General features: G+C 43.0%; 2 protein-coding genes and 1 pseudogene across 2 annotated transcripts; all 3 read left to right on the top strand.

Annotated features, from left to right (window-relative positions):
* Positions 1–52,678: 52,678 nt before the first annotated feature.
* LOC149452559 (olfactory receptor 10C1-like) lies at positions 52,679–84,807 on the top strand (annotated as a pseudogene).
* Positions 84,808–91,110: 6,303 nt separating this feature from the next.
* LOC149452558 (olfactory receptor 5P55-like) lies at positions 91,111–129,879 on the top strand. The gene is made up of 3 exons (XM_089689258.1): positions 91,111–92,060; positions 93,852–93,886; positions 129,746–129,879. Exons 1-3 carry the CDS (start codon positions 91,111–91,113, stop codon positions 129,877–129,879), a joined length of 1,119 nt encoding a protein of 372 aa, XP_089545384.1.
* Positions 129,880–130,014: 135 nt separating this feature from the next.
* LOC149452557 (olfactory receptor 1M1-like) lies at positions 130,015–131,328 on the top strand. Its single transcript, XM_089689205.1, has one exon. It carries the CDS (start codon positions 130,172–130,174, stop codon positions 131,114–131,116), a length of 945 nt encoding a protein of 314 aa, XP_089545331.1. The 5' UTR covers positions 130,015–130,171; the 3' UTR covers positions 131,117–131,328.
* Positions 131,329–144,179: the final 12,851 nt, after the last annotated feature.

The raw sequence follows: 144,179 nt of genomic DNA, 5'->3' as shown, positions 1-144,179 counted from the left end.
GGCCCCTTGCGATGTGCATTTCCCTTCCATGCGCACCTTACTGCTAAAGCTGGTTATAGGTTGGGACGGGTGCCATTTTTTTCTACACACACGTATTATTTGATCTAAAGCTTGTTTTTCTACTTTACACAACTAAGCATCACACTGTTAGAAAGAATAATATACTAGCATATGTTGGGACAGAAATAGGTGTTGGGAGTTCTTTCCACAACACTTGATTCATAGTGGTAGCGCACAAGGTTCATAACCAACCATGTAAGACATGTTGGAAAAATGTTGACTTGAAAGTAAGCCACATCCCCAACATAGTACTGTATATTCAAAATATAAAAACATTTGTTTGGTGGCACCTGTCAGGAATGGACTCGCCAATAGTGGTGGGACTCACCTGCCTAGTGGGTTGCAGTACCAGGACTGGCCAGCGGGTGCTCTCAACAACCAGAGGCTCACTCTGGCAATTAGCCACCACCTGGGGCTGATTGCAGGTGGTGTATTTAAGGGATGGCCAGACCTGCAGTCAGTGCCTTGTTGTACTGTTTGCTTGGCCCTGGTTTCCTGATCCTGTGATCCTGTGATCCTGTTACTTCTGTCCTGACTCTGCTTGAACTCTGCCTGTACTGACCTCGACTAGTCCTGACCACTCTCCCGCCTGTTCCTGGTACTCCGTTTGCCCGTTTGTTACCGACCCAGCCTGCCTGACTACTCTTGTATTGTATGTTTGTTATCTGTTGGAGGTTTGGTTCAGTTTGTTTGCACTGTGTTTATGTTTAGTTTTGCACTGCGTTTGTATTGTTAGTCTTAATAAATTATATTATTTACTATATCTGCGTTTCCCTGTGTCAGTCCACACACTTCTGGTCATACCCGCATCCCTGACAGCACCATACAAAACAAAAATACAAAAGACTTTAATGCAAAAATATGGCAGTAAAATTTCCATAAAATATATATTTGTTTCAAGTTATTATTATTATTATTCTGAATATTATTATTATTACTATTATTATTAATTGGGATTTATATAGCTCCATCAGTTTGCCATATTTTATTTTGTTATGCAATTAACCACAATTCAAATTAATTAAAGGTGATATATTTCATGAACTTGCCATCAAAAAAAATATTATGTGGATCGACACGTTTCTTGGGTCAAAGGCCACTTCTTCAGGAAAGTGTTGGAAAATAGATAAAATCAACTCTGAAAGCCACTGGGGTGGGGGTGGTGTTGGTTATTCACTTAGAGGATCTTAACCCCTTGCCCTCCTGAGGATTTATCCCCCTTAATGACCACGCCTCTTTTTGCTACTCGGTGCTGCACTAATTCAACTGCTAATTGCGCGGTCATGCAATGCTGCACCCAAACAAAATTTACGTCCTTTTTTTCACACAAATAGACCTTTCTTTCGGTGGTATTTGATCACCTGTGCGCTTTTAATTTTTCACGCTATAAACAAAAAAAGGCCAAACATTTTGAAGAAAAACAATATTTTTTATTTTCAGCTATAAAAAATATATAGTAAACTCAAAGTTGGTTATAAATTTAGGCCAAAATGTATTCTGCTCCATGTTTTTGGTAAAAAAAAATCCCAATGAGTGTATATTGATTGCTTTGTGTGGAAGTTATAGCGTCTACAAACTATGGTATAAATACTGCAATTTACGCCATTTTTTTTTGCTATACAGCGCTGCGCTAGTTTAACGAACAATTGCGCGGTCATGCAATAAGGTACATAACTGAAATTTACATCCTTTTTTTCCCCACAAATTGAGCTTTCTTTCGGTGGTATTTGATTGCCTGTGCGGTTTTTATTTTTTGCGCTATAAAAAAAAAGGCTGACAATTTTGAGGAAAAAAAAAACAATATTTTGGACTTTTTGCTATAAAACATGTCCAGTAAAAAAAAAATTAAAAATCAAATTTCGTCATAAATTTCTGCCAAAATGCATTCTGCGACATGTCTTTGCTAAAAAAAAAAACAATACGTGTAAATGAATTGGTTTACGTGAAAGTTATAGCGTTTACAAATGGCGGGAAAGATACTGGGAATTTTAATTTTTATTTATACTAATAATGGCGCCGATCAGCGACATATGACGGCGACCAGCGACTTATGGCAGGACTGAGGCGGACATTTTGACACTGGGGGGGAGCTGACTTGGGGTCGCTGACATCCCCAGTGACACCAATACAGTGATCAGTGAAAAAAAAACACTGAAACTGTACTAATGTCACTGGGGAGGAAGGGGTTAACATTTTTAGAATTTGCTGTGTAAGGGGAGTGTTTTACTAGGGGGCGGGGGTGTGTACTGGAGGGGGGGAGGGAGGGGGAGCTGATCCAGGGAGAGAAACTCTTCTCTCCCTCTGCAGCTTGTCGGCGAACTGTCACAGAGCAGGGCTGTGTGTAAACAAGCTCTGTGTCAGTGATCACCGCTCATCGCGGGAAAACGGCAGGTAAAAACCAGCCGTGACCCGGCGGCGGAGACCCGCTGCTGACACCCGCGGGACAGGTAGGGCGGGCACGCGCCCCCTACCTGTTTTTGAGAATGATATTCTTTATCATTCTCCATAATAATGGTATGTAATTCTGTTACTGCAGATAGGGAACACGTAAAAAGTCACAACGGGTTAGTACTGCCGTAATTATATACAACAAATACTTTGCTCCTGCGCTAGGAAAGGACTCAGTAGACCCAATAGGAATGTTCTGGAATTTTCTGGAATATGCTCGCTGCCCTCAACAGACCGGGGTGGTCCGAATACACTGGATACAAATGGAGAAACAGAAAAAGGGCGCACCGACCTAGTGCATTATCGTTTAAAATAATTTATTAAAGAAACAAAAATAGGTATCATACTCACAATGGACATAATAACACAGGCATGTCAAACTGAACAAGGTGTATGATCCAAACAACATCTGAGTCCATACGATGGAACCCTGGATGACCAACATCTAACGCGTTTCGAGGACACAACCTCTTCCTCTGGCTCTGAGGAAGAGGTTGTGTCCTCGAAACGCGTTAGACAGTTGGTCATCCAGGGTTCCATCGTATGGACTCAGATGTTGTTTGGATCATACACCTTGTTCAGTTTGACATGCCTGTGTTATTATGTCCATTGTTAATTATATACACACATATCTCACTTCTCTGTTTCCACAACAAGGTATGGGGTCAATTCACTAAAGATTATCACTTGAGATAACACTGTCACGTGACTTATTTGAATAAACTATCACATGCGGTAACAAAATGTCCAATTCACACAAAAAAACGATTCTGGGGTATTTAACGCAAAATATAAAATGTGTCGGTAAATACCGAAAAAAAAAAAAACATGAGATAAGCTGGTAAATCCAATTCACAAACAGAGCAGAAAGTAAAAAAAAATGCAATATTTGTCACTAGGGTTTTGCTGGTGGCGTCACGTGCGGTATATTATCAGATGCAGCATGGCCCCCCCAACCTCTAGGGGTCTGGTATGGATATTAAAGGGATCTCCATGCCAAAATGTTTAAAAAAAAATAGTGTGGGGTTCCGCCCAGATCCATACCAGACCCCAAATCCCTTCGGAGTGTGAAAGGACCTGCACAGCAATTTTTGTTTTTAATTTTGGTGTGGGGTTCCCCCAAAATCCATTCCAGACTGGAGGGCTCTTTAAAATCTTCTTTAAAATCCATACCAGGGGTCTTCTTTAACCACTTCCAGACCGGACACTTTTACCCCCTTCCTGACCAGGGCAATTTTCAGCTTTCAGCGCTATCACACTTTGAATGACAATTACGCAGTCATGCAACACTGTACCCAAATGAATTTTTTACCATTTTTTTGAGACAGATAAAGATTTATTTTGGTGGTATTTATTCACCACTGGGATTTTTATTTTTTTTGTTATGTAAATGAAATGTCCAAAAAACTTTTTGAAAAAAGTGTTTTTTTATAAACTTTTGCAACTAAATAATATTTCATCATAAATCTTAGCCAAAATTTATTCCGTTATCTTTTTAGTAAAAAAACAAAATCCAAATTAGTTTATAACCAAAAATTATAATTTTTAAACATTTTTTTTTACATTTTTATTTTATTTTTTTATATTATTTTTTTTTTTATTTTTTTTTTTACAAACTGTCACCCTAGCAGTACAGTGTCACCATGGTGACACTGTACTACTTGTGGGCGGTGATGAAGATTTTTTTTTTTTTTTTTACACTGATTGCTTTTATACCCATATAGGATGTAAAAGCAATCATTTCTCTTTCTCTCTGTCTGCATTCTAGCACTCATTGAGAAATACTGTGTGAGCTGTGATTGGTCACAGCTTGTCACATGGTACAAGGCTGTTGTGAATAGCCTTGTACCATGTGACCTCTGTGATCATTCACAGATTTCACAGGTAGTAAGCAATGATGTCACAAGTGACATCTTGCTTACTACTTTGCATGTGATCCCTGATTGGTCAATCAGTGATCACATGATCGGGACCTCGTACAGAGGTCCCGTCCGACGATCTGTGTTTCACTGTGTCCGGAGGACACAGCGGGCACCGGATCGCGGTGCTGCGCACTCCCAGGGAGCGCGCACAAGCAGGGTGCGGGGAGGCCGTTTATAAACGGCCACCCGACCCTGCACTGCCACCGTCCGGCCGTTTATATGCAACGGCCAGTCGGGAAGTGGTTAAAATCCATACCAGACCAAAAGGCCTGGTATGTATGGGGGGGGGGCACACTGTTTTTTTCCATCATTTGTAATTGCTGGCATGTTTTGTTTACATTCAGCTGTTAGTTGGACACCCACTGACAGCGGATGAGTCATCCATTGTTAAGGATGCTGTGGCTGGCTTCCATAACCCCCCTGGCGGTATTCCCGAGTGTAGCTCGGGGTAAAGTTTCAGCACCAAAAGCAGTAACCCCCCCCCGAGCTACACTCAGGAATACACTGCAGCGTTGCTCTGGGATCCCTCAATCACTTACCTTGTCCTGCGCTCCCGCGATGTCCCCCCTGCAGCGTCCCTGACCATCTCCTCCGGCCGATGCCGGCATCCATCTTCCAGGTTCCGTTCCATGCAAGCGTCGGGACGTACGGGGGATGGAGCCGACGGGAATTTCAAAAATGTAAAAATTTGACATTGACTCAATACACTAAAATCTGATAGTATTCCATTCCTGTATCAAACCATTTCACATACATTTTGTCCCGAGTGCTTTGTCCGGCGCCCTGCCTGCATTTTTACTATTCTTTCTGCCTGGAAACTGAGAAACGTCCATGGCGTCCAAAAAGCGTCCCTTTAGGTCAGACGCGGTTTTAGACCGGCTAGAGAACAGCGATAGTAAATCAGAACCACTTGCAGAATTGAGTGATAATGATTTGTGGGGGAAATTCCTCATCAGACACTGAAAACGATTCTGCGACTGAGCTCAGCGATGTGCGAACTTGGCGCTATATTTCACATTTCAGTGTTTTTGGTTTGATTATATTATTGAAATAAATTTAATATTATTATTTTTTATGATTATTTATTAAATTATAATTTATGATTTCGTGTTTCAAGTTTTATCATTCCCGGGATGTTTACTAGACTCTTGTTCGGACAGATTTCAGTGAGTTATTCCTAAAAATTTCAGGCCTACAATAAAAAAACTACATATTTCCATGCAAAAAAATGTACCGCTTTGAGCACAGAAATACTGACATCATCAGACCGCTAGGGAGGTTAACAGTGTAGTTTGGCTAGTTCAGCATTGACCAGTTGATTCTGCGACTGAGCTCAGCGATGTGTGAACTTGGCGCTATATTTCACATTTCAGTGTTTTTGGTTTGATTATATTATTGAATTAAATTTATTATTATTATATTATTATTTTTTATGATTATTTATTATATTATAATTTATGATTTCGTGTTTCAAATTTTATCCTCCCCGGGATGTTTACTAGACTCTTGTTCGGACAGATTTCAGTGAGTTATTCCTAAAAATTACAGGCCTACAATAAAAAAAGACACATTTCCATTGAATACAATGTACCGCTTTGAACGCAGAAATATTGACATAATCAGACCGCTAGGGAGGTTAACAACCAGATACTGTGATATAAATTATCACATGAATATATGCGGTACTTACGGCAATAACGATATTTTACCGCAAGAGATATTTATCTCACAATTCTTAGTAAGTTGCAAAAAATTGACCGTATGCATTATTTTACTGCATTTGTTCAATCGTTATTCCAACGGAAGGGACACTAAGTACAGGGGTGGGCAGGGGCTGCTGTCTCTTACCTGGATCCGGTCCCACGACGATCCGGTCCAGGAAGCGCAGCTGCTCCTTCAGTTCGGCCACTGGATGTTCGTGCGGCTGCTCGGCTCCGCCTCCTCACCGGTGATTGGCCGCCAGAACTGTAGCTCAGGAAAGGCACACAGGCGGCCAATCACCGGCGAGGGGGCGGAGCCGAGTGGCCCCGTGAAAATCGAGTGCAGGAGCAGCAGGTAAGTGTTCAGTGTAGAGGTGCTGCTGCAACCACATATGCTGGCTGCAGCAGCACCATACTAGAACAGGGGTCAGCAAGTGTCAGTGGGAGGAATAGTGCCCCATCATTGGTGTCACTGATACCAATGATGGAGCACTATTCCTCCCACTGACACCAATGATGGGGCACTATTCCTCCCACTGACACCAATGATGGGTCACTATTCCTCCCACCAATACCAATGATGGGACACTATTCCTCCCACTGACACCAGTGATGGGGCACTATTCCTCCCACTGATACCAATGATGGGGCACTATTCCTCCCACTGACACCAACGATGGGGCACTATTCCTCCCCCCCACTGACACCAATGATGGGGCACTATTCCTCCCACTGACACCAATGATGGGGCACTATTCCTCCCACTGACACCAATGATGGGGCACTATTCCTCCCACTGACACCAATGATGGAGCACTATTCCTCCCACTGACACCAATGATGGGGCACTATTCCTCCCACTGACACCAATGATGGAGCACTATTCCTCCCACTGACACCAATGATGGGGCACTATTCCTCCCACTGACACCAATGATGGAGCACTATTCCTCCCACTGATACCAATGATGGAGCACTATTCCTCCCACTGACACCAATGATGGGGCACTATTCCTCCCACTGACACCAATGATGGGGCACTATTCCACCCCCCACTGACACAAATGATGGGGCACTATTCCACCCCCTGATACCAATGATGGGACACTATTCCTCCCACTGATACCAAGGATGGGGTACTATTCCTCCCACTGACACCAACGATGGGGCACTATTTCTCCCACTGATACCGACGATGGGGTACTATTCCTCCCACTGACACCGACGATGGGGCACTATTCCTCCCACTGACACCGACGATGGGGCACTATTCCTCCCACTGACACCGACGATGGGGCACTATTCCTCCCACTGATACCGATGATGAGGCACTATTCCTCCCACTGATACCGATGATGAGGCACTATTCCTCCCACTGACACCGATGATTGGGCACTATTCCTCCCACTGACACTGATGATGGGGTACTATTCCTCCCCCCACTGACACCGATGATGGGGCACTATTCCTCCCACTGACACCGATGATGGGGCACTATTTCTCCCACTGACACCGATGATGGGGCACTATTCCTCCCACTGACACCGATGATGGGGCACTATTCCTCCCACTGACACCGATGATGGGGCACTATTCCTCCCACTGACACCGATGATGGGGCACTATTCCTCCCACTGACACCGATGATGGGGCACTATTCCTCCCACTGACACCGATGATGGGGCACTATTCCTCCCACTGACACCGATGATGGGGCACTATTCCTCCCACTGACACCGATGATGGGGCACTATTCATCCCACTGACACCGATGATGGGGCACTATTCCTCCCACTGACACTGATGATGGGGCACTATTCCTCCCACTGACACCAATGATGGGGCACTATTTCTCCCACTGATACCAATGATGGGGCACTATTCCTCCCACTGATACCAATGATGGGGCACTATTCCCCCCACTGACACCAATGATGGGGCACTATTCCACCCACTGACACCAATGATGGGGCACTATTCCTCCCACTGACACCAATGATGGGGCACTATTCATCCCACTGACACCAATGATGGGACACTATTCCTCCCACTGACACCAATGACGGGGCACTATTCCTCCCACTGACACCAATGATGGGACACTATTCCTCCCACTGACACCAATGACGGGGCACTATTCCTCCCACTGACACCAATGATGGAGCACTATTCCTCCCACTGACACCAATGACGGGGCACTATTCCTCCCACTGACACCAATGACGGGGCACTATTCCTCCCACTGACACCAATGACGGGGCACTATTCCTCCCACTGGTGTGCATTGGAAAAGGAGTAGTCTTATACGGCGAGTATAGCCCAAACACTACATTTTAGAGGAAATGTAGGGGGTCGTCCTATACGCCGGCAAATACGGTAATGTTCCGTTCTCAAAACACTGACTATGTGTGGCTCTAAACGGACAGCTAAGCCCTTGTCAGAATCTCCAGCAAACAGGAGCCCACTGCTTGTGTTGTCTACCAGAGAACCCAACTTTATTTTATAGGTGAAACTGAAACACAATCCAATGACAGCCTATCAGTATACATAGAATAACTAGTGTAACATAAATGACAGCAGAAAGGCACTTACAGGAGATGATGTCTCGAGCCCCTCGGGAGAGAAGCAAACACGCTGCATCCACAGTGAATGGCAATCTAACAATGGCTGACGAACTTCCTAAAACAAGACATTTCCTGTCTGAGAGTTACATATCCAGAGCAGAACTGCCATTCATGTTTGCCACTAGATGGCCGTGCTACACTACATATCCCATATAATAACTATACTTCCATTAGCCTCTGAAGGCAACACAATTAACCCCTCGCCCTCCAGAGGATTTACCCCCTTTATGACCACGCCTCTTTTTGCTACTCGGCGCTGCACTAATTCAACTGATAATTGCGCGGTCATGCAATGCTGCACCCAAACAAAATTTACGTCCTTTTTTTTTACACAAATAAAGCTTTCTTTCGGTGGTATTTGCGCTTTTTATTTTTCACGCTATAAACAAAAAAAAAGGCCAAAAATTTTGAAGAAAAACAATATTTTTTACTTTCAGCTATAAAAAATATATAGTAAACTCCAAGTTGGTTATAAATTTAGGCCAAAATGTATTCTGCTCCATGTTTTTGGTAAAAAAAATCCCAATAAGTGTATATTGATTGCTTTGTGTGGAAGTTATAGCGTCTACAAACTATGGTATAGATCAGGGGTGGGCAAACTTTTTGACTTGAGGGCCGCAATGGGTTCATATATTGGACCCGGGGGCCGGACCAAGAGTAGATGAATGATGTGTATGTGTCATCCATAGTAAGTATAGTAATATTCCCCCATAGTAAGCATAGTAATTCATCCCCCATATAGTAATTAATCCCCCATATAGTAATTCATCCCCCATAGTAATTCATCCCCCATAGTAATTCATCCCCCATATAGTAATTCATCCCCCATAGTAATTCATCCCCCATATAGTAATTCATCCCCCATATAGTAATTAATCCCCCATATAGTAATTCATCCCCATAGTAATTCATCCCCCATATAGTAATTCATCCCCCATAGTAATTCATCCCCCATATAGTAATTCATCCTCCATATAGTAATTCATCCCCCATATAGTAATTCATCCCCCATATAGTAATTAATCCCCCATAGTAATTCATCCCCCATAGTAATTAATCCCCCATATAGTAATTCATCCCCCATAGTAATTCATCCCCCATAGTAATTAATCCCCCATAGTAATTCATCCCCCATATAGTAATTCATCCCCCATAGTAATTCATCCCCAATAGTAATTCATCCCCCATATAGTAATTCATCCCCCATAGTAATTCATCCCCCATATAGTAATTCATCCCCCATTAGTGATTCATCCCCCATAGTAATTCATCCCCCATATAGTAATTCATCCCCCATAGTAATTCATCCCCCATAGTAATTCATCCCCCATTAGTAATTCATCCCCCATAGTAATTAATCCCCCATATAGTAATTCATCCCCCATAGTAATTCATCCCCCATATAGTAATTCATCCCACATATTAATTCATCCCCAATAGTAATTCATCCCCCATATAGTAATTCATCCCCCATAGTAATTCATCCCCCATATAGTAATTCATCCCCCATTAGTGATTCATCCCCCATAGTAATTCATCCCCCATATAGTAATTCATCCCCCATATAGTAATTCATCCCACATTAGTGATTCATCCCCCATAGTAATTCATCCCCCATATAGTAATTCATCCCCCATTAGTAATTCATCCCCCATAGTAATTCATCCCCCATATAGTAATTCATCCCCCATAGTAATTCATCCCCCATAGTAATTCATCCCCCATATAGTAATTCATCCCCCATTAGTGATTCATCCCCCATAGTAATTCATCCCCCATATAGTAATTCATCCCCCATAGTAATTCATCCCCCATAGTAATTCATCCCCCATATAGTAATTAATCCCCCATAGTAATTCATCCCCCATATAGTAATTCATCCCCCATAGTAATTAATCCCCCATATAGTAATTCATCCCCCATATAGTAATTCATCCCCCATATAGTAATTCATCCCCCATAGTAATTCATCCCCCATATAGTAATTCATCCCCCATTAGTGATTCATCCCCCATAGTAATTCATCCCCCATAGTAATTCATCCCCCATATTAATTCATCCCTCATATAGTATTTCATCCCCCACAGTACTATTCCCCCCCAAGTAGTAAGCCAAGTCCCCCCTGTGTCAATTCACTTACCTTTGCTCCGCGCGTTCCTCTCGCCGTGTTCCCGCGCCGTTCCGGTCTTCAGGGCGGACTGTGAGAAGAGCCTAGCTCCCCTCACGTCCGTCACGCTGCCCCGCCTACACACATCCTGACAGCCAATGTATCACGCTCTGCGGGCCGGATTAAAAGATCCGCCGGGCCGTAGTTTGCCCATTGCTGGTATAAATACTGCAATTTACGCCATTTTTCTGCTATACAGTGCTGCGCTAGTTTAACGGACAATTGCGCGGTCATGCAATACGGTACATAAATTAAATTTACATCCTTTTTTTCCCCACAAATTGAGCTTTCTTTCGGTGGTATTTGATCGCCTGTGCGGTTTTTATTTTTTGCGCTATAAAAAAAGGCTGACAATTTTGATGAAAAAAAACAATATTTTGGACTTTTTGCTATAAAACATGTCCAGTAAAAAAAATGCAAAAATCAAATTTAGTCATAAATTTCTGCCAAAATGCATTCTGCGACATGTCTTCGCTAAAAAAAAATCCCAATACGTGTAAATCATTTGGTTTACGTGAAAGTTATAGCGTTTACAAATGGCGGGAAAGATACTGGGATTTTTAATTTTTATTTATACTAATAATGGCGCCGATCAGCGACTTATGGCGGTGACCAGCGACTTATGGCAGGACTGCGGCGGACATTTTGACACTGGGGGGGAACTGACTTGGGGTCACTGACATTTCCAGTGACACCAATACAGTGATCAGTGAAAAAAACCCACTGAAACTGTACTAATGTCACTGGGGAGGAAGGGGTTAACATTTTTAGAATTTGCAGTGTAAGGGGAGTGTTTTACTAGGGTGCGGGGGTGTGTACTGGACGGGGGAGGGAGGGGGGAGCTGATCGAGGCAGAGAAACTCTGCAGCTTCTCACAAGCTGTCAGAGAACTGACACAGACCAGGGCTGTGTGTAAACAATATAAACAGCGATCACCGTCAATCGCGGGAAAACAGCCGGTAAAAACCGGTCGTGACCAGGCGGCTGACACCCGGCTGCTGACACCCGCGGGACAGGTAGGGCGGGCGCGCGCCTCGTTTTGAAGGCAGCCGTTTTAAAACGTGCTTTTGCCTACGAGTGCCGCCCTGCCACCGTTTATATGCGGTGGCTGGGTGGCAAGTGGTGAAGCTAAGGGGTTGCTGAAAGAGTGCCACCTGTTGAGTTAAAAAAATATGTGCAACAGCTTATGTCTACTTTACTCCCCACGGTCCCCGGAGAACTGGTTGTGGATAGGGAGCATAGGCTTCCAAAACCTCCCCATCTATCGGAAAAAATACCACAAGATGTGATTGTCAGAATCCAATTTTTCCATGTGAAAGAGCAACCAATGAAGGTGTCCTGGCAAAATTCACCACTTCCAGATCCTTATTCGGGGATTTCTGTCTATGGTGATGTATCACAAATTCCCCATTATGGCACGAAAGTAATTGGTATCTATCATCAAAATCTTACGTAACCATACAGTGACTTATAGATGGGGATACCCAAATAAACCATCCATTACAAAAGATAATACCACCTACACCATTACATCTGTAAATGAAGGTCTGCGCTTGGCCAGCAAGCGGGGCATGCTGACTCTGATTCAGAGCCTACTTCTCCCAGAGTGCATTCACCAAGAGCATCTCCACCATGGAGATCATCATCCTAGGATAAAGAAGGATGAACCTCAATGTGTGTACATCATTTTTGTATTTGTCTCCAGTGTTCTGTTAACCTGGCTGTCTAGTGCCGTTCTACTTTCTTAACCTCAGTTACTGCACTACTAATGGCTGATGCCAAGATCAGTAATAGAACCATCAGTCCCTATCCTCATGCCAGGGTGCTAGATGTAATCCTGGATTCCCATCTGTCCTTTCAGCCACAAATCCAATCACTATCCAAATATTATAGACTTCACCTCCGCAACATCTCCAAGACACACTGAAACCATCAAGCAACTTATTCACTCTCTTGTTATCTATCACTTTGACTATTGTAACTCCCTCCTCATTGGCCTACCTCATCGCAGGCTATCCCCTCTTCAGTCTATCATGAATGTTAATGCCAGACTCATCCACCTTACTAACCGTTCCATATTTGCCATCCCTCTCTGCCAATCCCTCCACTGGCCTCCACCCAGTGTCCTCCACCCATCTCTGCCAATCCCTCCACTGGCCTTCACTCGGTGTCCTCCACCCTTCTCTGCCAATCCCTCCACTGGCCTCCACTCAGTGTCCTCCACTCCTCTCTGCCAATCCCTCCATTGGCCTCCACTCAGTGTCCTCCACCCCTCTCTGCCAATCCCTCCACTGGCCTCCACTCAGTGTCCTCCACTCCTCTCTGCCAATCCCTCCACTGGTCTCCACTCAGTGTCCTCCACTCCTCTCTGCCAATCCCTCCACTGGCCCCCATTCAGTGTCCTCCATCCCTCTCTGCTAATCCCTCCACTGGCCTCCACTCAGTGTCCTCCACTCCTCTCTGCCAATCCCTCCACTGGCTTCCACTCAGTGTCCTCCACTCCTCTCTGCCAATCCCTCCACTGGTCTCCACTCAGTGTCCTCCACTCCTCTCTGCCAATCCCTCCACTGGCTTCCCATTGCCCAACGAATAAAATTCAAAACATTAACAATAATATATAAAGCCATTTATAACTCTGCCCCAAATTACATCACCATATCTCAGCCATGGTACACCAACGATTAAAACTGCATCCTACTGATGCCTATACACCAGGGGCGGACTGACCATTTGGGAACTCTGGCAGTGCCCGAGGGCCTGGGGTTAGTAGGGGGCCCCATGAGATGCCCCTGGTACCTTTTATATGCTTTTTTGAATGTGGTTTGAGCCTGGGTGAGGACACAGGAGCCCCATGATCCCCTATTGCCCGGGGCCCCATGAGTTGTCAGTCCACCCCTGCTATACACCATCCTGCAAAATCAATGCTCTCCAGCGACTGTCTATTTTTTATTGAAGATCCTCAGAGCTTACCTATGTGGATAACTTTGTCTTTGCTACATATGAAGGTACAGTGCAATCAATCCACTATCTGTTCTTCACCTCCACCATGACCATTGTGTTTCTTTCAATAAATGCTAAAGGCCTAAATAGCATAAGGTACTGTGGAATGATGCAAAAAAGTCTGCTTGTAATGCCCTGTGCATTAAAGAGTCACACTTTCATGTTGACCATCTGCTGAAATGTTCACATATACTCTTTACATATATATTTTTTTTACTAATGTGGAAGCTAAGCATAAAGGAGTGCTTATTGCCATTAAAGTGTTACTAAACCCACAACAGTACAATCAGGCTGTATATTCAGTAAAGCATGCTTGTTATACTCACTGTGGAACCTAAGGGGTTAATCCTTCAGATTGTGTAAAAAGGCTGTTTGATCCTCCCCCCTTTCCACAGTCCCCAATACATTTCCTGATAGACAGAGACTTGGGGGCAAGTTGCACATGCTCAGTTTGGTGTGTATTGAGATTTTTATTTGGGGGGGAGGGTGCATGTGATCAGCACAGGACCAATCAGTGCTGTCTAGACAGAGGGTCAGGGGTCCTGCAACCTTATAGGACAGTTACATAGTTAGTCTGGCTGAAAAAGAAAAAAGTCCATCCAGTTCAACCATTAAAAAAAAAAAAGTTATAATCCTACATCCGCAGTTGATCCAGAGGAAGGCAAAAATAACCCAGCAAAGCATGATCCAATTTGCTCCTGCAGGGGTAAAAATTCCTTCTTGATCACCCGAGAGGCAATCAGATTTTCCCTGGATCAACATTACCTATAAATATTATATCCAGTTATATTCTGTGTATCCAAGAAAGAATCCAGGACTTTCCTACAGCAATCCACTGAGCTGGTCACAACCAACTCGAGGAAGTCTGTTCCACATTCTCACAGCTCTCACTGTGAAGAAACCTTTCTGTGTTTGGAGATTACATTTCTTTTCCTCCAGACGTAAAGAGCGCCCCCTTGTCCTCTGTGATGACCACAGGGGGAATAACTCTACACCGAGTTCACTATATGGACCACTGATGTATTTATACATGGAGATCATATCCCCCCTTATGTATTATACATGGAGATCATATCCCCCCTTATGTATTATACATGGAGATCATATCCCCCTTATGTATTATACATGGAGATCATATCCCCCCTTATGTATTATACATGGAGATCATATCCCTCCTTATGTATTATACATGGAGATCATATCCCACCTTATGTATTATACATGGAGATCATATCCCCCTTATGTATTATACATGGAGATCATATCCCCCCTCATGTATTATACATGGTGATCATATCCCCCCTCATGTATTATACATGGAGATCATATCCCCCCTTATGTATTATACATGGAGATCATATCCCCCCTTATGTATTATACATGGAGATCATATCCCCCTTATGTATTATACATGGAGACCATATCCCCCTTTATGTATTATACATGGAGATCATATCCCCCCTTATGTATTATACATGGAGATCATATCCCCCCTTATGTATTATACATGGAGATCATACCCCCCCTTATGTATTATACATGGAGATCATATCCCCCCTTATGTATTATACATGGAGATCATATCCCCCTTATGTATAATACATGGAGATCATATCCCCCTTATGTATTATACATGGAGATCATATCCCCCTTATGTATTATACATGGAGATTATATCCCCCTTATGTATCATACATAGAGATCATATCCCCCCTTATGTATTATACATGAAGATCATATCCCCCCTTATGTATTATACATGGAGATCATATCCCCCCTTATGTATCATACATAAAGATCATATCCCCCCTTATGTATTATACATGAAGATCATATCCCCCCTTATGTATTATACATGGAGATCATATCCCCCCTTATGTATTATACATGGAGATCATATCCCCCTTATGTATTATACATGGAGATCATATCCACCCTTATGTATTATACATGGTGATCATATCCCCCCTTATGTATTATACATGGAGATCATATCCCCCCCTTATGTATTATACATGGTGATCATATCCCCCCTTATGTATTATACATGGAGATCATATCCCCCCTTATGTATTATACATGGAGATTATATCCCCCCTTATGTATTATACATGGAGATATCCCCCCTTATGTAATATACATGGAGATCATATCCCCCTCTTATGTATTATACATGGAGATCATATCCCCCCTTATGTATTATACATGGAGATCATATCCCCCCTTATGTATTATACATGGAGATCATATCCCCCCTTATGTATTATACATGGAGATCATATCTTCCTTATGTATTATACATGGTGATCATATCCCCCCTTATGTATTATACATGGTGATCATATCCCCCTTATGTATTATAAATGGAGATCATATCCCCCTTATGTATTACACATGGAGATTGTATCCCCCCTTATATATTATACATGGAGATCATATCCCCCTTATGTATTATACATGGAGATCATATCCCCCCTTATGTATTATACATGGTGATCATATCCCCCCTCATGTATTATACATGGAGATAATATCCCACTTATGTATTATACATGGAAATCATATCCCCCTTATGTATTATACTTGGTGATCATATCCCCCCTTATGTATTATACATGGTGATCATATCCCCCCTTATGTATTATACATGGAGATCATATCCCCCTTATGTATTATACATGGAGTTCATATCCCCCCTTATGTATTATACATGGAGATCATATCCCCCCCTTATGTATTATACATGGAGATCATATTCCCCCCTTATGTATTATACATGGAGATCATATCCCCCCTTATGTATTATACATGGAGATCATATCCCCCCCTTATGTATTATACATGGAGATCATATCCCCCTTATGTATTATACATGGAGATCATATCCCCCCCTTATGTATTATACATGGAGATCATATTCCCCCCTTATGTATTATACATGGAGATCATATTCCCCCCTTATGTATTATACATGGAGATCATATCCCCCCTTATGTATTATACATGGAGATCATATCCCCCCCTTATGTATTATACATGGAGATCATATCCCCCTTATGTATTATACATGGAGATCATATCCCCCCCTTATGTATTATACATGGAGATCATATTCCCCCCTTATGTATTATACATGGAGATCATATCCCCCCTTATGTATTATACATGGAGATCATATCCCCCCCTTATGTATTATACATGGTGATCATACCCCCCCTTATGTATTATACATGGAGATCATATCCCCCCTTATGTATTATACATGGAGATCATACCCCCCTTATGTATTATACATGGTGATCATATCCCCCCTTATGTATTATACATGGAGATCATATCCCCCTTATGTATTACACATGGAGATCATATCCCCCCTTATGTATTACACATGGTGATCATATCCCCCTTATGTATTATACATGGAGATCATATCCCCCGTTATGTATTATACATGGTGATCAAATCCCCCCTTATGTATTATACATGGTGATCATATCCCCCCTTATGTATTATACATGGAGATCATATCCCCCCTTATATATTATACATGGAGATCATATCCCCCCTTATGTATTATACATGGAGACCATATCCCCCCTTATGTATTATACATGGAGATCATATCCCCCCTTATATATTATACATGGAGATCATATCCCCCCTTATGTATTATACATGGAGATCATATCCCCCCTTATGTATTATACATGGAGATCATATCTCCCCTTATGTATTATACATGGTGATCATATCCCCCCTTATGTATTATACATGGAGATCATATCCCCCTTATGTATTATACATGGAGATCATATCCCCCCTTATGTATTATACATGGAGATCATATCCCCCTTATGTATTATACATGGTGATCATATCCCCCCTTATGTATTATACATGGAGATCATATCCCCCTTATGTATTATACATGGAGATCATATCCCCCCTTATGTATTATACATGGAGATCATATCCCCCTTATGTATTATACATGGAGATCATATCCCCCCGTATGTATTATACATGGTGATCATATCCCCCCGTATGTATTATACATGGAGATCATATCCCCCCTTATGTATTATACATGGAGGTCATATTCCCCCTTATGTATTATACATGGAGATCATATCCCCCCTTATGTATTATACATGGAGATCATATCCCCCCTTATGTATTATACATGGTGATCATATCCCCCTTATGTATTATACATGGAGATCATATCCCCCTTATGTATTATACATGGAGATCATATCCCCCCTTATGTATTATACATGGTGATCATATCCCCCTTATGTATTATACATGGAGATCATATCCCCCCTTATGTATTATACATGGAGATCATATCCTCCCTTATGTATTATACATGGAGATCATATCCCCCCTTATGTATTATACATGGAGATCATATCCCCCCTTATGTATTATACATGGAGATCATATCCCCCCTTATGTATTATACATGGAGATCATATCCCCCCTTATGTATTATACATGGAGATATCCCCCCTTATGTAATATACATGGAGATCATATCCCCCTCTTATGTATTATAAATGGAGATCATATCCCCCCTTATGTATTATACATGGAGATCATATCCCCCCTTATGTATTATACATGGAGATCATATCTTCCTTATGTATTATACATGGTGATCATATCCCCCCTTATGTATTATACATGGTGATCATATCCCCCTTATGTATTATAAATGGAGATCATATCCCCCTTATGTATTACACATGGAGATTGTATCCCCCCTTATATATTATACATGGAGATCATAGCCCCGTTATGTATTATACATGGAGATCATATCCCCCCTTATGTATTATACATGGTGATCATATCCCCCCTCATGTATTATACATGGAGATAATATCCCACTTATGTATTATACATGGAGATCATATCCCCCTTATGTATTATACATGGTGATCATATCCCCCCTTATGTATTATACATGGAGATCATATCCCCCCTTATGTATTATACATGGAGATCATATCCCCCTTATGTATTATACATGGAGTTCATATCCCCCCTTATGTATTATACATGGAGATCATATCCCCCCCTTATGTATTATACATGGAGATCATATTCCCCCCTTATGTATTATACATGGAGATCATATCCCCCCCTTATGTATTATACATGGAGATCATATCCCCCTTATGTATTATACATGGAGATCATATCCCCCCTTATGTATTATACATGGAGATCATATTCCCCCCTTATGTATTATACATGGAGATCATATCCCCCCTTATGTATTATACATGGAGATCATATCCCCCCCTTATGTATTATACATGGTGATCATACCCCCCTTATGTATTATACATGGAGATCATATCCCCCCTTATGTATTATACATGGAGATCATATCCCCCTTATGTATTATACATGGAGATCATATCCTTCTTATGTATTATACATGGTGATCATATCCCCCTTATGTATTATACATGGAGATCATATCCCCCTTATGTATTATACATGGAGATCATATCCCCCTTATGTATTACACATGGAGATCATATCCCCCCTTATGTATTACACATGGTGATCATATCCCCCTTATGTATTATACATGGAGATCATATCCCCCCTTATGTATTATACATGGTGATCATATCCCCCCTTATGTATTATACATGGAGATCATATCCCCCCTTATGTATTATACATGGAGATCATATCCCCCCTTATCTATTATACATGGAGATCATATCCCCCCTTATGTATTATACATGGAGACCATATCCCCCCTTATGTATTATACATGGAGATCATATCCCCCCTTATGTATTATACATGGAGATCATATCCCCCCCTTATGTATTATACATGGAGATCATATCCCCCTTATGTATTATACATGGTGATCATATCCCCCCTTATGTATTATACATGGTGATCATATCCTCCCTTATGTATTATACATGGTGATCATATCCCCCCTTATGTATTATACATGGAGATCATATCCCCCCTTATGTATTATACATGGAGATCATATCCCCCCTTATGTTTTATACATGGAGACCATATCCCCCCTTATGTATTATACATGGAGATCATATCCCCCTTATGTATTATACATGGAGATCATATCTCCCCTTATGTATTATACATGGTGATCATATCCCCCCTTATGTATTATACATGGAGATCATATCCCCCCTTATGTATTATACATGGAGATCATATCCCCCCTTATGTATTATACATGGAGATCATATCTCCCCTTATGTATTATACATGGTGATCATATCCCCCCTTATGTATTATACATGGAGATCATATCCCCCTTATGTATTATACATGGAGATCATATCCCCCCTTATGTATTATACATGGAGATCATATCCCCCTTATGTATTATACATGGTGATCATATCCCCCCTTATGTATTATACATGGAGATCATATCCCCCCTTATGTATTATACATGGAGATCGTATCCCCCTTATGTATTATACATGGAGATCATATCCCCCCCTTATGTATTATACATGGTGATCATATCCCCCCGTATGTATTATACATGGAGATCATATCCCCCCTTATGTATTATACATGGAGGTCATATTCCCCCTTATGTATTATACATGGAGATCATATCCCCCCTTATGTATTATACATGGAGATCATATCCCCCCTTATGTATTATACATGGTGATCATATCCCCCTTATGTATTATACATGGAGATCATATCCCCCTTATGTATTATACATGGAGATCATATCCCCCCTTATGTATTATACATGGAGATCATATCCCCCCTTATGTATTATACGTGGAGATCATATCCTCCTTATGTATTATACATGGAGATCATATCCCCCCTTATGTATTATACATGGAGATCATATCCCCCCCTTATGTATTATACATGGAGATCATATCCCCCCTTAATCTCCTCTTCTCAGTAGAGAATAAATGCAGTTCCTCCAATCTTTCCTCATAGCTGATCTCCTCCATGCCTCTTATCAGTTTGGTTGCCCTTCTCTGTACTTTCTTTTTTTTTGTGAATTGGTTCCCAAAACTGAACTGCATATTCCAGATGAGGTCTTACTAATGATTTGTACCGGGGGAAATGATATCTCTCTCTCTGGAGTCTATACCTCTTTTCACACAAGAGAGGATTTTTCTCGCTTTAGAACCCGCAGCTTGGCATTGCTGCCATTATTAAGCTTGTGATCTACCAGAACCCCCAGATCCTTCTCCACCATTGACCCCCCCAGTTGTACCCCCCCAGTATGTTATATGCATGCATATTCTTAGTCCCCAAGTGCAGAACCTTACATATATCAACATTAAACCTCATTTGCCACGTAGTCCCCCAATTACACAGAGCATTGAGGTCAGCTTGTAAGTTGAAGACATCCTGTAAGGACATTATTCCCGGCACAGCTTGGTGTCATCTGCAAAGACTGAAATGAGATTCATAATCCCAGACCCTATACTGTTTATAAATATTTTAAAAGGTAAGGGTGCTAACATGGAACCTTGGGGTACACCACTGAGAACACTGAACCTTGGGGTACACCACTGACAACACTGAACCTTGGGGTACACCACTGACAACACTGAACCTTGGGGTACACCACTGACAACACTGAACCGTGGGGTACACCACTGACAACACTGAACCTTGGGGTACACCACTGACAACACTGAACCTTGGGGTACACCACTGACAACACTGAACCGTGGGGTACACCACTGACAACACTGAACCTTGGGGTACACCACTGACAACACTGAACCGTGGGGTACACCACTGACAACACTGAACCTTGGGGTACACCACTGACAACACTGAACCTTGGGGTACACCACTGATGACCCCAGACCATTCAGAGTATGAATCATTAACCTCTACTCTTTGAATACGATCTTTTAGCCAGTTTTCTATCCATTTACATACAGATGTTTCCAAGAAAACAAAGTTTTTGGCTTTCTCTGGGTTTTGTATTTATCGGATTAGGGTCTGCATACCGGAGGCTTCGAAGAGATTTGGGTGGAAAGGAGCCTCTACCCCTGTGTCCAGGTCCTACTTGAATGAGGCCCTAAGCCTGATATTTCTGCCAGCTGCTGACTAATCCTGGCCTGTTAATTGATCATGCTTCTGCCTGCTGCCTGAACTGATCACACCTCTGCCTGCTATCTGTACTGACTATGGACCATGTTCCTGCCTATTGACAGTACCAATACTTTAGCTGTGCTGACCATTTCTCCGACTGCTGCCTAGACAATTCCTATGGCTGTTGCTGACCATATATCTGCCTGCTTCCTGGACCAATGCTTTGGCTATATCTCTGCCTGTTGCCTGTATTGACTATGGACAATATTCCTGCCTGCTGCCTGAATGATTCCTTTCATTGTCACTGACTGCCTGATGCATGGACCAATGCTATCTTTTCTGGACAACTGCACTACTAAAACCACAGGTACTCTTTTGTTTGCACTTTGATCAGCTGAATGTGGTCTTTTTGTGGGTGTTTCCACTGCCTTGGTGCTCCAGGACCTTCTAAAAAATGATAGGCTGTCAGGAAATTAGACGTGTAATGTACGCCTCTTTGATGCCCCTAGAATGCCTGAAAGTGCTGCTTGGATGCTGGGCTCTCTATGTGGCCAGGCTATAGAAAAGTCTCACACATGTGGTATCACCATACTCAGGAGGATTAGCAGAATGTATTTTGGGGTGTAATTTTTGGTATGTACTTGCTATGTGTTAAAATATTTTATACATTGACAACTTTGTGTGAAAACAAAATGTTTTAATTTTCTTTCCACATTTTCCAAAAACGTGTGGAAAAAATTGACGTGTTCCAAAGACTCATTGTGCCTCATAGAATATACACTGGGGTGTTTGCTTTCCAAAATGGGTCACCTTGTTTGTAATTCCATTGTCCTGGTGCTCCAGTGCCTTCCAAAATGTGATAGGCTGTCAGGAAATTAGATGTGTAATTCATGCCCCTAGAGAGCCTGGAGGAGTTACTTGGATGTTGGGCCTCTCTGTGTGGCTGTGAAATGGTCGCACACACATGGTATCACCATACTCAGGAGGAGGAGCAGAACGTGTTTTGGGGTGAAATTGCAAGTATGACTATGCCATGTGTGAGAAATAATCCATTAATATGACACTTGTGTGAAAAAAATAATTTCTTAATTTTCCATATAATTGTGGGAAAAATTACAACTTTAAAAAAACTCACCATGCTTCTTATTAAATATCTTGGAATGTCTACTTTCCAAAAAGGAGTCCTTTGGGGGTATTTGTAGTGTCCTGTCATTTTAGGGCCTCACGAAAATGAGACAGGCCATCAGTACATTAGGGTTGATCAATTTTCAATATGTAGCATAGCTAGTAGACTCTATAACTTTCACACACACCAAATAATATACAGGCGTACCTTGGTTTACGAATTTAATGCGTTCTCCGGGACGTTTCGTATTGCGAAAAATTCGTAAACCGAAACGCGGTTTCCCATAGGAATGCATTGAAAACCAATTAATTTGTTCCAGAGGTCAGAAAAAGTACAAAAAAAAAAAGTATTTTATCTGTTCAAAACTTTTTATAAAGTGCACTTTAAAGGCATAAATACTGTACAGGGACATGATTAAAAATGAATTCATAAATGCATTGAAAACCAATTAATCCATTCCGGAGGTCATAAAAAGTCTTCTGTTGAAAACTCTTTATAAAGTGCACTTTAACCCCTTGGCGCTGGCACCTCCTGGCCCTTTAAGAGTTTCAGAAGCCGAGAGGCGGGGCGGCGTTTTAGGGCCATGTAACCGCCGTTATTCGCTGTCATGACGGTCACATGATCGGGAAAGGTCCCGATCAAAAGAGGAGGTCAGGACCTTTCTGTGAGTACCGGACATATGTGCTGGGAGCGCGCTGTCAGCACATATGTTTTTCTTTATTGCACTCAAATTTGCGGCCGCTCGGTATCAAGGCCCAGACACCAGGAGGCCGCACATTTGCGTGGGGCCGGCACCAAGAGGTTAAAGGCACGGGGCTGGTGCTATAAACCTCCCAGGCGCAATGCATCCTGGGGAAACTTACTTTGTATTGCAAAAAAAAAAAAAAATGTGTAAACCGAGGCATTATTTTCATTCGTAAACCGGAATTTCCATTAATCGAGGCATTCGTAAACCGAGGTACGCCTGTACACTGATTTGGGGTATTCGTACCAAAGATATGTAGCAGTATAAATTTTGGCCTAAACTTGTGAATAAAAATTAGTTATTTCCAAAATAGTTTAATAGAAATGTGTTTATTTTCAAAATTGTTGCTCTTTTTTTGTTTATATCGCAAAAAAATGTAAAAACTGAGTGATTAATTACTACTAAAAGAAAGCTTTATTAGTGTGAAAAAAATTATACAAAATGTGTTTGGGTACAGTCTGGGGCGGACTGACAACTCATGGGGCCCCCAGGCAATAGGGGATCATGGGGCCCCTGTGTCCTTGCCCAAACTCAAAAAAGCCTATGAAGGAAAAAAAAAAAGTACCAGGGGCATCTCATGGGACCCCCTACTGACCCCGGGCATTGCCCAAGTTTCCAAATAGTCAGTCCGCCCCTGGGTACAGTGTAACATGACTGAGTAATTTAATGGATGACAGGTACACCATATACAGTTGTGACCAAAATTATTCAACCCCCAATGCTGTAAAGGGGTTTAGGGACTATAGTGTACATTTGGAATTGTATTCAGAATCAAATCCTACAAGGACGTTGTAACTACCCAAATGCAACTAAAATGACATCAATTGTTTATGTAATACAGTAGTAAATGGTTCTTATGTGGTTTCTTCATTGCCACAATTATTCAACCCCTTAAAGACTACCACTCTGAAGAACAGAGGTTCATACAGGTGCTTTCCATCAGGTATTGAAAACACCTGTGGATGTCACCGAGCAGCAATCAAGCATAATAAGCACCAATTAGGCAGCTTTAAAATGACTGTGATACTCAGCTCCTTCTAGACATTTACTGGTGTGGTTACAAACATGGTGAAGGCAAGAGAATGGTCCAGGAAGACAAGAGAAGAGGTGATTTCTCTTCACAGGAAGGGCAATGGCTATAAGAAGATTGCAAAGATGTTAAACATACCAAGAGACACCTTAGGAAGCATCATTCGCAAATTCAAGGCAAAGGGCACTGTTGAAACGCTACCTGGTCGTGGCAGAAAGAAGATGCTGACTTCGACTGCTGTGCGCTACCTGAAGCGTAGAGTGGAGAGAAGTCCCCGTGTGACTGCTGAGGAACTGAGAAAAGATTTGTCAGATGTGGGTACAGAAGTTTCAGCCCAGACAATAAGACGCACACTGCGTAATGAAGGCCTCCGTGCCAGAACTCCCAGGCGTACCCCCTTGCTGTCTCCAAAGAATAAGAAGAGTCGACTGCAGTATGCCAAAAGCCATGTGGACAAACCACAAAAGTTGTGGGATAGTGTTCTGTGGACTGATGAAACAAAATTAGAACTGTTTGGGCCCATGGATCAACGCTATGTTTGGAGGAGGAAGAACAAGGCCTATGATGAAAAGAACACCTTGCCTACTGTGAAGCATGGTGGAGGGTCAATCATGCTTTGGGGCTGTTTTGCTTCTGCAGGTACAGGGAAGCTTCAGCGTGTGCAAGGTACCATGAATTCTCTTCAGTACCAGGAGATATTGGATGGAAACGTGATGCAGTCCGTCACACACCTGAGGCTTGGGAGACGTTGGACCTTTCAACAGGACAATGATCCCAAGCATACCTCCAAGTCCACTAGAGCATGGTTGCAGAGGAAAGGCTGGAACATTTTGGAGTGGCCATCGCAGTCACCAGACTTAAATCCGATTGAGAACCTCTGGTGGGACTTAAAGAAAGCAGTTGCAGTGCGCAAGCCTAAGAATGTGACTGAACTGGAGGCCTTTGCCCATGAAGAATGGGCGAAGATACCCGTAGATCGCTGCAAGACACTTGTGTCAAGCTATGCTTCACGTTTAAAAGCTGTTATAACTGTAAAAGGATGCTGTACTAAGTACTAAGATTGAATGTCACTTGGGGGTTGAATAAAACTGATAATGCTGTGAGCACAGAAAAGACATTTGTGGTTATTTCATTATAACTGTTATGTTATATTTGTCTGACCTACAAGTGCCTCTTTAATGTAAATGTAAGCAAGATGACTGAATGATCAAAAGCAATGTCAAACTGGCCAAAACACTCAATTTCAGTGGGGGTTGAATAATTTTGGTCACAACTGTATATACAATGGTATCTATCTATTCCACCTTGAAGATCAATGCTGCCAGAGGGGGGAGCTCCAGGCACATGAAAAATAGAACACCCAATAGCAATACCAATTGAAACCCAAAGCAAAAATCAGTGTTTTAAGATTTTAAACATTTATTAATTGAAGTAAAAGAGATGCACTCACAAACATAGAAAAAAAAGTCCAAAAAAAAAAACAAAGCACACACAGGATGATTAACCACATGAGAGACCAGATGGAGACAAAAGCCTGGCCAGACTGTGAAACTCGCTGGGGGAGATTTACCAAAACTGGAGATGCTTTGGCAACAAAACCTGAAAGCTGATTGCTTTGTATGCACAGCTTAACTGAACAAGTTGAAGTTAGAAGCAGTTTGGCTACTATGCACAGCTGGTCCAGATTCTGAGTGCCCCAGCTTACTAAATCTCCCCCGCTGTATGCTGCAGTCTCAGGAGGATGCCGGTACATGCAGAGAGAGTTCCGATCGCTGCCAATCTGGATCCGCCCAATGGAAATGACTTGATGATCTGGATGGTACACGTTTCAGGGAGGAATCCCCTTTCATCAGCTTGCCCTAGGAGATCTGTGACACACCTTATATAACTTACTAGCTGTGCAAAAAGGAGAAGTGGAATAATTGATGACAGCTGCATGCCAACATTAACCTCTTGGCGCCGGCTGAACGCAAATGTGAGGCCTCCCGGTTCTGGGCCTAGATGCTAAGCGGCCACACATTTGCGTTCTATTTTTTTAAAAAAATATGTGGTGAGAGCGCGCGCCCTGCAAACAAGTTCAGTACTCACGGAAAGGTCCCGATCGCCTCTTTTGATCGGGACCTTTCCTGATCATGTGACCGCCGTGACAGCAAATAACGCTGGTCACATGACACTAAAACCGGCCCCGCCTCCCGGCTTCTGGAACACTTAAAGGGCCGGAGTCAAGGGGTTAAGAAACTTCGTGCCAGTGAAAGCATTTAGATGACTGTAAACCACATGGCTTTAAATGTATTGGATATATTAAAATACTATATTGAAAACTTTATAGAATCAATAATAATAACAATAATAATATTAATATAGCAAAAAGCTAAATATTAATGACCTTCAAGTGTAAATTAAGTGGGACCAGATAAACACTTGAAGAAATAAAAAAATATCATAGACATAGGTATATAATCTATGATAAACCAATTAATAGCCATAATAAATGAGTGAAAAAAAAAAAGTGTAAATGATGATGAAGTCAATAATTATTAATAATAAATACAGTGATGAACTCATAAATATATTACTTATGATGATATATCTAGTTTTATTTTAATATAACAAACATAATTATTGGATACATTAAAATACTATATTGAAACCTTTATAGAATCAATAATAATATTAATATAACAAAAACCTAAATATTAATGACCTTCACATGATAATTAAGTGGGACCAGATATACACTAGACGATATAAAAAACATAGACAGATGTTCTGTATATAATGTATGATAAACAAATTAATTGCCATAATAAACGAGTGGAAAAACAAAGTGTAAATGATGAAGTCAATAATCATTAATAATAAATACAGTGATGAACTCATAAATATATTACTTATGATGATCTATCTAAAGCATTTTTTTAATATAATAAAATGTGTATTGCTTAGTGATAGATCTGTGTACTGATGAATGGGAAGAATATAATGAATATAATAACTAATGAAAATATAAAAAAAAATTATAATTAATTGGGACCAGATATACACTAGAAGACATAAAAAAATATAGACGGATGTACTGTATATAATCTATGATAAACCTATTAATTGCCATAATAAATGAGTGGAAAAACAAAGTGTAACTGATGAAGTTAATAATTATTAATAGTAAATACATTGATAAACTCAGAGATATATTACTTATGATGATCTATCTAAAACATGTTTTAATATAATAACATTTTTATTGCTTAGTGCTAGATCTGTGTACCTATGAATGGGAAGAATATAATGAATATAATAACAGTAATAAAAATAATTAAAAAAGTTATAATCAAGTGGGACCAGATATACACTAGAAGATATAAAAAACAGACAGATATTCTGTATATAATGTATGTTAAACCAATTAATTGTCATAACAAATGAGTGGAAAAACAAAGTGTAATGGATGAAGTCAATAATTAGTAATAATAAATACATTGATGAACTCATAAATACATTAATGATGATCTAACAAATTAAAAAAAAATATATAATAACATTATTATTAATATTATTATACAGTATTTATTATTATTACTGAGTGCTATATTTGTGTACGCATGAAAGGGATGAATATAATAAATAAAATAATGGTAATGAAAATAATAAAAAATTACAATAAAAACAATTATAAACAATGAGCAAATAATTAGGGGTGTATTGATCACCATGATTAAACAGGAAATATATATTATGTATGTATGTGTATATATATATATATATATATATATATTATATACTGTTTGAAACAGTAATGTAAATTACTTCTAAAATACTTTAGTCATAGATTAATTCAATTTAATGGATACATGATAACTAGAATAATAGTTATATATAAATGATGATGAAAAGTGAAGATGATGGTTGAGGATATACTGATTATAATGCTTTGAGGTGATTGTTGCTGTGTACAATTGTTTGTGCGTGTTTCTTTCTGTGTTTTTTTTTTCTCCCTCTTTCAACATTTCTTTAAATATTCTGCTAAAACTTTGTGAAGTAGTACTGCCTGGAACTTGAAGAAGGGGACATACCCCGAAGTAATGTTTTGAATGATCATAAAAATAAAAAATGGAAAAAGGAAATGATGATGCAGGGATGCACTGTTCACCCAACCCAAGACACAAAAGATCATAGCTGGGCATAATGCTAAATAAATAATAACCATGGGTCAATAAATGGAGAAACCAATATTTAATATACTGCATCCTAAAAGCCTTTAGATATGGTGGACGTGTTATTTAGTTTTCCAGAAAATACAGAACACCACTGTTGATTTTGCCTAAAGATGCTACTTTCTTGTCTTTTCTTGTGAGCTAAAAAGTGAGCAAAAGTAATCTTATTTTTATTTTCTAACATGAACAAAGTCAGACATGTTTGAAGTCTGGCCAGTGTGACAACCTTGGCTCCTTCCATAGTGCCATAGTGAGTGAGAGTTGTCATCATGGCACAGGAAGTATGTTGTCTGCAGGCAGGGGCGGACTGACCATTTGGAAACTCGGACGCTGCCCGAGGACCCGGGGTTAGAAGGAGGGCCCCATGAGATGCCCCTGGTACCTTTTTCATAGGCTTTTTTGAGTTTGGACAAGGACATCGGGGCCCCATGATCCCCTATTGCCCGGGGGCCCCATGAGTTGTTAGTCCGCCCCTGTCTGCAGGAATACGAGGTGAAAATAAAGGAAAACAAGCCAGAAAAAAGAAATGGGAAGATGCAATATATTGTATTTTTTTGGGGGAAGGGGGCGGGGGGGGGGGGGGGTTTATACATTTTAACCCTATAAAGTTACAAGAATATAATGAAACTAATTTACTAAAGATTTTTAGAATGTCCACCAATGAAACTGCGTGAACATTCTAAATTCCTTTTGTAAATCTGCCATAGTTTGTTTTGTCCTTTTAAAAAAAACATGTTGTTGTTGGTGACCATTTGAGGTAGTTCATCCACGTCTCATATTTACACCTGCCTCTTTAATTGGACAATGTACAGCCTATTATATGCTACTGTATGCAAATTCTTACCATTTATCTTTTATGGGGCTGTGACCTTACCTTGGAGGTCTTGTTTTATGTACTCAATAACTTGTATTTATTTTTTTTTTTTTGCATGGAAAACAAAAATGTATTTAGATGACTGATTTATCTAAAATTTGTAGTAAAAAAAAAAAAAATTGTTTTAACCTCTTCACGCTGGCTGAACGCAAGTGTGTGGCCTTCCGGCGTCTGGGCCTTGATGCCGAGCGTCCGCATATTTGCTTTCTATTAAAAAAGAACATATGTGCTGAGAGCGCGCTCCCTGCGTGCTCCCAGCACACATGTCTGGTACTCACGGAAAGGTCCTGATCTCCTCCTTCAATCGGGACCTTTCCTGATCATGTGACCCCCGTGACGGCATGTCACATGACCCTAAACCCCTCCCCGCCTCCCGCCTTCTGAAACACTTAAAGGGCCGGGAGGAACCGGCACCAAGGGGTTAAACATCCAATCATAATGAAAGTTAGCCGTGGCCATAATGAGAAGTCTTCACCCTCCCTGTTGGATTCTTGTTTGCATATAATGGAAACGTTGACCAAATGGAGACCCTCACCTTGAAAGGAAAACAAACATTATAAATACCCTTTTTTCTTTTTGTATATGTGATCAATTAATTTCTGTTCACAGCTACATAAGAGACTTAGAGAGGTGTGGTTGGAGAAACAGCAGTACATTGATCTTCTGGCTGTGCAGGGGAAGGCGTGTCAGCAAAAGTTTGAGACAAGCTGTTCTCCCAGCACAGCCAGAAAACTTACCACACTGGGATGGATGAGTTTATGTGCTTAGTGTGGTCAGTTTGAAATAGGAAAGCAGATGGACTGGCAGAATGTTATGATCAGGGGTCAGGCTCAAAGACCAATTGCTATAGCAGTGTAAGGCTTACCTGAAACCAGCCAGATAGATACACAGGCAGGTCACCCTGGGAAATGACGCAGGCTCACCTGAGGTGCGGGGTCTAAGCACTAACCGGTTTTCACCAGAGCTCCTGATGGTGGAGATGGATTTTGCTGCGTGTTAGTACCAGGTCGCAGATCTCAGGATCACCCCACCAGGGAATGAGCAAGCCAGGAACCAGTAGCAGATATGGCAGGTAGGGATCTGGCAGAAGCGCACAGTAAACAAGCCAAGGGTCGGTAACAAGCGGTAGCAGGTTGGGATGAGGCAGAATCGTAGTCAAGAACAAGCCACGGGTCAATAACGAGTGTAGCAAAATACGGGCACCGGCAGATATGATAAGGAGCAAGATACTGGCTGGGAGCACAATAATCTCGCAGACAAAGAAGTGCAGAGACATGGTTTATATCAGGAAGTTCATGGGAGGAGCAAGGGGTTCAAGGTTCATGATAAACAAGGTCAAGGTAGGATCATCCAAATAATTGTCAAGGGAGATGTCCAGCATTCCATGTGGCTCAGCAAGAAGAAACATCGCCACTTACCGCAGAAGGCCCAGGTTCGGACCCAGGCTCTGACACAGGATCACCAGGTATTTCATGCAAAAGGAAGAAATACAAAGAGAACCGGTATACTTTTTACAAGTACATGGTACAACAGGCACATATCAGGAGAAATGTTGGGGTAACATATTTTTTAAATACACAAAGTTGGACAGCAACACTCAGAATTTTCAGTTGAACAGACACATAGCCAGGAATCATGGTGGGAACATCACATGTTGGGAGTAATTAAGATATAGACTGTATAAGAAAAATTAAACTTTAAACGCCATACTATAGCTAAGAGGTCCAGATGCCACTTTATTCCAAAAAAAGTCAGGGAGACAATCCAAAAAGTAGTTAACAGCCAAGGAAACATTGCAAATCCTTTGGGGTGTAGAAGGCACCTGATAAATTACATCAACATCACCACTTTCCGTCTGCCAATAGTACTTTTACTGCGGGTGGCATGTACAGGCAAAGCAACATACTCATACCTCATTTTGCCTGTATAGACACAGGGGGGTGGAGCGGATCCCAGTACTACAGACTTGGTGATCATATGATCACTATGCAATCACATGGTCACAATGTCAACAAAGCTGTTATGAATCAATATGATCCATAACAGCTTTGCTACCTTTATTAGTGAGCTGTGATTGGCCCACAGAATCACATGGCACCTGGACCAATCACAGCACCCTGTACCATGTGATTAGCTGTAGCCAATCAAAGTTCACTAGCAGGGGTGGACTGACAACTCATGGGGCCCCCTGGCAAGAGGGGATCATGGGGCCCCTGTGTCCTCGCCCACACTCAAACCACACCCAAAAAAGCCTATGAAAGGTAACAGGGACATCTCATTGGCCCCCTACTGACCCAGGGCCCTCGGGCAGTGCCTGAGTTCCCCAATGGTCAGTCTGCCCCTGTTCACTAGTATTCACAGCTGCCATGAACCTAAACCATTAATTTCTCCATTTTTTCCGATGCTACTTAAAGGATAAGTTAACCTTTTGGCAAAAAATTTAAAAAGTAAATTTTTTTGCAGGTAAAAAAATGTGCATTCATTATTTTCTGCTGCAGAAGCCTGTAAAACATTGCACCAGTGATCAGTGGATTGCTGGTGCCATGCAGGTTTCCTGCAGATCTGTCAGTATATGTGTTTGCCCGCACAGGATGTTAATTTTTCACACTTTCCAGCCCACTTCCCCAGGAGTATGTGGAGCTGAGTTCTACAAAATGTAATTAAAATTAGATATATCCATAGATGACATACATATTATTAAGTATACACTGTGACAGTGTGGCGATCTGTCACTAAATAAAAAGGATATATCACCTGGGATTCTCAACAAGGCAGGTTGAGGGGCTCCAAGGTACTTGTTTGATGCAGAGGAAAGTGGCTTTTCACTTTCCTCATTTGTTGGTAAAGTCCATTTTGGGACATGGAGATCTCAAAGTGATTTGGGAGGGATCAAATCTCCAATCCTGGGACCAGGTTTTGGGAATGGCCTAGACTGATTGGTCAGGTGTGCATGGCTCTCTTCTAGAGTCAGGACCAGGGTTCTGGGCTCCACCCCAGCAGACAGGAGGTCATTGCTCAGGAGTCAAGAGAGCTCCACCTAGGAGAGGTGGAAGCCAGAGCAGCAAGAGGCTACTAGCTGTGTGCAAAACAGCCATTTAAGAATGAGTCTGTAGGAGACAGCTGTGAGCCTAAAGTGGAAGCCAGAGCGGCAGAAATCTGTATACAAGCCAGGAGGCTGAATATTTGTTTAATCTGTTTTGATGGTGCATACCCCTGCATGAGAAACAGGTTATGGAACTTTCCTTTAAATAAAATTGGGCTAAAAATCCTTAAAAAAAGAAGGAAACAAGTGGCTGTGTGCTGTAAAGGTCTACATTTGATGCTAGTTCCCACAACAGTTATATATATATATATATATATATATATATATATATATATATATATATATCAGTTAGAGGTGTGTTTCACCAATCAGGCATCCCTGCCCCCTCGAGAGGCCCAAACCAATGGAACTGATGTTTAAATATTCTTCTACCAGTTGTCACTAATCATCGGGGAGTAAGCTTTTCCATACAGAAGCTAAGCCCTTCCAGGGCACTATGTCTCTGTGTGGAGGCCGAGATGATGGTCTCCAAGCAGAGACATAGTGAAGAACAAGGCATGGTAGGTAAGTAATGAGAAAAAACAACTTCAGGGATCCTACCGGTGACTAGACTTCCATAGTTGAGGTCCTCTCTAAATAAGTTACACCATTTGGAAGCAATTTCATTTAATTACTTTACATTAAATATAATTTATTTATTGGTACAGCCGCACCTAAAGATTTCTGTTTTTCAGAGAATTTTTCAATTTGTAAAGTGCAGATTTTATCTCTTTGTTCCTCAGAGTGTATATGATTGGGTTGAAAAATGGAGTCACCAAAACATATAATAAAGATTGTAACTTGTTGATGGTGGAGGAATAAACCATCGTTGGATTGCCATAAACACTGATAATGGTCAAAAAAAATATCAAAACAGCAAGAAGGTGAGAACTGCATGTTGAGAAGGTTTTCTGGCGACCAAGAGCAGAAGGGATTCGGAGGATGGTGAGAAGAATACAAACATATGAGAAGACTATCAAGAAGAAACAGAGCGCCAGCAAGACTGAGGAGACAATAGCCTCAGTTTTAATGGCATATGTGTCTGAACATGAAAGAGCCAATAGAGGAGTAAGGTCACAAAAAAAGAGGTCTATGACATTGGGATAACAAAAATATAACTGAAGCAAAAGAATAATCGGTACAACGATAAAGATAAAGCTGGAAATCCACACTAAAATGATGTATCTTTTGAGCATAACATCCATAATTGAGGTATAGTGAAGTGGGTTGCAGACGGCTAGGTATCGATCATAAGACATCACTGTTAGGAAAAGACATTCCATGTAGCCAAACAGGCCATGGAAAAAGAATTGGGTGAAACAACCACTGAAAGAGATGGTCTTGCTTCCTTCCAGAATGACACCAAGCATGTTTGGAACAATATTAGTAGTGATCATAATTTCAGCGAAAGAAAGGTTACTAAGAAAAACATACATTGGAGAATGGAGGTTTTGGTTTGTCCCAACCAATCCAATTATTAGCAGATTGCCAGATATAATGATAATATACACAAAGAAGAAGAGTATAAACAGGAGAGCTCTTATATTTTGATGTCCCTCAAAACCCAAAAGAAGAAATTCCTTGGCTAATGTTCTGTTGAGCATACTGATATGTTAATGTTTCTGGCAAAGGTTATTGTACATCAGTATAGCCTATGCTAATATTAAAGTATAACATTTGATATATTCTGTGTCTCAATTGTCTTGTTCAATTTTTTCTCTAAAAAAGAACTTACGAGGTAAACGTGGGACGCACTCACAATGAAATTTCCTATAGTAACATCATGGAATATGCAGTTGAGAGACTCATTTTCAGATATGTTCCACAAGAAACATTGTATCCTTTTATAGTCAACTGTCTCCAGCTTTTAAAAAACAATCATTAATCCTTATGGAATTAATTTGTGTAATTAATTATGATGGAAATTCCATAAAGGCTCATTAGGGGGATATTTTGAGCTAAAAATGCTGGTCAATTAAAACTCTGTTAATATTATATACGGTGTATTGCCAATTCATTTTCTAGACAATTTGATAACTATTGTAGATGGAGTTACAGTTGTGACCAAAATTATTCAACCCCCACTGAAATTGAGTGTTTTGGCCAGTTTGACATTGCTTTTGATCATTCAGTCATCTTGCTTACATTTACATTAAAGAGGCACTTGTAGGTCAGACAAATATAACATAACAGTTATAATGAAATAACCACAAATGTCTTTTCTGTGCTCACAGCATTATCAGTTTTATTCAACCCCCAAGTGACATTCAATCTTAGTACTTAGTACAGCATCCTTTTACAGTTATAACAGCTTTTAAACGTGAAGCATAGCTTGACACAAGTGTCTTGCAGCGATCTACGGGTATCTTCGCCCATTCTTCATGGGCAAAGGCCTCCAGTTCAGTCACATTCTTAGGCTTGCGCACTGCAACTGCTTTCTTTAAGTCCCACCAGAGGTTCTCAATCGGATTTAAGTCTGGTGACTGCGATGGCCACTCCAAAATGTTCCAGCCTTTCCTCTGCAACCATGCTCTAGTGGACTTGGAGGTATGCTTGGGATCATTGTCCTGTTGAAAGGTCCAACGTCTCCCAAGCCTCAGGTGTGTGACGGACTGCATCACGTTTCCATCCAATATCTCCTGGTACTGAAGAGAATTCATGGTACCTTGCACACGCTGAAGCTTCCCTGTACCTGCAGAAGCAAAACAGCCCCAAAGCATGATTGACCCTCCACCATGCTTCACAGTAGGCAAGGTGTTCTTTTCATCATAGGCCTTGTTCTTCCTCCTCCAAACATAGCGTTGATCCATGGGCCCAAACAGTTCTAATTTTGTTTCATCAGTCCACAGAACACTATCCCACAACTTTTGTGGTTTGTCCACATGGCTTTTGGCATACTGCAGTCGACTCTTCTTATTCTTTGGAGACAGCAAGGGGGTACGCCTGGGAGTTCTGGCACGGAGGCCTTCATTACGCAGTGTGCGTCTTATTGTCTGGGCTGAAACTTCTGTACCCACATCTGACAAATCTTTTCTCAGTTCCTCAGCAGTCACACGGGGACTTCTCTCCACTCTACGCTTCAGGTAGCGCACAGCAGTCGAAGTCAGCATCTTCTTTCTGCCACGACCAGGTAGCGTTTCAACAGTGCCCTTTGCCTTGAATTTGCGAATGATGCTTCCTAAGGTGTCTCTTGGTATGTTTAACATCTTTGCAATCTTCTTATAGCCATTGCCCTTCCTGTGAAGAGAAATCACCTCTTCTCTTGTCTTCCTGGACCATTCTCTTGCCTTCACCATGTTTGTAACCACACCAGTAAATGTCTAGAAGGAGCTGAGTATCACAGTCATTTTAAAGCTGCCTAATTGGTGCTTATTATGCTTGATTGCTGCTCGGTGACATCCACAGGTGTTTTCAATACCTGATGGAAAGCACCTGTATGAACCTCTGTTCTTCAGAGTGGTAGTCTTTAAGGGGTTGAATAATTGTGGCAATGAAGAAACCACATAAGAACCATTTACTACTGTATTACATAAACAATTGATGTCATTTTAGTTGCATTTGGGTAGTTACAACGTCCTTGTAGGATTTGATTCTGAATACAATTCCAAATGTACACTATAGTCCCTAAACCCCTTTACAGCATTGGGGGTTGAATAATTTTGGTCACAACTGTATGTGTACTAGAACTTTTTTTTAAAGATTACCAACAGGAATGGCGAAATCCCAGTGGATAGGTGCCATTATCCTGTTTGGATAAAGTCCATGCCAAAGGTCAATTTCTTTGGTTGTGGCCAGGGGCAGACTGACCATTTGAGCACTCAGGCACTGCCCTGGTACCTTTAATTGGCTTTTTCATAGGCTTTTTTGGGTGTGGGCGAGGACACAGGGGCTCCATGAGCCCCTATTGCCCGGGGGCCCCATGAGTTGTCAGTCCGCCCCTGTTTATGGCATAACTGCACTCCAGCGAAAGATTATAACATACAAGCAGAGAATAAAAAGATCAATTTGTGCAGAGCTTAGTATATGTTACATACAGTAGTTACATAGTTAGTCTGGCTGAAAAAAGACAAATGTCCATCAAGTTCTACCATTAAAAAAAAAAAGTTATAATCCTATGCCCATAGTTGATCCAGAGGAAGGCAAAAAAAACAGCAAAGCATGATCCAATTTGCTCCCGCATGGAAAAAAAAATTCATTTCTGACTCCCCGAGAGGCAATTGGATATTCCCTGGATCAACTTTACCTATAAATGTTAGTATTCAGTTATATTCAATTAAATGCGGGTGGACTCCTGCGCTGCCAAATATCCTCACAAGGGATGAAGTAGCTGCTAACACCAGAAGGAAATGAGATAAAAAATGATTTTGAACAAATGGTGTAGCTCTGTAAATACTAAAATACCATATTGTCAAATCATAATATAAATAATATTAAAGTGAAAGAATATTAATAAACCTTGTGTATCCTTATTACCTTAATTAAAGGTGAAATACATTCCAAAGTAAATATAAAATCAAAGTGACCAATTATAAAACCATGACATATATCAGCTGATATAAATAAATAAAAAAAGTTCCGAAAAGTGAAGAAATTAGTCCCAACAAGTGAAAAAAATTATTATAGCACAAAAAAATATATAATATAACAATCAAGATTTTTCAATTCTTCAACTTTTATATTCCCACTTTTTGTTGCGTGCTCATATTTATGGGACCAATTTTATCCATCACCTTCTAGTGTGTGCGCTCACCTCAAAAATTCGACTCTCAAGGAGTCATAGAGCAATCAATATCCCTGGTTGGATGGAACTCTCCCTTTAAGTGGACACAGGAACAGCTCCCACCGAAATCATATAAACGATCAAACACACCTTTAAGGGGTGTTCAAATGGCTCAAAAAGAAGCCAAAGATAGAACTTCCATAGTGTAGTAATTAGATATTTATTTAAAAAAAATCAAAAACAGCCAAATGGCTACTCACATAAAAACAAGGGCCACAGACCCAGCAGGCATGTACTGTGTAACCCAGGCCTGTTTTAAAGCAATCCACAGAGCTGGTCAGAACCAACTCTTGAGGGAGTCTATTCCACATTTTCACAGCTGTTACTGTGAAGAAAAGTTTCCATGTTATGGGATATCTATAGTAACATACAGGGGCGGACTGACAACTCATGGGGCCCCTGGGCAATAGGGGATCATGGGGCCCCTGTGTCCTTGCCCAAACTCAAAAAAGCCTATGAAAAAGGTACCAGGGGCACCTCATGGGGCCCCCTACTGACCCTGGACCCTCGGGCAGTGCCCGAGTTTCCAAATGGTCAGTCCGCCCCTGGTAACATATATAAATATATCAATACCAGTGCTATCAATCATTGGCAAAATCACAAACTCAAAACCATTAAATTATTAATAAAAGTATTCAGGGAATAAAATCTTGTGCCTTTTTCAGTATGTCACACCTTTGGTGCTTAATGCAACTGTGCAATGTGATAACACCTGGGAATAGGTGCAGGCACCCCCCCCCCTTCTGAGTCACCCCTTGTCTCCACCCCCTGTAACATAAATGTAATGTGTAGAATACTTTTATCAGTAGATGAGATGTGATGTGATCTGTAGAAATATGTAATTGTAGATCTAGTTTAGTTCTGTGTTATTAGAGCTACAATATTCCTTAATCAGTCATGGACTTACATGTTTAATTAGCATTTGAAAGGACAGAGCAAGTTTCTAGGCTAGAGGTGACACCTAGATGCAAATAGAACGTTCTCACCCATGTAGCCAGAGTTTGTCACCTTCTTGAACCTAAAAGAAGAATCCTAGTCATTTCAGCTACGAGAGTCAGCAGGAGACTGAGGAAGGCTCTGAAAAGGTTTTCCAGCTTTGAATTATACCAATAGATCAGAGAAATCTATTCAATCTCTCATAAAAGCTAAAATATTAGTTACAGAGAGATGGAAATACTGCCTTCTGATTGGACACACTTTAAGCTTCATCTATATGTAAAACTGTATTTGTAGCCTATGTAGAATCCTGGAGAAACACATAAAACAGTTATATGGTGCCTGATTGTGACAGCTGAACAATGATTGGTTCTGTCGCGATCGGACTGATGTGCTGGTGTCGGAAATCCTATCCCTGACCTGGTGATCCAAACAGTTTCTGGCCCATTCGAGATTGGGCACTTCAGAACACAGAACGTCCTGTGGGCTGGTACAGGAACACCCCCCAGGGTTGATTGGCCAAGGGCTAAAGTCCAGCTGTCAGGGATCTCCTCGATCCCCGCTGCGATGGTCCCGGCGCAGGCGCAGTGCGCCGCCCTGTGCAGGGACTCGGGCACTAGGTCTGGGCCTGCCGTGGCGTTCGAGTTCGCGCATTCACAGTAGAAGCCGCGGCCGCCCGCTGGGCACCAATGGCAGCGCAGGGCGGGATATTTAAATGGCCCTGAGCTGTCATTCAGTGCCTTCTGGTCTTACCTGTATCCTGTATCCTGCGAACCTGTGAATTGTAAGTTGCTGACCCGGATTGTGCTCTGACCTTGCTGTATTCTCCTGCCCTGACCCTTGCTTTGCCTGACCTCTCTCTTGGATGCCCCCTATTGGATCTGACCTGCTGTTGCTGACCTGGCATGTGACCCGACTATTCTCTGCCCGCTACCTTGTACCATACCGTCCTCCCTGTTACCGACCCGGCTTGTCTGACCTCGCACCTTCTCAGCCATCCATCCATCCCTCCCAGTGGGGTCTTCTGACCTCCTCATATCAGGCTCTTCCCCGCGGGAGCCCTCGGCGAATACCACTACCACTAACGGGTTTGCCCAGTAGTCACGACCTGGTCTCGGGGAGCTCCAAGTCCATCCCCACCATCAGGGGCCCTGGTGAACAAGCACCCTGGGACTTAGACTCCGTGCTCTGGGAACGCCTATTTAGTGGAGTGCTAGTGGTACCGCCGGGTGGTCCCTTACACCAGCCCACATCCATATTTCAATAAATTGAGGACACTGAGATATGGACGGGGTGATTCGTATGGAGCCGGTTCTATTTGACTGGAGAATCTCTGACTTGCTCCAGTCACAGGATAACTCTTGGTAAAAGTTTTATTTCTGTTTTTATTCCCTTTTTGTTTAATAGTGAATAGCCAATTGTGTGTCTTTTTCTATTTTCTGTAACAATTTTTTTTTCCTTGTACATAGTTTATGCACTGTCCACTTTTGGGATATTAAATCATAAAATTAATAAGTGACTTCTGGGTACTTAAGCTTGGGCTCATATCTTCGAAGAGATTGTATTGTATTGTATTGCAGTGTCTATATATGCTTGGTCAAGTTCATTGCCAATCTGTATGCAATTGCACTGCGTGTTGGCAGATTGCATGCAGATTGTAAAGTAGCAGATCTGCCAGGCGGACATCTTTGTGTGTGTGTGGTGGCCCAGCAGACCAGTCTGTGGACAAACTGTTGGGTGGTGGCAAGCTACCGTTTGTTGTGTGTCTGGTGTGGGGGTGTGTGGACAGTGGAAGAGTGATTAACACCGGGATTCTAGCTTGTAGGTTAGCTTGAGGAATCCTAGAAGGGTGTGCCAATTGCTACACTGCTCCCCAACCCTTAGAGTGCACCAGATTGTATGTAAGATTTGTATCTGCCTGTGTGTGGTCAGCCAGCTGTATTGGAGTGGAGTCTCTGTCTAGTGGTGGCCAAAGGTAGTGTGGGCTGTGAAAGTGGATCACAGCCAGTCTTATATGTTGAAAAAGACCCATCATTCCCTCTTTACCCCAAGTCACGGTGCACGCCTCAGTTAGATAGTCGCTCTGGGTGTGTGTTTGATCCGTGACACTCCCCTATCCACCTCCAAGCACCGTCCTTTGGTCCCACCTCCCAGTACCATTTTGTTTTTTGCATTAACAGTTTTTATTGGTTTTTATATATATATATATATACAAACAGTAAATTTGAAAGAGGAACATAAGAGATAAGAAGGAGCACATCAATGGTAAAAATCTGCATGGTTACAAACATAATAATGTCACAGAGCAACAGTGGGGAGGCCATTAGAACCGTAGATTTGGAGAAAGGTGGGAAGAAGTGAAATTATCCCATGGGTGCCACACTGCCTCAAACATAGCAATCGAACAGAGAGCGGTCAAGTATTCTATCTGTCTCACATCAGCAATAATTTTAAATAGAGGATAGCCAACACATAGTCATGCTTCTTCTAGCCAGTCAGAATATATGTGGAGAGTTTCCTGGCCAATTTGGGAAGATCTGTGAATGGCAGGCTCAATAATAAGTATAGGGGCTCAAAGGGGAGAGAGGTATGCAATAGCAATTGTAAAAAGGACAAAACCTCTTCCCAAAAAGGAACAATGGATCCACAGGTCCAAAAAATGTGGAAGAGGGAGTTAAAGTCTTTCCCACAATGCCAGCAGGCGGAAGAAGCACTCGGGTTAAAGGCATGAATTACATCAGTTTTGTACCACAGCATCATAATTTTGTATGTATTTTCCTTATAAACCACACAGACAGAAGACTTAGATGTGTTTTCTCAAATTTTCTTCAACGGCGTCAGATCAATGTCACATTGTAAAAACTGGGACCGCTTGCGCATGTAATGATGAGTGTCATTAAAGAGCTGGGAAGCATCTATAAGAAGTTTGCATGTATTAGAAATTATGCCCTTTTGATGTGGACCCTGTATGCACAGACGCTCAAAGGGAGTGGGTTTCCCAAGAGTCAATGTGGGGGACATGGTAGAGAAAAAGTGGCGTATCTGGAGGTATATATATAAATGTTGGGAATGTAGATCTTTTTTCTGGAGGTATGAGAATGATTGCAGCGTTCGAGTCACAGGATATACCAAGTGGCGTAGTTGGAAGAGATTGGATGTGACCCAAGGGAGCACCCAGGGCATGACCAGACTATCTGGAAGGTTGGGGTTAAAGAGGATATTGGTCAGTGGGGAGCACTCTGAGGTCAATGCAAACCTAGTCTTACATTTCTGCCAGATATTCATAGAAAGTTGCATGGGGCCAAGGAAGAGATGATGGATAGAGGCAAGATCCACCGCTGAGGTCGACCAAAGGAGAGAACAAGGATGAGTCGGAGTCAATTGTAAGGACTTGATCTCAGTCCACGGGTTGGGAGGATAGTGGGTGGACCATGATGTAAGAAAGCGGAGATGAGTAGCATAGTAATAGGTCACGATATCCGGGGCCCCTAGGCCTCCCCTAGAATGCAGAGAAAGTAGTACACTACGCTTATTATGCCAAATGAAGTGTAGAAGAGATTTCTGGAGGAAATGTAGTTTGGACAGGAACAGGAAGAGTCGCAAATAAATACAGGCGTTTGGGCAGCACAGTCATTTTTATTATGTTGATACGTCCCAGGAAGGATATGGGTAGGGTATCCCAGAATTTCAAGGAGCAGGAGATAGCTATAAATAGGGGGGGGAAATTGGCGTCAAATATAGAACTGTAGGAGGAAGTGAGGCTGTTACCCAAATATTTTAGAGAATGAGTGCACCATCGATAAGGAAGGATTCTTGGAGGGACGAGAGGACAGCTGGTGGGATGTGAAGTGGGAGTGCTTCAGTTTTGGACGTATTAACTTTGTAACCTGAGAGGGTCCCGAACTGACGTAAAATTTTATGCAATACTGAAAGAGAGATTTGGGGATTCGAGAGTTTAAGGAGGATATCATCTGCAAATAGGGATAGTTTGTACTCACGGCCATGAGATAATATCCCTTGTATATCGGGGTGAGACCGGGTTGCAATAGCCAACGGTTCCAGGCAGAGAAAAAACAATAGAGGGGAGAGTGGGCATCCCTGTCGCGTACCATTCGACATCTGGAAAGGGGGTGAGAGAAAAGAGGCCAATCTGACCCGTGAGGAAGGGTGAGAGTAAAGAGCTTTCAAAGCTGCCACGAACGGGCCACGGAAGCCAAACTTCTCTAAGACCATAAACATATAGGACAAGCTGAGGCAGTCAAAAGCTTTTTGGGCATCTAAGCTCAATAAAATGGTAGGGGTAGAAGACCGGTTAACCAAGTCAACCAGATCAATGGATCTCCTGGTATTATCCGCTGCATGTCTGGCAGGAACAAAGCCTACTTGGTTTCTGTGTATGAGCTTGGAGATGAGCCTGGACAGCCTATTGGCTAGGATCTTAGTAAAGATCTTGTAGTCAGAGTTTAGTAGAGCAATAGGACGATAATTATCTAAGATGGAATGATCCTTGTCAGGTTTGGGAATTACAGAAATATATGCATGGAAGAAGTCAGCCTGGGGAGTGATACCCTTGAAAAAATCTTGATAAAGAGAGAGAAGATGAGGAGCCAGGATATCAATGAAGGTTTTGTAATAAGAGTAGGGCAGTCCGTCTGGTCCCGGGGTTTTGCGTGAGGGGAGATGTTTAAATGTATCAAATAGTTCTTCATATGAAATGTCAGCATTAAGGGCCGAGATGTCAGAAGACGATAGCTTCGGTAACAGTAGAGGGTTAACAAACCTATCAAAGAAAGTCTCGGTGAGGGGAGGATGGAGATCTGGTGTCAAACAGTTGTAAAGGGACTCATAATAGGAGCCAAAAAGGGAGACCATTACATGAAGATCATAGGTAGGGTCCCCATTCGGCTGGATAAGATGGTCTGGCATCGTAGAGAGAGATTGTGCTTTGAGTCGATTGACGAGCATATGGTGAGGTTTGTTAGAGAATTCGTAGAATTTCTGTTTGACTCAGAAAAGAGATTGTGTGGACTTGCAGGCATCAAGGGCCTTGATTTGGTCACGAAGAGAGGTCACTTTATGTAGCCCAGAAATAGACGGTTTTGTGAGAAGTCTACGTTCAGCCAGGGTTAACTGGCGAACTAGGGAAATCTTGGCACTCTCTGAGGATTTCTTCAAATGAGAACCCATGGAGATACAAAGACCCCGAAATACTGCCTTGTGGGCTTCCCACATGGTCGAGGTAGATGATACGGAGCCTACATTGTGGTGGAAGTACATGTCAAGTCCCTGCGAGAGCTCAGCATGGAGATAAAAAGGTCTCATAGAGGTGCCAACGGCATGCCTTAGGCATAACATTAGGGAATAAAAGGTTTAAGGTCAAAGAGGCATGGTCAGACCATGTGATAGGTTTGATGTCAGAGGAAACCAGGAGAAGGAGCAGAGGAGCTGAGATAAAAAAGCAATCTAGGTGGGAATAACTATGAGGAGTGGAGTAGAAAGTGAAAGTGAATTGTTTGTGGAGAGGGTGTCTAATCCGCCAGGCATCAAAAAGACGATGCTCCCTGATCAATTTGCGAAAGGAGCATTGTTGCTTCAAAGGAGTGGACTCAAAGAGAACCTTCCTGTCTTTGTGTGGTGAGTGTATTAAATTAAAGTCACCCCCTATAATCATGTGTGGAGTAGAGAAGGAGCCTAATTTGGCGAGTGTTTGTGTAAGAAACTGCAACTGATCTGAGTTCAGGGCATATAGATTCAACAAAATAAGGGGGGAGTCACCAAGCATGCATTCTAACATAATGAAGCAACCGTGATGATCGACCCTGGAGGAAACGACCCGAAGGGAACAATGTGTCCGAATCAGAATTGCCACTCCAGCATTCCCACATGGATCGAAGGCCGAGTAGGATAGGGAAAAAAACCCTGAGGCAAAACGAAAGGAGCCAGTTGATTTTAAATGGGTCTCCTGGACAAAAATAATGTTTGCTCCTGAGGATCGTAATTCCTTCAAAGCCATCCACCGCTTCTGAACGGAGTTATGGCCTTTAATATTATATGATAAAAGCCATAAGGCCATCTCAAAATGACAATGGAAATAGCATGTGTACCAGCAGAAAAGGTAAATGGGATACCATCGATGGAACAAAACAGAAAATAAATAACATTAATTGATTATATAAGATGTAAACCAGAAACATTACAGCAAAAAACCTAGATATCCATAGGGATATATACTTGGGAAAAACATCTATACCCAAGTCGCCCAGGCCAGTGGCTGGACGGGATCGGGGGCAACACGATAACTGAAACATAACAGTCGTCAAACCAGAAAAACAAGACCAATGAAAGCACCCAGCAAGGGTTCGGCCAGCAAAAAAAAAAAAGAGGGAGGGGGGAAGGGTCAACCCCAAAGTATCCACAGGAGAACACCCTAAAAGAACATCAGGTAGGCTCATTGCTGGAGGAGGATGAGGACTTTGTGGGGTATGTGAAAGACGGCGAACTGGTGTCCAAATCTTGTTGGGGGTAACGGAAGGGCGAGATGGAGTACGTGGCAATGAGGAGGTGTCTTACGATAAAGGAGGTAGTCCCAATTGCTTCAGAAAGGAGTCCGCCTCAAAAAGGTCATGTAGAATAACTTGGGAATTATCTTTAAAGACGACCAGCTTGAAGGGAAAACCCAGCGATAGGGGACATGTTGATGTTGAAGGTGTGTGGTGATTGGCTTCAGCACCCGCCGTTTGGCCAGGGTAATCGGAGAAAGATCACAAAAGATCTGGAGCCTGTCCCCTTTAAATTCCAAGGAAGGCTTGCTGCATACTGAGGACAACAAGGCTTCTTTGCTTTAAAAAAAAATGAAAGTGGATGATGACGTTGCGTGGTCTGGTGCCGTCAGCAGGTCTAGGGCCTAGTGATCGGTGGGCCCTATCCAGGTGCCAATCTGCTTCTGGAACCATGGGGGCAGTTGCGGTGAAAAAAGACAAGAGATGTCAGTGGAGTTGAGAGTTGGCAATAGATTCAGACATACCGCAAATACGGATGTTCTACCGGCGTTCCCTGTTTTCCAAATCTTCTTGTTGGAGCTGGATTTGTGACATATTGTGCTTCAGATACGCGTTATCTTCTTCTAAGACATGGACGTATTGCACCAATTAGTCAAATTTATTCTCCAATTGATCTGTACGTTCACCGATCTGGGCTATTTCCCCTCTAAGATCCAAAGCCAATTTGCCCACTTCAGCGGATATAGAGGCAGTAATGTTGCATAGAAATACTTGTAATTTTTCATCCAATGCAGATACCGTGAGAGAAGGTGACACATGCGGAGTGGAAGGAGCAGAAGGAGGATGACTCAAAGGGTGTTCTAGTGCCCCCCTACCAATGTCAGGGGCTAGGGATCTTCCATCTGGGTGTTTAAAGAGGCTGCGGATGCTTGCTGCTCAGTTAGGGATGGAGCTACAGTACCTCCCGCCGCCGCTGGGGGTCAGGAGCTCGTCCTCGGGCTTTTGGCTGTACTCGAGGCCAGGGATTGTGGCCTAGTGAGGAACCACTGCAGCGGGGAAGGCCACGGGTCATGTGCCGGCGGGAGAGGGGGCTTCCAGCACTCGATCTTCCCCATTATTCCTCCCCTTATGTGCCGAGCCGGGTGCTGGATTGATGTGACTCACCCAGAGATGCCTGGAGGCTGTAATTGCGCCCTGGGTGAGTCGCTAAGGCCAGGTATGAACGGAGCTCTAGAGGTAAGAGACCTTCATTGTCCCCGGTCACAAATGCCCCCCCAGTGCCACTCTTTTTAGAGAATGCAGAACCAAGTACTATTTTTGTATGAAATTTGTTAATGATAACAAGAAAAACAGTAAAATAAATTGCCTTCAGCCAGCAAAAATACACCCCCAGCAACTAGCGCTATACTTGTCCTCTGAGAAGGAATTGCTTTTTGCTGAGGTTTAAAGTGCCATACACATCTTTTTATGTAAGTGCAATTTTAAATGTTTTTTACCTAATAAATACGGTATTACGCTGTGGAAGTTTCCCTTTGATGTTTATATGGCGATGGAGGAGTACTGTGGAGGTTCTGGAGGAGTTTTGTCGCAAATGATTGATCTAGAGGTGTTTCCACTATGGAGTCCGTCATCAGCATATAGAGGTGTCAAGACCACACAGACGGCTAACTTTCCTGCAGGAAATGCGATATTTGACCTACCATTCCAGGTGGTCAATTATCTGGGGTGAGTGGGGCTCTGGAGGGGGAGCACTAATTGGAGCAATTTGCACAAATAATTGCTATGGATAAAAAGATTTACCACTGTATCACTTAATATTCACACCGAATGTGGATGGGGGTTTAATATATATATATATATATATATATATATATATATATTAGAAACAGTGAAGTGACGAGCGAGTGACCAGATATGGTTATTGCACCACATCCCTTAAAATTGCAAATATTCAATAGAGAAGATGGGACTTTAAGGGTGCAAGAACATGAATACCAAACATATTAAAAAGTTATATAATTTTTATATCATGTTTTTGTAAAAAACACAAGAAAGGAAAAAATACAGAAACATAAAAACAATTTCAGTTCTAAGAATACAACTGAGATTCAAACTTGTTTATGTAGTTACTCCCTACATGTTTCGCCCTCACGGGCTTCTTCAGGGAAGATTTTTTTAAAGAAATTTCACAACCATAGGAGAGGAAACAATGGACTTCAAATATTCATCTTCGTTCAGATCCAAAGCAGCCTCCAAGATACTCAGTATGCACTGGTTTCTGCTAATCACCAGTGTACACTGAGTATCTTGGAGGCTGTTTTGGATCTGAAGAAAGATGGATGTTTGAAGTCCATTGTTTCCTCTCCTATGGTTGTGGATGTATAGTTCAAATAGATCTTTGTTAGGTTATACCTATATATCCTTCTAAAGCATTTAACAGATGATATTTGATGCCCATTATATCCTCTACAACTGTTTTGGACGTGTAGGCCAATTAAGATCTTTTTTTTAGGTCATTTTCTTCTAGCTCCGTGAGCTTTCACATCCAGGACTGCCTCGGCGGTAGAAATTTCTTCAAAAAAATCTCCCCTGAAGAAGCCCGTGAGGGCGAAACATGTAGGGAGTAACTACATAACCAAGTTTGAATCTCAGTTGCATTCTTAGAACTGAAATTGTTTTTATGTTTCTGTATCCGGTGTGAAGGGGTTAATTACATATTTTTTTTTAAGATTTTGTTTTTCATAACACACTTTGACCAGAGTAGTATAATGTTACCATAATAACATTGTAGTACTCTGTATAATGTGATCACTGTGACCAATCACAGCTAGTGACACAATTGTATCCAATGGATGACATGAAAGGAAGCCTTCCATTGTTTACAATTGCAATGTGATTTGCTGTGATTGGTCACAGGTCACATGGTACTAATAATGGTCCGGTAAACAAATCTGTCATCGGCTGTTTCTGCGTGAGACGCAAAACGCGAAAGAGGTCTTATGACACCCATCCGGATCAACAGTCATTTTACTATTGGCCGGTTGAGAACAGGTTAAAGGATATGTTCACCTTTGGGAACATGTTACATGTTCCACCCGTTTTTAGGGTAGAACATGTAACATGTTTCTGATCCTGCAGCCGCCGCCTTATCCCCCCTCCCTGTATCAAAAGTACAAAGAGTAGTTCCCCGTACTAGCTGTCACTTTTTAAAAACAGCACAGCCAGGCGGGGCTCCGCCCACATGATGGCATCTTTTATTCTGATTGTTCTGTAAATGAATGGACTACAAGCAAGGGCGGACTGACCATTTGGAAACTTGGGCACTGCCCGAGGGCCCAGGGTCAGTGGGGGACCCCATGAGATGCCCCTGGTACCTTTTTCATAGGCTTTTTTGAGTTTGGGCAAGGACACAGGGGCCCTATGATCCCCTATTACCCAGGGACCCCATGAGTTGTCAGTCCGCCCCTGACTACAAGTACAGGATGAACAAGCAAGCAGATATACTGACAAGTGTGCAGGAGACCTGCATGGCACCGGCGATCTGCCAATGGCTGATACAATGGTCTCCAGGCTCCTTATGCAAAAATAATCAATGCCCATTTTTTACCTGTAAAAAAAATGGCATTTATTATTTTTGTAGAAATCTGAACTGACCCTTTAACTGTTTTATTTTTGGTTTTTTTCAGTTGATTGAACTAGATAGACATTTCCTCTTTTTTTTTTTAACCTGACTTACTATGTAACTAACTATTCCATTTACTTGTCATTACTGAATATTGCTTTTTATCCTAATACTCCCGAGACTTTTTTGTTTCAATTGTGTTTGTGCATCTTTACTGGTAATTGCCCAGATTTGAAGATGAAGACCCGGCTGATAATATTATGCACAGAAGGACCTTAGTTAGCAATCCTGTAGGACTCATTCATGTATCCCTTAACTATAAAAAAGATCAAAGCACCCAACATAATTCAAGACCGTAACATGCGGATTGTTATGGCTGCAAATGATTTATTTGCAGAAGGCAAGTAGCTCTGTACGGCTTTATACCAACCAGGCGGAGATGAAATGATTTCCAGGCACACATTAATGCAGCTCTGTATTCATCATTATATTTATTTTATCTTTTTCACACAGGCAGTGCAATCAGCACCTGAATTTGATGTGCTATCGGTCTTTTGCAGTCCATGTCCAGCAGAACTCAGATAGGGAAGGAAGAAGCAGCACAAGGAGCCAATAAAATGTGCTGCCATTCTTGTGTGCTTGAAAGGAGAATCCTGATAGGAGGAATGTGAATGTTAGTTGAGCTAGTCTGCGTTCTGCTTCTCCTTTCACTGTCCAGTCATTAGCTAGGGAAGGGGAGCAAGACCTGAAAGTATTACCTAACTGCAGAAGAGAATCATTAATGCAGGCCATAGACAGGCCGTTTTAAAAAAAAAAAAATAGAAAAATCGGTCGTTCAATCAGTCAACGTTACCACCAACGGTAAAAAAATCGGCCAATTTTCGCCCCGTCTACGGCCAGCATTTTTACTTCTGTCCCTTGCAGAGAGCTCCGCTATTATATTTTACATGAATAAAGTCTTGTAGTTGCAACAATGTATCCACTTGTATCCATTTTGGATACAGATGTTTTTTTTTTTTTTGGATACAAATGGATACATTGTTGCAACTGCAAGACTTTTCATATATAATATAATAGCGGACTGGAATTCTTCTTCTTTTTCTTCTTCTTCTTTTTTTTATTCTTCTTCATCTTTTACTTCTTCTTTTTCTTCTTCTTGCAGGTCACGGCTCATGTGCAGATTTTTTATTGGTAAAACGATCGGCTGATTTGCCCATCATTGCCGGGAAAATCGTCCGATCGTCAAAATCGGCCGCAAATTTCCCAACTTTACCGATAAAAAAATGTGCCAAAACCCCAAATAACGGCAGACCAATTAACCCACTAACGATGCGAAAATCGTCCGATTTGTTTTTCGACCGCAAAGTCGGCCGATTTTCGACCCGTCTATGACCTGCATAAGTCTTTGGCCCCATCATATATGGATATGCTGTGTTGCAGAGCTGTGTAATTCCTATGACTGTATGAAAAAAAAGAAACATACTTTAGAAAGTAAAACAGCTCCATTATACATGTTTTATCTGCGTATTTAGCTGTTTGCCTGGGAGTCAACTTTAACAGAATTTGGAAACCTGTTTCTTTTTTTATACAAGAATAAAGTTTAAAAAAAAATAGAATAAATATTTTTTAGGCACATGGCATAGTTGCTAGCAGTCTGACCTTCCAGAATTGTTGCACAGAAGTTAAAGTAGAAACAACTCTGTCTGCATTACATTCAGATTTCTTAAGCACTATATCTTGTACAATGTTATTATATTTGAATTTGTAACATCGAATTATTATGGCTCGCATCACCATGTATTATATTTTGAACAATACATTTATAATAATATAATATAGATATTGTGACAGTGCTAGGCCCTGTCACTGTGTGAGCATAGGCAGGAGAAACACACAACTCTCAAAGATACAGCTTGAGGGGCTCATAAGTGTTGTGTCTGAACTGAGAAGAATGGGCTTTTGGTTTTCTTCGAGCTTTGCTCTCCCGGATCAGGATTGTTAGTCCAGAGGCTTTAAAGAGTTTTAGGTGTAAAGAAACCTTCAATCATGTGTCCAGGTTTTATTGGAGATGTGCAGGCTGTGTGAGTTTGCAGCTATGTACATTCGTTATAAGGGAGGCCTGGGCATAGTTCGGGGCTCCCTTAAGGAAACAGGTATGTGCTCCATCCACGAGACAGGAGTACCTCCATCAAGGAACAGGTGTGGGCTCCTGTTAGAGTACAAGCATGCTCTACCCAAGAGATAGCACTCCATGCTGGAGGACTGGTTCCAGGTCCATAGAACTGGGAGAATCGAGGTAGCTAGGTGAGTCAAATAAGGGAGGCCTGGGCATAGCTCGGGGCTCTCTTCAGGAAACAGGTATGTCCTCCATCCAGGAGACAGGAGTACCTCCATCAAGGGTTAGGTGTGGCCTCCCGTTAGGAGACAGGCATGCTCTACCCAAGAGATAGCACTCCATGCTGGAGCGCAGGTTCCAGGTCCATAGAACTGGGAGAATCGAGGTAGCTAGGTGAGCCAAATAAGGGAGGCCTGGGCATAGCTCGGGGCTCCCTTAAGGAAACAGGTATGTGCTCCATCCAGGAGACAGGAGTACCTCCATCAAGGGACAGGTGTGGGCTCTTGTTAGGAGACAGGCATGCTCTACCCAAGAGATAGCACTCCATGCTGGAGGACAGGTTCCAGGTCCATAGAACTGGGAGAATCGAGGTAGCTAGGAGAGTCAAATTCTTGACAGCCAGTGATGGCTCCATCCCAAGTTATTGTAGGGACAGAGCAGCCATGGGAATTAACACCCCCAAATGTCACAGGAGGGAAGACCACCATCTTCTTTTGGGCTGCACATGAGCAGTGTGAACTCTCTTCTAATGCAGTTGCTGAGCTAACCATAGTCAGGAGAAAGTATGCACTGTGAATGTGCAACTCAAACAAACAGGATGGTGCTGCATCCCATGGCACTAGAAATTGCTGGTTCAAATTGCTGCTCTGTCTGAACAATAACTCCAGATGGTTGTGGGCCTCATTGTTTAAACAGAAAGGGAACCCTGCTTGGTAGGTAGCTTTAGGCATTGATAGTCATTGTCTGGTGAGTGGTAATGGTCTACCTTGTTAATGCAATTCTTGTTTACTTCCTTTTTTTCTAAATTGCAGTGAATGTGAACAAGAGAAAATTCAGATCAGCTGTTTTAAGGTTCCATGTGTCTTCCTCTGAAGACCTCTGAGGTCCAGGCTACACAGCGCAGAAGGAGCAGAGGACTTACCAAGAAGATATGTTAGGCACCTGACTAATTGAGCGAAAGTGCATTATATGTAAAACTTTGGCTAATAGTTGATTGAGTAAACCTACAAAACTTCTATGGTAAACACATTTGTAATATAATGAGGTGAGAAGTTCAGTGATTGATTTTACGTTGTGTATTAGACATTGGGGGTTGATTTACTAAAACGTGACAGTGCAAAATCTGGTCCAGCTGTGCATGGTAGACAATCAGCTTCTAACTTCAGCTTGTTCATTTAAGCGTTGGCAATAAATCCTGGTAGCTGGTTTCTATGCAGAGATGCACTGGATTTTGCACGTTCCCTAGGTTAATTGGCTACATTTCTGAATTGTCCTTAGTATGTGCATGTATAAATGTGAGTTGAGGTGAGACATTCATTGACTTATGTCTTAGGCATTCTCTTCTTATGTTATAAACAAACTTCTTTTGGTTGGTATCTTTCCTGATGGGTCACGCTTCCTAAAATGTGTCAAGACAATCAAACAAAAGTCACAGAGGTCTATCTTCTTGGATTCCAAGGTCTAGAAAACTTCAAAACTCTAATCTTTGCTGTCTCACTTCTAATTTACATGGCAATAGTGATCCGCAACATTCTAATCATCCTTCTAGTGTCAACCAATAGCAATCTCAAAATCCTGATGTTCATCTTTCTTCAGCACCTTGCTCTCGCAGATGTCCTCCTGGCCACATGTGTAATTCCACTGATGGCAGAGGTTATATTAAAGACAAAGAGAGAAATGTCTGTAGGCGGATGTATCATACAGCTGTACTCCTTCTTGAATTTCGGATTTGTGCAATGTTTCATCCTTGCTATAATGTCTTATGACCGATATGTAGCTATTTCTAATACTTTACATTACATTTTAATTATGGATCGTAGAATCTGCTTCCTGTTGGGTTTTGGCTCTTGGATAATAACTTGGACTCTATCTTCAACTGAAATTATTTTCATAGCTCAGTTTGAATTTTGTGACCTCACAGATAGAGATGAGCGAAGAAATGAAAAATTCGATTCGACTGATTCGGCGAATTCGTGGACAATATTCGATTCGAGTCGAATAAATTCGCTGTGAATTTAACTTAAAAAAGGGTGTTTCTAGGCTTCAGAGAGACTTAATATTAGCGCAGAACACTGTACCTTTAATTTAAATGCCCTTGGAGTCTGCTGGGGAAGAGAAATAATACTATCAGTCAGTATGACATGCAGATGAGTGCCGTCGATCTTAGAATCACCGCACACTTCACTCATTTGGCCAGTCACGGGGCCAAAACCAGTGTTTGGAGCCACAGTGTGGCGGTGGAGGCAGCAGCAATGGGAGGCCATACAGCAACCTATGACAAAATGGAAACCAGCAGGAGTGTGAGGAGACCTGAAAGTGGCACATGGCAGAGTGGGAGCAATGGGAGGCGGTACAAGGACCCATGTCACACTGTGGACCCAGCAGCAGCGTGACCAGGCGGTACGGGGGCCCATGGCAGATTTGGGGCCTGGCAGCACCTATGGGAGGCCTGTAATCTGCCAGCAACCTATGACAAAATGGAAACCAGCAGGAGTGTGAGGAGACCTGAAAGTGGCACATGGCAGAGTGGGAGCAATGGGAGGCGGTACAGGGACCCATGTCACACTGTGGACCCAGCAGCAGCGTGACCAGGCGGTACGGGGGCCCATGGCAGATTACAGGCCTGGCAGCAGCAATGGGAGGCCCGTAATCTGCCAGCACCCTATGACAAAAAATGGAACACACCAGCAGTGTGTGAGGAGACCTGAAAGTGGCACATGGCAGAGTGTGGCGATGGAGACAGCAGCAATGGGAGGCCGTACAGGGACCCATGAGAGACTGTGGACCTGGCAGCAGCATGAGGAGGCGGTATAGGGGCCCATGGCAGATTAGGGGCCTGGCAGCAGCTATAGGAGGCCCGTAATCTGCCAGCACCCTATGACAAAAAATTGAACACACCAGCAGTGTGTGAGGAGACCTGAAAGTGGCACATGGCATGAGAGACTCTGGACCTGGCAGCAGCATGAGGAGGCGGTATATAGGGGCCCATGGCAGATTAGGGGCCTGGCAGCAGCTATGGGAGGCCCGTAATCTGCCAGCACCCTATGTCAAAAAATTGAAAACACAAGCAGTGTGTGAGGAGACCTGAAAGTGACACATGTTTGAGGCATGATTCATGGCGGATTTAGTCAGTTGTGTCAGGAACTGGTGGTTTGAAATCCAGACTAATCCACGCCTGATTCATTTTCACAAACGTGAGTCTCTCCACACTTTGGGTGGACAGTCGTGTCCCTCGCGGAGTTGCAATACCTCCTGCCGCACTAAACACGCGCTCCGATGCCACGCTACTGGCCGGGCATGACAGCCTTTCAAGGGCAAATTCAGCTAGTTGGGGTCAAAGGTCAAGTTTCGTTGCCCAGTAGTCAAGGGGATTGTCTTCCTCGGTTGGCAGGGTGCTGTCCAAGTAGGCCTAAGCCTGTTGTTTGAGGTCCTGCTCCAGGTCCACCTGATGCTGCTGCTGCTGCGGCTGGTTAGTAGTTTCCTCACTGCGCTCACGTTTCTGTGGCCCTAAGTAACAATTCTCTGGCACTCAGTAACAATTCTGTCTGTCCCTGAGTAACAATTCTGTGTCTGTGCGAGTAACAATTCTGTGGCCCTAAGTAACAGTTCTGTGGCCCTCAGTAACAATTCTGTGTCTGTGCGAGTAACAATTCTGTGTCTGTGCGAGTAACAATTCTGTGGCCCTAAGTAACAGTTCTGTGGCCCTCAGTAACAATTCTGTGTCTGTCCCTGAGTAACAATTCTGTGGCCCTAACTAAAGTTTCTGTGGCCCTAAGTAACAATTCTCTGGCACTCAGTAACAATTCTGTCTGTCCCTGAGTAACAATTCTGTGGCCCTAATAACGTTTCTGTGGCCCTAAGTAACAATTCTCTGGCACTCAGTAACAATTCTGTCTGTCCCTGAGTAACAATTCTGTGTCTGTGCGAGTAACAATTCTGTGGCCCTAAGTAACAGTTCTGTGGCCCTGAGTAACAATTCTGTGTCTGTGCGAGTAACAATTCTGTGTCTGTGCGAGTAACAATTCTGTGGCCCTAAGTAACAGTTCTGTGGCCCTCAGTAACAATTCTGTGTCTGTCCCTGAGTAACAATTCTTTGGCCCTAACTAAAGTTTCTGTGGCCCTAAGTAACAATTCTCTGGCACTCAGTAACAATTCTGTCTGTCCCTGAGTAACAATTCTGTGGCCCTAATAACGTTTCTGTGGCCCTAAGTAACAATTCTCTGGCACTCAGTAACAATTCTGTCTGTCCCTGAGTAACAATTCTGTGTCTGTGCGAGTAACAATTCTGTGGCCCTAAGTAACAGTTCTGTGGCCCTCAGTAACAATTCTGTGTCTGTGCGAGTAACAATTCTGTGTCTGTGCGAGTAACAATTCTGTGGCCCTAAGTAACAGTTCTGTGGCCCTCAGTAACAATTCTGTGGCCCTAAGTAACGGTTCTGTGGCCCTCAGTAACAATTCTGTGTCCCTGTGTAACAATTCTGTAATTCTGTGTCTGTGCGAGTAACAATTCTGTGGCCCTAAGTAACAGTTCTGTGGCCCTCAGTAACAATTCTGTGTCTGTCTCTGAGTAACAATTCTGTGGCCCTAACTAAAGTTTCTGTGGTCCTAAGTAACAATTCTCTGGCACTCAGTAACAATTCTGTCTGTCCCTGAGTAACAATTCTGTGGCCCTAATAACGTTTCTGTGGCCCTAAGTAACAATTCTCTGGCACTCAGTAACAATTCTGTCTGTCCCTGAGTAACAATTCTGTGGCCCTAATAACGTTTCTGTGGCCCTAAGTAACAATTCTCTGGCACTCAGTAACAATTCTGTCTGTCCCTGAGTATGAATTCTGTGGCCCTAACTAGCGTTTCTTTGTCCCTAAGTAACGATTCTGTGGCCCTAATTAACAATTCTGTGTCCCTGAGTAATAGTTCTCTGTCCCTAAGTATCGTTTCTCTGTCCCCAAGTATCGTTTCTGTGGCCCTAACTCTGTCCCTGTCCCTAATACAGAGCGGTCTGCCTCTGTTCAATGACTGCAGGCAAATGAAGAATTCCAAAATGGCCGCTATTTATAGCTCGACCATTACACAGTGCTAGCTGGCTGGCTGCTGATTGGCTGATGCGATCACATGTCGTTGAGGAATGCATTATGGGTCAGCGCGCCTTGTCCAGACATCCCCGCTCCATCGCCGCACATGTCGCCGCCATTTTTTCCGATATTCGACTCGAATTCCACTTCGGCTACTTCGATTCACTCATCTCTACTCACAGACATTGATTACTTTTTTTGTGATGTGGGTCCAATCGTGAAATTGTCCACATCAGACACATCTATCGTACAATGGTTAGACTTTACATGCTCTGCCTTTTTGTTTTGATGTACTCTTGCATTTATCATTGGGACATACATCTACATTTTTACTGTCATTTTCAAAATGTCATCCTCCGCTGGCAGGAAAAAAGCTTTTTCTACATGTAGTGCCCACCTGATCTCTGTGTGTACATATTATGGGTCCATAATTACTATTTATGTGACTCCAGCCAATGAGAAATTACCTTCCGTAAACAAGTACACTTCTTTGTTGTACACTGTGGTGAACCCATTGTTGAATCCTATCATATACAGTCTGAGGAACCATGAGATTAGACAAGCTCTACATCAAATAGTTTTTGAGCAGAAAGGTACTAGAGAGGTAACATATAGGTAATATATAGTAGGTAGTGATGATCATGGGAGTTACTAGACCTTGACACACAAGGCATGTGCCCAGGTTCTTTAGTGTGTGCCCCAGCCTATCAGTTAATTTATATCTTTCTAAATTAATCTATTATTTCTTCTTTTTTATGGCAATCATAATACATTTATTTTTCATTTTAGTCATGACATCACATTTATGAAAATTATACTTATGGATGTTTAAGACTAATTTTTTAATAGGAAAAAATATTATATTTGTCTTAGATCTAATTTAAAAAAGACAACAAAAATTATAACTTCCCAAACCTCCTAATGATAACAGTATTTTTTTTAAACATAAAAAACTTCCAATGCACTGTTCCAAATTTACGCACAGTAAGTTTCAAAACACTTTATAGGTTGTAAAGAACTGAAAATTGTCATTTGTTGTGTTTGCAGCATATTTACTGAAATCAAAAGCTCTTTCAATCAAACTTTTAACAACATGTTAACTTTTTAAACATTTGAACCGGTCACATTACATTTTAACATAGGACCCCTTATTTGATAGCAGATCACAAGTCTTGCATCCATTGGACTTGTGAGTTTTTGGACAGTTTCTGCTTGAATTTGTTTGCAAGATGTCAGAATAGCCTCCCAGAGCTGCTGTTTGGATGTAAACTGCCTCCCACCCTCATAGATCTTTTGCTTGAGGATGCTCCAAAGGTTCTCAATAGGATTGAGGTCAGGGGAGAATGGAGGCCACACCATGACTTTCTCTCCTTTTATCCCTATAGCAGCCATTGATGCAGAGGTATTCTTTGCAGCATGAGATGGTGCATTGTCATGCATGAAGATGATTTTATTACGGAAAGCATAGTTCTTCCTTCTGTAGCAGGGAAGAAAGTGGTCAGTCATAAACTCCACATACTTTGCAGAGGTCATCTTTACACCTTCGGGGACCCTAAAGGGGCCGGCGAGCTCTGTTCCCATGATTCCGGCCCAAAACATGACTCCCCCACCGCCTTGCTGACATTGCAGCCTTGTTGGAACAGGGTGGCCATCCACCAACCATCCACTACTCCATCCATCTGAACCATCCAGGGTTGCACGGCACTCATCAGTTAACAGAACTGTTTGAAAATTAGTCTTCATGTATTTTTCTGCCCAATGCAGCCGTTTCTGCTTGTGAGCATTGGTTAGTGGTGGCCGAATAGAAGGTTTATGCACAGTTGCAAGACTCTGGAGGACTCTACACCTTGATGTCCGTGGGACTCCAGAGGCACCAGCAGCTTCAAATATCTGTTTGCTGCTATGTAATGGTATTTTAGCAGCTGCTCTCTTGATCCGATGCCTGGATCTGGCAGAAATCTTCCTCAATGTGCCTTTATCTGCACCAACCCGTCTGTGCTCTGAATCAGCCACAAATCTCTGAATAGTGCGATGATCACACTAAAGTTTTCGTGAAATATCGAATGTTTTCATACCTCGTCCAAGGCATTGAACTATTTCACTCTTTTCGGCAGCAGAGAGATCCTTTTTCTTCCCCGTATTGCTTGAAAATGGTGCTCTGCTTAATAATGTGGAACGCCCCCCTTTAGTAGTTTTTCCTTAAATTGGGCTCACCGGCCAATCTAATTATCACAGGTGTCTGAGATTGTTTTCAGTGATCAAAAGAGCCCTGACACACAATGCCATCCATGAGTTACACTGAAAAACAAAATATTTAATCTTTGTGACACTTAAATAGAATTTGCAAATTAATTTGGAACACGGTGTAGTGTGTGCCCCAGGCCGTCAGTTAATTTATATCTTTCTAAATTAATCTATTATTTCTTCTTTTTTTTGGCAATCATAATACATTTATTTTTCATTTTAGTCATGACATCACATTTATGAAAATTACAGTTATGGATGTTTAAGACTAATTTTTTAACAGGAAAAAATATTAGATTTGTCTTAGATCTAATTTAAAAAAGACAACAAAAATGATAACTTCCCGAATGTCAGCTTGCAGCATTTCCTTCTGGCTGTCATATGCAGTATATGTGTTGCTTATAACAGTGGAGTTGCAAGGTCCTTTTGGGTGTCAGTGAAGGCCAGAACACTACTGCTCAATTCAAGAAGAGTGAATTGTAGAAAGGGAAAGAGATGAAGCAGATGAAACACAAGATGTAAGGAGAAGATAGAGAGGGATGTGGCACGGAAGGCAAAAAAAAAAAATTTGTATCCACTTTTTCCCATAGAATCAGACAAACCCCAAACATTTCAGTTTAGGCACCCAGTTGTACCGCAGGTCTTTTAGGATCCAAGGAAGGTCCCTGGTATGGGTAAATGCTAATAATCTTCAGAAAAATGAAAAACAAGCTTCACTTCTCAAGGTGGCAGTAGTGTTTTATATGACAGGGAAGACTAAAAAATGTTGACATGGATGGTAAACACAAAAAAACAACCAACCCACCTTTCATGGTAGGAAATGTTTCCTGTGATCTAAAATGTCTCACAAAAAATGTTTTGCAGTGATTGGCAACTATGGTGAAAGGTGGGTGTTATCTAAAAGAATGTGTTTTTTATTGTCACACACCTTTGCTTTCGTAAGCACAGTGGCTAAATCTTTAGAACGTCCACCTGGCAGTACTAGAGTCATTGGTTCAAGTCCCAGAAACAGCACCACCTGACTGGAGTTTGCATGTTCTCCCTGTGCCTGCATGGCTTTCCTCCAGGTACTCCAGTTTCCTCCCACACTCCAAAGACATGCTGGTAGGTTAATTGGCTCCTGTCTAAATTGTCCCTAGTATGTGTATGTATGAATGTGAGTTAGGGACCATAGATTGTACACCCCTTGAGGGTTAGGGACCATAGATTGTACGCCCCTTGAGGGTTAGGGACTGATGTGAATGTACAATATATGTAAAGCGCTGCAGAAATTGACGGTGCTATATAAGTATTATAAATAAACAATAAAAATATTATTCATTTCAAATTGAGAAATGTACATTCACATATGCACAGCTGTATTTGAACAAATATGAAGACCAATGTTCCATCATTAACCTCCCTGGCGATATTCCCGAGTGTAGCTCGGGGTAAAGTTTCAGTACCAAAAGCGGTAACCCCGAGCTACACTCGGGCTTACCATGCGGCGTTGCACAGGGATTCCCTACAGCGCTTACCTTGTCCTTCGCTCCCGCGATGCGTCCCCGGCCATTTCCTCCGGCCGATGCCGGCATCTGGCTTCCGTGTTCTGGTCCCTGTAACGTCGGGACGTACGGGCGCAAAAACCGGCAGCAAATTTGAAAATTTAAAAAAAAATCACATTTTATTTAAAACGATTATTTCATAGCAAAACATTCCTGTATCAAAGTATTTCACATACATTTTGTCCCGAGTGCTTTGTCCGGCGCCCTGCCTGCATTTTTACCGTTCTTTCTGCCTGGAAACTTAGAAAAGTCCACGGCGTCCAAAAAGCGTCCCTTTAGGTCAAAATCGGTTTTAGACCGGCTAGAGAACAGCGATAGTAAATCAGAACCACTTGCAGAATTGAGTGAAAATGATTCGTGGAGAAATTCCTCATCAGACACTGAAAACGATTTTGCGACTTTGCTCAGCGATGTCCGAACTTGGCGCTCTATTTCACATTTCAGTGTTTTTGGTTTGATTATATTATTGAATTAAATTTATTATTATTATATTATTATTTTTTATGATTATTTATTAAATTATAATTTATGATTTCGTGTTTCAAGTTTTATCATACCCGGGATGTTTACTAGACTCTTGTTCAGACAGATTTCAGTGAGTTATTCCTAAATTACAGGCCTACAATAAAAAAATACATATTTCCATGCAAAAAAAGGACCGCTTTGAGCACCAAAAATCTGAAATAATCAGACCGCCAGGGAGGTTAAGCAACATGTCCCTAATCATCAAAAAAAATCAGCACAATCAAAAACAGTTTAGCAGAGAAAAATAAATCCCAAGATTTATACATTCTATGGGGTCTCCAAAGCACATAACAACAACATTGTTGATGCGTTTCTCAGATCACCTGCTGCCATTATTCTGCATCTCATGCATGTTTTCATGCATAGGATGTGGAAACAAGACTAAGGGACTCAACTATGCATGTGTAGCACCCTCCTAGTCAGCTAGGGGGAGCTAGACTTTAATTGTTAGTTAGGAGGGCTGAGTAGCAGCCTGGGTTTGATAGCTAGTAGGGTCAAATTGTGGTCAGAGCTGAGAGGCTCCGCAGACCAGGTCTCTGGAATTTCCCTTTGTTCTAGGACTTTGGAGAAAGATCTAGAAGTAGTGGGCGGAGGTGAGGAGTGGCTGGTCTGTACTCTTAGAGGATCCTGGCAAATCCCCAAAAGGAGGCTTGGCAAGGGGCCAGGACAGCCTTGAAGAGTAAGTGAGCCTTTTCAGCAACAGAAGAGTTGGAGTAGAGTTTGAGTAGAAGATGGAGAAGAAGTGAGGCTGGGGAGCAGGAGCCTGAGAAGGGGCCCAGATGGGATAGGGGCTCACCTCCAGGCAGGAGGACTTTGGAAGGAAGAAAGCTTGTAACTTCACTGTACCCTGAGAGAGGGCCACCTGTGTGGCGGGGAAGGAGCTGCCCAGCTAGAAGGATTGATAGCAGCCACTGACCCACCGGAAAACCTACAGAAGGCCTAAGTGAGTAGACCTGCACCCGCTGGGCAAGATAGGGGAAGGAGCACTCTTGCGGGAAACCAAATTAGCAACTACCTGGGACCATCTTTCTTTAATGTGGATCCCTTGCTCAGGGTTGTTATGATAGCTAGATGAGAGGAGAATTCATCTGGGCTCTGGGGTGCTACAATTTGAGACACTGGCTAGTTCTCCAAGAAGAGGACTTTGCTGTAAAAAACGTATATAGTTCCAGGAAGTTGATCTCGGCTTTACAGTTCCATTGGGCATCCCATACACACCTAGCCCTATCCAAGTTCTAAATCCCCTAATAAAACTGCAAAACAAAGCTCAAGGACTAGTTATTGTCTCCTGGATGTGGAAAATGTGTGTTGCCTGGCAGTGCAGGACTATAGGTGGATGCAAAACTTCAGCGAATCCTAAGGAGGTAGTGCTACGCTTGAAAATTTAGGAATTGGGGTGCAGAAAAGCAGTTTGTTCAGGATGGGCCGGAGAGTTGTACAATAATGAGTGTCTGAAGGACACAGTAAAGCATGGCAGAGATTCCTTGTAGGTTTGGGGCTGCATTTCTGCAAATGGAGTTGGAGATTTGGTCAGAATCAATGTTGCTCTCAATGCTGAGAAATACAGGCAGATACTTATCCATCATGCCATACCATCAAGGAGGTGTGTGATTGTCCCCAAATTTAATCTGCAGCAGGACAACAACCCCAAACATACAATCAATGTCATTAAAAACTATCTTCAGTGTAAAGAAGAACAAGCAATCCTGGAAGTGATGGTTTGGCTCCCACAAATCCCTGATCTCAACATCATTTAATCTGTCTGCGATTACCTGCAGAAACAGAAGGATCCGCAACATCCTACGACCACAAAAGATCTGTGGTTTATTCTCCAAGATAAATAAAAATATTCTCCTGCGCTACCTAATTAACCACTTCCCGCCTGTCCGTTTCTCAATGGCTGCAAGAATGCAGCCAGAGAGAAGGAGGAGTGATTGCTTTTACAGCCTTTATGAGTGTAAAAGCAATCAGTGTAAAAAAAAAAAAAATCTTCATCACCCCCCACAAGTAGTACAGTGTCACCATGGTGATACTGTACTGCTAGGGTTACAGTATGTAAAAAAACAAAAAAAAAATTACAAAACATAAATAACAATATAAAAAAATAAAATAAAAATGTAAATTGTTTTTTTTAAATTATAATTTTTGGTTATAAACTAATTTGGGTTATTTGTTTTAATAAAAAGATAACTGAATAAATTTGTGTATTTAGATAGAGATGGGTGTATTTTTAAAGGAGAATGAGAGAGATGAAATAACAAATCTTCTGTCGATGGAACACTGACATTCACTTCTCAAGGTGGACTCTATCTGACCCTTAAAATGTACTGGGGCACCCCACATTCCATTTCAGAGCTCTAGGCTTCCCACTCTCAATGAAACCCAATAAATATTTTTTAAGCGCGTCTAAATCTAAGAACAAAAATTGATTGCGTGGGAGCTTATTGGTCCTTCGTTATGATGGCTGCATTAAGTTTTAAGATTAAAACTTTAAGATTTTTTTCTTCATTTTCACCTGGTCTTAGGGTGACAACACTCACTTGCTGTGCTGTGTCCATGAATGAGCCGTGTTTTCGCCCTTTGAAATGAAAGCTCATTGGATTTCTATCAGATCGGCAACTATTTTTAACATTTATTGGAAATACACGACAAAGCACAATTAAAGGTAAATTAAACAGATAAAAACGGGATTCAATTAAATACTGATGGGCTGTAGTTGGACTAGAACATCGGCCGTTCTTGTGTTTGGTGAACAAACGAATGTTAAGAGTGTTCGGTGGGCTGTTTGCCCGCCACACCCTAAAATGCATTGCATCCTGACAGTGCGTTGTGATTGGTCAAAGCTTTGGCCAATCACAGAGCATGATGATGTCACAAGGGGATGGGGTGACCCCACCCCCGTGTGACATCATCACATTATTTAAGAACTGTCATCCTGGTGCAACTGTCAGAGCCAGCGTCAACAGAGTATTTTTTTAGGCGTGGAGGTGGGCATCATGATTGACATTGGATCTAATTCGGGGACATTTTTTTAATTTTTGTTTTTAGTAAATAACTTGTCAAAGACTGTCTCCTATCATGTCCACTTCAATTTTTCTTTTGGTAATGGGTAGCGGTGCCATGTACCCCATGCTCAATCACACAGGGGGGTGGGATCTGGGGTCCCTCCTTTTTAAAAGGGGCTCTCAGATTTCAATAAGCATCCCACCTGCAGACCCGCACAACCACTGGCCACAGTTGCAGTCCCCCTGCCCTAAAGCACCCCCCCCATGTTGAGGTCATGTGGTCTGGTATGGTTCAGGAGGTTCTCCCCTTCCTGACCTGCCGGGCTGCATGCTCAGATAAGGGTCTGGTATGAATTTTGGGGAGGACCCCTATGCTATTTTTAAGAAAATATTGGCATGGCGGTTCCCCTCAAAATCTATAATAGACCCAGAAGGTTTGGTATGGATATGAGGGCATGCTTTATTTTATTTTATTTTTTTTTTAATTGTTGGGCAATATTGGCAATTCTTTTTACATTCAGCTGTCAGCAGGGAACTCTACTAATAGCTGAAACAATAAAGAATCATACTGTGTAGTGAATTGTGCCCTCTGTTTGAAGCTCGCAGCTGAACTTTTGTTATGTTTGAATGTTTCACCATGAACCGAACAGGGTTTTTTCGGCCCATCAGAGCCAAACATACCTAGGTTTGGTTTGGTGCAAGGTCTGAGATTATTACCAAAGTTTAGATTCCAAATCCAAGCTCCATTGAAGTCAATAAGAGCTGACAATTGTAAATCAGTAATGGCCATTTCCTGGGCTAACAGGTAAGGGGGCAAGGGATTGTCAAAAAAGGCCTTGGAGAGCTTGGCAGTGGCCTGTAAGATATGTACCAATAAAAATAGCTAAAATACATGTATCATTTAGTGAGAAAGGGTCTTTTAAAGGTGGCTCAAAATACCCCATTGAAAGTTCCAAGGTTCTTTAAATCACATGCTTACATCCTCCAAGGCTCCAGAATAGCATCTGGTTTGCCTCCACTGCTCTTAGGTAGGAATCACAAGCTCACCACCCTCACGGCTCTCAGGTGGGTTGCAGTTTGTCCCAGTCCTCTTCTCCCCAAGGAATGAGAGACTTCTTCATCTGTCAGGAGAAAACTATTTCAACCCCTCCTCTTTAATTTTTTTCTGCTGGCAATTGCAGTTTATAGCAAGCCTGTGGTAATGACTACGTCTTTTAGAGAACTACACTCCCCACAATCTTCCATGTTTACTCTCAAAGGTCTCTAACAGTGCATGTCCTCACCTCGCCCTCTGGTGGATGGAGAGTGACTGAACATCAGCTGCTCTGTGTTCTGTGCAGCAGCTGTCTCTGTCACTGAATAAATACAGAATCTTCTGCTCAGATGTGAACAAGAGCAGTCTGTCTTGTAAACAATAAACTGACAATCAAGTAGCTTTCTCTGCCAGCATTGCAGGCTGGGGTTAAATTATTAATACTGGCCCAAGAGGCAAATGTTCCCATTGCCCCAGACTAGTCCCCTTCTCTTGAAACTACTTCATGCACCAATGTGGAGTGGTCCAGTATGGAAAATATTACACAACAGGGTTTATTTACGAAAGCTAAAATCAGGCTCACTTCTATATAGAAACCAATCAGCCTCTAACCCAGCATTTTTCAACCAGGGTGCCCAAGTACCCTGGGGTGCCTTGAGGTTTCCTCAGGGGTGCCTTGGCAAAATGTCTAAAAATTGCCCAAAACTTGTACACAAGCCAACAGGTGGATCAAGCCTGCTTAGTTACACAAAGCCACAGGCTTTCACTGTGCGCCATTACAACCTTTTTGCCACCAGTGTCCTGATAATCAATGACATCATCAGTTGATAAGGAGGATGTTAGTTGCCTGCGCAGCATCTTTTTTTGACCCTCCCCTGCCCCTCTCCATCAGTGCTGGGGTCACATTAGCTTAGTGATGGAAAAAAACTGAGGGAGAAAAGAAACAATGGAATACTAGTCAGTACCAGTGTGCAAAAGTGTATTTGCTTTGGAAGAATAAATTACCTCTGATGTTGGGTGTCGTACATGTGTGGATATCGCTGCATTATATAAAACTATTAGAATAGCTTTTACATTTTAGAATGGGGTGCCTCAATACTGTCCATCATTTTAAAGAGTGCCTTGACATTGTCCATAATATTAAAGGTGCCTTATCTGTAAAAAGGTTGGGAAACGCTGCTCTAACTTCAACTTGTTCAATTAATCTTTGGTAATAAAACCTGGAAGCTGATTGGTTTCTATGCAGAAGTGAACCTGATTTTGCACTCTCCAGTGCAAAGTAAATCAATCCCAATGTATAATAAACACTAGTAGGACTCGGTTAGAATTGTTACAATCAGAATGTGTGAGCCCCAATCTTTGCTGAAAAACTAGACTGGGACCCATAGATTTTCTATTTCTATGTGTATTATGGAGTTTTCTGTTTTGCTAGTCTTAATTAATAAAATAGGAATAAAATAATAAGAATGAATCAGTAGTTACTCCAGAGACTTCTTTTTACACATGGCTCATTAGTGGTAAATACACGGCTATGTCAACAAAGGCTCAGTAGATACTATTATACAGAAGGAACGATGATAGAAAACCCAAAGGACTTAATAATGTATGTAGGAAACTATAAAATGACCTTAGATAATTGATATCTGTAGACTGCAGATGTTCATGAGTGATATGCGTTACTCAAAAAGGTAGGTAACTCTGCACAGCTTTAGACCAACCAATTATCCAAATATCAGGAACCCGTCTACTCTTTTAAAGAAATGTACAAACCAAACACCTATATCTCTTCAAAATTCAAAATGTAAAAGATTTACTGATTTAAGGTGTAGAAATAATACTGGATTCAAAATGTGCAATGTAACTCAGGGCAAGGCCAAAGGGTAGGCAGTAGAGGCAGCTGCCACGATCCAGCAGAAGAAGGGCTCATAAAGTTTGGGACTTCCAATCTATGCTGCAGAAATAGTTCACGGCTCATGGGAACCCACATTGGATTTTTATTCTTGGGTACTAAAGGACCACCTTGTCCCGGGACTGACTTGTCTGCAAGCAATTTGGCTTCCCAGTGTTGATATCCAGATGATAAATCCTATCTGTACACTAACTGGATGGGAATAAATGGTTTAGTGGACATCTTCCCACCATCCAATAAAACAAATATTGGTTAAATGGCTTCTGTCAGAAACTAGGCTTACAGTGAGTCGGGGGGCAGTAATACTACATGGTTTGTAGGATTGTCGTTGGCAGAGAGAGGTGTAAATGGCCGCCAGGCCCTATAAATTCTTTGGTTGTCTAGTATGAACTACATGTTTGGGATCTCCAAAAAGTGACTCATTGACGTCATTGGCCCAAGAGATTGTGATAGCCACTTCATAGCCTTCACTTTTTTTGTGCTCTAGCTATATGTTTGGATCATTGCCATGTAGGAATGTAAGTCCCATTTGTAGCTTCTGGGTGCAAATTTCCCTCCAGTATGCTGGTAATGGGCTCCATTTACAAAGCGGTATTTTCCTCTTTAAAATTTGGGGTAAAATACTTAATAGCATTTTTTGCAAATGTTTTTGCAATTCACGAAAAAATTGCTGGTAAAATAATGCACCTGGTATTTCATCAACATTCATCAATACTATGCAGTATTTATGTCATGAAACCATTTTATCTTATGTGATAAATAGTGGGATGGATACAGTGGGGAAGGATTAGAACCCCTGTCAGATTTTATTGCTAATAAAGAGGTAAAATGGTTTAAGTACGCCAACTCACTAAGTCAGTGCGCTCCCTGCAGCAGATGTATTCATACAAAAGTAAGAAGGTGACTAGAATACCAGTTAAAGGGAAACTGTTTTCACAGGACACACATAACAATGAAGTTAATTTAAGAAAATACAAAATATCTTTCTAAGTGTGAAATATTGAAATGTAATGAAAGTATATAAATACCTTTCTTTTACATCTTTTTTATTGGTGGAAGGTGGAAGAAGGATATTTGTGTGAATTTTTCCTTCTCTTTCAAAATTTGACATTTAGAAAGATATTTTTGTATTTATTTAAAGCATACCTAAAGGATAGTTTTGGATTGTGTGGAGAGGATTGACCAATCAGTGATCACATGATCGGAACCTCGCACAGAGGTCCCGTACGACGATCAGTAGTCCACTGTGTCCTTATGGGTCCCAGCACATTTTAGAAGAATTAAAGAAAGCACAAGTATTTACACCTTAAATGTCTTAAGGGAATGGGATAATTTACACAAAAATAGGAAATGGGAATTCAATTCTATATTAATGCCTCTCGTAAATTCCGATTATTTCCCCCCAGGAAAGGATGAGATATCAGGTAGATGGTTTAAAAGGGAAGATATCCAACTGAGAGATGTATTGGATGAGGGGGAATTGAGACCATTTAAAGAATTAAAAGAGAAGAAGGGAGAAAGTTTTATTGGAATAGACGAGTGGAAATATCATCAGTTAAAATGTTTTATTGGAAAACTACCAAAACCCCTGAGATTAAAAAAGGATTGGAATAGGTTTGAAAGGTTGTTAGAAACACGTAGAGATGGGAAACACGGTATTGCTAAAGTTTATAGAATACTCACAGAATTAGACACAGACACAAAGTTAATTTTTATAACGAAATGGGAAAGAGATATGGAGGTGGTGTTGGATGAGGACCAACAGAACAAGATGTATAGATTGATACACGAGAATGTTTGTATGAGAGACGTGGAGATTAATTATAAATGTTTGACACGATGGCATATTACACCGAGTATTGAGCACAAGATGAGGAGGGAGAATTCTAAAATGTGTTGGAGAGGTTGCGGGGAGGAGGGCACGGTGTTTCACATATGGTGGCAATGTCCGAAAATTCAGGCTTTCTGGAAGACAATAGTGAACTCAATAGAAATAATAACTGGAAATGACATAGGGCTGGACCCAACGATGTGTCTTCTACATAATGCTGGGATCTCAGTAAATAAATATAAAGAATCAGGCATATGGTACTATCTAAACGCTGCAAAGGGGTTGATACCCAAGTTCTGGCAAAAAACAGAGGTGCCGAAGGAGGAGGATTGGATCAACAGAGTAAATCAGATAAGTAGAATGGAAAGATCTTACTATATGCAGGAAGATAGGATGGGAATATACTATACAAGATGGGAAAAATGGGAAAACTCAGGAATGAAAGAGAAGTATAGAAAACTATAAATTAAGATACTATTGTGCCTCGAGAGAGTATAGAACGTGCTAAGTGGAGGGAGGGGGAAGGGGGGCGGGAAAGGGCAGGGAGGGGAGGGAAAGAAAAGATTTATTAGAAGGGGTAAGGTAGAAATGTATGGGATATTTATATGTATTGTTACCTCTTCTTTTGGAATTTTTTGTAATAATATGAAAAACTAATAAATATTTAAATTAAAAAAAAAAAAAAAAAAAAAAAAAAAAAAAAAAAAAGTAGTCCACTGTGTCCGGAGGACACAGCGGGCACTGGATCGCGGTGCTGCGCGCTCCCGGGGAGTGCGCACAAGCAGGGGGCGGGGAGGCTATTTATAAATGGCCACCCGCCCCTGCACTGCCACCGTCTGGCCGTTTATATACAACGGCTGGACGGGAGGTGGTTAAATACTGCATGCCTGAATCACTGCTAAATTACTGCATGCATTTGATTATTTATTTCCTTCTGTGAATTGACTTTAATGTCTTTTCATGCGGTATTTACTGAGCGTTTCAAGCATTTTGCAGTACATACCGCAAAACAGTATAGTGAATTGACAGTTTCAGGATCGTATGCAACAGTTAGGGAAAATGTGTCCAGACACCTGAATATCGCATGAAATCTTCTTTTGTGAGCAGAGCCCACTATGCTACATTCATCTTGCCATGGATTGTGCCTTAGTTCCCTGTGTAGCTCACATAACCCCCAAACAGCTAAGATTGTTCTCCATGTTGTATGGTAGGGATTGCAGCACACAATTGCAGCAGAATTATGCCACTAATTCAGATTTTCATTTTGTGGGCAAACATTCATTCAGAGTCAAGCACAAATCATTCACGATCTTCCAAAATGAAAGTTGTTTGCAAACAGCCATTTATGTTTTGCAATGATTACCACAATCAAGCTGTCATGGTATTGAAAATCACAACAGTACACCGGGCCCTTTTGTGCCTTTTGGTCTCTTTTCTCCTCTCTTTTTAGGCTGTAAAAAAGAATTCTTCTTACCTCAATAGTTTCAGTATGCATTGTTTCCAATTTTGTGTTCCAATTTAGTATTGTTAAAATCTGTCCCACATTTTATTATTCAGTTTTAATATTGTATTTTAGCTAATCACCTGATCTTCCTTTAATTACCCTGACATTTTAGTCTGTTTGAACCAGGGGCGGACTGACAATTCATGGGGCCCCCGGGCAATAGAGGATCATGGGGCCCCTGTGTCCTTGCCCACATTCAAAGCACACCCAAAAAAGCCTAGAAAAGGTACCAGGGGCATTTCATGGGTCCCCCTATTGACCCCGGGCCCTTGGGCAGTGCCCGGTGCTCGAATGGTCAGTCCGCCCCTGGTTTGAACTGTTGGCCTTTTCCATATTGATGCTCTTTTCTTTAGTAGATTATCTCATGCTATGTGTTAGTTTTGTCATACTTACCAGATTACTATCATTCAACTAAAAGTAGGATTGTATTTTTATCATATTGTGAATTTCTGGTTTAAGAAAAAGGCCAGCATTGCAGTTTAATTATCTATTTATTAGCTGCCTTAAAACAAAAATATTTTCCATTTTTTATTAGCTTTTAAAAATTTGTTAGTTTTTATTATCTTATTTGTGTAACATTTGTGGTCCATATAAAAAAGAAAACATATATTTAGTTTAATTTTTAAGCATTTTAACATAAACTAACATTATAGTATTTTTTTTTGTGATAATAAGGTAACCTATGTGCCACAAAGTTCCCTTTGGCTGCTGTACATTCACACAGCACATTTTTTTAGGAATAGATCCCATAATATCACAGAAAATAGGTGCAGCGCTAATAAATATATGAATATATATGATATATACTGTATAATACAATATCAGCAAGTGCAGAATGAATATCACTTAATGGTGATTATTAGTGACTGAACAGTTCAAGGTGATAAAATCGTGTGGATCCTGAGGGATCACAATTTCAGGTGCACGGGTGTCTTGATCCAAAAGTGATGGATGATGTGATTCAAATGAATGAAATACGCACTCACCAGAAGTGCGTTTAAAATACGCAATATGAAATTCCTGCTTCATCAAGCAGTAAGTAGGTCATCTGTTTCCAGGTCAGATCACATCATAAATCACCATCCAGGCACATCAGCGTGTAGGATTCCCTGGTCCGTTAGCATGTATCACCATAGCTGATACATAAGCCCTTTCTCCCTATGACTATGTGCATCGCACGAAACGCGTCAGAGGGGCTACAGCAACTGGACATCTGACCACCGCAGGTGGCAATCTGGAACACATGATGGTGATACATGCTAACGGACCAGGGAATCCTACACGCTGATGTGCCTGGATGGTGATTTATGATGTGATCTGACCTGGAAACAGATGACCTACTTACTGCTTGATGACGCAGGAATTTCATATTGCGTATTTTAAACGCACTTCTGGTGAGTGCGTATTTCATTCATTTGAATCACATCATCCATCACTTTTGGATCAAGACACCCGTGCACCTGAAATTGTGATCCCTCAGGATCCACACGATTTTATCACCTTGAACTGTTCAGTCACTAATAATCACCATTAAGTGATATTCATTCTGCACTTGCTGATATTGTATTATACAGTATATATCATATATATTCATATATTTATTAGCGCTGCACCTATTTTCTGTGATATATATTATATTGGAGGTTTTTATGGTTACCTTTTTTGGTGTTCCAGCAGCTTGATTTCTATTCTCTATAGCTAAAGGTGGCGCTCGCTTAGCACCTTCTTATTAGGTCCCATAATATGCACCAAGTCAGTGCAATATTTCCTTTTTTTTCTGTGAAATAAGGCACTCTAATTTTTTAATTTTTTTTATTCTTGATTATAAACCTGGCTGCTTTCTCCCTATTTAATAGCCACCTTGTAAAAACACTTACATACTGTGGAGTGAGTCTGGACAATATTTATGGCTGTGAAATAATCAACTGTAATTTTTATTAATCATTTTTAATTGTATCTTTAAAATGTTAATTATTGTATTTTAAGATTTGTGTTAACTATAATGTATAAGGCAGCTGTTGCTGAAAGTCTGATCAAGAGCTGCCTTTATGGTCCCAGAAATTCACTGCTTTATTGTAATCTCTTCCCCCCCCCCCAAAAAAAAAGGAAAACACTTTAACCTCCCTAGCGGTATGATTATGTTCATATTTCTGAGCTCAAAGCGGTACATTTTTTTGCATGGAAATATGTCATTTTTTTATTGTAGGCCTATAATTTTTAGGAATAACTCACTGAAATCTGTCCGAACAAGAGTCTAGTAAACATCCCGGGGATGATAAAACTTGAAACACGAAATCATTAATTATACTTTAATAAATAATCATAAAAAATAATAATACAATAATAATAAATTTAATTCAATAATATAATCAAATCAAAAACACTGAAATTTGAAATAGAGCGCCAAGTTCGCACATCATTGAGCAAAGTCGCAGAATTGTTTTCAGCGTCTGATGAGGAATTTCCCCCACGAATCATTATCACTCAATTCTGCAAGTGGTTCTGATTTACTATCGCTGTTCTCTAGCCGGTCTAAAACCGCTTTTGACCTAAAGGGACGCTTTTTGGACGCCATGGACGTTTCTCAGTTTCCAGGCAGAAAGAACAGTAAAAATGCAGGCAGGGCGCCGGACAAAGCACTCGGGACAAAATGTATGTGAAATGGTTTTTTTTTTTTTAATTCAAATATTTATTAAATTTTCATATTTATAATTAAATATAAAAAGAAAAAAGAGGAACATGAAAGAAGAACATAATACATTTCATCTACATTCTCATATAATATTCTTACTCTTATTCTCTTTCTATTACCTCCTTTTTCTTCTTTTCCCTTCCCTCTACCCTTATACCCTACCACATCCCTCCACCCTCCCACTCTGCATTTTTCTCTTCCTTCTGTATAAAGTTAAGAATCTTCTCTTAGCATTACTTCATATATACTCCTTTGGTGTACAAAATCTTCCCATTTCTCCCATCTCCTATTATATATCTCCATCTTATCTTCCTGGATATAGTATAGTTTCTCCATCCTACTAATCTGATTTACTCTCTCTACCCAGTCCTTCTCTTTCGGAACCTCCAAGCTATGCCAGAATTTAGGTATCAAACCCTTCGCTGCATTCATAAAGTACCATATACCCGAGTTTTTATATTTATTCACTGGTAAATCTGTTTTATGTAATAAACACACTTGTGGGTCTAATCCTATCTTTATTCCTGAGATTTTCTCAATTAAGTTGACCGTTGTCTCCCAAAAATTTTGTATCCTTGGGCACCCCCACCAAATGTGAAACCATGTACCAAACTCTCCACAGCCACGCCAACACTCTTGTGTTCTCTCTATACCCATTTTGTGCTCCACAATTGGTGTAATGTGCCATCTTACTAAACTCTTATAGTTTACCTCCACCTCTCTCATGCTAATGTTCTCGTGTGTGAGTCTATATATCTTCCTCTGTTTATCCTCATCTATCTCCACTCCTAAATCCCTTTCCCATTTTGCTATATAGCTTGGTTTTAATTCCGTGACTAACTCGGTAAGAATTTTATAAATTTTTGCCGTGCCCCGTTTTCCATCTCCCCGTGATTCCAACAACCTCTCAAACAAGTTCCACTCCTTTCTCCCTCTTATGGGTTTCGGAAGACCCTCAACAAAGTGATTTAATTGGTGATATTTCCACTCATCAATCTTAATAAAAAGTTCCCTTCCACCTTTTTTTAAATCTTTCAATGTTTTCAACTTCTTTCCGTCCATAATATCCCTTAGTTGAATGTCTTCCTTTTTGATCCATTTTCCCATACTCCCCTCAATACCTGGTGGAAAGTACTCCATATTCCTTAGTGACATTAATTGTGAATTAAAATCCCAGTGCATATACTTGTGTAAATTATCCCAAACCTATAAGACATTCAATGTAAACACACTCGTGGTTTCTTTTAAGCCTCTATATTGTGCTGGTGCCCATATGTTTCTACTCAGGTCAACTCCACTCAGATCATTCTCTATCTTCACCCATCTTTTCCCCCTTATATTGTGTGTCCAATCATAAATTCTTGTTAAAATTACAGCATTATAATATCTCCTAAAATCTGGCACTCCCAGTCCCCCTCTCTCTTTTCCTCTACTTATCAAATCATACGATATTCTAGATTTTTTATTTTTCCATATAAATTTTGTTATCATCTTTTTAATTTCTTTAAAAAATGCTTCTGGGAGTTTTATTGGGATCATTTGATATTTATACAAAACTTTGGGTACAATTATCATTTTTATCAGATTTATTCGTCCTAACCAGGAAGGGATTCCTCCTCCCAATTTCTTCAATTCCTCCTTAATCTCGTTTAAAAGGGAAATATAATTTAATTTATACAATTTTGAATATGAAGCAGTAAGTTTAACTCCTAAGTATTTTATCTCTCTATCTCTCCATGTAAAAGGGAATTCTTTTTTTATCTTTTCTTTCTCACTATTCGGGAGATTTATATTCAAGATCTCGGTTTTTGTCGGGTTGATTTTTAGATTTGATATTTCTCCATATTCTTTTAAGCTTTTTATTAAGTTCGGGAGTGTTATCCTAGGATTACCCACATAAAACAACAGATCGTCTGCAAAAGCTGCCACCTTATGTTCCGTTTCCCCTATTTGTATTCCCTTTATATCTACGTTCTTCCTAATTGTTTCTAGTAAGGGTTCCAATGTTAACACATACAATAAAGGGGACAGTGGGCATCCCTGTCTAGTCCCATTTGACATCCTTATAGGTGCAGATTTTTCACCATTGACCAAAATAACCGCGGATGGCGTTTTATACAATTTTCCTATCCATTCCCTCATTCTACTACCTACCCCCATGATCTCTAGGGTGTCCATCATAAAGCTCCAGTTTACTCTATCAAAAGCTTTTTCAGCATCGATCGAGAGAATCACTGCCGGGGTTTTCCCTTTCTTAGCTTTCTGGATCAACAACAGAGTTCTAATTCCGTTATCTCTACCCTCCCTCCCTGATACAAAACCAACCTGATCTCCCTGGATCCATTCTGGCATTAAGTCTTTGATCCTATTTGCTAAGACCTTCGCATATAACTTTGTATCTACATTTAGGAGTGCAATTGGCCTATAACTTGAACATTGAGTAGCATCCTTCCCTTCCTTGTGTATAAGTGTTACATGGGCTTGTAGGGATTCCTGTCTAATCTCCATTTCTCCCCCCAAGGCATTCATATATTCCTTCATCTTTGGTATTAATAATTCGCTATATTTTTTATAATACCTCACGGTGTATCCGTCTGGGCCAGGACTTTTCCCCACCTTAGTATCTTTTAGTGCTATTTTTATTTCCTCCTGTGTGATTTCTAATTCCAGGGATTTCAATAGATCTTCATCTATCTTTGGTAGTCCTGCATTTTTTAAATATGCCTTTCTTTTTTCTTTGTTCTCATTTTCACTATTATTTACTAAGTTTTGAGACTTAATATTATACAGCTTATTGTAATACTCCTTAAATACCTTCCCAATCTCTTTAGTAGAGTGAGCCATTTCTCCCTTGGGGTTTCTTATTTTTTCTATGTAATTTCTATTTTTCTTTTTTCTCAGGGCCTTCATTAAATATTTTCCTGGACGATCTCCCCATCTATACCTCTCCGCTGCAACTTTATTGAGTACTTTCCTCCTCTCTTCTTCCATTAGTATCTCCAATTCTTTCTTCTTTCCTATTATCTTCTGTCTTATCTCACATGTTATTCTATTTTTATGGATCTGTTCCAGGTCATTTATATCTTTTAAGAGCCCTGTCATTATCTTACTCCTTTCTCTTTTCTTTTTTGCCCCTAACGCAATCAATATACCCCTAATATATACCTTATGGGACTCCCAGACAGTGGCCATTGAAACATCTCCTGTTTCGTTCTCCTGAAAATATCTTTCCATTTCCCGTCTGATCTGCTGATCAGTCTCTTGATCTAATAGAAGGGCCTCGTTTAACCTCCATCCTACCCCTCTTGTCAGTTGTCTCCCCCATCTTACTTTCATTATAACTGGGGCATGGTCTGAGAGAGTCATTGTCTCTATTTCTACTTTAGCCACCCTCTCAATAAGTTGATGTTCTACCATTATATAGTCCAGTCTTGAATAAATCTCGTGTGCATTAGAGAAGAAGGTATAGTCTTTTTCCTTTCCGTGCATTATCCTCCATATATCCACTAGTTGACCCTCATATATCTCCTTCTTCAAGATCCTCATAGACCTACCTCCCTCTCGTTGCACACGAGATGTTGTATCCATCTGTGGATCCAGACATAAATTCAAGTCTCCCGCCATTATCAGTCTTCCTTTTTTAAAGTCCCTCAATTTTCTTAATATCCCTTTCAGGTATACCTCTGGTCTCTTATTTGGGCAATAAATATTCGCTATTGTGCACTCTATTTCCTGTAATCTACCTTTCAAAAACAAGAATCTCCCCTCAGGATCTGTCTCTCTCTCCTCCACCTCCCACCTTACATTTTTAGCGAACCCAATTGCCACCCCTTTGGCTCTCTTAATTGGGGAATCTGCATAGAACCATGTTGGATAATTTCTAGTATTTAATTTGATATTTGACTTAATCTCAAAATGCGTCTCCTGTAAAAAAACTACCGAGGATTCTCTATGTTGTAACTCTTTAAATAGCTTAAATCTCTTCCCAGGACTATTCAACCCTTTTACATTATATGTTATAAATTTTATATCTTCCATAATTCTTGAATACATCTCATCCCTATGCAGAGTATTTTTAAAACCTTCCCCCTATACCATCTTTCACCCCCTCCCCCCCCACAACCCTCCCTCTTCACCTCCCCCCTCCCCAGCATCCCCCTCCCCCCTCCCCCTTCGACAACCCTCTTATCCCTCCACTCTCCCCCCCCAACCCCCCCCCCTCCCAACAGGCCTATTTTTTGCCATCTAATCCTTTGTGAGCTTACTGTCACATTTGGATCTTAGCCCTGAGGTAGAACTCTAACCTTGTACGGTTCACCGTCCCTCCAATTCCCTCAATGTTCCCCTTTCCATCCCTTCTTTATTCTTTCTTCTAACTTGCTGCCATTGCTCTTTTCCCTCGACGTTTTCCCCTCCCTCTACCTCCCAACCTGGAACCCCTACTCTTTGAATGTTAAGTTTGTCAAAAAAGTCTCTCAAATCCTCAGGAAATCTCAGGTATGCAGTAACTCCATTCTTCCATCCGATTAGACACATTGAGCCGCTCCATCTATACTGTATATTTTGTTTTTTCATCTGTTCTATTAAAGGTCTCAGTGATCTCTTTCTCCATAATGTCTCGGGTGTCAAGTCTGCAAAGATTTGTATATTTTTTCCTTCATATTCAATATTATATCTTCCTTTTATCCTCTTCCATATTTCTTCTCTCTCTCCAATTTTATTAAATTGAACCACTACATCTCTCGGTCTCTCTTCCGCCCGATCTCGTTGGGCCTTTCCTGATCTATATATATTGTCTAATATGAATGTCTCTGTTCTAGATCTACCCATAATGGAGTTTAAGATTTTTTGTATCGTCTCTCTTAAATCTTTATCTTGTGTAAGCTCCGGAATTCCTTTTATCCTGAGATTATTTTTCCTGTGCATGTTACCTTGTATCTCCAATTTATATCCCAGTTTTTTCTGTTCTTGCCTAATCTCTAATATCTGATTGTTCAGTTCAGAAAGAGTTTGAGCATGTTTATTGATTTTTTCTTCTGTATCTTCTACTCTAGTCAAGAGATGTCCCAGATCTTTCCGAATAATTCCCATTTCCTGTTTAATTGATTTTTCCAGATTTCTAAACATTTCTGCCATTTCCTTTTTATTTGGGATTTGTAGTTCTCCTTCATTTTCTTTTAACTCTATTTCCCCTGATATTTGTTGGTTATTATCCATTTCCACTGGAGATCTGGCGCTTTTATCCATACTGTTCTCCATTATACTTTTTTCACCTGCCCCCTGAGTTCTTTCTGGGGTCACATTACCTTGAGATGTAAATTTTCTAATTGTTCCTGATTGGGCGTGTTTGGGGGCATTCCCTTTACTATTTTTGCTCTTCATATTTTTAAATGTATCTGGGTTCTCCTTTTAAACTTTAAGATATATGCTGAGAATAAGTCCTTTAGGTGAGTTCTACTTTCTTCAACCTATTTGGTGGTTCCCCCTTTTTCTCTATATATATTTCTTCTGCCACGCCAAGAAGCTATCCATGAACAAGTTTAATACATAGTCCAGATACTCTCACTCACCCTCCTTCCAGCTGCTTCATTCCAGTGAGGCTGTCAGCATTCTGGTGTGGCTCTGCTCCTTTTCCCTTCGACTAAGGGGGGGGAAGGGGGGGGAGAGGGGGTAGAAGAGGAGGGGGGGGAGGTGGGGGGGGGGCTTCTCCGAGTCTCTTTTCTTCTCTCTCTCTCCGTTTCACTCGTGGGTACCGACAATCATGTGGATCTCTCTACCACAGCGGCTTCGGTTTCAAAGAAAGCCAGCCGTTTTTTTCTCTCCTTCCTCTCCTGCTGAGTCAGAAAATCGGCGTCTCCCTCTGATTCAGGAAGCCAGCCGGCTTCTCTGTCTCCCAGTACTGCCCTTCGGCGGGTCACGTGACTGCCTCCCGTCACCCGCTCTCCCAGCAATCACAAGCGAGAGGTTCCCTGCCGTCTCACCGTCCAGGACTCCCGCAGCTCCGTCTCCTCCGCTTCACTCTCGGGACCCCCCCTCATCCGTAAGATCTTAGTCGGGGACTTTAGCAGCTTCCATTGGGAACATCAAGGGAGGGAGGGCGGTTATCCTGCTCTCCGCACTCACATCGCCCTCTCTCACACCGCCACGATTAGGCTCCTCCTCTTTTTCGTATGTGAAATGGTTTGATACAGTAATGGAATACTATCAGATTTTAGTGTATTGAGTGAATGTCACTTTTAAAATTTTTGAATTTCCCGCCAGTTCCATCACTCGCCCGTCCCGACGCTCGCAGGGAAGGGAACCCGGAAGACGGATTCCGGCATCGGCCGGAGGAGATGGCCGGGGACGCTGCAGGGGGGATATCGCAGGAGCGCAGGACAAGGTAAGTGATCGAGGGATCCCGGAGCAACGCTGCAGTGTACTCCCGAGTGTAGCTCAGGGTTACCGCTTTTGGTACTGAAAGTTTACCCCGAGCTACACTCAGGAATACCGCCAGGGAGGTTAAACCCAAAAAAGTGAACCTTCATTCTGATAAATAAAATGCATCTTAGTTGCAAATTCAACCCACTGCATTACAGGCCCTCTCTGACATGACATGTACAGCAGGAAAGTCTAGTACCTAAAGAATATGTAGAGCCATTTACTTCCAGTGGTTCAACTTGGAAACGCAGAGGTAAATAAATGTGATGAGGAAAACAGTATGCTATCAAAAATATGCACCTTACCCCCCAGGAAAAATAAAATACAAATGAAAAATACCAATAAAAATGAATTGCAATTCCTTAGCCATTTGACTTGCTGCAATAAAGGCCCTTTCCATTTTTGAACTCTACTGATGCTTTTAGAAGATATCATGTCCTTTTTACTTGCTGATACATATGTTGTTTGCTTTGCTTCCTTTTTCATTCTATGAGAAATGTTGAAAACCAATAAAAATTTTATTTTAAGAAAAGTCCCACTCTGACATGACACATGCAGCAGGGCAGGCTGGCACCTGAAAGACATAGTGAACCACATTAAGAGATTGGTTCACCCTGGATATCCAAAAAATGGATAATATGATGAGTGACACAGTGTGCACTCAAAATCACCCCATTGCTGTGAAGGCCCTCTCTGACATGACATGTGAAGAAGGTCAAGCTGGTATCTGAAATGCATGATGACGTCCAGACAGTGGTCCGGCCTGGACAACCAAATTTAATGAATGTGATGAATAGAACATTGTGCACACAAAAAACACAAACCCTCACCCAAGTTATTATAATTAGCTTCTCAGCCACAAGTTCACCAGTTGCAATGAAAGATTATAGTCTGGTGCCTACAGGGAGTTTTGTATTTAGTATAGCTAGTTGGTCTGCCCAGGCTGGGGAAGAAGTTAACTGCTGGGACCGCGGTTCCTGGGCTTTTTCAAGGGCCTGCACTAGATCCTGTGTTATTTTTTTTTTAATTCAAATATTTATTAATTTTCCATATTTATAAATATATATATAATAAAAGGAAAAGGAAAAAAAGAGCATAACAATACATTTCATCAACATTCTCATAATATATAAAATTCTTAATCCTATCTCCTTCTATTTCCCCCTTTTTTATATCCCTTACCTCTACCCTTACACCCTACAACATCCCTCCACCCTCCCACTCTGCATTTTTTTTTTTCTCTTACATCCTTCCCTATAGAATCCAGAAACCTCTCTTATCATTTCTCATTGCTTCATATATATTCGTTTGATGTACAAAATCTTCCCGTTTCTCCCATCTCCTATTATATATCTCCATCTTATCTTCTTGAATATAATACAATTTCTCCATCTTACTAATCTGATTTACTCTCTCTACCCAATCCTTTTCTTTCGGAACCTCTAAACTATGCCAGAATTTAGGTATCAAACCCTTTGCTGCATTCACATAGTACCATATACCCGAGTCTTTGTATTTATTCACTGGTAAATCTGTTTTATGTAATAAGCACACTTCTGGATTTAATCCTATCTTTATCCCTGAGATTTTCTCTATTAAGTTGACCATTGTCTCCCAAAAACTTTGAATCCTTGGGCACTCCCACCAAATATGAAACCACGTACCAATCTTTCCACACCCACGCCAGCACTCTTGTGTTCTCTCTATACCCATTTTATGTTCCACAATTGGTGTGATGTGCCATCTTACCAAACTTTTATCATTTACCTCCACTTCTCTCATACTGATATTTTCATGTGTGAGTCTATATATTTTCCTCTGTTTATCCTCATCTATCTCTATCTCCAAATCCTTTTCCCATTTTTCTATGTACATTGGTTTTACTTCCGTGACTAACTCAGTGAGAATTTTATAAATTTTTGCCGTGCCCCGTTTCCCATCTCCCCGTGATTCCAACAACCTCTCAAACAAGTTCCACTCCTTTCTCCCTCTCATAGGTTTCGGAAGACCCTCAACGAAGTGTTTTAATTGGTGATATTTCCACTCATCAATCTTAATAAAAAGTTCCCTTTCACCTTTCTTTAAATCTTTTAATGTTTTCAATTTCTGTCCATCCATAATATCCCTTAGTTGAATGTCTTCCTTTTTAATCCATTTTCCCATACTCCCCTCTATACCTGGTGGGAAATACTCCATATTCCTTAGTGACATTAATTGTGAATTTAAATCCCACTTCATACGTTTATGTAAATTATCCCAAACCTTTAAAACATTCAGTGTATACACACTCGTGGTATCTTTTAAACCTCTATATTGTGCTGGTGCCCATGTGTTTCTACTCAGGTCAACTCCACTCAGATCATTCTCTATCTTAACCCACCTTTTCCCCCCTTATATTGTGTGTCCAATCATAAATTCTTGTTAAAACTACAGCATTATAGTATCTCCTAAAATCTGGCACTCCCAATCCCCCCCTCTCTTTACCTCTACTCATCAGGTCATAGGATATTCTAGGTTTTTTATTTTTCCATATAAATTTTGTTATCATCTTTTTAATTTCTTTAAAAAAGGCCTCTGGGAGTCTTATTGGGATCATCTGAAATTTATACAAGACTTTGGGTACAATTATCATTTTTATCAGATTTATTCGTCCTAACCAAGAGGGGATTCCTCTTCCCAGTATCTTCAGTTCCTCTTTGATCTCATTTAGAAGAGCAATATAATTTAATTTATATAATTTTGTATATGAAGCAGTAAGTTTAACCCCTAAATATTTTATTTCTCTATCTCTCCATATAAAAGGGAATTCTTTTTGTATCTTTTCTTTCTCACTATTTGGAAGATTTACATTTAAGATCTCAGTTTTTGTCGGGTTGATTTTTAAATTTGATATTTCCCCATACTCTTTAAACTTTTTATTAAATTCGGGAGTGTTATCCTAGGATTTCCCACATAAAACAACAGGTCGTCTGCAAAAGCTGCCACCTTATGTTCAGTTTCCCCTATTTGTATTCCCTCTATATCTACGTTCTTCCTAATTGTTTCCAGCAAGGGTTCCAATGATAACACATACAGCAATGGGGATAATGGACATCCCTGTCTTGTCCCGTTTGACATCCCTATGGGCTCAGACTTTTCACCATTAACCAAAATAACTGCTGATGGCATTTTGTACAACTTTCCTATCCACTTCCTCATTCTACCACCTCCTCCCATGATCTCTAGGGTATCCATCATAAAGCTCCAGTTTACTCTATCAAAAGCTTTTTCAGCATCAATCGAGAGCACCACTGCCAGGGTTTTCCCTTTCTTAGCTTTCTGGATCAACAACATAGTTCTGATTCCATTATCTCTACCCTCTCTCCCCGATACAAAACCAACCTGATCCCCCTGGATCCATTCTGGCATCAAATCTTTCATCCTATTTGCTAAAACCTTTGCATATAACTTTGTATCTATATTTAGGAGTGCAATTGGCCTATAACTAGAACATTGAGTAGGATCCTTCCCTTCCTTATGTATAAGTGTTACATGGGCTTGTAGGGATTCCTGTCTAATCTCCATTTCTCCACCCAGGGCATTCATATACTCCTTCAATTTAGGTATTAACAGTTCACTATATTTTTTATAATACCTCACGGTATATCCGTCTGGGCCAGGGCTTTTCCCCACCTTAGTAATTTTTAATGCCATTTTTATTTCCTCCTGTGTGATTTCTAATTCCAGGGATTTCAATAGATCTTCATCTATCTTTGGTAATCCTGCATTTTTTAAATATGCCCTTCTTTTTTCTCTGTTCTCATTTTCACTATTATTTACTAAGTTCTGAGAATTAATATTATACAACTTACTGTAATATTCCTTGAACACCCTCCCGATCTCTTTAGTAGAGTGAGCCATTTCTCCCTTGGGGTTTCTTATTTTTTCTATATAATTTCTATTTTTCTTTTTTCTCAGGGCTTTCATTAAATATTTTTCTGGTCGATCTCCCCATCTATACCTCTCCCCTGCTACTTTATTGAGTACTCTCCTCCTTTCTTCTTCCATTAATATCTCCAATTCTTTCTTCTTTCCTATTACCTTCTGCCTTATCTCACTTGTTGTTCTATTTTTATGGATCTGTTCCAGGTCATATATTTCTTTTAAGAGCTCCGTCATTTTCTTACTCCTTTTCCTTTTCTTTTTTGCCCCTAGCGCAATCAATATACCCCTAATATATACCTTATGGGACTCCCAGACAGTGGCCACTGACACATCCCCTGTTTCATTCTCCTGAAAATATCTTTCCATCTCCTTTCTGATCTGCTGATCGATCTCTTGGTCTAGTAGAAGGGCCTCGTTTAACCTCCATCCTACCCCCCTTGTCAACTGCCTCTCCCATCTTACCTTCATTATAACTGGGGCATGGTCTGAGATAGTCATTGTCTCTATTTCTACTTTAACCACCCTCTCGATAAGTTGATGATCTACCATTATATAGTCCAATCTCGAGTAAGTCTCGTGTGCATTAGAGAAGAAGGTATAGTCTCTTTCCTTTCCATGTGTTATTCTCCATATATCCACTAATTGGCCCTCATGTATCTCCTTCTTTAAGGTCCTCATAGACCTACCTCCCTCTCGTTGCACACGAGAAGTTGTATCCATCTGTGGATCTAAACATAGATTCAAATCTCCCGCCACTATCAGTCTTCCCTTTTTAAAATCCATCAATTTTCTTAATATCCCTTTCAGGTATACCTCTGGTCTCTTATTTGGGCAGTAGATATTCGCTATTGTACACTCTATTTCCTGCAATCTACCTTTCAAAAACAAAAATCTCCCCTCAGGATTCGTCTCTCTCTCCTCTACCTCCCACCTTACATTTTTAGCAAACCCAATTGCCACCCCCTTAGCTCTCTTAATTGGGGAATCTGCATAGAACCATGTTGGATAGTTTCTGGTGATTAATTTAATATTTGACTTAATCTCAAAATGCGTCTCCTGTAAAAAAACTACCGAAGCTTCTCTATGTTGCAACTCCTTAAATAGCTTAAATCTCTTCCCAGGACTATTCAACCCCTTTACATTATATGTTATAAACTTTATATCTTCCATATTTCTTGTATACATCTCCTTCCTATGCAGAGTATTTTTAAAACCTTCCCCTTATACCATCCTTTTCCCCCTCCCTCACCATAGCCCTCCCCTTTCCCCTCCCCCCTCCCCAACATCCTCCCCCCCCCAGGCCTCCTTTGCCTTTGGATCATGTTCCACCTTTGATCCCTCTATAGGGGTTCGACTCCACCTATGACCGCTCACCTTCCCCCCCTCCTCCCCAGTGTCTCCTTATCTATTGTCTCTCTATCTACTCTTTTAACCAGCTGCCATTTTCCTGACCTACCAATGTCCAACTCTCCCTCTTCCACTTCCCAACCCGGTATCACTTGTCTCTGCAGTCCAAGTTTATCACAGAAATCTTACATATCTTCCGGAAATTTTAAGATACCTGTAATTCCATCCCTCCACCCGATTAAACTTGTATCACGACCCCATCTGTATTTCACACTATGGTTTTTCATCACTTCTAATAGGGGTTTCAGTGATCTCTTCCTTCTCAAAGTCTCTGATGTTAAATCTGCAAAAATTTGAATATTTTTCTCTCCATATGTAATATTTGTTTTTCCTTTTATCTTTTTCCATATCTCTTCTCTATCTCCGTAGTTATGGAATTTGACAATTATATCTCTTGGTTTTTCTATCCCTTTTTCTTGTTGATACTTCCCAATCCTCTATACTCCGTCCAATTTAAACATCTCCTCATCCGCTTTACCCATTATGGAGTTCAAAATTTTGCCAGTTAGCTCTTTTAAGTCTTTTAAATCTTCCCCCTGTGACAGTTCCGGGACTCCTCTTACTCTGAGATTATTTCTCCTTTCTTTATTTTCTTGTTCTTCCATCATATAAAGCAATCTCTTTTGTTCTTTTCTATCTTCTAATATCCATTTTTCTAATTTTAGGATGGTTTGGGTATAAGTTTGAACTTTTTCCTCCATTTCCTCCACCCTAGTTAACAATTGTCCCATTTCTTCCCGAATCATCCCCATTTCATTGATTTTTCCAAGCCTTTAAACATCTCCGCCATTTCTTTTTTATTAGGTATTTGCACATCTCTTTCACGATCTCTCGGGTCAGTGCCTTCCATTAATTGTTGACTATTATATACCGGGCCCAGGGAAAGTCTCGGGCTATTATCCAGACTTATTTCCAATTCACTTTTTTCATTTATTCCCTGAGATCTTTCTGGGGTAACATTTCCCTGTGACACATACTTCTTAATCGTACCAGTTTGGGAGTTCTTAGGCCCACTCCCTTTGGGGTTTTTACCTTTCATGTTGTTTTTAAAGCTTTTACTCTTTTTTCCTGCTCTCCTGGACTCCTACTCCTCCCGATCTTCAGACCCGCCCTAGGAATCCCCTAATTCTTTTATTTCCAGGTTGTATAATTAATGCAATGTCTTACTACAGGCATCTGAAAGTCTAATACGAGGAATCAATGTATATAAGGTTCCAATGTACAGATCGAATATATAAAGAGTGTAGAAGCAGACCTGCAGGGAAACCCACGGTCATCACTCACCCTTCACATTGGAATATCACTCCAGAAGCAGTCCTCTTTTGTCATTATAAGTTCTTAAGGGGATTCCTGTGGGTCTAATATAGCTCAAGTATAGCACTTATCTTTCCCATCAAATATCTCCTTATTTTGGAGGTGATGTGCTGGTAGATGTTAGGTTTAGAAATTAGGAAAGGTATAGAAATTAGAGGGTTAACCTTATTGTAGCAGTGGTGTAAGGCTATAGGGATGGTATGGTGTAGGGATTGTATGGCAGCAGGAAGATTAGAGGGCTCAGGAAGATAGGGTGGAGATGGTGTAATGTGGAGGGAGTATGCTGGTTTACCTCCTCCACTTTTCCTCCTTGTTTACACGCCAGGCAAGCTCTCCCACACCCGGATCTCCCAGGACTCCTCCGCGGCTGCCCACGTGTCGGCGCCGCTCCACTGCCTCGTCCGTCTCACTAGCGTCTCCCTGGCAACCCTACTCCTCCTCTGTAGCCGGCTTTCTCCTGGCTCCAGGCAATCTGACCGACAGCCCGACCGTTTCCCCGGCAACTCCACTCCTCCTTCCGAAGCCGCCGCAGGACGTCAGAGGAAAACCCCGAGGCGTTCCTCTCCCGGATCTCTCCCAACTCTCTCCCGGGTCCAGGTAGCCGACCAGGTAACCGACCGTCTCCGGGACACCGCGAACCCTCTCCAGCCGGGTGAGTCACCGCACACACTCGGTGCAGCTGATCTCTCTATCAGAGCCTCATGGGGAGGATAGACGAGGGGAGGCTAATGGAGAGTGCTTACTGCACACTCTCCCGTGCCGTCATAGTCAGGCTCCACCCCCAGATCCTGTGTTATATATAAATAAGGGGATGTTCAGTTCCAGAGAGAGCCTGGAGTGGAGTTCAGAAGTTCTGAGTTTGGAGAGCTGTACAGGAAGCCAGCAAAGGATAATGCACCACATAGTCCAACAAGATAGTGGAGCTCTGGAGGACACTACCAGCTGTTGGAGAATGCCAGTAATGGAATGACACTTTTAAAGTATGCCTGGGTAGCCACGTTTTAGTAGTTATGTCCTAGACTGCAACGTGTTTTGTATTTATCACATAATGGAAGTTTTCAAGTAAAGTTTCTAAATAGTTCCAAAACTTGGTTTGAAGGTACTCTAAAGGGGTGCATGATGATTTCTGGCATGTGAAAGGACAGGGCCTGCAAAGCACATATTGGGTAAAAGGCAAGTCCACTATGAAGGGTTAACTTAAAAAGAGGAGTAAAGAAAGAGAGCAGTTACCAAGAGTAACCAAGGACTGGTGGAAGGAGTTTTGCAGCCTGTCATGAAGAGTGGTATATGGCATGGTGACAGGTCCTCCAGCAGTAAGGATGTTATTGCTCTGGCTCCCTCCCCAATGTCCAATTTCCCAAAAGTTCAGGACTTAATCCATATTATGGAGACCCAAGGCCTAGCCACACGGTAAGGGAGCGCAGCAGGAGTTAATTATGTGCATGCAAGAATTCTGGCAGGACCCCATTCTGTCAATGCGAATGAGGTGGCAGAGATATGCTGGATGGGTGGAGAGGGAAAAGGCTCCACGGTGTCCCTCCTAAATGCAACCACTCACAGACAAGGTGTGTAGTAATATGGGACAGCACGCTTTACAGAGGCACTCTGTAACTTTAGCTACTGCACACGCTTTATGGATCATCTCTAGATTGGGGTACTGCTATAATGTTGACTTCAAACACAGTCCCACCTGGTTCTAGGCATTGATGAGTGCGTGCACACGCTAAAGGTACCCCACATCATGGTCAAGGTGGCCCCAGGCACAAGCTCTTTGAAATGACACGTGCTGCAGGGCAGACTAGTACCTAAAGCACATGTAGCACTATCTACACCCAGTGGTCAAGTCTAGACACCCAAAAGTTAATGGATGTGGTAAATAAATCAGTGTGCACTAAAGCAATAAACAAATAGTAATCTTGAAATAGTGTTCCAAATAAATAGTGTAACTTAAAAAGATACGATTGAGAGGGAATGTGGGTGAGGCTCCAGTGTTTCATACCTCAGCGCTATCAAAGATCAACTTTCTGCCTATTCCATTTTTGTATTAGAGACTGTGGGCCTCTCACTCTTTGAATAAGAAAAATCTTAAACAGTGTAACCACTGAAAAAAAGAGCGGCACACAAAGGACAACTTTGTTACAAAAACAAATGAAGCACCCAAAGCCAACTTGTTTTGATTTTGCCTTGCAGTTATGCCTAGCATGCAGTGGAATTTCAACCAGATTAAATAAATGTTCTGGAAATGGCAGTAGATAATAGGGGGTGCTTTGAGGTCAAACTCTATTGTGAGAAATGTGGGGTGATGCGCCACACATAAGGAGCAGCTTCCCCTCTTAAAGAAAATAGTCTGCAAACCCAAGCCACCTTCTTGGTGGAAAAAATCATCTGTGCTATTCTCCATTTAGATCTGGGAAGTGTGAAACTGCTCTTCTCATCACTCTTTCTCTTCAACACCAGTAGCACATCCTTCCCTTCTCACCAGCAGAACCTTTCTACTCCTATTACTGTTCTACCTCTCATTGCCTTTGGCCCACAGAGATGGAGGCAGTAGGTGAAGAATCTTGCTGACCCTGAGACAATTGGAAGCTTTCCTCTACCCTTGCAGCTGTATCTCCAATGATATTCCACCACGCATTGTGTCACGTACCTGATGAGAGACTGAATTGACGAGGTCGGCCTCTCTTGTGTCACTAGCCCTGACCCCGCTGAAGTTGGAACAGAGGGAGTCTAGGGACCAGGTGGACAAGAGCGCCCGAGGTTGTCTTGCAGCTCTTGCAGATGATGACCTTGGTAGGCAGGATATCCTCTGATTAGGGTACTGTATCAATAGACCAGGCAGGTACAGTGGATTGCCAGATGCACAGCGGAGCCAGGTTTGTAGCCAGGACATAGGACTGGAGCGGAATCGTAGGATAGCCTTGGTCATAACAGTCGGGATGCGCGGTACAGGATCAGGAGGAAAAGCCAAAGTCAGGATCAGAGCCGAAGTCAGGAAGGGGGCAGGAGAGGAGCAAGCAGGACACGGGGGGAGCTGAAGACCAGTCAGCACTGAATCTGGGCAGAGGCACACCTTAAATAGCCCGTCTGGCGCCAATCTTCGCCGTGTGTGATCACGTGCGCTTGCATGTGCGCGATCGCGCATTCCTGCGCGCCTGCGCACAACCGTCAATTTTTTTGGGGGATCTCTTTCGCTCATGCGCGTTCCCAATCACGATTCTCCTTGCAGGAACTCTCTTACAATTGTGTGCTCCAGCAGGAACACCAGAGGGATTATGAGCCTCATTGTGTCTTACATTTTAAGCTTTGGCAAAATCTCCTGTTGAGTCGGCCACCTCTAATCCTACCTGTTGCTGAACAGCTTTCAAAAACTATGGCCCAGTGTATCTCCAGCTATACCAGTTGTATAGGCTCTGGGGTGCTTGGAGGGGGATTCGTGGTTCTGAGGAGTGTCCACTTTAAGCCAGTGAGAAGAAAGCGGTGCAGGTGACTGTGCTGTTATCATCAACAAGGTAAAGCAGATGAGGGGGCACCACCATCCATCATAAACAAAAAAATCTTTATGTTATTCCGTGTTGACTTTGCAATGTCAGCTTTATTCATATTTTGAGAAAATGTGTGCATTCCTAAAACAAGCTTCAACAACAGTTGATTTTACAGTTTCGGCAGATAGTAATTTTCTGGGAGTATAGCCATTAATGTAGAAAACAATCAGTTTAATCACAATTTACACAATATACCATATGAAATGGACACCAATTAACCACTTGAGGTCAGGAATATTTTATCCCCTTAATGACCAGGCCATTTTTATACTAAAAACCATAAAAAAGGACCAAACATTTTGATAAAAAATCTATATTTTCTATATTGTATTCTCATATTGTATACTATAATGTATTCTTCTACATGTCTTTGGTAAAAAAAAATCCAAATAAGTGTTTATTGCTTAGTCTGTAGGAAAGTTCTAGTATCTACAATCTATAGTATATACTGTATATTTGGCACCTGTGTATAAAACACCAGGACAGTGCAAATATCCCCCAAATGACCCCTTTTTGGAAAGTAGACACAAGTTTTGCTGTCACCAGGACAGTACAGCATCATCAGATGACTGGTGTGGCAGTGATCTGGTATACTGACTGATGACTGTACGGTAAAAACAAAAAAAATAAAATAATTTGTACAATTTTTACTATTGTTTTTTTTTTTTTTTACATTCTGTCGTCAGAGCAGCTCAGTGTCATTATAACTACACTGTACTACTCTGGGGGGTGATTAGAGATATCTGTTGGGTTTTTTTTACACTTTTTTTGCTTATACAATGAAGATCACTGTATAAGCAATAGCTTTAACTGTCATAAATGGGTTTCCCATTCATGAAGAGCTTGCTTTATATTGTGATCTGTGATTGGGTTTCCCATTCATGGAGAGCTTGCTTTATATTGTGATCTGTGATTGGGTTTCCCATTCATGGAGAGCTTGCTTTATATTGTGATCTGTGATTGGGTTTCCCATTCATGGAGAGCTTGCTTTATATTGTGATCTGTGATTGGGTTTCCCATTCATGGAGAGCTTGCTTTATATTGTGATCTGTGATTGGGTTTCCCATTCACGGAGAGCTTGCTTTATATTGTGATCTGTGATTGGGTTTCCCATTCATGAAGAGCTGCTTTATATTGTGATCTGTGATTGGGTTTCCCATTCATGAAGAGCTTGCTTTATATTGTGATCTGTGATTGGGTTTCCCATTCATGAAGAGTTTGCTTTATATTGTGATCTGTGATTGGGTTTCCCATTCATGAAGAGCTTGCTTTATATTTTGATCTGTGATTGGGTTTCCCATTCATGAAGAGCTTGCTTTATATTGTGATCTGTGATTGGCTAAGCTAATCACATGGTACAGGTAGCCAGGTACCATGTGATTTATGTGAACCAACAGTAAGCAAGCTCTTCATGAATGGAAAGCCATTCATGACAGGCTGTTTACATTGTTATCATGTGATTGCTTTGGCCAATCATAGAGATCACATGATACCCGGTTACTGGTAACAGTGATCCGCTGTGTGTGGCAAACACAGCGGTCACAGGAGATGCGCACTGCATGCCCCAGCAGGCTTGTTACATGCTCCTAAACAGGAGTAGGCTCAATCACATAAATATACATGACTGAGCCTGCACGTGCCGCCCTGCCGGAGCAGCATGTGGTTACGATGGAGACCAGAAGACAAAATGATGTAAAAGACCTGAACAGTTAGAAAGGAGATTGTAATTCAATATTTCCAAACTTAAGTTAATGGCAAATTGAGTGAACAATTTATTTTTACTCGTTGATTTGACATTCTCTCTTTATACTCTCTGTTTGATCAAATATTTCACTCTCCTATCTGACAGGTCAACCTCCTGGCTTTTAAGATGTGTCAAGACAATCAAACAAAAGTCTCAGAGTTCCATCTTCTTGGAGTACAAGGTCTAGGCAACTTCAAACCTCTAATCTTCATTGTCCTACTTTTATTTTACATTGCAATAGTGACCGGAAACTTTTTAATTATCCTTCTAGTGTCAACCAATAAAAAGCTCAAAATTCCAATGTTCATCTTTCTCCAGCACCTTGCTTTCGCTGATTCCCTCCTAGCCACTTGTATTATACCAATGATGGCAGAGATAATAATAAGGACAAAGGGGAAAATGTCTGTTGCTGGCTGTATCACACAAATGTATTTCTATTATATCTTTGGATTTGTGCAATGTTTTCTTCTTGCTGCAATGTCTTATGACCGATATGTAGCTATTTGTAACCCTTTACATTACATTGTAATTATGGATCGCAGAATCTGCTTCCTGTTGGGTTTTGGTTCTTGGGTATTAACTTGGACTCTATCTTCAGCTGAAATTATTTTCATAGCTCAGTTTGAATTTTGTGACCTCACAGACATTGATTACTTTTTTTGTGATGTGGGTCCACTCGTGAAATTGTCCACATCAGACACATCTATCGTACAATGGTTAGACTTTACATGCTCTGCCTTTTTGTTTTTGTGTTCTCTTGCATTTATCATTGGGACATACATCTACATTTTTACTGTCATTTTCAAAATGTCATCCTCCGCTGGCAGGAAAAAAGCTTTTTCTACATGTAGTGCCCACCTGATCTCTGTGTGTACATATTATGGGTCCATAATTACCATTTATGTGATTCCAGCCAATGAGAAATTACCTTCCGTAAACAAGTACACTTCTTTGTTGTACATTGTAGTGAACCCATTGTTGAATCCTATCATATACAGTCTGAGGAACCATGAGATTAGACAAGCTCTACATCAAATAGTTTTTAAGCAGAAAGGTACTAGAGAGGTAACATATAGGTAATATATAGTAGGCAGTGATGATCATGGGAGTTACTAGACCTTGACACACAAGGCATGTGCCCAGGTTCTTTACACCGTGTTCCAAATTATTATGCAAATTATATTTTTCTCATTTACCTAAATAAGTGTGTGCCCCAGGCCATCAGTTCATTTATATCTTTCTATTATTTCTTCTTTTTTATGGCAATCATAATACATTTATTTTTCATTTTAGTCATGACATCACATTTATGAAAATTACAGTAATGGATGTTTAAGACTAATTTTTTAATAGGAAAAAGATTTGTCTTAGATCTAATTTAAAAAAGACAACAAAAATTATAACTTCCCAAATGTCAGCTTGCAGCATTTCCTTCTGGCTGTCATATGCAGTATATGTGTTGCTTATAACAGTGGAGTTGCAAGGTCCTTTTGGGTGTCAGTGACGGCCAGAACACTACTGCTCAATTCAAGAAGAGTGAATTGTAGAAAGGGAAAGAGACGAAGCAGATGAAACACAAGATGTAAGGAGAAGATAGAGAGGGATGTGGCACGGAAGGCAAAAAAATATTTTTTATCCACTTTTTCCCATAGTATCAGACAAACCCCAAACATTTCAGTTTAGGCACCCAGTTGTACCGCAGGTCTTTTAGGATCCAAGGAAGGTCCCTGGTATGGGTAAATGCTAGTAAATCTTCAGAAAAATGAAAAACAAGCTTCACTTCTCAAGGTGGCAGTAGTGTTTTATATGACAGGGAAGACTAAAAAATGTTGACATGGATGGTAAACACAAAAAAACAACCAACCCACCTTTCATGGTAGGAAATGTTTCCTGTGATCTAAAATGTCTCACAAAAAATGTTTTGCAGTGATTGGCAACTATGGTGAAAGGTGGGTGTTATCTAAAAGAATGTGTTTTTTATTGTCACACACCTTTGCTTTCGTAAGCACAGTGGCTAAATCTTTAGAACATCCACCTGGCAGTACTAGAGTCATTGGTTCAAGACCCAGAAACAGCACCACCTGCCTGGAGTTTGCATGTTCTCCATGTGCCTGCATGGGTTTCCTCTGCGTACTCCGGTTTTCTCTCACACCCCAAAGACATGCTGGTAGGTGAATTGGCTCCTGTCTAAATTGTCCCTAGTATGTGTATGTATGAATGTGAGTTAGGGACCTTAGATTGTACGCCCCTTGAGGGTTAGGGACCTTAGATTGTACGCCCCTTGAGGGTTAGGGACCTTAGATTGTACGCCCCTTGAGGGTTAGGGACTGATGTGAATGTACAATATATGTAAAGCGCTGTGTAAATTGATGGAGCTATATAAGTATTATAAATAAACAATAAAAATATTATTAATTTCAAATTGAGAAATGTACATTCACATATGCACAGCTGTATTTGAACAAATATGAAGACCAATGTTTCATCATTAAGCAACATGTCCCTAATCATCAAAAAAATTCAGCACAATCAAAAACAGTTTAGCAGAGAAATATAAATCCCAAGATTTATACATTCTATGGGGTCTCCAAAGCACATAACAACAAAATTGTTGATGCATTTCTCAGATCACCTGCTGCCATTATTCTGCATCTCATGCATGTTTTCATGCATAGGATGTGGAAACAAGACTAAGGGACTCAACTATGCATGTGTAACACCCTCCTAGTCAGCTAGGGGGAGCTAGACTTTAATTGTTAGTTAGGAGGGCTGAGTAGCAGCCTGGGTTTGATAGCTAGTAGGGTCAAATTGTGGTCAGAGCTGAGAGGCTCCGTAAACCAGGTCTCTGGAATTTCCCTTTGTTCTAGGACTTTTGAGAAAGATCTAGAAGTAGTGGGCGGAGGTGAGTAGTGGCTGGTCTGTACTCTTAGAGGATCCTGGCAAATCCCCAAAAGGAGGCTTGGCAAGGGGCCAGGAAAGCCTTGAAGAGTAAGTGAGCCTTTTCAGCAACAGAAGAGTTGGAGTAGAGTCTGAGTAGAAGATGGAGAAGAAGTAAGGCTGGGGAGCAGGAGCCTGAAAGGGGGCCCAGATGGGATAGGGGTTCACCTCCAGGCAGGAGGACTTTGGAAGGAAGAAAGCTTGGAACTTCACTGGCACCCTGAGAGAGGACCACCTGTGTGGCAGGGAAGGAGCTGCCCAGCTAGAAGGGTTGATAGCAGCCACTGACCCACCGGAAAACCTGGAGAAGGCCTAAGTGAGTAGACCTGCACCCCCTGGGCAAGATAGGGGAAGGAGCACTCTTGCGGGAAACCAAATTAGCAACTACCCGGGACTGTCTTACTTTAATGTGGCAGGCATTGGATCCCTTGCTCAGTGTTATGATAGCTAAATGAGAGGAGAATTCATCTGGGCTCTGGGGTGCTACAATTTGAGACACTGGCTAGTTCTCCAAGAAAAGGACTTTGCTGTAAAAAACATGTAAATAGTTCCAGGAAGTTGATCTCGGCTTTACCATTGGGCATCCCATACACACCTAGCCCTATCCAAGTTCTAAATCCCCTAATAAAACTGCAAAACAAAGCTCAAGGACTAGTTATTGTCTCCTGGATGTGGAAAATGTGTGTTGCCTGGCTGTGCAGGACTATAGGTGGATGCAAAACTTCAGCGAATCCTAAGGAGGTAGTGCTACACATGAAAATTTAGGAATTGGGGTGCAGAAAAGCAGTTTGTTCAGGATGGGCCAGAGAGCTGTACAATAATGAGTGTCTGAAGGACACAGTAAAGCATGGCAGAGATTCCTTGCAGGTTTGGGGCTGCATTTCTGCAAATGGAGTTGGAGATTTGGTCAGAATCAATGTTGCTCTCAATGCTGAGAAAAAAAGGCAGATACTTATCCATCATGCCATACCATCAAGGAGGTGTGTGATTGTCCCCAAACTTAATCTGCAGCAGGACAACAACCCCAAACATAAAATCAATGTCATTAAAAACTATCTTCAGTGTAAAGAAGAACAAGCAATCCTGGAAGTGATGGTTTGGCTCCCCCAAATCCCTGATCTCAACATCATTTAATCTGTCTGCGATTACCTGCAGAAACAGAAGGATCCGCAACATCCTACGACCACAAAAGATCTGTGGTTTATTCTCCAAGATAAATAAAAATATTCTCCTGCGTTACCTAATTAACCACTTCCCGCCCGGCCGTTTCTCAATGGCTGCAAGAATGCAATCAGTGTAAAAAAAAAAAATCTTCATCACCCCCCACAAGTAGTACAGTGCCAACATGGTGACATTGTACTGCTAGGGTGACAGTATGTAAAGAAAAAAAAAACATAAATAATAATATAAAAAAAAAAATGTACATTTTTTTTATTATTATTATTATTATAATTTTTGGTTATAAACTAATTTGGGTTATTTGTTTTAATAAAAAGATAACTGAATAAATTTTGGCCAAGATTTATGATGAAATATTATTTATTTGCAAAATTTTATAAGAAAAACACTTTTTTTCAAAATTTTTGGACTTTATCATTTATATAGCAAAAAAAATAAAAATCCCAGTGGTGAATAAATACCACCAAAATAAAGCTTTATCTGTCTCAAAAAAATGCTAAAAAATTCATATAGGTACAGTGTTGCATGACTGTGCAATTGTCATTCAAAGAGTGACAGCGCTGAAAGCTGAAAATTAGCCTGGGCAGGAAGGGGGTGAAAGTGTCCGGACATGAAGTGGTTAAAATAAATATAAATAGATATACTTGTGAAAATAAGAAGCTGCTGTTAGCATTAAATTGTGTTCCCACAACAAAACCATAAAACATAAATGAAATAAATGCTGCGCTGCAAATACATTAATCAAAACAATAATAAAGTGAAAAAAAAATCTATATAATAAACAAAACAGAGAAATAAATGTCCATAAAACAAGTCCATATAAGTGAAATGATCAGTAGTGATGCAAATCATAAAATTCTTCACAGCTTATAAAGCTTCTTCCTGTGCTCATACACCAACACCATTGTGTAGAAGATGGAGAGTAAGTGAGACTGGGGAGCAGGAGCCTGAGTGGGGCCCCAGATGGGATAGGGGCTCACCTCCAGGCAGGAGGACTTTGGAAGGAGAAAAGCTTGGAACTTCACTGGTCCCCTGAGAGAGGACCAATTGTGTGGCAGGGAAGGAGCTGCCCAGCTAGAAGGCTTGATAGCAGCCACTGACCCATCGGCAAACCAGGAGAAGGCCTAAGTGAGTAGACTTGCACCTCCCGGGCCAGTTAGGGGAAGGAGCACTCTTGCAGGAAACCAAATTAGCAACTATCTATATAATAAATAAAACAGAGAAATAAATGTCCATAAAACAAGTCCATATAAGTGCAATGATCAGTAGTGATTCAAATCATATAATTCTTCACAGCTTATAAATAGAGATGAGCGAAGAAATGAAAAATTCGATTCGACTGATTCGGCGAATTCGTGGACAATATTCGATTCGAGTCGAATAAATTCGCTGTGAATTTAACTTAAAAAAGGGTGTTTCTAGGCTTCAGAGAGACTTAATATTAGTGCAGAACACTGTACCTTTAATTTAAATGCCCTTGGAGTCTGCTGGGGAAGAGAAATAATACTGTCAGTCAGTATGACATGCAGATGAGTGCCGTCGATCTTAGAATCACCGCACACTTCACTCATTTGGGCAGTCACGGGGCCAAAACCAGAGTGTGGAGCCACAGTGTGGCGGTGGAGGCAGCAGCAATGGGAGGCCATACAGCACCCTATGACAAAAATGGAAACCACCAGCAGTGTGAGGAGACCTGAAAGTGGCACATGGCAGAGTGTGGCGATAGAGACAGCAGCAATGGGAGGCCGTACAGGGACCCATGACACACTCTGGACCTGGCAGCAGCATGAGGAGGCGGTACAGGGGCCCATGACAGATTACGGGCCTGGCAGCAGCATGAGGAGTCGGTACAGGGGCCCATGGCAGATTACGGGCCTGGCAGCAGCAATGGGAGGCCGTACAGGGACCCATGACACACTCTGGACCTGGCAGCAGCATGGGGAGGCGGTACAGGGGCCCATGACAGATTACGGGCCTGGCAGCAGCATGAGGAGTCGGTACGGGGGCCCATGACACACTCTGGACCTGGCAGCAGCATGAGGAGGCGGTACAGGGGCGCATGACAGATTACGAGCCTGGCAGCAGCAACTTGGACAGGAGGACGTTCAGCTTCTGCACCGTCGGGTGCGTGCTCGCAAACTGTTGTCTCTTGGAAACGGATTCCAAGAAAGACTGCTGACGGAATCCGTGAAGAGGAGTAGCAGGAGAAGGAGCATCTGAACGAGCGGAATATGCCAACAAGCGACAACAGTGGCCCATGACAGATTACGGGCCTGGCAGCAGCATGAGGAGTCGGTACGGGGGCCCATGGCAGATTACGGGCCTGGCAGCAGCTATGGGAGGCCCGTAATCTGCCAGCACCCTATGACAAAAAATGGAACCCACCAGCAGTGTGAGGAGACCTGAAAGTGGCACATGGCAGAGTGTGGCGATGGAGACAGCAGCAATGGGAGGCCGTACAGGGACCCATGAGAGACTCTGGACCTGGCAGCAGCATGAGGAGGCGGTATAGGGGCCCATGGCAGATTAGGGGCCTGGCAGCAGCTATGGGAGGCCCGTAATCTGCCAGCACCCTATGACAAAAAATGGAACACACCAGCAGTGTGAGGAGACCTGAAAGTGGCACATGGCAGAGTGTGGCGATGGAGGCAGCAGCAATGGGAGGCCGTACAGGGACCCATGAGAGACTCTGGACTTGGCAGCAGCATGAGGAGGCGGTATAGGGGCCCATGGCAGATTAGGGGCCTGGCAGCAGCTATGGGAGGCCCGTAATCTGCCAGCACCCTATGACAAAAAATGGAACACACCAGCAGTGTGAGGAGACCTGAAAGTGGCACATGTTTGGGGCATGATTCATGGCGGATTTAGTCAGTTGTGTCAGGAACTGGTGGTTTGAAATCCAGACTAATCCACGCCTGATTCATTTTCACAAACGTGAGTCTCTCCACACTTTGGGTGGACAGTCGTGTCCTCCGCGGAGTTGCAATACCTCCTGCCGCACTAAACACGCGCTCCGATGCCACGCTACTGGCCGGGCATGACAGCCTTTCAAGGGCAAATTCAGCTAGTTGGGGCCAAAGGTCAAGTTTCGTTGCCCAGTAGTCAAGGGGATTGTCTACCTCGGTTGGCAGGGTGCTGTCCAAGTAGGCCTAAGCCTGTTGTTTGAGGTCCTGCTCCAGGTCCACCTGATGCTGCTGCTGCTGCTGCGGCTGGTTAGTAGTTTCCTCACTGCGCTGGTGAAGAAAGCTACTCATCATCGACTGCAGACTGAGGCAGCCGCTGCTGGTGGAGCTGCCACTGCTCCTACCACCCCACCCCTCCCCTGCTGCCATGGCAGCGGAACACGAGCGCACAGGGCCCACAGTGTCTGAGGATGGACGTTGGCGCAGACAGGCAGAGACCAGCTGACTACATAGGTGTTTTTTATAGTACGTTATTTTGGCCTCCCTCTCAGCAGGTGTGAAAAAGGCCACCATTTTTGAACGGTAGCGAGGGTCCAACAAGGTGGACAGCCAAAAGTCATCCCTCTGTCTGATGGTTATTATTCGGCTGTCGCTACGCAAGCAACCGAGCATGCTATGGGCCATTTGTGCCAAGGAATGCGAGGGACTCCCTGCCTCCATCTCCACAGCATACTGCCACGGTGCGTCTAGGTCCTCTGTCTCCTCTTCCTCCTCCTCTACCAGATGCTCCTGCTCCTCCACTCCTGTCCGCTGAGTGGAAAAACCACCCATTTCACTCAATAATTCCTGAGCACCAATGTCCTCCTCTACCTCCTCCTCTTCTTCCAGTCCTGCCCCCACAGGGGCCATGTGGCGTTGAGATCTGTGCGCCACGTCTACCGCACCCTGACCAGCCATTGTTAACAGCATTTGTTCCAGGACGTGCAACAGAGGAATGACGTCGTTCATCCCATAGTCCTGCCGACTCACGAATAGCGTGGCCTCCTCAAAGGGCCTGAGCAAGCGCAGGTGTCACGCATGAGCTGCCAATGGCTGACATCTAAGTTACACAGGGAGTACCTTTATCTGCTTTTAACATCAGGAAATCTGTGATGGCCTTTTGCTGTTCGTAAAGGCGGTCTAACATATGTAGGGTTGAATTCCACCTTGTTGCAACGTCACAGCATGAGGAGTCGGTATAGGGGCCCATGGCAGATTAGGGGCCTGGCAGCAGTTATGGGAGGCCCATAATCTGCCAGCACCCTATGACAAAAAATGGAACACACCAGCAGTGTGAGGAGACCTGAAAGTGGCACATGGCAGAGTGTGGCGATGGAGACAGCAGCAATGGGAGGCCGTACAGGGACCCATGAGAGACTCTGGACCTGGCAGCAGCATGAGGAGGCGGTATATAGGGGCCCATGGCAGATTAGGGGCCTGGCAGCAGCTATGTGAGGCCCGTAATCTGCCTGCACCCTATGTCAAAAAATTTAACACACCAGCAGTGTGAAGAGACCTGAAAGTGGCACATGGCAGCAGAGTGTGGCGATGGAGACAGCAGCAATGGGAGGCCGTACAGGGACCATGACAGACTCTGGACTTGGCAGCAGCATGAGGAGGCGGTATATAGGGGCCCATGGCAGATTAGGGGCCTGGCAGCAGCTATGTGAGGCCCGTTATCTTGCAGCACCCTATGTCAAAAAATTTAACACACCAGCAGTGTGAAGAGACCTGAAAGTGGCACATGGCAGCAGAGTGTGGCGATGGAGACAGCAGCAATGGGAGGCCGTACAGGGACCCATGAGAGACTCTGGACCTGGCAGCAGCAGGAGGAGGCGGTATATAGGGGCCCATGGCAGATTAGGGGCCTGGCAGCAGCTATGTGAGGCCCGTAATCTGCCTGCACCCTATGTCAAAAAATTTAACACACCAGCAGTGTGAAGAGACCTGAAAGTGGCACATGGCAGCAGAGTGTGGCGATGGAGACAGCAGCAATGGGAGGCCGTACAGGGACCCATGACAGACTCTGAACTTGGCAGCAGCATGAGGAGGCGGTATATAGGGGCCCATGGCAGATTAGGGGCCTGGCAGCAGCTATAGGAGGCCCGTAATCTGCCAGCACCCTATGTCAAAAAATTTAACACACCAGCAGTGTGAAGAGACCTGAAAGTGGCACATGGCAGCAGAGTGTGGCGATGGAGACAGCAGCAATGGGAGGCCGTACAGGGACCCATGAGAGACTCTAGACTTGGCAGCAGCATGAGGAGGCGGTATATAGGGGCCCATGGCAGATTAGGGGCCTGGCAGCAGCTATGTGAGGCCCGTAATCTGCCTGCACCCTATGTCAAAAAATTAAACACACCAGCAGTGTGAAGAGACCTGAAAGTGGCACATGGCATGAGAGACTCTGGACCTGGCAGCAGCAGGAGGAGGCGGTATAGGGGCCCATGGCTGATTAGGGGCCTGGCAGCAGCTATGTGAGGCCCGTTATCTTGCAGCACCCTATGTCAAAAAATTTAACACACCAGCAGTGTGAAGAGACCTGAAAGTGGCACATGGCAGCAGAGTGTGGCGATGGAGACAGCAGTAATGGGAGGCCGTACAGGGACCATGACAGACTCTGGACTTGGCAGCAGCATGAGGAGGCGGTATATAGGGGCCCATGGCAGATTAGGGGCCTGGCAGCAGCTATGTGAGGCCCGTTATCTTGCAGCACCCTATGTCAAAAAATTTAACACACCAGCAGTGTGAAGAGACCTGAAAGTGGCACATGGCAGCAGAGTGTGGCGATGGAGACAGCAGCAATGGGAGGCCGTACAGGGACCCATGAGAGACTCTGGACCTGGCAGCAGCAGGAGGAGGTGGTATATAGGGGCCCATGGCAGATTAGGGGCCTGGCAGCAGCTATGTGAGGCCCGTAATCTGCCTGCACCCTATGTCAAAAAATTTAACACACCAGCAGTGTGAAGAGACCTGAAAGTGGCACATGGCAGCAGAGTGTGGCGATGGAGACAGCAGCAATGGGAGGCCGTACAGGGACCATGACAGACTCTGGACTTGGCAGCAGCATGAGGAGGCGGTATATAGGGGCCCATGGCAGATTAGGGGCCTGGCAGCAGCTATGTGAGGCCCGTTATCTTGCAGCACCCTATGTCAAAAAATTTAACACACCAGCAGTGTGAAGAGACCTGAAAGTGGCACATGGCAGCAGAGTGTGGCGATGGAGACAGCAGCAATGGGAGGCCGTACAGGGACCCATGAGAGACTCTGGACCTGGCAGCAGCAGGAGGAGGCGGTATATAGGGGCCCATGGCAGATTAGGGGCCTGGCAGCAGCTATGTGAGGCCCGTAATCTGCCTGCACCCTATGTCAAAAAATTTAACACACCAGCAGTGTGAAGAGACCTGAAAGTGGCACATGGCAGCAGAGTGTGGCGATGGAGACAGCAGCAATGGGAGGCCGTACAGGGACCATGACAGACTCTGGACTTGGCAGCAGCATGAGGAGGCGGTATATAGGGGCCCATGGCAGATTAGGGGCCTGGCAGCAGCTATGTGAGGCCCGTAATCTGCCTGCACCCTATGTCAAAAAATTTAACACACCAGCAGTGTGAAGAGACCTGAAAGTGGCACATGGCAGCAGAGTGTGGCGATGGAGACAGCAGCAATGGGAGGCCGTACAGGGACCATGACAGACTCTGGACTTGGCAGCAGCATGAGGAGGCGGTATATAGGGGCCCATGGCAGATTAGGGGCCTGGCAGCAGCTATGTGAGGCCCGTAATCTGCCTGCACCCTATGTCAAAAAATTTAACACACCAGCAGTGTGAAGAGACCTGAAAGTGGCACATGGCAGCAGAGTGTGGCGATGGAGACAGCAGCAATGGGAGGCCGTACAGGGACCCATGAGAGACTCTAGACTTGGCAGCAGCATGAGGAGGCGGTATATAGGGGCCCATGGCAGATTAGGGGCCTGGCAGCAGCTATGTGAGGCCCGTAATCTGCCTGCACCCTATGTCAAAAAATTTAACACACCAGCAGTGTGAAGAGACCTGAAAGTGGCACATGGCAGCAGAGTGTGGCGATGGAGACAGCAGCAATGGGAGGCCGTACAGGGACCATGACAGACTCTGGACTTGGCAGCAGCATGAGGAGGCGGTATATAGGGGCCCATGGCAGATTAGGGGCCTGGCAGCAGCTATGTGAGGCCCGTTATCTTGCAGCACCCTATGTCAAAAAATTTAACACACCAGCAGTGTGAAGAGACCTGAAAGTGGCACATGGCAGCAGAGTGTGGCGATGGAGACAGCAGCAATGGGAGGCCGTACAGGGACCATGACAGACTCTGGACTTGGCAGCAGCATGAGGAGGCGGTATATAGGGGCCCATGGCAGATTAGGGGCCTGGCAGCAGCTATGTGAGGCCCGTAATCTGCCTGCACCCTATGTCAAAAAATTTAACACACCAGCAGTGTGAAGAGACCTGAAAGTGGCACATGGCAGCAGAGTGTGGCGATGGAGACAGCAGCAATGGGAGGCCGTACAGGGACCCATGAGAGACTCTAGACTTGGCAGCAGCATGAGGAGGCGGTATATAGGGGCCCATGGCAGATTAGGGGCCTGGCAGCAGCTATGTGAGGCCCGTAATCTGCCTGCACCCTATGTCAAAAAATTTAACACACCAGCAGTGTGAAGAGACCTGAAAGTGGCACATGGCAGCAGAGTGTGGCGATGGAGACAGCAGCAATGGGAGGCCGTACAGGGACCCATGAGAGACTCTAGACTTGGCAGCAGCATGAGGAGGCGGTATATAGGGGCCCATGGCAGATTAGGGGCCTGGCAGCAGCTATGTGAGGCCCGTAATCTGCCTGCACCCTATGTCAAAAAATTTAACACACCAGCAGTGTGAAGAGACCTGAAAGTGGCACATGGCAGCAGAGTGTGGCGATGGAGACAGCAGCAATGGGAGGCCGTACAGGGACCCATGAGAGACTCTAGACTTGGCAGCAGCATGAGGAGGCGGTATATAGGGGCCCATGGCAGATTAGGGGCCTGGCAGCAGCTATGTGAGGCCCGTTATCTTGCAGCACCCTATGTCAAAAAATTTAACACACCAGCAGTGTGAAGAGACCTGAAAGTGGCACATGGCAGCAGAGTGTGGCGATGGAGACAGCAGCAATGGGAGGCCGTACAGGGACCATGACAGACTCTGGACTTGGCAGCAGCATGAGGAGGCGGTATATAGGGGCCCATGGCAGATTAGGGGCCTGGCAGCAGCTATGTGAGGCCCGTTATCTTGCAGCACCCTATGTCAAAAAATTTAACACACCAGCAGTGTGAAGAGACCTGAAAGTGGCACATGGCAGCAGAGTGTGGCGATGGAGACAGCAGCAATGGGAGGCCGTACAGGGACCATGACAGACTCTGGACTTGGCAGCAGCATGAGGAGGCGGTATATAGGGGCCCATGGCAGATTAGGGGCCTGGCAGCAGCTATGTGAGGCCCGTAATCTGCCTGCACCCTATGTCAAAAAATTTAACACACCAGCAGTGTGAAGAGACCTGAAAGTGGCACATGGCAGCAGAGTGTGGCGATGGAGACAGCAGCAATGGGAGGCCGTACAGGGACCCATGAGAGACTCTAGACTTGGCAGCAGCATGAGGAGGCGGTATATAGGGGCCCATGGCAGATTAGGGGCCTGGCAGCAGCTATGTGAGGCCCGTAATCTGCCTGCACCCTATGTCAAAAAATTTAACACACCAGCAGTGTGAAGAGACCTGAAAGTGGCACATGGCAGCAGAGTGTGGCGATGGAGACAGCAGCAATGGGAGGCCGTACAGGGACCCATGAGAGACTCTAGACTTGGCAGCAGCATGAGGAGGCGGTATATAGGGGCCCATGGCAGATTAGGGGCCTGGCAGCAGCTATGTGAGGCCCGTAATCTGCCTGCACCCTATGTCAAAAAATTTAACACACCAGCAGTGTGAAGAGACCTGAAAGTGGCACATGGCAGCAGAGTGTGGCGATGGAGACAGCAGCAATGGGAGGCCGTACAGGGACCCATGAGAGACTCTAGACTTGGCAGCAGCATGAGGAGGCGGTATATAGGGGCCCATGGCAGATTAGGGGCCTGGCAGCAGCTATGTGAGGCCCGTTATCTTGCAGCACCCTATGTCAAAAAATTTAACACACCAGCAGTGTGAAGAGACCTGAAAGTGGCACATGGCAGCAGAGTGTGGCGATGGAGACAGCAGCAATGGGAGGCCGTACAGGGACCATGACAGACTCTGGACTTGGCAGCAGCATGAGGAGGCGGTATATAGGGGCCCATGGCAGATTAGGGGCCTGGCAGCAGCTATGTGAGGCCCGTTATCTTGCAGCACCCTATGTCAAAAAATTTAACACACCAGCAGTGTGAAGAGACCTGAAAGTGGCACATGGCAGCAGAGTGTGGCGATGGAGACAGCAGCAATGGGAGGCCGTACAGGGACCATGACAGACTCTGGACTTGGCAGCAGCATGAGGAGGCGGTATATAGGGGCCCATGGCAGATTAGGGGCCTGGCAGCAGCTATGTGAGGCCCGTAATCTGCCTGCACCCTATGTCAAAAAATTTAACACACCAGCAGTGTGAAGAGACCTGAAAGTGGCACATGGCAGCAGAGTGTGGCGATGGAGACAGCAGCAATGGGAGGCCGTACAGGGACCCATGAGAGACTCTAGACTTGGCAGCAGCATGAGGAGGCGGTATATAGGGGCCCATGGCAGATTAGGGGCCTGGAAGCAGCTATGTGAGGCCCGTAATCTGCCTGCACCCTATGTCAAAAAATTTAACACACCAGCAGTGTGAAGAGACCTGAAAGTGGCACATGGCAGCAGAGTGTGGCGATGGAGACAGCAGCAATGGGAGGCCGTACAGGGACCCATGAGAGACTCTAGACTTGGCAGCAGCATGAGGAGGCGGTATATAGGGGCCCATGGCAGATTAGGGGCCTGGCAGCAGCTATGTGAGGCCCGTAATCTGCCTGCACCCTATGTCAAAAAATTTAACACACCAGCAGTGTGAAGAGACCTGAAAGTGGCACATGGCAGCAGAGTGTGGCGATGGAGACAGCAGCAATGGGAGGCCGTACAGGGACCCATGAGAGACTCTAGACTTGGCAGCAGCATGAGGAGGCGGTATATAGGGGCCCATGGCAGATTAGGGGCCTGGCAGCAGCTATGTGAGGCCCGTTATCTTGCAGCACCCTATGTCAAAAAATTTAACACACCAGCAGTGTGAAGAGACCTGAAAGTGGCACATGGCAGCAGAGTGTGGCGATGGAGACAGCAGCAATGGGAGGCCGTACAGGGACCATGACAGACTCTGGACTTGGCAGCAGCATGAGGAGGCGGTATATAGGGGCCCATGGCAGATTAGGGGCCTGGCAGCAGCTATGTGAGGCCCGTTATCTTGCAGCACCCTATGTCAAAAAATTTAACACACCAGCAGTGTGAAGAGACCTGAAAGTGGCACATGGCAGCAGAGTGTGGCGATGGAGACAGCAGCAATGGGAGGCCGTACAGGGACCATGACAGACTCTGGACTTGGCAGCAGCATGAGGAGGCGGTATATAGGGGCCCATGGCAGATTAGGGGCCTGGCAGCAGCTATGTGAGGCCCGTAATCTGCCTGCACCCTATGTCAAAAAATTTAACACACCAGCAGTGTGAAGAGACCTGAAAGTGGCACATGGCAGCAGAGTGTGGCGATGGAGACAGCAGCAATGGGAGGCCGTACAGGGACCCATGAGAGACTCTAGACTTGGCAGCAGCATGAGGAGGCGGTATATAGGGGCCCATGGCAGATTAGGGGCCTGGCAGCAGCTATGTGAGGCCCGTAATCTGCCTGCACCCTATGTCAAAAAATTTAACACACCAGCAGTGTGAAGAGACCTGAAAGTGGCACATGGCAGCAGAGTGTGGCGATGGAGACAGCAGCAATGGGAGGCCGTACAGGGACCCATGAGAGACTCTAGACTTGGCAGCAGCATGAGGAGGCGGTATATAGGGGCCCATGGCAGATTAGGGGCCTGGCAGCAGCTATGTGAGGCCCGTAATCTGCCTGCACCCTATGTCAAAAAATTTAACACACCAGCAGTGTGAAGAGACCTGAAAGTGGCACATGGCAGCAGAGTGTGGCGATGGAGACAGCAGCAATGGGAGGCCGTACAGGGACCCATGAGAGACTCTAGACTTGGCAGCAGCATGAGGAGGCGGTATATAGGGGCCCATGGCAGATTAGGGGCCTGGCAGCAGCTATGTGAGGCCCGTAATCTGCCTGCACCCTATGTCAAAAAATTTAACACACCAGCAGTGTGAAGAGACCTGAAAGTGGCACATGGCAGCAGAGTGTGGCGATGGAGACAGCAGCAATGGGAGGCCGTACAGGGACCATGACAGACTCTGGACTTGGCAGCAGCATGAGGAGGCGGTATATAGGGGCCCATGGCAGATTAGGGGCCTGGCAGCAGCTATGTGAGGCCCGTAATCTGCCTGCACCCTATGTCAAAAAATTTAACACACCAGCAGTGTGAAGAGACCTGAAAGTGGCACATGGCAGCAGAGTGTGGCGATGGAGACAGCAGCAATGGGAGGCCGTACAGGGACCCATGAGAGACTCTAGACTTGGCAGCAGCATGAGGAGGCGGTATATAGGGGCCCATGGCAGATTAGGGGCCTGGCAGCAGCTATGTGAGGCCCGTTATCTTGCAGCACCCTATGTCAAAAAATTTAACACACCAGCAGTGTGAAGAGACCTGAAAGTGGCACATGGCAGCAGAGTGTGGCGATGGAGACAGCAGCAATGGGAGGCCGTACAGGGACCCATGAGAGACTCTGGACCTGGCAGCAGCAGGAGGAGGTGGTATATAGGGGCCCATGGCAGATTAGGGGCCTGGCAGCAGCTATGTGAGGCCCGTAATCTGCCTGCACCCTATGTCAAAAAATTTAACACACCAGCAGTGTGAAGAGACCTGAAAGTGGCACATGGCAGCAGAGTGTGGCGATGGAGACAGCAGCAATGGGAGGCCGTACAGGGACCCATGAGAGACTCTGGACCTGGCAGCAGCAGGAGGAGGCGGTATATAGGGGCCTATGGCAGATTAGGGGCCTGGCAGCAGCTATAGGAGGCCCGTAATCTGCCAGCACCCTATGTCAAAAAATTCAACACACCAGCAGTGTGAGGAGACCTGAAAGTGGCACATGTTTGAGGCATGATTCATGGCGGATTTAGTCAGTTGTGTCAGGAACTGGTGGTTTGAAATCCAGACTAATCCACGCCTGATTCATTTTCACAAACGTGAGTCTCTCCACACTTTGGGTGGACAGTCGTGTCCTCCGCGGAGTTACAATACCTCCTGCCGCACTAAACACGCGCTCCGATGCCACGCTACTGGCCGGGCATGACAGCCTTTCAAGGGCAAATTCAGCTAGTTGGGGCCAAAGGTCAAGTTTCGTTGCCCAGTAGTCAAGGGGATTGTCTACCTCGGTTGGCAGGGTGCTGTCCAAGTAGGCCCAAGCCTGTTGTTTGAGCTCCTGCTCCAGGTCCACCTGATGCTGCTGCTGCTGCTGCGGCTGGTTAGTAGTTTCCTCACTGCGCTGGTGAAGAAAGCTACTCATCATCGACTGCAGACTGAGGCAGCCGCTGCTGGTGGAGCTGCCACTGCTCCTACCACCCCACCCCTCCCCTGCTGCCATGCCAGCGGAACGCGAGCGCACAGGGCCCACAGTGTCTGAGGATGGACGTTGGCGCACAAAGGCAGAGACCAACTGACTACATAGGTGGTTTTTATAGTACGTAATTTTGGCCTCCCTCTCAGCAGGTGTGAAAAAGGCCACCATTTTGGACCGGTAGCGAGGGTCCAACAAGGTGGACAGCCAAAAGTCATCCCTCTGTCTGATGGTTATTATTCGGCTGTCGCTACGCAAGCAACCGAGCATGCTATGGGCCATTTGTGCCAAGGAATGCGAGGGACTCCCTGCCTCCATCTCCACAGCATACTGCCACGGTGCGTCTGGGTCCTCTGTCTCCTCCTCCTCCTCCTCTACCAGATGCTCCTGCTCCTCCACTCCTGTCCGCTGAGTGGAAAAACCACCCATTTCACTCAATAATTCCTGAGCACAAATGTCCTCCTCTACCTCCTCCTCTTCTTCCTGTCCTGCCCCCACAGGGGTCATGTGGCGTTGAGATCTGTGCGCCACGTCTACCGCACCCTGACCAGCCATTGTTAACAGCATTTGTTCCAGGACGTGCAACAGAGGAATGACGTCGTTCATCCCATAGTCCTGCCGACTCACGAATAGCGTGGCCTCCTCAAAGGGCCTGAGCAAGCGGCAGGTGTCACGCATGAGCTGCCAATGGCTGACATCTAAGTTACACAGGGGAGTACCTTTATCCGCTTGTAACATCAGGAAATCGGTGATGGCCTTTCGCTGCTCGTAAAGGCGGTCTAACATGTGTAGGGTTGAATTCCACCTTGTTGCAACGTCGCAGATCAGGCGATGCTGTGGAATTCCGTTCTGCCGCTGCAGCTCAATGAGGGTGTTCTTTGCGGTGTAGGAATGGCTGAAATGCATGCACAGTTTACGTGACATTTTAAGGATGTCTTGCAGTGGGATGGTGGATTTTAGGAACCGCTTGACAACCAGATTGAACACGTGAGCCATGCATGGCGCATGGCACAACCTTCCTTGACGCAGAGCAGACACCATGTTCTTTCCGTTGTCAGTCAACATGGTTCCGATTTTTAGTTTGCGCGGAGACAGCCATCTGTCGATTTCTCTGTTCATTACACTCAGCAGTTCCTCCCCTGTGTGACTACGTTCGCCAAGGCATACCAGGTGCAGCACAGCGTGACACCGTTGCGCCCTGCACATGTGATATGCCGGTCGGGTAATGGGACTTGGCACGGGGGTGGCGGCTGAGGACACGGCGGAAAAAGAGGTGGTAGAGGCGGACATGCTTGCTGGACCAAGGACGTGCAAACGTGGAGGCAAAAGCGTCGTGACCTGTCCAAGTTGCTGGTGCGGCTGTGCCGGCACCACGTTCACCCAGTGGGCCGTAAATGACATGTACTGTCCCTGACCGTAGTTACAGCTCCACACGTCGGCGCTGCCGTGCACTTTGGCAGAGACCGACATGCTCAAAGACTGGCCCACCATCTCTTCTACATGTGAATGCAGGGCTGGCACTGCCTTTTGGGCAAAGAAATGACGGCTTGGCACTCTCCACCGCGGCGCGGCACAAGCCATCATTTCTCGGAAAGGTGCTGAGTCCACCAGTTGGAAAGGGAGGGACTGCAGCACCAGCAACTTGGACAGGAGGACGTTCAGCTTTTGCACCGTCGGGTGCGTGCTCGCAAACTGTTGTCTCTTGGATACGGATTCCAAGAAAGACTGTTGACGGAATCCGAGAAGAGGAGTAGCAGGAGAAGGAGCATCTGAACGAGCGGAAGATGCCAATGAGCGACAACTCCCCTCAGCAGAGGTGTTGGAGCCTTGACTGGCTGATAGAGGGCGATTGACGACGTCGGGTGACGGAGCAAGTAACGGAGCGGGTGATGGAGCGGGGGCTGGGGCAGGCAGAACCGCCGTATGTTTATCACGGTTTTCCCAGGCCACCGAATGGTGACGCTGCATATGCTGACGCAACGCTGTAGTCCCAACATGGGCCCCCTGGCCACGCTTGCATTTCTGGCCACATAGTCGACATACGGCTACGTTTACTTCCTCGGGCGGCTTGAGGAAAAATTGCCACACCACCGAGTAGGAAACTTTGCCCCCGCTACTCTTCACTGGCTGACTGCTACTTCCTCCGTGCGCACCGGCACCACTACTGGCCGTGGTGGTAGGCTGCAGTGGAGCTGGTGCTCTACTCCGTGGACGTTTGGCTCCACTGACACTGATGCGACCCTGCTGCTGTCTCCTGGGCAACCCACCGACTGTTTTGCTCGCTGCCAAGCTGCCACCCTCTTCTCCTGATGATGCGGAAGAAATTGCCTGATGACGACGAGGCTGCCAAGTGCGATCAACCTCCTCATCATCAAGTAGGGTCTCCGCCTCACTACTAGCCCCCTCGGCTGCGTCTGGGTCAGGAGACAGACCTGTCTCTAGACCGGCTACCGAGCCACTCTCCTCGCCAGTACTTGTTCGCTTGGCTGCTGAAAAGGCCGATGTCTCCCCCCGTTCCTGACCGCCCTCTGTTAGCTCTTCCTCACTGTACAGTGGGGCTGAGCCCACAGCATGCGATACTTCGCTTGGTGAGGGAACAGCAAAGGACAGGGGCAGGTAGAGGACACGTGATTTCAGTGGGCTTGGTCCCGGGCCATGCCAACTAACGGTTGTGTCTGACGTACCCACCGACCGTTGGCTGTAGGTGTCAGAGGTGACCTGGGAAGAGGAAGACGACCGAGCCAACCAATCAATGACGGCAGGGTTGTCGGTGGAGACACGACCGCTGGATGACACCGGGAGCACTGGCCTCTGGCTGCGAATACTGCTGCCTCGACCCCTTCCTCTGCTGCCACGTCTGCTCGCTCCTAAAACATTGCCTCCTCTGCCACTCCTCTGCATGTTGTCTGACATACTATTTAATTCAACGATTAGGTGTCCCTGAGTAACAATTCTCTGGCACTCAGTAACAATTCTGTCTGTCCCTGAGTATGAATTCTGTGGCCCTGAGTAACAATTGTGTGTCTGTGCAAGTAACAATTCTGTGTCTGTGCAAGTAACAATTTTGTGTCTGTGAGAGTAACAATTCTCTGGCACTCAGTAACAATTCTGTCTGTCCCTGAGTAACAATTCTCTGGCACTCAGTAACAATTCTGTCTGTCCCTGAGTAACAATTCTGTCTGTCCCTGAGTATGAATTCTGTGGCCCTGAGTAAGAATTCTCTGGCACTCAGTAACAATTCTGTCTGTCCCTGAGTATGAATTCTGTGGCCCTGAGTAACAATTGTGTGTCTGTGCAAGTAACAATTCTGTGTCTGTGCAAGTAACAATTTTGTGTCTGTGAGAGTAACAATTCTCTGGCACTCAGTAACAATTCTGTCTGTCCCTGAGTAACAATTCTCTGGCACTCAGTAACAATTCTGTCTGTCCCTGAGTATGAATTCTGTGGCCCTGAGTAACAATTCTGTCTCTGTGCGAGTAACAATTCTGTGTCTGTGCAAGTAACAATTTTGTGTCTGTGAGAGTAACAATTCTCTGGCACTCAGTAACAATTCTGTCTGTCCCTGAGTAACAATTCTCTGGCACTCAGTAACAATTCTGTCTGTCCCTGAGTAACAATTCTCTGGCACTCAGTAACAATTCTGTCTGTCCCTGAGTAACAATTCTCTGGCACTCAGTAACAATTGTGTGTCTGTGCAAGTAACAATTCTGTGTCTGTGCAAGTAACAATTTTGTGTCTGTGAGAGTAACAATTCTCTGGCACTCAGTAACAATTCTGTCTGTCCCTGAGTAACAATTCTCTGGCACTCAGTAACAATTCTGTCTGTCCCTGAGTATGAATTCTGTGGCCCTGAGTAACAATTCTGTCTCTGTGCGAGTAACAATTCTGTGTCTGTGCAAGTAACAATTTTGTGTCTGTGAGAGTAACAATTCTCTGGCACTCAGTAACAATTCTGTCTGTCCCTGAGTAACAATTCTATGGCACTCAGTAACAATTCTGTCTTCCCTGAGTAACAATTCTCTGGCACTCAGTAACAATTCTGTCTGTCCCTGAGTATGAATTCTGTGGCCCTGAGTAACAATTCTGTCTCTGTGCGAGTAACAATTCTGTGTCTGTGCAAGTAACAATTTTGTGTCTGTGAGAGTAACAATTCTCTGGCACTCAGTAACAATTCTGTCTGTCCCTGAGTAACAATTCTCTGGCACTCAGTAACAATTCTGTCTGTCCCTGAGTATGAATTCTGTGGCCCTGAGTAACAATTGTGTGTCTGTGCAAGTAACAATTCTGTGTCTGTGCAAGTAACAATTTTGTGTCTGTGAGAGTAACAATTCTCTGGCACTCAGTAACAATTCTGTCTGTCCCTGAGTAACAATTCTCTGGCACTCAGTAACAATTCTGTCTGTCCCTGAGTATGAATTCTGTGGCCCTGAGTAACAATTCTGTCTCTGTGCGAGTAACAATTCTGTGTCTGTGCAAGTAACAATTTTGTGTCTGTGAGAGTAACAATTCTCTGGCACTCAGTAACAATTCTGTCTGTCCCTGAGTAACAATTCTCTGGCACTCAGTAACAATTCTGTCTGTCCCTGAGTAACAATTCTCTGGCACTCAGTAACAATTCTGTCTGTCCCTGAGTATGAATTCTGTGGCCCTGAGTAACAATTGTGTGTCTGTGCAAGTAACAATTCTGTGTCTGTGCAAGTAACAATTTTGTGTCTGTGAGAGTAACAATTCTCTGGCACTCAGTAACAATTCTGTCTGTCCCTGAGTAACAATTCTCTGGCACTCAGTAACAATTCTGTCTGTCCCTGAGTATGAATTCTGTGGCCCTGAGTAACAATTCTGTCTCTGTGCGAGTAACAATTCTGTGTCTGTGCAAGTAACAATTTTGTGTCTGTGAGAGTAACAATTCTCTGGCACTCAGTAACAATTCTGTCTGTCCCTGAGTAACAATTCTCTGGCACTCAGTAACAATTCTGTCTGTCCCTGAGTAACAATTCTCTGGCACTCAGTAACAATTCTGTCTGTCCCTGAGTAACAATTCTCTGGCACTCAGTAACAATTGTGTGTCTGTGCAAGTAACAATTCTGTGTCTGTGCAAGTAACAATTTTGTGTCTGTGAGAGTAACAATTCTCTGGCACTCAGTAACAATTCTGTCTGTCCCTGAGTAACAATTCTCTGGCACTCAGTAACAATTCTGTCTGTCCCTGAGTATGAATTCTGTGGCCCTGAGTAACAATTGTGTGTCTGTGCAAGTAACAATTCTGTGTCTGTGCAAGTAACAATTTTGTGTCTGTGAGAGTAACAATTCTCTGGCACTCAGTAACAATTCTGTCTGTCCCTGAGTAACAATTCTCTGGCACTCAGTAACAATTCTGTCTGTCCCTGAGTAACAATTCTGTCTGTCCCTGAGTATGAATTCTGTGGCCCTGAGTAAGAATTCTCTGGCACTCAGTAACAATTCTGTCTGTCCCTGAGTATGAATTCTGTGGCCCTGAGTAACAATTGTGTGTCTGTGCAAGTAACAATTCTGTGTCTGTGCAAGTAACAATTTTGTGTCTGTGAGAGTAACAATTCTCTGGCACTCAGTAACAATTCTGTCTGTCCCTGAGTAACAATTCTCTGGCACTCAGTAACAATTCTGTCTGTCCCTGAGTATGAATTCTGTGGCCCTGAGTAACAATTCTGTCTCTGTGCGAGTAACAATTCTGTGTCTGTGCAAGTAACAATTTTGTGTCTGTGAGAGTAACAATTCTCTGGCACTCAGTAACAATTCTGTCTGTCCCTGAGTAAGAATTCTCTGGCACTCAGTAACAATTCTGTCTGTCCCTGAGTAACAATTCTCTGGCACTCAGTAACAATTCTGTCTGTCCCTGAGTAACAATTCTGTCTGTCCCTGAGTATGAATTCTGTGGCCCTGAGTAAGAATTCTCTGGCACTCAGTAACAATTCTGTCTGTCCCTGAGTATGAATTCTGTGGCCCTGAGTAACAATTGTGTGTCTGTGCAAGTAACAATTCTGTGTCTGTGCAAGTAACAATTTTGTGTCTGTGAGAGTAACAATTCTCTGGCACTCAGTAACAATTCTGTCTGTCCCTGAGTAACAATTCTCTGGCACTCAGTAACAATTCTGTCTGTCCCTGAGTAACAATTCTCTGGCACTCAGTAACAATTCTGTCTGTCCCTGAGTAACAATTCTGTCTGTCCCTGAGAATGAATTCTGTGGCCCTGAGTAAGAATTCTCTGGCACTCAGTAACAATTCTGTCTGTCCCTGAGTAACAATTCTCTGGCACTCAGTAACAATTCTGTCTGTCCCTGAGTAAAAATTCTGTGGCCCTAATAACGTTTCTGTGGCCCTAAGTAACAATTCTCTGGCACTGAGTAACAATTCTGTCTGTCCCTGAGTATGAATTCTGTGGCCCTAACTAGCGTTTCTTTGTCCCTAAATAACGATTCTGTGGCCCTCATTAACAAGTCTGTGTCCCTGAGTAATGGTTCTCTGTCCCTAAGTAACTTCTCTCTGTCCCCAATTCTCGTTTCTGTGGCCCTAACTCTGTCCCTGTCCCTAGTACAGAGCGGTCTGCCTCTGTTCAATGACTGCAGGCAAATGAAGATTTCCAAAATGGCCGCTATATATACCTCGACCATTACACAGTGCTGGCTGGCTGGCTGCTGATTGGCTGATGCGATCACATGTCGTTGAGGAATGCATTATGGGGCAGCGCGCCTTGTCTGCGCGCCTTCCCCGACATCCCCGCTCCGTCGCCGCACATGTCAGCCGCCATTTTCGGAAAAATTTCGATTCGCGCGTCCGAATTAGGCTGTTTTTCGGATTCGGCACGAATCGAAATTTTTCCGAAATTCGACTCGAATTCCACTTCGGATACTTCGATTCGCTCATCTCTACTTATAAAGCTTCTTCCTGTGCTCATACACCAACTCCATTGTGTAGAAGATGGAGAGGAAGGGAGGCTGGAGAGCAGGAGCCTGAGTGGGGCCCCCAGATGGGATAGGGGCTCACCTCCAGGCAGGAGGACTTTGGAAGGAGAAAAGCTTGGAACTTCACTGGCCCCCTGAGGATATAAAGCTTCTTCCTGTGCTCATACACCAACAAATAAAGTACTATGAAGCATACAAGCAGTGTCACCTCAGTGCTCACAGAACTCTCACCTCAGAGCAATTAAATTGTGCTTTGTAATACCAAATAGGTGAAGATTCCTTCACTCTTCCAATCATCAACCATATAGAAACGGTCAGACACCTTTTATGCTTTTAATACACCATCGAGCCAGAAATTGGGACCGGTCTGGAAGGGGGTTGGAGGTCTGAGATTATAGCTCTGTTCCTCTGCTTCCTAAGCTCCTAGCAGCACCCTCATCTTTTGCAGTGCTATATGCTAAACTAAAGGAATGAAATACAAACATATAAACTACTTTCTGAGCTGAAAAATGGCAGCTTTGTTAAAATGATACCAATTCATCTAAATGAAATATTAAATTAAATCCCATGCCATCATCACAAATAAACCTTATCATTCAACCAGGGGCGGACTGACAACTCATGGGGCCCCCGGGCAATAGGGGATCATGGAGCCCCTGTGTCCTTGCCCAAACTCAAAAAAGCCTATGAGAAAGGTACCAGGGGCATCTCATGGGGTCCCCTACTGACCCCGGGCCCTCGGGCAGTGCCCGAGTTTCCAAATGGTCAGTCCGCCCCTGCATTCAACTTCTTTTATCAAATGAGCACAACGCAGTTCAGTTTTGCATTCTTCCAGCATTGGCTTCTTTTTCAGGTCTTGGCTTGCGATCATATAACTTGTCAGAGTTGCAAAGAAAGTTGATGTTGGATGACTTTCCTCAGCCAGGTGCTTTGACTGCAGATCTAAACAGGGAACAGTTATATACATATATAACTGACTGGGGGTCCCACTTTAATTGAGATTAAAATGGAGTATTATCTTCCCTTGGGACTACCAGTCCATCACATATATTTTGTTCTGGTCTGGAAGACTAATGCCCATGTGTTCTGATGGCCTCAGCACTACTTTGGTAAAATAACAGATGGGTCCCTGTATGGGCAAACGCTTGTAGCTCTATGAATTAACATCACTGAAGTTATGTTATCTACAAACAAAACTGTCTTCAAAGTGAGATTCCACACTATAGAAGACGTATGAGGGAAAAAGAAGACTTTGAGAGAGCTTTGAAGACCACAATTAAATCCATTTTGGGAACAATGGCTTTCTCGGGGGTCTGATCTTGACATAGCCTTCAGGAACTAGATGGCCAGAAGACTCGACACCCACTTGATGTTTGTTAGTGACAACAAATCTGAAGCTTAAACATTAAGCATGCTGGATTGGAGGACTTTGTCAAGGCAGACTTTAAGGAACTCTAACACTTACGAAGGCTCTGGCAGTAATGAATTCTGTGATATTCTGTCCATAAAGTCCATTGTCCATTGTTGTACTGTGCCCCCCCCCCCCCTATTGTACAGCGCTGAGCAAACCCTTTGGCGCTATATAAACTCGATGTAATAATAATAATAAAGTAAACAAATCTCAGTCATATTTTATGTACAATTTTATTTTTAGAGGTCTTTCTTGCCAGGAATAGAATAGACACTACCTGTGGGGAACATTCTTGGTTTAATAACATCTATCTCTAAATTTCCTATCTCACCTGAAGTATTCTCCCAGAGACTTAGTCAAGATGTTAACCTCATAAAAATAACTCTGGTAATGTTGGCTGGGAAATTGGTGGTTCTAGCATCAGTTTTACTGACGTTAGAAATCTCCTTGGCCAGAATGGTATTATTGCTATTACTCTCATCAGATGGTACTTGCTCTTGGCCAAGAGCCTAGAGCACAAAAGGGTCTGGGGAAGATATATTCCAGTTGGAAGGGGTGAGAAAGCTACCCCTTCCAACTGGAACTGTGGGGGATGGACTAAGGGCAGGATAGGCTTCTCTGAAGAGATCACCTAAAAGTGAGCAGAGTAGGTGATAGTCTGATAAATTGGGGTAGAGAGTTCCAGAGGATGGGGGAAGCTCTGGAGAAGTCCTGGAGATGAGCCTGGGAGGAGGAGACAAGGGAGCTAGAGAGTAGGAGGTCTTGCGAGGAGTGGAGAGGACAGTTTGGGTGATATTTAGAGACAAGATCGTTGATGTAATTTGGGGCAAAGTTATAAATCGCTTTATACGTTATTGTTAATGTTTTGAATTTTATCCGTTGGGTAGCGGGAAGCCAGTGGATGGATTGGCAGAGAGGGGTGGAGGACACTGAGTGGAGGCCAGTGGAGGGATTGGCAGAGAGGGGTGGCAGATACAGAACGGTTAGTAAGGTGGATGAGTCTGGCAGCAGCATTCATGATAGACTGAAGAGGGGATAGCCTGCGATTCGGCAGGCCAATGAGGAGGGAGTTACAATAGTCAAGGCGAGATATAACAAGGGAGTGAATAGGTTGCTTAGTGGTTTCGGGGTTAGGAACGGGCGTATCTTGGAGATGTTGCGGCGGTGAAGTCTACAAGATTTGGAAAGTGATTGGATTTAGGGCTGAAAGGACAGATTGGAGTCTAGGATTACACCTAGTACCCTGGCACGAGGGGAGGGAATGATGGCATCCAAAAAGCATCCCTTTAGGTCAAAATCGGTTTTAGACCGGCTAGAGGACAGCAATAGTAAATTAGAACCACTTGCAGAATTGAGTGATAATGATTCGTGGGGGAAATTAGTCATCTAACACTGAAAACGATTCTGCGACTTTGCTCAGCGATGTGCGAACTTGGCGCTCTATTTCACATTTCAGCGTTTTTGGTTTGATTATATTATTGAATTCATTTTATTATTATTATTATATTTATTTTTTATAATTATTTATTATAATATAATTAATGATTTCGTGTTTCAAGTTTTATCATCGCCGGGATGTTTACTAGACTCTTGTTCAGACAGATTTCAGTGAGTTATTCCTAAGAATTAAAGGCCTACTTTAAAAAAAACAACATATTTCCATTGAAAATAATATACCGCTTTGAGCACAGAAATACTGACATAATCAGACCGCTAGGGAGGTTAATTGGATAGCAGAGAGCCATTATCTATCCTTTTGTTGTATTTAGTAATGGGCCAAACACCCCCCCCCCCATTCAGTTTGCTGTCAAACATTTGAACCTAATGAAAGTTCGACCACAAACTTAAAGCGGAATTTCACCCAAATGGGTAAGTTCCGCTTTAATGCCTTGTCCTCCACTCCCCATTAAGGATTGGCACCTTTGAGGAGCGGGTACCCGAATTTGGCAGGTACCTGCTCCCACTTCGACTGCAATTGCCTAGGCAATTGGAAGTAGAAGTTGTCCTCCCTCCCTGTAGTCTTCTGGGACATGTGACAGGTCCCAGAAGATTACGGGGCCATTCACAAAGTGCAGCTTTTGCGCAGTGGGTACTTGGCTTTGAAGCAGCAAGATGTCACAGCCGGGTGCCCACACTAAAGATGCCGGCGCCAGAGAGAGAAGACCAGTGGTGGTGAGGACACAACTGGTCTGAGGGACAGGTAAGTGGCTGTATTTTAAAAGTCAGACGCTACAGTTTTTGAAGCTGCTGGCTTTTTTTTTTTTTTTTCAGCTGTAACTCCGCTTTAATGCAAGTCTAAGGGACTTGAACCTGTAAATTGAAAAATTCCCATTTTGAAAGCTTATATGGAAGTTATTGGCCATAAAAGGGGTAAAGGGACTTAGGTATTGCCCTGAGGGACATGAATCAGTGAATTTTTTTTTTTCAAAAAGTACAGTTTTTAACCACTTCAATACAGGGCACTTTTACTCCCTTCCTGCCCAGGCCAATCTTCAGCTTTCAGGGCTCTCACAATTAGAATGACGATTGACACTGTACCAAAACTAAATTGTTATCATTTTGTTCACACAATTAGAGCTTTCTTTTGGTGGTATGTAATCCCCACTGGGGTATTTATTTTTTGCTAAATTAACAAAAAAAGACCAAAAAGTTTGAAATAAAAAAACACATTTTTCTTTGTTTTTGTTATAAAAACTGTGCAAAAAAATTACTGTTCTTCATAAATTTAGGCCAAGATGTATTCTGATACATTTTGTTGGTGAAAAGAACCCAAATCAGTATTTATCATTTAGTCTGTAGGAAAGTTAGAGTTCACAAACTATGGTATAGATCTGAAAATTGATCAATCCTGAAGTACTGACGGACAATCTCATTTCTTGAGGTCCAAGAATGTCAGGACAGTACAGATATCCCCCAAATGTCAGGACAGTACAGATATCCCCCAAATGTCAGGACAGTACAGATGTCCCCCAAATGTCAGAAGAATACAGATATCCCCCAAATGTCAGAACAGTACAGATATCCCCCAAATGTCAGAACAGTACAGATATTCCCCCAAATGTCAGAACGGTACAGATATCCCCCAAATGTCAGAACAGTACAGATATCCCCCAAATGTCAGAACAGTACAGATATCTCCCAAATGTCAGAACAGGACAGATATCCCCTAAATGTCAGAACAGTACAGATATCCTCCAAATGTCAGAACAGTACAGATATCCTCCAAATGTCAGAACAGTACAGATATCCCCCAAATGTCAGAACAGTACAGATATCCTCCAAATGTCAGAACGGTACAGATATCCCCCAAATGTCAGGACAGTACAGATATCCCCCAAATGTCAGGACAGTACAGATATCCCCCAAATGTCAGAACAGTACAGATATTCCCCCAAATGTCAGAACAGTACAGATATCCCCCAAATGTCAGAACAGTACAGATATCCTCCAAATGTCAGAACAGTACAGATATCCTCCAAATGTCAGAACAGTACAGATATCCCCCAAATGTCAGAACAGTACAGATATCCCCCAAATGTCAGAACAGTACAGATATCCTCCAAATGTCAGAACGGTACAGATATCCCCCAAATGTCAGAACAGTACAGATATCCTCCAAATGTCAGAACGGTACAGATATCCCCCAAATGTCAGGACAGTACAGATATCCCCCAAATGTCAGAACAGTACAGATATCTCCCAAATGTTAGAACAGTACAGATATCCCCCAAATGTCAGAACAGTACAGATATCCCCCAAATGTCAGAACAGTACAGATATCCCCCAAATGTCAGAACAGTACAGATATCCCCCAAATGTCAGAACAGTAAAGATATCCCCCAAATGTCAGAACAGTACAGATATCCCCCAAATGTCAGAACAGTACAGATATCCCCCAAATGTCAGAACAGTAAAGATATCCCCCAAATGTCAGAACAGTACAGATATCCCCCAAATGTCAGGACAGTAAAGATATCCCCCAAATGTCAGAACAGTACAGATATCCCCCAAATGTCAGGACAGTACAGATATCCCCCAAATGTCAGAACAGTACCGATATCCCCCAAATGACCCCTTTTTGCAAAGTAGACAGTCTGAGGTATTTAAAAAGAGTCATGGCAAGTTTTTGAAGTTGTAATTTTTTTGTCATAATTTGAAGAAAAAATTCTCTTTTTTTTTTTTACATACTGTCACCAGTGCAGTACAGCGTCAGCATATAACCGGTGTGGCAGTGACTGGTGACAGTACGAAAAAACAAATGTATAATTTTTTTATTATTTTATATTACATTTTTTTTTCTTTTTTAAGATTTTTTTTCTCATATTGCACTATGACCAAAGTAGTATAATGTTACCATAGTAACATTGTACTACTTTGGGGAAGTGATCAGTATTTTTTTTTTTTTTTTTTACACAATCTGATTGATTATAGCAAAGAATTTCTTTGCTATAAGTAAGCATTTAACTGAATGGCATCGATTCATTCAAGTATTTTTGTTGTGATTAGCTGTGATTGACCACGGCTAACTACATGACACAGATGGGCTGTGATTGGCCCAGCCTGTGCATGTGATCGCTGTGACCATTCACAGCTAAACACACTAGTATACAATGGATGACATGAAAGGAAGCCATCCATTGTATACAACTGTCATGTGACCTGCTGTGATTGGTCACAGAAGGTCACATGGTACTGACAACAGTGCCGGTACACAGATCTGTCATTGGCCGTGGTACATGACCAGTGATAGATCACACCACAGTGCGGCACTGTGGGCACGCGCAATGTGCGTTCCGGGAAGGACACCTTATGGCGTCCTCCTGGAGGGACAAAGTGTTCGCCCAGCCACCATCTGGCCATAGGCCTGGTGGCAACTGGTTAACCTTCCAACTGCCAACATCCTAACAACCAATCACATCATCAGTTGATAAAGGGGGCTTTGGACGCATGCACGCATCCTTGTTTGCCTTTTCTGCCCATCAGCATTGGGGTCCCATTAGCTGAGCGAGAGAGAAGAGTAACTGGGAAATACTAGTCAGTCCCAGTCAGGAGTGGACTGACAACTCATGGGGCCCCCGGGCAATAGGAGATCATGGGGCCCCTGTGTCCTTGCCCAAACTCAAAAAAGCCTATGAAAAAGGTACCAGGGGCATCTCATGGGGCCCCCTACTGACCCTGGGCCCTCGAGCAGTGCCCGAGTTTCCAAATGGTCAGTCCGCCCCTGGTCCCAGTGTGCAAAGGTGGATTTGCTTTAGAAGAATAAATCTCCTTCTGGCAATCAGAAATTAAATTTTTCCCCACTGGAGCAAATTGGACCATGGATTTAACTTTTTTTGTCTTCCTCTGGATGCGCTGTGGCTATAGAGTTCTGTATATGGAGCTTAATTATTTTTATGGATTTCTTCTTTTTTTTTTATTCATTGATCTAGATGGATTTTTGTCTTTTTTTTTAAACCCGAATTACTATGTCACTAGTTATTCCATTTACTTGTCATTATTGAATATTGTGTTCTATTCCAAAACTCCTGAGACTTCTTTGGAATTTTGTTTACCATCATTACTGGTAATTGGCCAGCTTTAGAGATCCCAGCTGGTAACATTATGTACAGAAGAACCTTAGATAGCAATCCTATAGGACTTATTCATTCACCCCTCACCTATAAAAAGATCAAAGCACCTACCATAATTGTATGCTGACTGTAGAGTGCGGATCTTTACCATTGATAATTATTCACTTACATTAAGCTAAGAAGGTAAGTAGCTCTGTATGGCTTTATACCAACCAGGCAGATATGAAATGGACACATTAGTGCAGCTCTATGTTCATTAATACATCATTACTTTTCTTTTTTTTTACACAGACAGTGCAAGTAGTACCTGAATTTGATGTGCTATCAGTCTTTTGCAGTCCATGTCCAGCAGAACTTAGATAGGGAAGGAAGAAGCAGCACAAGGAGCCAATAAAATGTGCTGCCATTTTTGTGTGCTTGAAAGGAGAATACTGATAGGAGCGTGAAATAGAGTAGAGCTTCTCCTTTCACTGTCCAGCCATTAATAATACTTACCCACAGCAGAGAAAATTAGGTCTCTGGCCATGTCACATAGGGCTGTGTTGTATTGCAGAGCAGTGTAATATGTCAGACTGGATGGACAGAAATAGACATTTTTCAGAAGGTAAACCAGCTTCATTATATGTATTTTATTTGTGCATTTAGCTGTTTGCCTTGAGGTCAACTTTTTTTTAATTGGAAAACCCGTTTTATTTTATTTTTTAAGATAAAACAGTAACTTTTGTTAAGAAAAAACACACTCCCTTCCGGGAGATCTATGTACATTGCAGGAATTTTAACAAACATTGTTGCAGTGTCCTACTTTTTATTATTCTGAAGCAGTGGTCTCTAAACTGTGGCCCTAGGCCACTTTGCCTGCCTGGTTCTGGCCCTAGGGGCACTATTCCATCCACTGGTATATGTCCTTGCAATGACACAAATGAAGGGGCACAATTCCTCCCAATGTCACCAATAATGGAGCACAATTCTTCCCGATGACACCAACAATGGAGCACAATTCCTCCCAATGACACCAACAATGGAGCACAATTCCTCCCAATGACACCAACAATGGAGCACTATTCTTCCCAATGGCACCAACAATGGAGCACAATCCCTCCCAATGACACCAACAATGGAGCACTATTCCTCCCAACAGGGGCGGACTGACAACTCATGGAGCCCCCAGGCAATGGGGGATCATGGGGCCCTTGTGTCCTTGCCCAAACTCAAAAAAGCTTATGAAAAAGGTACCAGGGGCATCTCATGGGGCCCCCAAATGACCCCTGGCCCTCGGGCAGTGCCTGAGTTTCCAAATGGTCAGTCCGCTCCTGCCTCCCAATGACCCCAACAATGGAGCACAATTCCTCCTAATGACACCAACAATGGAGCACTATTTCTTCCACTAACACCAACAATTGGGCATATGCCCTCCCTCTGACACCAATGAAGGGCCACAATTCCTCCTAATGACACCAACTATGGGGCACTATTCCTCCCGATGACACCAACAATGGTGCACTATTCCTCCCAATGACACCAACAATGGAGCACAATTCCTCCCAATGACACCAACAATGGAGCACTATTCCTCCCAACAGGGGCGGACTGATAGCTCATGGGGCCTCCAGGCAATAGGGGATCATGGGGCCCTTGTGTCCTTGCCTAAACTCAAAAAAGCCTATGAAAAAGGTACCAGGGGCATCTCATGGGGCCCCCTACTGACCCCGGGCCCTCGGGCAGTGCCCGAGTTTCCAAATGGTCAGTCCGCTCCTGCCTCCCAATGACCCCAACAATGGAGCACAATTCCTCCCAATGACACCAACAATGGAGCACTATTTCTTCCACTAACACCAACAATTGGGCATATGCCCTCCCGCTGACACCAATGAAGGGCCACAATTCCTCCTAATGACACCAACTATGGTGCACTATTCCTACCTCTGACAAAAATGGCTGTTTACTCCCACTGACACCAGGACATTTTCTACTCCCACTGGCCTCAGCCCCTCTCCAAAGTCTGAAGGACAGTGTACTGGCCCCTTGTTTAGAAAGTTTGGAGACCACTGTTCTGTAGAAGTAGATGATTGTTTGCCTGTGTCCATGTGGAAAGTCAATCTAATGGGAGTGGTTTCATGGCTATCAATCAGATTCTGCACCTGCAGGGCTGTAATGAGGAAATAGCAGGGTCTGCATCTCTCTGGATGTGATTTCTTTTTTGGAGTATCTCACCAAAAATAACATTTTTGTTGCAGGGGGTGCCTGAAATCTGATTTGTATCTTAGTGCAGACTTCTGGGAAACTCAGTGAGCCAATTACACAAGCAGAAAATTATGTTGCTGGGGGGTGCTCTTCCAGGTAGCCATATTGCATTTTACAGAAAATTACAGAACTGCTGATTGAAAAGGAAACTCATTTTTTTTTAATAACATTCAATTACAGTATTAAATGTCAGTACTGTACCGCGCTCCAATATATACAACTCTCAATAATAATACAAATCCAATTTTCTATAATAATGTTATTAAATGACTCCGTGTATCTTCAATATATCAGTAATTAAATATATTAATCCAACCAAAAATTATAATTGATAACACCATTAATTCATATATAAAAAGTGGAAAAAATGAAAAAATATATTGTGCATATAAACCAAAATAAATATATATGGAAATGACAATTCAGTTCATCAGAGATGCGATGGTATTTAAAGTTCAAACTAATCTGTATGATGGATCAGTGTTCACAGCCGTGAACCTCTCCCTCCTTTCTTCTCTCCTCTCTCCCCAACACAGCCTCCTCAATAGAACTTTCTCCACTGGCTGCTTATTCCTCCATGCTCGATACATATAAAGAGAGAAACAGAGACATAGTGTCTTATCCGGGATAAAAGTTATTTATTTAAAGCTATTGGTTTCCCACTCACATGCTCCAAACAAAAGTAGCGCTTTGTGTGCAAATGTATCCAAAAAGTATCCAAATCCTACTATACAACCAGCCTTGCAGGTGTGTCTGCCTTCACTGAATGTGCTTGCCGTTCCTCCGTGGATGCGTGATGACGTCACCGCCCCTCCCCTACGCGTTACGCTACAGGGACTCGTAGCTTCCTCTGGGGGATGTAGTTGAAACTACATCCCCCAGAGGAAGCTACGAGTCCCTGTAGCGTAACGCGTAGGGGAGGGGCGGTGACGTCATCACGCATCCACGGAGGAACGGCAAGCACATTCAGTGAAGGCAGACACACCTGCAAGGCTGGTTGTATAGTAGGATTTGGATACTTTTTGGATACATTTGCACACAAAGCGCTACTTTTGTTTGGAGCATGTGAGTGGGAAACCAATAGCTTTAAATAAATAACTTTTATCCCGGATAAGACACTATGTCTCTGTTTCTCTCTTTATATGTATCGAGCATGGAGGAATAAGCAGCCAGTGGAGAAAGTTCTATTGAGGAGGCTGTGTTGGGGAGAGAGGAGAGAAGAAAGGAGGGAGAGGTTCACGGCTGTGAACACTGATCCATCATACAGATTAGTTTGAACTTTAAATACCATCGCATCTCTGATGAACTGAATTGTCATTTCCATATATATTTATTTTGGTTTATATGCACAATATATTTTTTCATTTTTTCCACTTTTTATATATGAATTAATGGTGTTATCAATTATAATTTTTGGTTGGATTAATATATTTAATTACTGATATATTGAAGATACACGGAGTCATTTAATAACATTATTATAGAAAATTGGATTTGTATTATTATTGAGAGTTGTATATATTGGAGCGCGGTACAGTACTGACATTTAATATATACATCCATACACCTGGAGAGGGTGTAATAAGTACCTAGCGATCTAATATATTTTAATTTTATAAAGAAATTATTTAAACACTTGATTAATTAATTATAAAGTATCCCAGTTATTCACAATAATCACATGATTATCATATAAGCACATAAATATTTTAAGTGTAAGAATACTTCTAGTGGCTCACAAGTATTTATTTTAATTTTAAATTCAATTACAGTATGTCTTGTGCATATGCGATATTATTATTTTTTTTTTTTCCCCATGAAAGTGGGGTTACCCTTTAAAGTAAAAAAATAGAAATGAATAAAATAAATATTTCTTTAGGCACATGGCATAATTGCTAGCATTTTGACTTTTCAGAATTGTCATACAGATGTTAAATTAGAAACAAACCTCCACTCCATTACATTCAGAGAAGACAGGATCAAACAGCCATTTTACACAAAACAGAGGATGTGTTCACTCACTGTGAACCCTTGGGGTTCACAGTGAGTATAACAAGCATGCTTTACTGCATCTACAGACTGATTGTACTGTTGTGGGTTTAGTAACACTTTAAATACTATATCATATCATGCCCAATCAGCATGTTTAATTTTTTTTTTTTTTCATAAAATACTGTTTTCCCTTTTTTCATCCATGTGTTTTTCCTATCTCAGTGTTGCTGATCTCCTCCGGCCTTTTTTTCAGCCACTCTCTTTGGGTGCATATTTTATTCCTATGGGTCCATGTTTTTTTCTTGTTTCCATAATGTTATTATTGTTATCAGGATGTATTATTATTACTGTTTTTAACTCAATCGGTAAACTGAAATGGCTTATGTTATTTTTCAAGTTCTCACATGCACTATATTGCCAAAAATATTGAGACGTCTGCTTCTACACACACATGAACTTTAATGGCACCCCAGTCTTAGTCCATGGGGTTCACTGTTTGCCCCGCCCTTTGCAGCTATAACAGCTTCAACTCTTCTGGGAAGGCCGTCCACAAGGTTTAGGAGGGTGTCTATGGGAAGGTTTGACCATTCTTTCAGAAGCACATTTGTCAGGTCAGGCACTGATGTCGGGGGAGGAGGCCTGGCTCGCAGTCTCCGCTCTAATTTATCCCAAAGGTGTTCTATCAGGTTGAGGTCAGAACTCTATGCAGGACAGTCAAGTTCCTCTACCCCAAACTGGCTCCTCCATGTCTTTATGGACCTTGCTTTGTGCACTGGTGCGCAGTCATGTTAGAACAGGAAGGGGCCATCCCCAAACTCTTCCCACAAAGCTGGGAGCATGAAATTGTCCAAAATGTCTTGGTATGCTGACGCCTTAAGAGTTCCCTTCACTGGAACTAAGAGGCCAAGCCCAACCCCTGAAAAACAACCCCACACCATAATCCCCCCTCCCCCAAACTTTACACTTGGCACAATGCAGTCAGGCAAGTACCATTCTCCTGGAAACCACGAAACCTAGACATGTCTATACAATTGCCAGACAGAGAAGCGTGATTCATCCCTCCAGAGAACACGTCTCCATGCTCTAGAGTCCAGTGGCGGCGTGCATTACACCATGGCATCCGACGCTTTGCATTACACTTGGTGATGTAAGGCTTGGATGCGTCTGCTCAGCCATGGAAACCCATTCAATGAAGTTCTTTATGCAATGTTGTTGTGCTAATCTGAAGGCCACATGAAGTTTGGAGGTCTTTAGCTATTGACTCTTCAGACAGTTGGTGACTTCTACGCACTGTGCGCTTCAGCATGCGCTGACCCCGCTCTGTCATGTGACGTGGCCTACCACTAGGTGGCTGAGTTGCTGTTGTTTCCAGTTGCTTCCACTTTGTTATAATCCCACTAACAGTTGACTGTGGAATATTTAGTAGCCAGGAAATATCTTGGTTGGACTTCTCACGTTACCACACTTGAATTTACTGAGAGCGACCCATTCTTTCACCAATGTTTGTAGAAGCAGTCTGCATGCCTAGGTGATGATTTTATACACCTGTGGCCATGGAGGTGGTTAGAACATCTGAATACAATGATTTGGAGGGCTGGCCCAATACTTTTGGCAATATAGTATATGTCTGAAGTTGTTATCAAACACACAAAATTGTTTGTGCCGAAGGATACACTCTTAAATATATAAAATAACAATCCTTTTACTAGAATCATGATATAATCATAACTATAAAAAAGATGTCCATCCTGAGCAATAATATTTCATGGCCTTATCAAGCTCACACATCTGCATCGTCAAAATCACAATGATATAATTTATAAAAATGTATGATGTTGTCCAAAAAGGAGAGAGAAGGAGCTTCCAATTCTCAGAAGGGGATTCTTGAATGAGCTATTTCTGCCTTTCATATAAGTTCCCACTGACAAAATTGATATTTGTGCCTATCTATGTGGGAAGGGGGGCTTCTTCCCAATTATCACAAGTGTAACGAGCATTTTTACCACTGACTATCCACTAATGTACCATCAACTGTAGACATAGTATTTATTAGCAGGGGTTCCCTACAAGTTATTTAAAGGGTTCTTCTATGTTTAAAAGGTTGAGAAAGGCTGACATACAACAATAACTAATCCCACAGTTGCATGCTATAATTCACCCAATAAAACGTGCTCTTCATCAGTAATAAAAGGTTAACAATGCATATGATTCCCTGTCCCCTATTCTTCTGTGCTATCTTGCTACCATCACTTGATCTTAGCAATTATATTGCCCAGGGTTCCTTTTCTGTTTAAATATTAAAGTTACAGCTGTGTTTAGAAGAAGTTGCTTCAAGTTCTCAGCAGCCAGTGATGACTTCATCTCAACTCATTGTAGGGACAGAGCAGGCATTGAGATCAGCACCCCCAAATTCCATGGAAGGGAGTGCCATCCTGTTTTTTTAGACTGCTAATGGTAGGTGTGAACTCTCTGCTAATGCAGTTGCTAAGCTAATCCTAGGTGTCAGGAAAGAGTACGCATTGTGTATGTGTGGCCCTAAAGAACAGGATGGACCTCCTTCCTGAGGCACTAGAAATGGTTGGTCCCAAAGGCAGATCTGTCCCAACAATAACTCTGGAAGGAGCCATCACTGGCTACAGATAATTTGAAAAACGTTGTTTTAAATGTGGTCGTGGGCTTCATTGCTACCACTTGCCTACTGGGCACTTTTACCCCCTTCCTTACCAGGCCAATTTTCAGCTTTCAGCACTATCACACTTTGAATGCCCCCGGGGGAGTGCAGGAGAGTGCATTCTGGGAAGACATCATATGACGGCCTCCCAGAACTGGCCAGCCACAGTGCAGCCGTCATTCGGCTACCTGCGGTCACCAACTGGTTAAGCAGAAAGGGAGCCTTGTCTGGAAGGTAGGTTTAGCACAACATGATGCTTTACTTATATGGTACAGCATGGTGTACTTTTTTGTAAAGCTAAAATTATAGTTTAAAGTGGTTGTAAACCTTTACATGAACCCACTGAAATGATTGGCATTAGGTGATACACAAGGAGTAAAAAATTCTCCTACATAAATTGTACCTGTTTAACTGTAGCCCTCTCTTCTCTACAGCCGTTAAAAGTCACAGATCAAATGTATTTTCTCAGCTCCAGAAGGCAGAGATGTGGGATCTAACCAGGCCCATCTTGAAAGCATTAGGAGTCCCTGGACAAAGGAATGCACTGGGGCCCCTACCAGACTCCCCTAATTTATGCATCTAATCTAAAGGCAAAGGGGCACAGTACAGCGAGGATCAGGAGGGCACAATACTGGGATCTGGAGGACACAGTACATGTTCCAGGACAAGGCCATCCCAGGACAGCTTTGTAGTAAAGCATGACTGTCCTGGCAAATCAAGGACAGTTGGCAAGTATGATGTAATGCAAAATTATCATAGGGCCCCCATTGTGTGCCCAGTGCCCAGGGGTGCCCATGCATTAAGACAACCCTGGATCTGACGTCACCCCCCCCTCCCTACATAGTCTCGTAAGGAAACATGGACGACTAAGGCTGTCAATCACCTTCTCTGTGTTGGAGGGGGTGGAGCTGTCCAGGGATTCTGTGGTGTCGGCATAACTTGTCAGAAATAATTCATGCAGATAGCAGAAGAAGGAGAGTTCAGAGAGAAATTACACTAGGATGTTTGGATTGCAGCAATTACACACTAAAAAGGGGTATGCTTTGTTGATTTTCTATTTATGAGGTTTACAACCACTTTAACATCAGACAGACAGGTGGCAGTGGTCTTTGTCTGGTTAATGGTAATTGCTTGGTAATGCAATTCTTGATAACTCTCTTTTTTCTGTCTTGCAGTGAATGTGAGCGAGAGAAAATCCGGGTCAGCTGTTTCAAGGTTCCACGTGTCTCCATCTGAAGTCCTTTTAGACCTCAGCTACATGGCCCAGAAGGAACAGAGGATTCTGCAAGGGGGGCAGCACAGTGGCTAAGTCGGTAGCCCTTTTGCCTCGTAACACTAGAGTTGTTGGTTCAAATCTCAAACAGCGTACCACCTGCATGGAGTATGCATGTTCTCCCTGTGTCTGTGCAAGTTTCCTTCCACACTCCAAAGACATGCTGTTAGGTTAATTGGCTACATTTCTAAATTGTCCCTAGTATGTGTATGTATGAATGTGAGTTGAGGTGAGAAATTCATTGACTTATGTCTTAGACATTCTCTTCATATGTTATCAGTAAACTTCTTTTGGTTGGTATCTTTCCTGATGGGTCACGCTTCCTAAAATGTGTCAAGACAATCAAACAAAAGTCACAGAGGTCTATCTTCTTGGATTACAAGGTCTAGAAAACTTCAAAACTCTATTCTTTAGTGTCTTACTTCTAATATACATTGCAATAGTGATCGGCAACATTCTAATCATCCTTCTAGTGTCCACCAATAGCAATCTCAAAATTCCAATGTTCATCTTTCTTCAGCACCTTGCTCTCGCAGATGTCCTCCTGGCCACGTTTGTCATACCACTGATGGCAGAGGTTATATTAAAGACAAAGAAAAAAATGTCTGTTGATGACTGTATCATACAGCTGTACTCCTTTTTAAATGTTGGATTTGTGCAATGTTTCTTCCTGGCTATTATGTCTTATGACCGATATGTCGCTATTTCTAATCCTTTACATTACAGTTTAATTATGGATCGTAGAATCTGCTTCCTGTTGGGTTTTGGTTCTTGGGCATTGACCTGGACTCTAGCTTCAACTGAAATTATTTTCATAGCTCAGTTTGAATTTTGTGGCCTCAGAGACATTGATTACTTTTTTTGTGATGTAAGCCCAATTATGAAATTGTCCACATCAGACACATCTATTGTACAATGGTTTGACCTTATGTGCTCTAGCTTTTTCTTTTTCTGTACTCTTACATTTATCATTGGGACATACATTTACATTTTTATCATCATTTTCAAAATTTCATCCTCCGCTGGCAGGAAGAAATCTTTTTCTACATGTAGTGCCCACCTGATCTCTGTGGCTGCATATTATGGGTCCATAATTACCATTTATGTGACTCCAGCTGATGAGAAGTCACCTTCCGTAAACAAGTACAGTTCTTTGTTGTACACTGTAGTGAACCCATTGGTCAATCCTATCATATATAGCCTGAGGAACCATGAGATTAGACAAGCTCTACATAAAATAGTTGAAGAGTTTTTGAGAAGAAAGGTCATATAGAGGTAATATACTGTAGGTAAATAAACCTTGGCACCCAAGCCATGTGCCCAAGTTGTTTATTGTGTACCCCCAGGCTGTCAATTAGTTCATTTTTTTCTAAGTTAATGTATTTTTTTTATTTTTTGGCAATCATAATACATTTATTTTTCATTTCAGTCATGTTGTCACATTTATGAAAATTACAGTTATTAGATTTGACTTAGATATGATTAATAAACTACAGCGAAATTACAACTTCCCCAAGTGTCAGCTTATTTTTATATGGCTTAGTTATGCAGTATATGTGTTGGTCATAACAGTGGAGTTGCAAGGTCTTTTTGGGAGTCAGTAAAGGCCAGGATTTTAAAGTTCAATTCAAAAAGAGTGCAATGGGAAAATGGAAAGGGATTAAGCAGATGAAACACATAAGAGATAAAGAGAAGGTCAGGGAGTGTGCATGCCCGGAAACTCCGGTCCGCACATGCTCACCTGAGGCTCCGCTGCATAGCAGGAGAAGCATCCTTCCTGACGCCGCTCTCGTCCTGCCTCTGCTCCACAGACTCACCCGCTCCAGGCACGATGGTCCGGGGAGCTACAAAGCATCAGCCACAGGTGAAACCCATCAAGGAAGCCCTGGATCGGGCCTCATCCAAGATGGCCGCTGGCTCCACTACACAGTCACGCTCCCTCTCCTACACAACCCTGCTGACAGACCCTGCTCGCAGCATCTCGGATGGTGAATCTGATATTGACACTGAAGAGGGGACACCTAGCCCATCAACTACTACAGACCCTGCACAACATGTCCTTCTCAAACAATTCGAGAAAATGCTGCACAGAGCCCTAAAGCAGACCTCCGACCATATCACACGCAAATTATCTAAAGAAATTTGTGATCTAGGGGTCTGCACATCTGAGCTAGAACACAGGGTTGACAACCTTGATGCTACTTTTCACACATACACAGACGAATTTGAGGCGCTGCGAGATGAAAACCTAACGCTCCAATCCTGCCTAGAAGATTTTGAAACAGAGCATGCTGCTCAAACATCCGTATTCGAGGTCTTCCTGAAACTATTACAGATGTCCTCTCCACGACCACGACCTTACTCCAAGAATTATCCCCCACCATCCCAATTGACCGTCTCGAGCTGGACAGAGTAGCTCCACACAAGCCGAAATGGCCCTCCTCGCCATATCATCGCCAAATTTCATTATTTCCGCACCAAGGAACAAATTCTCCAGGAGGCTCGCAATGCAGGCAACTTGACCTTTCAGGGCCACACTTACCAGCTATTCCAAAACCTGTGTCCTGTACTATTGCTAAACGAAGGGCTATGAAACCCTACTTACAGCTCCTCCGACAACATGGAATTGCTTATCATTGGAACTTTCCATTTGCAGTCCGCTTCTCCTACCAGTCCCGGGACTACATCTGCAGAACCACAGACGATCTACTAGACACGCTCCACTATCTCCATATCCACCCTCCCCTGGACACCCCTGGGGAAGAAGATCCGCCTCTTGCTTGCCCCAGAAAACCCATCTTTCTGCACCGGTAGCAGGTCAACTCAACACCCACAAGCGCGGACGATTTATCTCCCCGGCATCGACTCCTCAAGATTCCATGGACTGACTCTTGTTCCAGTCGTCTACATCCCTTCTAAGCTCTGTCTGGAGCCATGTCAGTCTCTGGGACTTGACTACCTTGACCTATTACCCTGCCCACCCCCATTGATTCATGTCCCCTCAGTGAACATCCTAAAAGATCGTCCCCCCTAGTCCTAATTAGCAGAGTAGCCTCCTTGCTGCCTTCCCTTTGTGGCCCGGTTCTTCCGGCCCTCCTCCTGGGTGGTGCCTCCCTGCCTAGTTGATCTCCTGTCCCGGCTCGCCTATCCTTGGCCTTCCCACGACCTAGTGCCTTACATTATGCTCCTATTGTTGCTAGGGTCATATTTCTCCTTAACCCACTGTTATGCCTACTGTGTAGTGTACTACCAAATAATGTTGTTGCTTCCTTTTTTTGGGTTACTCAACCAAAATTGGCTGAGTTTGTTGGTTCCCTTTTTGGCTGTTGGGCAATCTCGAATCCGACCACACCTGACATTCCACCCCAGCCTTGAATCCTCTTTTTTCTACTCTCCTCTGGTGTGTTCGGATTCCCAGACTCCTCCTCTGCTACTCAGGGAGCTACAGACACTGGTCTCCCTGGTTTCTGTAAGCTTGTTTTTTTTATACTTGTGCTGCTTCTGCTCTATGTTTGCCACTGCGCACTCACTGCTCACTGTTCCTGACCCCCCGGACTGTTCGCTTTGCCCCAGTCCCGCGGCCAGGCTGTGTTCTTTAGTTTCTCCCCCTCCCTCCCACCTGCTTCCCCCTGACTTCTTCTTTCCTTTTCTTTTCTGGTGTGACTTCCTTCTCCCCCCTAACTTTCCTTCCTTCTTCCTCTTCCCTTCCCCTACGGACTATTCCTTCAGTACTCAACCCCAGCCAAATTTAATTTCAGTGATCTCTTTGTTACCACCATGGAACCCCTGAACAATCTTACCCTGAATGTTCAGGGTCTTCATATTCCCCAAAAATGTAACAAGGCCTTTCGCTTTTTTGTGTCTCAAAAAGCACATATCATCTGCCTATAGGAAACGCATTTTACTCTCACTTCTACGTCCAAATTTTTCGGCCCCCTCTACCCGCAAATTTTTACCGCCTCTAAAAAAAACAAATGTAGAGGAGTTCTTATAGGTTTTCATCGCACAGCCCCATTTGTGCTTCATGCCCAGCTCGGAGACCCAGAAGGCCGCTACTTAATCCTGTCGGGACTCCTACTAGACTCTCTAATTACAGTTGTCTCTTATTATGCTCCTAACCAAGGTCCCCTTCCATTCCTATCCCACTTGCTTACTACTATTGACCACCACAAACGCGGCACCCTGCTAATTTGCGGAGACTGAAACCACACTGTATACCCCTTCCTTGACAAATATCCTCAACCGCCCCTCCCCCCAGCCACTCCCCACTCTTTCCAACACCTTCTCAATCACCATTCTTTAGTGGACTCCTGGAGAGAACTCCATCCAGTAAAGCGTAGATATACTTATTACTCCCACCCCCACAACTCATTCTCTCGTATAGACCATATTCTAGTGACCATCAACACCTCCTGTAGGCTTCTCACTTCTGACATCCTTCCTATACCATGGTCCAACCACTGCGCAGTCCTTACGTCTCTCTCTTCTCTGTGCCCCCCAGCTTCTGACAGTTCCTGGGTAATCAACGATAATTTGCCTTACCACCCTACACACAGCCTCGACTTAGAGAACTCTCTTAAAGATTATTTGGAGGTTAACTCCACTCCAGATATCTCCCCACTTTTGCTGTGGGAAGATCATAAGCCTGTTCTTAGAGGGATCTGCATCAGTAAGTCGTCCTTCCTCAACAAAGAAAAACGACAAACACCTCTGCCTGGAGGCGTGTTACAATCAGTCCCATCTACTGTTCCATGCTAACCCCTCTCCTTCCCACCGTAAAGCTTTTGAAGAATATTGTTTGGAACTTGACCTTTTTTTGACGGACCAAGCTGAATTATCCCTTCGCAGATCTCGCCATAAATATTACACTAAAGCTAACAAACCCGACACCTTCTTAGCTCTCTCACTCTGTAGATTGGACCACATCGCCAAACCCATTCGCCTAAAACACTCCCGCGGTGACTACACCAGCAATCCAACACGAATACTCTGCATCTTTCATAAGCACCTAGCACTCCTATACTCTCAGACAGAGCCCTTTGATCAACCCCATGCAGAGAATCTTCTCTCCCACTTCTCTTTCCCAACTTTATCTGCTCAACACCTAGAAGCCCTTGAGAAACCTATCACTTTAGCTGAAACCCTGTCTGCTATCAAAGAACTTAAAACCAGAGAACGCCCCAGCCCTGCTGGCTTCTCAGCCTCTTATTATAAGAAATACGCTCACTTAATCTCTCCCGTCCTTTCTAATGTTATTTTGTCAGGCCAATCCTTTAAACTAGAAACTGTCTCGGCCATTATAACTATGATTCCGAAACCACACTCTGACGATTCAGCCTGGTCCAGTTATAGGCCAATCTCCCTACATAATATTGATGTTAAGCTCCTCGCCAAAATCCTTTCTACTCGCTTGAACCCAATAATAGGCTCCTTAATACATACTGTAACAATCAAATGGGTTTCATTCCATCTCGACAAGCCGGTGACAATATACATTGAGCGACCCTTCTCTCCCACCTTGCCCGCACCCGCAAAATTCCTACTTGTTTCCTCTCTCTAGATATTAGAAAAGCTTTCGACACTGTTTCCTGGTCCTTTCTTGATTTTATTCTGCGTCGTTGGGGTTTTGGTTTTCACTTCCTGACATGGATTTCCTCTCTATACAGTAATCCCTCTGCCCAAGTCCGCTATCTGGGACACAAATCGGCCCCTTTCCCGATTCCTCGGGGTACTCGGCAAGGATGCCCACTTTCACCGATCCTCTTCGCTCTAGTAATTGAACCTTTAGCTCTTTTGATTAGAGCTGACCCAGATATACAAGGAGATGTTGGTGTGTCTCAACACAAACTCTGTATTTTTGTGACGACGTTCTACTTTTCATGACCTCACCACTTACCTCCGCCCCACCTCTACTTCGGCTCCTACACGATTTTGGTCTTATCTCAGGTCTTCAAGTCAATCCCTAAGAATCTACGATTCTGAATATCTCCCTTTCTCCTCTAGAGTCCCTGCATCTACAGCAAGTTCTCCCTTTTTGTGGTCCCAACATGCTATCCCATACCTAGGTATTAAGTTGACAGCCCCCTTATCTGATTTTTATTCTGCTAATTATTTGCCAATGCTCACTCACCTTACTGGCCTTATGCGTATCTGGTCTTCTCTTCCTTTGGCGTGGATGGGAAGAATCGCAGTGGTTAAGATGTCTATTTCAATGTTTTTCAACCTTTTTTGTGCAAAGGCACACTTTTTTCATGAAAAAAATCACGAGGCACACCACCATTAGAAAATGTTAAAAAAATTTACCTCTGTGCCTATATTGACTATATATAAAGTAATTCTCTTGAATAGGAATCAAACACAAAGAAATTATTTTATAATTACTTTATTATGAAATAATAAAGTATTTTATAATTGGACCCGGGGGCCGGACCAAGAGTAGATGAATGATGTGTATGTGTCATCCATAGTAAGTATAGTAATATTCCCCCATAGTAAGCATAGTAATTAATCCCCCATATAGTAATTCTTCCCCCATAGTAATTCATCCCCCATATAGTAATTCATCCCCCATATAGTAATTCATCCCCCATAGTAATTCATCCCCCATATAGTAATTCATCCCCCATAGTAATTCATCCCCCATATAGTAATTCATCCCCCATAGTAATTCATCCCCCATATAGTAATTCATCCCCCATAGTAATTCATCCCCCATATAGTAATTCATCCCCCATAGTAATTCATCCCCCATATAGTAATTCATCCCCCATAGTAATTCATCCCCCATATAGTAATTCATCCCCCATAGTAATTCATCCCCCATATAGTAATTCATCCCCCATATAGTAATTCATCCCCCCTATAGTAATTCATCCCCCCTATAGTAATTCATCCCCCCTATAGTAATTCATCCCGCATATAGTAATTCATCCCCCATAGTAATTCATCCCCCATAGTAATTCATCCCCCCTATAGTAATTCATCCCCCATAGTAATTCATCCCCCATATAGTAATTCATCCCCCATAGTAATTCATCCCCCATATAGTAATTCATCCCCCATATAGTAATTCATCCCCCATAGCAATTCATCCCCCATAGTAATTCATCCCCCCTATAGTAATTCATCCCCCACAGTAATTCATCCCCATAGTAATTCATCCCCCATATAGTAATTCATCCCCCATAGTAATTCATCCCCCATAGTAATTCATCCCCCATATTAAGTCCCCAAGCCCCCTCTGTGTCAATTCACTTACCTTTGCTCCGCGCGTTCCTCTCGCCGTTCCGGTGTAGCATGAAAATCTGTCTCCTATGAGGATCTGTCCCCCTCGACGTATCTGTGCATGTGCCAGTTTCAGGCATTAGCAGCCGATCGGCGATCTCCGGCACATGCGCAGATACGTCGAGGGGGACAGATCATCCTGACAGTATCACGCTCCGCGGGCCGGATTAAAAGGTCCGCCGGGCCGTAGTTTGCCCATTGCTGTTCTAATGATTGGTCTATTTGTGAGCCGAGGCCACATGTTACGGATGAAATTGCAATTTTTCCCACGGCACACCAGACAATATCTCACGGGCACACTAGTGTGCCGCGGCACAGTGGTTGAAAAACGCTGGTCTATTTTACCAAAGATCCTCTATCTTTTCAGAGTTCTCCCCATTCATGTCCCAGCTCACTATCTCATCTCATCACATTGCAGCGTCGGGCCCATGCATATACCTGGGGTACTGTCCTCCCTCGAGTTTCCCATACTACTGTCCATATGCCTAAGTTAAAGGGTGGTCTGGGTCTTCCAGATTTCACAAAATATTATCAAGCAGCCCATCTAGTGCAGCTTCCTAAATATCATGCATTCCATGAGATCCCATTATGGGTTGATCTAGAACAGCAATGGGCAAACTATGGCCCGACGGACCTTTTAATCCGGCCCGCGGAGCTATGCTCCTTTCACAGTCCGCCCTGAAGACCGGTGTAGTATGAAAATCTGTCTCCTATGAGGATCTGTCCCCCTCGACGTATCTGCGCATGTGCCGGAGATCGCCGATCGGCTGCTAATGCCTGAAACTGGCACATGCGCAGATACGTCGAGGGGGACAGATCCTCATAGGAGACAGATTTTCATGCTACACCGGAACGGCGAGAGGAACGCGCGGAGCAAAGGTAAGTGAATTGACACAGGGGGGACTTGGGGACTTAATATGGGGGATGAATTAATATGGGGAATGAATTACTATAGGGGGGATGAATTACTATATGGGGGATGAATTACTATGGGGGATGAATTACTATGGGGAATGAATTACTATAGGGGGGATGAATTACTATGGGGGATGAATTACTATGGGGATGAATTACTATATGGGGGATGAATTACTATATGGGGGATGAATTACTATGGGGGATGAATTACTATGGGGGATTAATTACTATATGGGGGATGAATTACTATGGGGGATGAATTACTATAGGGGGGATGAATTACTATGGGGGATGAATTACTATATGGGGGATGAATTACTATGGGGGATGAATTACTATGGGGGATGAATTACTATGGGGGGATGAATTACTATAGGGGGGATGAATTACTATGGGGGATGAATTACTATATGGGGGATTAATTACTATGGGGGGATGAATTACTATATAGGGGATGAATTACTATATGGGGGATGAATTACTATGGGGGATGAATTACTATGGGGGATGAATTACTATGGGGGGATGAATTACTATAGGGGGGATGAATTACTATGGGGGATGAATTACTATATGGGGGATTAATTACTATGGGGGGATGAATTACTATATAGGGGATGAATTACTATATGGGGGGTGAATTACTATGGGGGGTGAATTACTATGGGGGGATGAATTACTATGGGGGGATGAATTGCTATATGGGGGATGAATTACTATATGGGGAATGAATTACTATGGGGGATGAATTACTATATGGGGGATTAATTACTATATGGGGAATGAATTACTATAGGGGGATGAATTACTATGGGGGATGAATTACTATATGGGGGATTAATTACTATGCTTACTATGGGGAAATATTACTATACTTACTATGGATGACACATGCACCTCATTCATCTACTCTTGGTCCGGCCCCCGGGTCCAATATATGAACCCATTGCGGCCCTCAAGTCAAAAAGTTTGCCCACCCCTGATCTAGAATCAGTTGATATTGATCCCCTCTCATTAGCCAACCTTCTTTGGCTCCATCCCTCAGATCGTCGCGTAATCCGGAACCCAGTCACCTCACACTTTGTTGCCCTTTGGGATAGACTGAAAACTCGATACCCCCTCCAATTGCTCCACAACCCCCTTCTCTCTTATCTCCGCAATCCGGACTTCCCTCCTGCCTGGTCTTCCCTGAAATCTTTCTCCCATTGGTCCTCTGCAAATCTCCTTAGGGCTCACCATTTCTTGTCTATTACAGGTATCAAATCCTTCCCATCCCTCTGGGAATCTTATTCCCTAAACGCGTCTGAAATTTTTCATTACCTTCAACTTAAGCACTTTTACTCCTCTCTTTCCACTACCTCAAGCTCCGTTAGATCCATGACCATTATTGAAAGCGCTTGTAAGAAGGATCCACACAGGCGGGGCCTTGTCTCTGCTCTATACGCCCTACTCACAACCCCTGAGTCTTCCTCCGGCCCCCCGTATGTCGCCAAGTGGGAAAGGGACCTAGGCTCCAACTTGAGCTCTGAAAATTGGGACCACATTTGGCAGGTGACTAAATCCTCCTCACAGAACGTGGTAGCGGTTGAGACTAACTATAAGGTCCTATCCCGGAGGTATTTGGTCCCGGCTAGGATTGCAAAGTATACCCCAGGTTACTCCCCAAATTGCTTTCAGGGCTGTACGATGACAGGAACGTTTCTCCACATTTGGTGGTCCTGCCCAGTGTCCATACTTTCTGGGATGGTATCTTCCACATGTTTTATACCCTCTTTCTAAAACCATTGTCACCTACTCCAAATACCGCTCTACTCAATCTGCGACCCCCCTTGATCTCTAAACTCCAGTTTAGGCTTTTTTTACAGATCACAACCGCAGCCAAGCAAATTATAGCAAAATCTTGGAAATCTCCATCACTTTGCACATTCAGAATAAGGTGACAAAGGCAATGATACACACCAAAGTGGCTGCCATCACAGACACAGTTCCCAAATTTCTGTCAATCTGTTCCCCTTGGATTGATCACTTTCTTCCACAGGGGTTTGATGCATCGTTACTCCTTCCTTAATACCCTTCTTTCTCAGAAGGTCACCCCGTAACTTGCTCCGGTCCCATCTCCCCCTTTCTCTCTTGGAAGTCACACACTCTACTTTTTACTTCCACCCCTCCTCTACTCCTTTCTTCCCCCCCCCCTCTTCTCCTTACCTCTACATGGTTTTTTTTTACATACATTTGCAGTATTTGTACTACCCTATGGGCCTTACGGCCTTAAGTCCTTATCCGTTATCCATATTGCGAATGACTTGTGCACTTTGTTGTATACCCTATACCTTTAAAATCTAATAAAGTGTTTGAACAAGAAATAAAGAGAAGGTAGAAGAAGTGGCATGGAGGACAAATACCAATTCCATCCACTTTTTCCATCATATCAGAAAACCCCCAAACATTTCTGTCAAGGTGCCCAGTGGTACCCCAGGTCTTTTAGGATCCTAGCAAGGCCCCTAGATATGAGTACATGGTAGTAAATCTTCAGGAAAATGGAAAATGAGATTCACTTCTCCAGGTGACATTAGCAATCTATATGACAGGGGAGGACTTGGAAATTCTGACATGGGAGGTAAGCACAAGCAACCAACCTTTCATGTAAGGAAAAGTTTCCTGTGAGCTGAAGTGCTCAACACTAAGTGTTTTGCAGTGATTGGCAACAACGGTGAAAGGTCGGTGTTGTCTTAAAAAATATTGTAACACACAATTTATTTTTAACCACTCGCCCTCCTAAGGATTTACCCCCCTTAATGACCAGGCCTTTTTTTCGCTATTTAGCTCTGCACTATTTCAACTGGTAATTGCGCGGTCATGCAATGCTGTATCCAAACAAAATGTACGTCCTTTTTCTCACACAAATAGAGCTTTCTTTTGGTGGTATTTGATCACCTGTGCTCTTTTTATTTTTTGCGCTATAAAAAAAGACCAAAAATTTTGAAAAAAAAAACAATATTTTATACTTTTGGCTATAAAAAATATATAGTAAACTCGAAGTTAGTCATAAATTTAGGCCAAAATGTATTCTGCTCCATGTTTTCAGTAAAAAATCCCAATGAGTGTATATTGATTGCTTTGTGTGAAAGTTATAGCGTCTACAAACTATGGTATAGATAATGGAATTTACGCCATTTTTTGTTATACAGCACTGCACTAGTTTAACTGACGATTGCACGGTCATGCAATACGGTACATAAATAAGATTTATGTCCTTTTTTTCACACAAATAGAGCTTTCTTTTGGTGGTATTTGATCACCTGTGCGTTTTTTATTTTTTGCGCTATAAACAAAAAAACTTGTGAAAATTTAGAAAAAAATAATATTTTTTACTTGCAGCTACAAAAAATATATAGTAAACTCAAAGTTAGTCATAAATTTAGGCCAAAATGTATTCTGCTCCATGTTTTTGTTAAAAAAAAGGCCCAATAAGTGTATATTGATTGCTTTGTGTGAAAGTTATAGCGTCTACAAACTATGGTATAGATACTGCAATTTAAACAATTTTTTGCTATACAGCGCTGCACTAGTTTAACGGACAATTGCGCAGTCATGCAATACAGTACATAAATGAAATTTATGTCCTTTTTTTCACACAAGTAGAGATTTCTTTCTTTCTTTCGGTGGTATTTGATCACCTGTGCACTTTTTATTTTTTGATTCTGCAAACACTGCGGTTTTGTGTGCAATCTATAACTGACAGTGATCTACTGACACTTGCTGGGGGAGAAGGGGGGGGTAAGCGTAGGGGCTAAACGCAGTTGCTGGCAGGTGCGGGGATGATCCCGCTAATGCTGCATTTTTGGGGACACTATACTAACGTGAACGCTGGTATAGTGCTGATTTGATCAAACATATTGATCCATTCAGACACTATACTAGCAATGGAGGTTTATTGTGTATGTGAGCGTGTTCCTGGCAATCAAGGGGTTAAATGTGATGACTGGTGCAGGGGCGGACTGACAGCTCATGGGGCCCCCGGGCAATAGGGAATTATGGGGCCCCTGTGTCCTTGCCCAAACTCAAAAAAGTCTATGAAAAAGGTTCCAGGGGCATCTCATGGGGCCCCCTACTGACCCCGGACCCTTGGGCAGTGCCCGAGTTTCCAAATGGTCAGTCCGCCCCTGGACTGGTGAACTAACGGGCAATCTGACGCTATCTGGGAGGGATGCTAACTGACACTAATGCTATCTGAAGTCGCCAGCGACACTAATACATTGATCAGCAAAAAAATCTGCAAACTGTACTAAGGACACTGGTGACAGGGCAGTGTAGGGGTTAACTGGGGGGGGCGATCAAGGGGTTAAATGTGTCCTAGAGTGTTCTAACTGTAATTGTGTGCTGCTTTTACTCACAGTTTATGTTGATTCTTCTATCTCCGGGACGGAATGTGCCCAGAGAGAAGATTTCATCACTTTTTGTCCTGTGTAACTGTCAGCACAGGACAGGATAGGACAGGGACCGAACATCTGACTTGGGTATCAGTGGCCTAAATCAGATGATTGATCCCTCGGGGATCAAATTGGGGCACCTGAGGGTTGGTGGGGGCACGCGCGTGAAAACCACGGGACCACAAATCACATATATACGTGATTTTGCACACAGGGGCCACCCTGCAGCAGTAAATGTACTGTGGGTGGTCCTTATGCGGTTAAAACATGTTATTAGTTTTAAAATGAGAAACGTTCATTCACATACAGTATGTGCAGTGCTAATTGAACCAACTTGAAGACCAAAGCTTAATCAATAGACTGAACACCCCCCTGTTCACGGTCGAACATTTGAACCTAAGGAATGTTCTACCGCGGACATTGAACATAATGCAAATCTATGGGACTTGAACTTGTAAATTCATAACTGCCCATTTTGAAAGCTTATATGCAAGTTATTGGCCATAAAAGGGGTATGGGGACACGGGGATTGCCCTGAGGGACATGAATAATTAAAAAAAATTTTTAAAAAGTACCACTTTTATACTGGGCACTTTTACCCCCTTCCTGCCCAGGCCAATCTTCAGCTTTCAGGGCTCATGCAACGCTGTACCTATTGGTATCATTTTGCTCACACAATCTGTGGGCGAAGGGCTTATCCTGATCCCCCCCCCTCATGTGAATGAGTATGTGGTACATGGTACTGCTACCAATTCACCAAAAAAAAAGTGTAGTGTAAAAAAAAAAGGAGACAGTCTTTGACAAGTCCTTTATTAAAAATAAATTTAAAAAAAAGTCTCCTGAAGTAGATCCAACGTCAATCACAATGCCCGCCGCTAACCAAAAAAAGAAAAAAAAATGGTCCACTCATGATGCCGGCTCCCGCCGTCTGACAACTGTGCCCCCAATGGCAGTTATTATATACTGTCATGATGTCACAAGGGGGAGTGTTCGCCCCGCCCCACTTTTGACGTCATCACATGCTGTGATTGGTCAAAGAATTGCACCTGACCTGTGATCAGGTGCATTGCTTTGACCAATCACAATGCACTGTCAGGGTGCAGTGCATTGTGGGACGTGGAGGGTGAACAGCCCACCCAATGCCTGTACCGTTAGTGTGTTCACCAAACACATGAACGGCCCATGTTCAAATCAAACTTATGTTTGACTCGAACATGCAGCCCATCCCTAATCCCTATCAATGTTCTTCCTTAAATGGAACTCTTTGTTGTCAATATACTGTAGAATCCTCATGGTAAATGGTGAAAGAATGGAAAATATTGGATCCAACTTAATTTGTAGGAACATTAGAGTATTGAAGTTGCTTACAATTTCTATTTTATGCCACATAATGATACTTCTAAGCTCACAAGATCTATTGGTCCCTTTAGTGGTTGTGTGAGGAATGGGTAAGATTGGGTAAGAATGGGTGAATCTCCTGGATGTGGATATTTGGCTACAGAGATTCTCTGCTTTCCTTTCGATCATATTTCTCATTTACATGACAAAAAGGAAGTTTTATGTTGTAATAATTATTTTTTCTTCTCTTTTTATTGTTTGTGTAATAATTGAGGTTACTTTACTTACTGTACATAATACCAGTCATTTAATAAATTGCATTCTATCTTGTACTGCACAGCTTTTTTCAATAAAAAAATAATTGAA

This window comes from Staurois parvus, unplaced genomic scaffold (genome assembly GCF_062004578.1).
Source record: "Staurois parvus isolate SC_StPar_1 unplaced genomic scaffold, SC_StPar_1.0 ptg000470l, whole genome shotgun sequence".
NCBI lineage: Eukaryota > Metazoa > Chordata > Amphibia > Anura > Ranidae > Staurois > Staurois parvus.
This window is presented reverse-complemented; position numbering and strand designations above follow the sequence as displayed.

What these genes read in the sequence shown, in the direction of transcription:
- LOC149452558 (XM_089689258.1), top strand. Translation starts at nt 91,111, where the DNA reads ATGTGTCAAGACAATCAAACAAAAGTCTCAGAGTTCCATCTTCTTGGA. An exon ending in ACTAGAGAGGTAACATATAG is followed by an intron (nt 92,061 to 93,851) that starts GTAATATATAGT and finishes CCTTTGTTCTAG; the next exon opens with GACTTTTGAGAAAGATCTAG. An exon ending in TCTAGAAGTAGTGGGCGGAG is followed by an intron (nt 93,887 to 129,745) that starts GTGAGTAGTGGC and finishes TCTGTCTTGCAG; the next exon opens with TGAATGTGAGCGAGAGAAAA.
- LOC149452557 (XM_089689205.1), top strand. Translation starts at nt 130,172, where the DNA reads ATGTGTCAAGACAATCAAACAAAAGTCACAGAGGTCTATCTTCTTGGA.